A 105129-nucleotide genomic window follows, 5' to 3' on the forward strand; every position below is an offset into this window, starting at 1 on the left:
CAGAACTTCATTGACGGCAGCACGGGCACACTCGGCTTCTTCATCGAAATACACGGTGTCTTTGGACTCCAAAGCCATCTCTATCTCTTCCCTTGCTTCTGCAAACTTGAGGTTGATGGTGTCCACCTCCTTGTTATGATCCAACTCGCTGGACCCACCACTGAAACTCCTTAGATCATGCCGAATCGCGAAGTGGGTTCTCGTGATTTTGGAAAAAGAGTGGAACTTTGATGTGGGCATGATGTGAATCGATGGAGGGAAAGGAATCGGTGAAGTGGGTATTGGGGATGGGCGAAAAGGGTGCCTAATTCTGAAGAACATGAGTGAAAGATTCGCTCGTCGACTCATTCTGTTATATTCACAGAAGCAGCGGCGACACACACACAGAGAGAGAGAGAGAGAGGCGCTTAAACCTTAACGTAAAGGAAGAAGGAACTCGCAACTCTCAAAGTGAAAAGACGCTCAGGTGCCCCAAGCCCCCGACTCAACAAATCCAATTTTCATTAGTGTTATTTTGAAGAAGTGTATCTTATTTTAAAAGGAATTAAATTTGTGTTATTTTAAGAGAGAGATAAATGAGGAGATAGTTGATAAAAAAAAAGTGTGTGTCTTATGTTGTAGGAGAATTCTAGTCTCATGTCATAGATATATCAAGTATGAAACCTATCTATTTAAAAAAACAAACAATAAAAAAAATGAGCGCCACATCTTTTTATGATGTGTATAAGAAGAGTTTGTTTTTACAATGCAAAGAAAAATAAACCCCTTAAAACAATGTTTTTTTTTTCTTATCAATGTTTGCGAAATTTTGTTTCGTATTAAATTATTAGGGATGTTCTGTTGAAGATTTCACAAAATATATTGTGGTTAGATAATAATCTTGGCTCGCTTTTACATTTAATATTTTTTGTTTTTTGTGGGTAAGTGTTTTGAACTTAAAAGTTAGAATCACTGGGTGTGTATTATGTGCTTGAAAAAGGCTCATGAAGAGTACTTATATATAGAAGTGGTAGGATATGGTATTGAGTTATAGTGTGGATTTGATTCTTACTTTAGGGAAGTATATACTTATCATCAAAAAAGTTTATCACATTTACAACCAACTTAATCACTGTTAATTTTTGTCAATCTATTAATTATAATTTATTAGAAATTATTGGATCGCATTTATTAATAATTATTAATTCTTAATAAATTATAATCGATTGACGAAAATTAACATTGATTAGATTAGTTGTAAAGATAATATACCTTTTTAATGATAAGTATATTCTATACTCTAACTTTACGCCTGTCAGGCAATAGCTCTAAGGCCAAATAGATGTTATCTGCCATTAAGTTTGTGGCTCAATTGGCACTAGTTCAAATCTTGACTTTGGATTGATGTTAAATGTTTGACTCTTTTGTCAGGCCACTTTTTCTTCTGTGTCAGGCAATGTCAATTTCACAAGTACGAGACAGGGAGTTCCAACCCACTCGTGGCATTAGATAGGGAGATCCTTTATCCCCTTATCATTTTGTTTTATGCATTGAAAGACTGGCTCATCTAATCATTCATGTATTAAACAATAATCAGTGGAGACCTATTATTCTAAGGAAGCATGGTCCTCCGATTAGTCATTTATTTTTTGCAGATGACCTCCTCCATTTTGCGGAAGCGTCTCATTCACAAAATTCTCTCTTGTTTTTGTCTAGCATCTGGACAAAAAATTAATAATGATAAATCAAGGGTACTCTTCTCCAAAAATGTCAACCATGTTAGAGCCGCGAAGATAGCTAACACCATTAGGTTCTCTGTGACATTTGATTTAGGGAAGTATTTGGGCATACCGCTGTTGCATGATCGTGCTACTGCATCCTCCTTCAACTATATCATCCAGAAACTGGATTCCGGACTATCCAACTGGAAAAGAGGAACGTTATCCATGGCTGGAAGATCAACTCTAGCAAAATCGGTGTTAGCAGCTATTCCATGCAGTCTTGCCTGCTTCCTATGAAGACCTGCGATGATATCGAAAAGCGGTCACGCGACTTCTTTTGGGGGTCTTCTCGGGACAGTCAGAAAATCCATATTGTGGCTTGGAACAAAGTGTGTCAACACAGAGACAAGGGGGGCCTGGGATTCAGAAGAATGAGAGGGGTTAACCAAGCTTTTCTTATGAAGGTGGGCCATGGTTTGCTAACTCAGAAACATTTCTTTTTTGGGCTAAAGTTCTAAGAAGTAAGTATGCTGTTGGGGAAGACATCATTCCCAAACTGAATCAAGCTAGATGTCCTTCAAATCTATGGAGAGGGATCTTGAAAGTATGGCCAAAGGTAATTGCGGGTTCCAGGATTCAACTTGGAGATGGGAAGAGAACAAAATTCTGGTGTGATCCTTGGTTATTTGATAAATCTTGCATACAACCAAAAAATGCAGCTCTACTCACGGAAGAGGTCTCCAATTGGACAGTGGATAGACTAGTTGACTGTGACGGTAACTGGAATTGGAATTTGTTAAACCAATATGTCTCTGTCCATTCTTGTGCAGCAATTGCTAATATCATGCCCCAAGTGCTATTAATGGAGAAGATTTAGTCATCTGGGGCAACACCAGTGATGGTGTCTTCTCGGTCAGATATGCCTACTGCCTACTTCAAGAAGAAGGTCAGATGCCAGGTAGTCCTGTTGTTTTTAGCCATTGGAGATGGAAGGGACTAGCTAGGATCCAAATGTTCCTATGAAAAGCTTTAGGTGACCACCTCTTAACAAATGTGGAAAGAGCTAAGAGACACTTGTCAACCTGCACTCTTTGCCCCAGATGCAACATGGCCCCAGAAGATCTTATTCATATTCTCAGAGATTGTAATTGGAGTAGAGGCATTTGGAACCGATTTCAGAATCACTCTCTCAAACCCGATTTCTTTGACAGCAGCATACAGGACTGGATTCGGCAGAATCTCACTTCAGACAAGGTTTCATACTCTCTTTTGGACTGGAACTTGTTGTTTGGAGCTACCATTTGGCACATTTGGAGAGATAGAAACGATCTGATTTTTAACCAGAAAGTTTACAGCCAAGAATCGGTCATCCGAAGAGCAAAAATTTATGTTTCCAACGTTAAGGAGGTAGAAAATGTAATAGGGTCGGTTGGGACGAAAATAAGTTCCACTTGTGAGAAACTGATCTGTTGGACTTTTCCACCACATGAATGGTTAAAACTCAATGTTGATGGCTCTAGTACCAATAGAGGAGCCCAATCAAGTTGTGGGGGAGTCATCAGAGACGACTCAAGAAGATGGATCGTAGGATTTAGTAGGAACCTTGGCAGGGGATCTTCTTTAAGAGCTGAGGTTTGGGGGCTACTAAATGGTATTCGAGTAGCTTGGAACTTAGGCTGTAGAAAGATCTTGATAGAAGGGGATTCCCAAGTTACTGTTAACTTAGTTCTCAATGGTTGCAAAAAGAACCACCCAGTTGCTCCTCTGATTCACCAAGTGCAAGCTTTGCTTCGTAGACAATGGCTAACGAAACTATCTCACACTTATAGAGAGGGTAACATGGTAGCCGATATCCTAGCTACTCATGGGAGCAAGTGGACAGACTGGGAGTGTCATATTCTCCAAGAACCTCCTCTTGAATATAGAGCAACTCTTAGTAGAGATTTGATGGGTATTTGTAGCCCAAGAACTTTAAACATTCTGTAACCTTTTTGTAATTCCTCCTTTGCAAAAAATAAAATATCACAAGTACGAGTACATCCTCTTAGGTGACCCGATGCATAAAATTTGGATCTTATCTCAACTATGTGGCACATGGTTATAACTGATCTTTCGTGCAAATAGCAAATTGGGTGTCATTTTTATTTAGCTACAGCATTCCTTGGTTATTCAATGAGTTTTGGCATTTAAAAAAGTTGCATAACATAATTTTGTTTCATATATGCACAAAAAGTAAGCAAAATCTTTTTTTTTTCCTCTCTCTTTTCTTTAATAAGTTTCTTTTTTTTTTTTTTTTTTTTTATGGATTGCATGAGACATGTAGAATCATATTCCCATTAAAAAAGAAGTCATATTTGTGACTTTTTTTTTAACACGAGCGAAAACTATTTTTTTTTTTTTTTGATAACAAGCGAAAACTATTTTCATTCCATCAAGATAGTGGTTATAGGCAGCAAGAACCAAGTATAAGGCTTTCAAATGCAGATATATTGGGTTCCATTTTTTTTTTCTGATATAATTATAACAGATATAAAACACCAAAGTCTTTTACCTTTTTTTTTTTTCTTACAGTGGCCTACTTGTAATACCTTAGATATTCGTGTGTACCACAATGTATACACCGGTTAATGTTATCGCTTCATATTTTGAATTATTATTATTTTTCACGGCTCTCCTATGTGTTTTCATGACATGAGTTTTGCACCCCATTTAATGTCTCACTTGTTCAGAATCTTTCAAAGTATGTACTATGTAAAGTCCAATATTTACAAATTTTATTAGGCTAGAACTCAGATATCCGGAAACGCTATTTTTCGTAAAAGATGTGTGTGGGATGTGTGTCGGATATGTACCACAATGTATTTGTGAGAAATAAAGGGTTTGGTGTTTGTCATTTTAAATGACATAAGTTATGTCATTTTTGGAGAGAGATAGAAACAGAAAAACAGAAATCATGGGAGAGAGAAAGTGAGTGGTTTTTTTTAAAATGACATAACTTTCTGTCATTTAAAATTACAAACACTTTATATGCCAAATGAGATATCATTGCGTAGATTTCAAAAAGTTATGTGGAATCAAAAAAAGAATTACTTGATTTGGATACTCAAGTCAAAAGTTATGGCCTTCAGAAGTTTTACGATTAAATTATTATTATTTTTTTTGAAAAAAAAATGTGATACGTGTCAACACCTGATAAGTGACGCCTAAATTAGACGTGATTGCCTCTTGAGTGACGCCCTATTTAAGGGTGATTGATAACGCCAAATTAAGCGTATTATTGTGCAATAAATATGTAATTATTTTCAAAACTGTCATAAATTCGTAATTTTTTATTTAAAAAACAATATATCCATTTTTTTGCCGCAAATCCACGCTATAAATCAATACCATATCTACATATAAGTACTCTTCATGAGCCTTTTTCAAGCACCATACTACACACCCCGTGAATCTAACTTTAAGTTCAAAACACTACTCATAACCAAAAAGTACAAAAAATATTAAATGTAAAAGATAAGGGTGAAAGTGGACTGGGTTGGGCCAAGCTTTTCCCTGAAAAGCCCAAGCCTACGTCAAAAAATTTCAAATTGGCCTCGCCCAAGCTTAGTGTGAGTCTAACTGTTAGCCTGACTTGGCCCGTTTATAAAAAACAAATGGTCTGGCTTGGCCCGTTAGCCTGTTAATTTTTAACTTCCAAGCAGAACCATGAATCAACTTTAGAAAGTACTCAAATTCTGTTGCTACACCAAAAACCATAATTTCAACATCCAAACAGAATCATGAATCATAACAAAACTCATACAATATGCATTTAAGTCATTTTCAAAAGCAAAATGCTCAAACTAAATAACATATATTTCATCAAATCCAACAAACAAATCCATACTATGTAAATTAAAATAACTACATGAATCCAACAAACACATCATGATGCTTGTAGTAAGTATAACATCTTCCAAAAATCTTTTAATATATTCATATACACAATCTAACATGTTGAGATGTTGGTTCCTCCTATATAAGAAATAAAGTAAGATTTCTATTAAAATATAATCGAATATAATTAAGTTATAAATAATTGCAATTGATTAAATTTATATCTTTTGCTTTTTCTTCAAGGCATACTTACTCTATTTTATTTTAGAGTAAATATCATTTTTGGTCCCTAACAAAAAACACGTCCTCACTTTAGTCCATTACAAAAAAAAATTAGTCAGTTGGTTCTAAACAAATTTAAAGTGGACCCATTTAGTTGAAATCGTGGTCCCTCACAATTTCAAAAAAGACCCATATTAGTCCCTCAAAAGGACTAAAATAGGTCCACTTTGAATTTGTTAGGGACCAATCGACTAATTTTTTTTTTTGTAAGGGACTAACGTGGGGACCGTGTTTTTTGTTAGAGACCCAAAAGGGTATTTACTATTTATTTTATTTAAAATAAATAGTACAATATAGGTCGGCATGTAGGCATATAGGCCCGACCTTTTGAAAGTGGGCTTACAGCCTTTTTATTAAACAGACTTTTTAAAGGCTCAAGCCCGACCTATTATACAAAATATACTAGGTCAAGTCTGGCCTGATGTAGGCCAAGCCATAGAATACATAAAACATACATGCAGTATAGAATAAAACAAGCATCACTACAAATATTTTGTGAAATCTTCAACAGAACATCACTAATAATTTAAAATGACACAAGATTTCGCAAACTTTGATAAGAAAAGAAAAGACACTGTTTTAATAACAAAACTGATAAGAAAACTGTAAAAACTTCAGAAGCTTAATTTCATGTTTTCAAAAACATGGTGAAACCAGGCTCTCAATGTAAATACATTGATTGAACCAAATATCGCGGCCCTTAACATCAGGATACACAAGGTAAAAAGGATGTCCTGCACCAATCTGTCTGTCTACCTTCGGGTCATACAGAGCTGGTCCAAAGGTAGTATACAATAGAACCGCACCCTTTTTTGATATGCACCATGGCTTTGTATAAGGAATAAACCCACCAATCTGAAGTTCCACACGAGGGATTACCATAAATTTAACCCATGACTCTTTAACACCATATTCCTTCATTAGCCACACAACCATTAAGTGGGTTCTTTCACAGTCATAAGAAACACAAAGGCAGTCTTTCAAGACAGCTTGTTCAAGGTAAAGAGGATTGTCATCACCAAAATCAGGCAGCAACACATTGCTAAATGTATCCTTTCCCAGGTCAAAAGAAAGCATTTCCCATTCAGGACGGTTAATAGATTTAGCTCTATTTGCCACCCAATTCAAATTGCCACACACAAATTTCCCATCATGCATAGACACGGGATAACCAGCGAATTTCAAATTCCGTTCTGTTTTCCAAGATCTATCACCAAATGCATAAACTTTGGTAATAGTTTTGTGCACTTCATTAGACCTCGGATCACGAAAAACAAGAACCACCTTGTACTTGTCACTCACGTGATCATAACCAAAACCATCAAACAAGGCAATCTCATCACCATCTACATACATAGACGGAGTTTTTCTGGACAACAACCTTGTAGATGGGTTCCACAACCGGGCATGGGTTTGACTTTGATGAATGAAACACACCAACCCATTGCAGGACCCACAGAGTTGGTAATTGCGCCTCATGGTGAAGTCAACATCCTCAGAAAGAGTTAATGGGTTGTTAAATATTGATTTCACGGAGCACGATCCTAACTCTCCGTTGCCGTTTCTGGTGGGTATCAGCAACCGGTGGTGGGTCAAGGTTGGATCCACCGTGGACATAGAAAGGTGCAATTTTGCGAAGTGGGTATCGGAGATCATTGACTTCCATTGCTTGCACACACACCTGCATCGCAAAAGAGACCTCACAGGGAGCCTCAGCAGGATTTCATATATGACATCGCATGGAAATAGTGCTTGTGGCGACGCGTCCTTCTCACTCGCCATAATCGTTTGTTAGTTCACTTGTCTCAACCCAGTATATTTATAGACTAGGGTTCATGGGTCTCATACCTATTTTTAAGAGGGAATCCAAATTTATTTAATATGAGAAAATGAGTGAGATAAAGTACCAGGATACAAAAAAAAAAAAAGTTTACGAAATAATTAAGATCTTTTTACTTATACGATCCTGTTAAATAACATAACAGTGAATTTAGGATATCGTGACACACAAATAATGTTACGCACAATGTACGCACAATGTTACGATCACATCTTAAGTTGATTTTCGTTAATCAACGGTTATTATTTATTGCGAATTAATAATTAATTAATGAGTTTGATTTGAAAAATGATAACCGTTGATTGACGGAAATCAACGGTTAAAATATGGTCATAACATTGTGCGTAACATTATTTGTGTGTCACAATATTCTATCCCTACCAAAAAAATAAAATAACGGGGAATCTACTTCTAATAATTTATATAATAATTAGTTTAAATTTAAATAATTAATTTTGTTGTGTTATGAAGAATTTGTAGCATATCAACACCCATTTCTTCAGTTTCAGGATTAAGATTTTTATAATATTTTTATAACATACTTAATCTTAAGTAATTCATATGATAAAATTTAAAAATGCAATTGTTTGTCTATTTTATGTACTTGATCATTAAAGCCAACTAATAACGTTTCTCATATAATTTGAGCAAACATATATATATTTTTAAGCAAACATATTTAACATCATCTATTATGTTATCAGATATTTTCTTTTATTTTTTTATTTTGTTTTATAAAAATATCATGTAATTTGAATTTGGTTAAAAGATATAAATATATGAAATATATTGAAAAGATATATGTTGACTTATTTGTAGAATGTAGATTTTTTTTTTTTTTTTTTTTTGATAATCAAGTTGATTTTATATTTTTTTAGTGAATCTTAAATATATTTTATATTTATTTAAATTTCAATATATAATAACCAAATAAATATCAATCATAAATAAGATAAGATAAGAAGAATAGAATTAGGATTTCAAATTTGAATAGAAATTAAATTTAAATACGATAAGACTTATTTTATTTTCTAGTATGATTTATATAGTATAATTTATGTATTATGAATATTTTGATTAAATTATATAAATTTTTGTTTTAATTATAATTCTAAAATATACTTAAGTTCGACTCCTCACCCCAAAAAAGTAGATTATGGCTCCTCCTCTAGTCTTAGATATTTTGTTTTTTTATAAACCATAAGTATCTTCTATAAGAGGCAATTTTGTTCGAGTCGAAAACATCCACATCATGATGGGGCTAGCTCTCCTAATTTTTTTTTTTTTTTGCATTCTTAAGGACTTAAACCCAATACCTTTCTAAAGCGGAATCAAGCATTTACCACTTGAACCAACACCCTTTAGTTGGTCTTAGAAATCTATGAATAGTGATACCCGAGGGCTTTTTCACCCTTTTGCCCCTCATTAATTAATTAATAACCATTTTGCCCCTGATTCGAAACTATCTACCAATCTGCCCCTCTTTAATTGACTACCTTGCATATTTAATCGATTAAATGGTCAAAACAGGCAAAAATGGCTGTTGGGAGATTTAATCGACTAAATCTCCCTATTTAATCGATTAAATCTCCCAACAGGCAACAAAGGGAAACAAGTCAGTATGATTTTTTAATCGATTAAGTAGGGAGATGTAGTCGATTAAATCTCCCAACAACCATTTAATTGATTAAAAATGCAAGTTAATCGATTAAATAAGGGCAGATTGGTGGATAGTTTTGAATCAGGGGCAAAATAGTTATTAATTAATTAATGAGGGGAAAAATGGTCAAATAGCCGATACCCGAGTGATTGACCCTTTTGCCCCTAATTAAATTAAAAAAATTATAATTTCGCCCCTGTCCCAAAATTATACATTAATTTACCCCTGTTTAATCGTGGGCTAGTTTAAGTAATTGATTATATGGATTAAGTAATTGATTAAGTGATGAGGTTTTAATTTAATCGATTACTTAATCCATATAATCGATTAACTTACACCAGATTAGTTTTTTAAAAACTTATTTCGATTGAAGGGGGTTAAAAGAAAAGAGGTAATTGACTACCCCTTAAACCCTAACTCTTAAATTCGTGATTTTTGCTAGAAATCTTCCTCAAATCATATGGTGGGTTCTTTCCCCAACATCATTCTTTCCTTTCTCCAAGTAATCGATATGTATTTTTCGGTTGGCTTGATTTTTTCCTTTTTCTTTTTTTTTTTGGATTTATGAACCCTAGATCGAAATGAACAATTTTGGTTCGATTGGATTGATTTTTGGCTTTGATTTTTCGTTATAATGGTTGTTTAGTTTAGGCTTTGATGGTTGTATATGGTTTACGGTTTGTGGTTATATAGGTTTTGTAAAAAAAAAAATTGTCGATTTTCAAGACTAATTTTTGAGTTTTTTTTATTATGCTTGTATTTTGTGTTGTTGATAAATTGCCATATGTTTTTGTAGGTTTGTGTTGTTATAATGGCTAGAGGACGGACCTGCAAAGAGATCCACGATTGAAAGACAGTCCAAGCACCACACGACGATTCTTCTTCGAGAATTGTTGAGCCTGACCCTGTAGACTTGCCATTTGGATATTTGCTCGATGAAGATCCCAAGGAGCATGCGAGATTTATATCTGGTTTTATTAGCAGAGTCATTTGTGAGCCGAAGTCATTGGATTCAACATTCTTTTTTACAGAGGGATTTGACGTAGTGGTTGTTACGAGCCTATATGAGAAGCTCATATTCTTGAAGGCCCAGGAAAGGGCTACAAGAAGAGGAAATAAAAGAAAGATTCATTTATCAATACTAATCTTAGTGCGACAGCAATTGAGCAAGCATCAGACCACAAAAAGGCATCAAAGGTCCAGAATTCCACTACCCATAGGTAAATTCTATAAATAAGAGGTAAAGCCTACATGTATGGTGTACTCTCTCTTATTATTATGTTGCCACTATACACACACACACATCACCCCTTTGGCTATGTCGTTAATCCTAGTTCACAGTGATTTGTTACCCTCAAAGGTATCTCTTTCATAGATACTTGAGAAAGCTCTTAGATCCAAGATACATTCACTAGTCTCTAACTAGACATCTCTATTCTTAGGATATAACATTGACACCATCTGTGGAGAAAGGTAAACTCCTACTCCCACTACCAACATGGTGAACATAAGAAGTAACAGCCACTAGCAACCATTGCATTGCGATGATATAATATTATACATGTTATCCCCATGTTCCGTAATATGTTCCCATCTTCTTGTGTACTTTCCCATTCTTTGGTTGTTCCCTTTGAATGCATGTCCCCATCTGCTTATGTACTATCCTTTTCTCTGGTTGCTTGCTGGAATTGTACCATGTTGAATGCATGTGTTTGTTTACCACTTACTTCAAAGACATTGGTTGTTCCTATATTTATGTCGTGGGGACATACTCCCTAACACCTTTTTCTTTGTGTTTGTTATATGCTGGATTTGTATTGGCCACTTATATTTGTGGCATAACGTGTTTGTGAATTGAATGAACTCATATTGTTAATTTTTTACAACCTCAGGAGTATGGAAGGCGGTAATGACAAGAGTTGGATGTACAATCGTAAAAATGATAAAGGACAATTAACTCGAGCCTTCTTTGATGGTTTGGAAGTGTTCATCCAGTTCGCTTGGGAGCGAAGAGTACTAGAAAGTAGGAAAATCAGTTGTCCGTGTGTGAAGTGTAAGTGTATGAAGTTTCAAACTACGAGCCACGTGAAGGTGCATCTGTGTAGGAAGGGCTTCATGGAGGGTTATGAATGTTGGCATTACCATGGGGAGATTCAACAGACACCAAGTGGTTATTATTACGGGAAATTCAATCAATGAAACAACCTCAATGAATATGAACAGTTAGCTATGTATGCAGCGGGACCGTCGATTGGGCATCATTTTCATCCTGGTACTCATGTTCAAGCTCCTCACATGGCTAAGGACCCTAATCCTAAAGCTGAAAGGTTCGACAAAATGCTTCAAGATGCGCGACGTCCATTATGGGATGGTTGCAAGCACTATGAAGCTAGGGCACACACAACGCTATCTACTACCCTAGAGACACTTAGCTTGAAAAGTGATCATCGAATGTCTGAGTCTGCTTACAGCGGATGGATGCAGTTCACGAGTCGAGTTGTTCCCAACAACAATAAATTGGCGAAGGATTTTTACCAAGCAAAAAAAAAGGTTAAAAAGCTTGGGCTTGGATATGAAAAGATTCGTTGTTGTCCAAAGGGTTGTATGTTATATTACATGAAAATGTTGATTGCACCAACTGTAAGTTTTGTGAACATGACAGATACAAAGTTATGAGGAACGGAGGGAACACAAGCCTTCAAGTGTTTAGCGAGATGTGGTACTTTTCTCTTGTGCCTAGGCTTCAGAGATTGTTTTCTTCAGAACAAACGGCTGGTCACATGAGATGGCACCGGGAGTATCATAGGGATGACAAATTTGTGACGCATCCATTTGGTGCTGAAGCCTGGATTCATTTTGACAAGAAAAATCCTTTGTACATACATGATTTCATTTTGACAAATTTCATGACCTAGTTCAAGGGGAAATGACTGTGGATAAATACTTAGCCAACTCATAAAATTTGGCCAAGTATTCATAAATCAAACTTTGTACATGATGTTTGTAAAGTTTGCTTATTAAAGCATGGGGCAGGTTATAATTACAAACTTTTTTGTTTACAAACTCTTACAAACTACACTATCTTCTCCCGGGAGAACACTAATTTCATTATGTTCTCCCGAAAGAACATAGTGTAATTTGTAAAAAAAATTCAAAAAAATTTGTAAACAGATCCTTCCCCTTAAAGCATTGTCTTTTCTATTCTAATCAAACTTTGTACATTCACCAAATATTGGTAGACAGTAGTGAAGCTTGTGTTATTCTATACTGCATGCATTTTTTATATATTGTGGTTAGACAATAATCCTGGCTAGCTTTTACAATTAATATTTTTTGTACTTTGTGGGTAAGTGTTTTTCAAGCACATAAAACACACCCCATGATTCTAACTTAAGTTATAGCGTGAATTTGTTTCTAACTTTATGCCTGTCAAAGTTTTGACGAAGGCAATAGTTCTAATACTGTATGGCCAAATAGATGTTAGTTGCCATTAAGTTTGTAGCTCAATTGGCACTTGTACAAATCTTGACTTTGGATTGATGCTGAAGGTTTGACTCTTTGTTAGGCCACTTTTTCTTCTCCCTTGCATACCTGCTTGCATCTCCAATATAACTAGAAAGTGTAGTTTTAGTTATAATATTTCTCCACCATCGGTTTATAAATAGTATGTTACTCTCTTAACTTCTTTGCCAAATCTTGAAGTCACTTTTGATTTGGGGTAAAGCATAGTAGAGCTGTCAAATTGGGCTGTAGCCCGTGGGACGGCCCGTTTAGCCCTAAATCCAGCCCCAACAAAATTCAGCCCCATATGTTGGGGGCTTTTTTCAACCCCAACCCCATATAGCCCCATCATTTATTGGGTAGGGCCGGGCTAACCCGCGGACAGCCCACATTCCCTGACCAAGTTTCTATCTTAAGCGAGAATTAGGTTTAGCGTTTTTATTCCTTCACATTTGTTCCATTCTACCTTTTCCAAGTTCCACCGCGTTATACCCACACTTCACCGGTTATACATCGTCGCCGCTTCCGCCGCCGCCGAAGGCTTTCAGGATCACCGGAGACCTACCTCCAGCGGCATGAGTCGCACCGTTGAATCCTTCAGCAGTCCTCGCCCTGCAGGTCCGCCGTTTGCCGCCTCCCGGAGATACCCCAGGACCCCGCCCGTCGTCCCCGAGGACTGCCGCAGCGACTGTGACTCGTCGTCGTCAGTAGTCGACGACGGAGACGGTGACATCGTTGCTTCCTCGTCGTCGTCGATGTCGTCTCGCCGTTAGCCGTTAGCCGTTGTCGTTTGATCTCAACGTGCCGCCGTTGGATGATGCTGATGAGGCAGCGTACGGAGGCGGCAATGACCTTCAGCACCGTTCTCTACCTCTGAATAAATGAATGGATCAACTCGTCGAAGAAATTATTAATTTTTTTTTTTACCTCTTTTCTCTTTGAATTTTTTGTCCTTTCTTTTTTTTCCCCTTTTTTTAACTGCGGAAAAAAATGAAATGAAAATGAAAATCATGATTGATGATCAGTTATAAGATTACGCTAATATGATCTTAATTTCTGTTAGAGTAATTATTCATGGTGTATGAAAAAGGCTATTATTGCTCCTTTTTTTTAGTTTTTTCTCCTAAATTAATAAATTTTATTTTATATATAAAATTTATTTTATAAATTTATTTAATTTGAGGATAAAATAAATTTGTATTTTCTTATTAGTTTTGTATATAAAATAAATAGTTTCAGGTTTTAATTATATAATCAATTGCTTGCATTGATTATTCTTTGAGGTTTTGTTTAAATCAGATAAATTCAGTTTAATCTATTTTTGAGTATATATATCTGCTTGTAATTGTATATCTGAAAGCTGGAAAATACTAGACAATATTTCTTAGTATTTTAATTAATTATTTTTTGGCCCGTGGGCTGGCCCTAACCCATGGGGCCATATAAATTTTTTGGCCCGTGCGGGCTTTTTAGCCCGCACGGGCTAAAAAGCCCGCACGGGCCTTTTGACCCTAACCCGCGCAGGTCAAGGCTTAACGAGCCGGGTTGGCCTGTTTTGACAGCTCTAAGGCATAGAATCTGAATATACTTCACTTTTGGGCTACCAAAGCATATTCCTTTGAAACTCAAATATAACCAACCAATGTCTTACAACATTCTCTTCCGTCGTTAGGCTATAACTCACATGAATAGATATTGATTAGTTAGAACCTATGGAGTAATGGCAACCCAATGCATAAAATTTGAATCTTATTTAATGAGTTTTGGCAATTAAAAGAGAAGTCATATTCGTGACCTTTTTTTGTAGTATACGAGGCAAAACTATTTCCCTTACAAGATGATATACTAATACCACCAACCTCAACAAAGATTGTGGTTATAGGCAGCAAGAACCAAGTCTAAGGCTTTCAAGTGCAGATATATTCGTGCCCTTTTATTTTCTCTTATAAACTCCAAAGTCTTCTACTCAATGGCGCACCACACAAATTTTTTGGAGAAAAAAAAAATATATATTTTGGGTGATGAACAAAAATCACATGATTCAATTTAATCTATTAAAAAAAAGTCGACTCGTGATCACTTTAAAATCTAAAACAAACCCATGTTAGTTCTTTTGAAGGATTAATGTGAATCTTTTTGAATTTCAGAGGACCATGATTTTAATTATCTAAGTCTATTTTTGAATTCTGAGGGATCACGAGTAGATTTTTTTTCCCTAAGAAATTAAATTGAGGCCCATAATTTTTGTTGAGAACCCAAAATGTTCTATTGTAACAGTTTAGTTGACTCTTGATTACTTTTTTATATTAAGTTAAAGTTTTTTTTTTTATATATATTCTAATACCACCAACCTCAACAAAGATTGTGGTTATAGGCAGCAAGAACCAAGTCTAAGGCTTTCAAGTGCAGATATATTTGTGCCCTTTTATTTTCTCTTATAAACTCCAAAGTCTTCTACTCAATGGCGCACCACACAAATTTTTTGGAGAAAAAAAAAATATATATTTTGGGTGATGAACAAAAATCACATGATTCAATTTAATCTATTAAAAAAAAGTCGACTCGTGATCACTTTAAAATCTAAAACAAACCCATGTTAGTTCTTTTGAAGGATTAATGTGAATCTTTTTGAATTTCAGAGGACCATGATTTTAATTATCTAAGTCTATTTTTGAATTCTGAGGGATCACGAGTAGATTTTTTTTTCCTAAGAAATTAAATTGAGGCCCATAATTTTTGTTGAGAACCCAAAATGTTCTATTGTAACAGTTTAGTTGACTCTTGATTACTTTTTTATATTAAGTTAAAGTTTTTTTTTTATATATATTCTAATACCACCAACCTCAACAAAGATTGTGGTTATAGGCAGCAAGAACCAAGTCTAAGGCTTTCAAGTGCAGATATATTCGTGCCCTTTTATTTTCTCTTATAAACTCCAAAGTCTTCTACTCAGTGGCGCACCACACAAATTTTTTGGAGAAAAAAATATATATATTTTGGGTGATGAACAAAAATCACATGATTCAATTTAATCTATTAAAAAAAAGTCGACTCGTGATCACTTTAAAATCTAAAACAAACCCATGTTAGTTCTTTTGAAGGATTAATGTGAATCTTTTTGAATTTCAGAGGACCATGATTTTAATTATCTAAGTCTATTTTTGAATTCTGAGGGATCACGAGTAGATTTTTTTTCCCTAAGAAATTAAATTGAGGCCCATAATTTTTGTTGAGAACCCAAAATGTTCTATTGTAACAGTTTAGTTGACTCTTGATTACTTTTTTATATTAAGTTAAAGTTTTTTTTTTATATATATTCTAATACCACCAACCTCAACAAAGATTGTGGTTATAGGCAGCAAGAACAAGTCTAAGGCTTTCAAGTGCAGATATATTCGTGCCCTTTTATTTTCTCTGATAAACTCCAAAGTCTTCTACTCAGTGGCGCACCACACAAATTTTTTGGAGAAAAAAAAAATATATATTTTGGGTGATGAACAAAAATCACATGATTCAATTTAATCTATTAAAAAAAAGTCGACTCGTGATCACTTTAAAATCTAAAACAGACCCATGTTAGTTCTTTTGAAGGATTAATGTGAATCTTTTTGAATTTCAGAGGACCATGATTTTAATTATCTAAGTCTATTTTTGAATTCTGAGGGATCACGAGTAGATTTTTTTTCCCTAAGAAATTAAATTGAGGCCCATAATTTTTGTTGAGAACCCAAAATGTTCTATTGTAACAGTTTAGTTGACTCTTGATTACTTTTTTATATTAAGTTAAAGTTTTTTTTTTATATATATTCTAATACCACCAACCTCAACAAAGATTGTGGTTATAGGCAGCAAGAACAAGTCTAAGGCTTTCAAGTGCAGATATATTCGTGCCCTTTTATTTTCTCTGATAAACTCCAAAGTCTTCTACTCAGTGGCGCACCACACAAATTTTTTGGAGAAAAAAAAAATATATATTTTGGGTCATGAACAAAAATCACATGATTCAATTTAATCTCTTAAAAAAAAAGTCGACTCGTGATCACTTTAAAATCTAAAACAGACCTATGTTAGTTCTTTTGAAGGATTAATGTGAATCTTTTTGAATTTCAGAGGACCATGATTTTAATTATCTAAGTCTATTTTTAAATTCTGAGGGATCACGAGTAGATTTTTTTCCCTAAAAAATTAAATTGAGGCCCGTAATTTTTGTTGAGAACCCAAAATGTTCTATTGTAACAGTTTAGTTGACTCTTGATTACTTTTTTTATATTAAGTTAAAGTTTTTTTATATATATATTCTTTTATATTTTAATATATTTAAAATTTTCTTTAAATTTTTTTTCTTTTATTCTAATTGTGCAAACATTAAAAAAAAATTCTAGGTCCAGTATTGCTTCTACTAGTAGCCCACTCGTAATAATACCTTGGGCATATTCGTGTCTACCATAATGTATACACCGGTGAATGTTATCGCTTCATCTTTTTCTTTTTCCTTTTTTTCTTTTTTTCTTTGTCATTGCTCACGTATGTGCTTACATGCAATGACTTTTGCACCCCATTTAATGTCTCCCCTGTAGAGCCCAATACTCGCAAATTTTATTAGGCTAGAATATATAATTATCCGATTAGATCATGGGATTTTGATATTTTTTAGCTAGACCCAGTACACATTGATTATAAGAAGTAAATTTACGTTTAGGGACCACCGGAGTGGACTTGACATTGACATCATCCCCAACTTTTAAGCCTTTTGACCTCCCTCAAAAGTCATTTGAATTATTTGCTGTACCTTTACCCAGCAACCAAAAAGTAAACATGTGCCAATAAGCAATGACACAATTGGCTAAGGAGTCGACTCATACATTTAAAAAGATTGGCTAAAGAGTCGACTCATACACTTAAAAAAAAGACGTGGGTTTAATTCTCTAGCTGATATGAGACTCTTGTTTGATGGGTGATCTATAAAGTGGGATTTTTTTTTTTCGCTGTCTTTCCGAAAATTCTTCTGGAGGTTGAAAAGTTTACCCTAATTCTAGTGAAATATACATATCTACTCCCACCTAAACTTTTTTTCTAAAAATAAACATGTTTTATCTTCAACCAAGAGCCACATGTCTCAGATTAAAAAGACAACGAAATTTACTTAAAAAACAAAAAGACAAAAAGAAGCAGAGTTTTGGATTACATCGAAGTCCTCGTTATTTCTTTTTATGTTAATTTTAGCATCATTATCTGTGAGTCCACCAAGTAACAGATAGTCACCATGCTCAAATAGGATAATTGTGAAATGAAACTGTAAAGGTCTGAAGAACAATTTATGATTTCATGATAGCCATGAAAAGCGCACACCAAATCCATCTTATTCTATTTCTTCCAGTTTCTATTTGCTTCTGTTGATTCATTCCGTGAATCAAGTGTAATAGGAAAAATGCCATAAAAATTTAGAAAACCATTTTTAATGCTTTGTGCTTCCCCACTTGGCAAGTGGCAACCAACAAGTATAACATATCACTTGTAATGCTCAGGCTTCAAGACACCAACGTAGGGCAAATTTCTATACATTTCGGCAAAATCCATTCCATAACCAACAACGAAATAATCTGGACACTGCATATGAGAAATATGTAAACACAGTCAGTAGATATCATTGCAACTTACGCTGCTTAGTAGTCAGAACATAGAACTATGGCTGCATTTGATTTACTAAAAAAAAGGGATAGCTCATCACACAAAAAAATAACCCTGAATTTTGTTTAATTGTTTAAGAGAAATATGTTTCTCATGTTGCATGAACATGCAACACACAAAAAGTGGGGTGAGACCCACTTTTTAAAAAAAATTCTCTCTTTTTAGTGGGTTTCATTTACGTTTTTGTGTGTTGTATGAGACAAATTATCTCATGCAACATAGAGAAACATATACCCCGCTGTTTAAATAAAGTCCCATGATATGCATCAAACGCAACCTTCATGTCAACACCAGAATCTAGGCACTGTTATTGCGTAATACTGAGATTCACGCTAAAATTGTCTAGGGAGATAAAGGAACAACTACAGCAGAAAATTAGAAAATTACAATTATCATAACTGCAGCATATCTACAATACACTTCCACCCCAAAGGTTAATTGGACATTGATACAAGAAGCAAGAGAGTTATTTTCTTTGATTTTTTAATTTTTTTTTAGTGGAAGTTAAAGCAAGTTCTGAAAAGTTTTAGGAAGCCCCTCACTCCTCAGACATCATGTTCAATTGCAACACCTATGACACATTAAATCAGAGCACATGTGGCATGTATTTGACTGCAGAAAAAAAAAATAACACAACCGAAAAACAAAAAACATGGATGAGTCCAACAAAGGGAGGAGCATCATACCTCAAAGCCACGGTAGTATTTCCCTTCACCCACCAGCTGAAAATGAACTTTTCTCCTTGCTGGTTTATCAAGGAAAGTGCACACAGAGACAGAGGACGCTCCTTTGGATTTCAAGTGCGCAATTACTCTGGATAAAGTATGTCCTGTGTCTACAATGTCTTCAACCTAATCATCAATCAAATCTTAAAAATTTAAAAGGTTCATACTTACAACTACATAAATACATACATGAGTTAGTTTTTTAGATCATAATTACAACTACGTTGCCTTTGATTTCAAATTACATCATGTTTTCGACCCATAAATATAATAAGATGGAATAAAATACCTAAAACAATGGTATGTTAATTTTATTTATTCCATTCCATAAAACTTAATTTCATTATATTACACATGCTATTATACCAATTTCACTCTATAAACTTGTTTGGATAAAGAAACTGATTGTATCTTTAAGAGTGGGATTATGTTGAGTGGAGTATAGTAAACATAGGTAAGAGGGTAAAGGGGGGGGGGGGGGGGGGGGGGGGGGGGGGGGAAAGAGAAAGGTTACCAAGATGACGTGGTGGCCGTTGACGTCAACCTTCAAATCGAAGGAAATGGTGGGTGCGGAATTGGACTCGGTTCCAGAACCGTAGGATTCAGCTCGGACGAAATCAACGGCGATGGGGAGGTCGATTTTGCGAACGAGGTCGGCCAAGAAGAGAAATGCGCCGGTGGCGACGCCGACGAGAACGGGAGGCGGAGACTCGGCGAGAAAGTCGGCGGAGATTTGGGAGGCTAGGTCGGAGACTCGGCGAGAGATTTGGTCCTCGCTCCAAAGGACTCTCTCTATGTGGGAATGCATGGTGGCCATTACCACACCCCCCTAACACACACACACACACAGAGAAGGGTTTAAGGGATATGTGGTATTACTACTATTGATTATTGTTCTTTTTGGAATTATACTTTGGAATTTTTGTAGTTGGATTCCTTCTCTTCTCATTTTCACACACATGACATGACACACCACCGACTATTTTACATTTAAATATTCAATGATTTTTGTACAAATTATATTTTTCATGGAGTTTACCCTCTCAGCGTTAAAATTTTGTGTTTTTTTTATTAATATCAAGTGAAAAATATTGTAAGAATCAAATTGTGTTACTATCCTTCAATCTCACGGTTAGATCGATTATATTGATCCAACGGTTATATTTATTTTCATCTTTGCATGGTTATGATTTTCCATATTTAAAGTGAAAGCATTAAATATGAGAAATCATAACCATACAAAAGTAAAAATAAATATAAAGTATTAAATTTGGGAAATAATGACCATACAAAGATAAAAATAAATATAACCGTTGGATCAACATAATCGTTCTAACGGTGAGATTGATTGGTAGTAACATGCTAATAACACAACTTGATTGTTACAATATCCTTCCCCTAATTTCAATAAATTTTAATTGTAAGGTGAATACAAAATTTTACCGTAATTAAATTACTTAAATTTGAATACACACCCTATTTTTATTGATCAAAGGTTACTTTTCACCCTAGTTAAATCTTATAAAAATTTAATAATTATATAATTCTTATTTTTATATATTTCAAAAGAAAAAATATTTCTGCAGTTAATGCAAATAAGTTATCTGTATTTATTTCAAAAACGATATCGTTTTGGTATTGAAATCTTAAAAAATTATAAATATAAAGACTATTATAACCCTGAATTAAATTAAAATTACAAAAACACTATGATTTCCGCTCCAAAACTACGTCGTATTGGGCTTACTGCAGATAACTTATCTGCAATAACTGCAGAAAAAGCGAACCCTGTTTCAAAAATAAATTTTAACATATATTTAAAAAGTATTAAATAATTTAAAAATAATATAAAATTTTATATAATAGAAGCTTTATCCAACGGGTGTAAACAAGCGTTGCCGCTTGTTTGAGTGAAAATAAATTTTAAAATATAATAGACTATGGTTTTTCTTTAGTGAGAAGAGCAAAATTTATGTTTTTAATATTGTATAACTATAACCTATATTGAAAAGTTCATCTCGTCGTTACTTAAAATGTAAAATTCGATCGAACGCTTATTTACAGCTAAGGATACTATCCAAATTAATTTGATTGCATGATATTGCAATCATTAGTTGAAGATGTATCTTCCAGCACCACCGAAATTATTGCGTAAGATGTGGAATAGTTATCTAGAATTTTTTCTTAACACAATGTGCAAGTGCAAGTGCAAGGTGGGGCAGGTAACGCAGTAATTAGACTTTACCAAGATATACCTTTGTGCTAGGATTAAAGGATAATAAGAACGGAGGATTTGATTTTACGAAAGGGAAGATTAAGACTAGCAGTAATCTGCATTCGACGGATGTAGAAAAGCCAATGACAGAGGAAGGATAATTGACAAATAACAGCAATTCAGAGTTGGATGGTTATATGACTAAGATAAAGTCAAAGGACTAAAAAATGTCAACGAACAATCAACCAATTCAAACTCCAAATGGACACATTAAAAAAAGTTCAGCGCTCAGATCGAATAAAGCTTTCTTTTTAAAGACTTTAGTCTTTGCTTTCCTTCAAGGCCACAACAGTGAGCAAAGACTAGAAGGAATATCCACCCAGATTCATATACCGTTGGGTTGCATCTTTACCAGTAGGAAGATTATTGACTAGAACGATTTAGAGTTCGTTTGTTTAAACTTTTAGAAAAAGTAACTTTTATTCCTTTCTTATTTTAAAAGTACTTTTTACAAAAGTAAAAATTATTTATATTTTTATAAAAATATTTAGATTTAAAAAAAAATATTTGGCTTTTGACTTCTGCTTTTCTTAGAAGTTAAAATTTTTAACTTCTGAAAAAAGTAAATTTTTGATTTTTTTTGTGACTTCTCCTTTTTTTAAAAGGAGACATCCAAACAAACTAAAAACGAGAAGTGCTTTTTTTCTTGAAAAAAAAGTAACTTTTGAAGAAGAAAAAAACTCATCCAAACATGCCTTTAATATCAACAAAAAGAAAAAAGGTGCTTCAATCCATGAAATCAATGTACCCCATTTTTCTATAATTTTGATGCAACACCCAAAATACTTAATTTATAACAATATCAGCAAACTGTAAATCCATAATTCGTAATTTGATACAACCAAAATAAGCTTTAAAAACTCGGGAACATGACAACGTTATAAAATACCTTTCATGCATCAGCTTGAACGAGGACTGCCTTTCCAACGTTTTATATCAAATCGGAACAAATTTCATAAAGCAGCAAAACTTATGCACAAATGATTCAATCAATTGACTACTGCTAATAAAATTATAATACCAGGCAGTGAACCTGGGTTGCATGCGCATTAACACCTGGGTTGGATTTTCCCAACCCAAAATCAGATGCACAAACAGAGAAAATTAATTACATAAAAATTGGAAAGAGAGGAGAACGAATATCTACCAAAATCCCAGTTCAAATAATATAGGTCTAAAGAAAAATTATTGTCAATGGCTAACAAACTAGATAATCTACTGCCAACTCAGTCCTAAATGAAATAATATCATAAAATAGTTTAAAAATACTAAAATGAAACTGCTAAAATGACTAACAAAACAAATCCTTGAATCCCTCTGTATCAACTCATAAATCAATAATCCTGCAAAAAGAAAATGTGATCCTGATAAAAATTAAAATGGCAGACCCCCCCAGAAATAATACTAAGCTCATTAATTTTCAAAAAAGTGGCTCACATATGACAAGATGCAACATATCTACCACAACAACTGAGATCACTTCATTTATTCAATGATAACGAGCCAAGCTGATCACCAACTTCAGATCCTGATGCAGCTTCACGAAGGACCTGCATTGCCTCAGACACCTTTATCTTCAGGTCCTCAGGAGATTCAATGAGATGAATTACCTCTGACTGGTCCATTTCCAGCAACATCCCCGTCACCTTTGCTGTATGTTGGTTTGATGTAAGGCGTTCCACAAGGGGATATAGATGTTCACCCAACATCTGAAAATTTTCAACAAACGTATACCAAAGATTACATTTCTCATACTATGATCATAATAAATTTAGTATAGCATCACGATCCTAGTAGTTACAAATTAAATTATCTGCATACATTATTGCAACCCTATTCCTTCCAAGACAAACGTAAAATGAGTGAAACAGTAATTTAGTCCTTAAAAATGTAGGCATGTGGCCTGTTTTTCAAATAGGCTTGTTTAGAGGCCCAAGTCTATTAGGCCTACCATAGGCCAGCCCATAGGCCCCCATAGTAAGTTAAGCCTATTTACACAGTAATATGAAAAGAGTTTGAATAATTTAAGGACAAAACTGTAATATAATTGAAATGAAGGACTATATTGTGAGTGACGGACTATCAGAGTCCTAAATACCCATATACTCGGAAATACACAGTTCCTACATGTAAAATTACCAACATATACATACCAAACGCTGATTGTCTGGGGTAGCAGAAGCCAAAGCTGAGGCAAGTGTGGTGGATGATGCTCCAGGACGCTGATTATCAATAGGAGCTGCAGTAACTCCTGAACCATCAAAGGGCATTGGCATGATTGGTCCCACTAGACCTTGAGGAACTACAGATGGATCCATGCCATTTCGACCATTAGCCATATATCTAAACCCATGATCGGAGTTTCGATGTAGCATCTGCTTTAAAAAATTTAATTGTTCTCAACTGTTATAAAATAATTAAAAAGATTCTTTATAAATAGCTCAAACCTTAGAATAAGGAACAATTACCTGATTCTGCTGCACCTGTTGAAGGTTTCCATTTCGTCGAACACCCATCCTCTGCCCAGGCTGACCCTGTCTTTGAAGGTGGTATGGCATAATGAAATTTGGAGCAACACCAGGCCGCATTCCAGGCAAGATTTGCTGCTGGAAACCAAATCCAGCAGGCTGTGGTGGTATGAAGCCAGGTGAGCCTTGACCAAAATACAACTGTTGAGGGGCAAGTCTTGGTGCCCCTGGATGATATCCAGGAATTCCTGCAGGCAGAGGTGCCATTCCCGCAGGTGCTCGGATTTGAGCAAAATGAGCCTGCATATAGTCAAGTTGTAACACAATCCATTAAGTTTATGGATAAACTCCTAAATAAACCAAACAATCATGACTTTGAAAAAGAAAAGAAGCTTTATCAATTTAACAAATACAATTGAAGCAAATCAACTTAGCTATAAGCTACAGCTACTTAATAAGGAAGTAGTCAGGATTTAAATCATATATGAACAGTGAGATAAAAGAAAGATAAAAGAAAAGCATCACCTGCAAATGAGCCTTCCTCTCTTCTTTGCGTTGGGCTACAGCAACATACAGAGGCTTTTGTCCAATCAACTTTCCATTCATTTCAATCAACTGAACAAAAGATGATAAAAAGCTCATTCATCCAATAAAAAGGGGAAACATGTAGTAGCTCAGCCACACCTTTTGAAGCAAAAGAAAAATTATGACTTACGGCTTTACTTGCTTCCTCAGGAGTAGAAAAGGCCACGAAACCAGACCCCTTGCTATGCCCATGTGCATCAAGCATCACCTAAAAATGGAATTTATAATTTCACTCACTCAAATAATAATAATAAAATGAACCAGTAAAAAAGGCTGATTTGATATATGAGGTACACTGAAACAAGGAAGTTGTCTGTGCACAAAAAGAGAGACATGCAATGAGAATAATTTTTAAAATACCTTGCAAGATGTTATAGTTCCAAACTCAGAAAATAGATCCTTCAACTTTTCCTCACTGAAGTTGTCGTCAAGATTTTTCAGGTATAAATTAGAACCTTGTAATTTCTCATATCTACTATTTCTTTCCTGCTCAAATTTGGCTTTTAGCTCAGCCTCTCTTTCAGCTTTTCTTTGAGCTCTCCCCACATATAAAACCTTGTCATCCAAGACAGTAGTTCCATTTAACCTCTCAACTGCATTTGCTGCTGAATCTGGACTTTGGAAATTAACAAAGCCAAAACATCTAGACTTCCCATTCATATCTTTCATAACCGTTGCACTAGTTATTGTACCATAGGGGCTAAATAGCTTCTTCAAGTCCTCATCAGTATATGTTTCAGAAAAAGTTTTCACATACACATTGGTGAACTTTGGTGATCCATTTGCATGTGTCCTTTCCTGGTGCCTAACAAAGAGTCCAACATACACTTGTTTATCATTAACCAACATGCCATTCAATTGTTTGATGGCATTCTGGGCAGCCTCTTCTTTGTCAAACTGTACAAAACCATACCCTTTGGACTGACCGTTGCTGTCAACAGCCACCTTACAAGAAAGTACGGTGCCAAAGGTAGCAAAAGTGTCATGTAATGCCTTGTTATCAATCGATGTTTCCAGGTTCTTAATGAACACATTGGCATATCCACTTTTCCTAATGCTTGGATCTCGTTGAGAAAGCATAATACGAATGGGTTTCCCATTCAAAGGAGTGAAATTCAGAAGCTCCATGGCATTCGCCGCTGCAACATAAGTACCAAAATAAGAGAAGCAACAAAAGGGACCAACAAAGCATATTAACAATAAAATACTAAATATATAACCTTTTTTGTAAAATGACAGATAGAGGTTTCCCATTTCAAGTTCAACCTAAGAAGGCTAGTACTTGATGTGAACTATCAAAACCTCTCACACCAATAGCTCATCCAAAGTGGCTTAAATTATTAATAAATATATATATAATTGCAAAAACAGACCAAATTATCTTTCATCCTTAAAATGGTTCCTTCCGAATTCACTATCAGTTGCAGTTATGATATGAATCTAGGAACACATCTAATGAATGAATAACATATATGTTAAAACATCAGCATACACTCAACCTCCTACCACTCAACCCTGCAAATGCAAATAAAATTCACTAAAATATCATTAGTTCAAAAAGCATTAGTCCAGTAAATCCATATGATCCCTATTTTTTTGTTCCTTTTTTTATTTGTGATTAATCTCTCCTTTTTTTAATTATAATAATAATGATGATGATAAAGATCAAAACAAAAAGTAACAAACATCAAGTATCAATTTCACCAAAACCAAACGTAAATTCACGCCAAGAACGACAACACGAACCATCTTGAGCATTGCCAAAGTTGACGTAAGCGTAACCGAGAGAGGATCGCTTGGCCTGATCCCTGCAAACCCTAATGGAGACCACAGGAGCCACTCGGTTGAACAGATCATAAAGCTGCGTCTCGTTCACGTTCCCCTCGAGATCGCCCACGTACAATGACGCATTCGAAAATGGCCCTCCTGCCAATGCCGCCGCCACAGGAGCGGTAGCCGGAGCCACGGAAGCCGCGGACTGAGCCATCGGTGAAGAAATCGCCGCCGCCATTCCCTTTTTCCCCGCAAAAAATTGAACAAAAATTTTCTAACAGTGAGAACGAGAAGGAGTAGCAACTGTGATTTTCTCAGTGAATGGAAACCTAGGAAAACAATAAATAATCAAACCCTATTTTTGTAATTTTGGGATATTAATTTTTTTTTCAGGAATTTTTTTTGCTTCCCTTGTTTTTTTCCTCTGAAAATAGGGAACAGAGGGAGAGGGAAAGGTAAGGGACGAAGAATTGGGTTTATATAGGCGTCATTTCGCGTCTGGAAATCGTTGCGTTTCGGGAATGATGACGTGGCTCCCTTTTCTTTCTTTTGTTTCAATTTTCAAACTATATTTAGAATTTATTTTTGATTATAATCATTTACAATCATATCTTAAGATATGTTGATTTTTTTCAATTAATCATTATTATTTATTTCGAATTAATAATTAATGAATAAATTTAATTTGTGAAAATCTTAACCATTGATTAACAGAAATCAACTGTTAAGATATGGTTGTAAGATGTTGTAAACGAAAATAGGTTATAAGTATAACTTTCTCCTTTTAGATGAGCACTAACAATAAATAAAAAAATATAGGTTGTTTTACCTCTCTTTAATATTATTAGATTAGAATTTTAATTAATTTTTATAAAAAAATTTCTTTTAAAATTTTGATTAAATGATACTGGAGAGTGGTAGATAATATAGACATAAAAAAAAGTAAGTCAAATAATATCTCATAAAAAAATAAATTTTTATTTAATGTAATTTTTTAAAGGAAAAATATTTATTCTTTCAGAGAATAATTATTTCAGTTAAAATGACTATTTTTTATCACCAAAAAATACTATAATTTTAATTAAAATGACATAATTTTATGTTCTTTAAAAAAGTAAACATTAATCACTTGAATAAAGTAAAGAAAAAAATAATAAAATATTATAGAGTCGTTTATTTATTTATTTTTGTTTTTTATAAATATGATAAAAATATTTGTCCTTTTAAATGACACAACTTATATCATTTCACTCTCACAGAGAGGTGAGACCCACATCTTTATTTTTTTTCCACAATCTCTCCCGATCTATCTTTTTCTCTCACTTAAAATGAAACAACTTTACATCCTTTAAAATGATACACACTTTTCTTTATAAATATATATATAACTATTTATTAAAAAATGAAATATATGTATTTTTCTTTTCTAAAATTTTTCATCCACTGTAGATTTTGGTAAATCTTTAGAGTTATAAGAAATATTTGCACAATTACTTTCAAAAAATTATCAAATTTAAAGGTGAATAAATAGTAAATTAAATCACTTTTAAGCTCGTTAACTCTTATATATAAGACTAAATCAATTGAAATTTGAAGATTAATAACAAAATTTAAGGTCGAGAAATTTAAAGAAATTAACTTAAAAATATTAATAATTAATTATATGAAATTATCAAAAAACATTAATTATAATCAATTTTTTGATTAAATTTTTATGTAATTAAATTATAATCAAGTCATAAATTAGACGCATTTCCATCAATATTTTCCCAGGCTCCGCAAAGGATATAAAATTAATAAAATAATTATTAATATATTATTACATAAAATTTTAATTGATAATTAATTAATTATTAACATTGATTGAGAATTTTTAATATAGTAATAATAATTGTAATAATATATTAATTATTAATTTCAATTATTACTATTTAGCATTCCGGTTGGCACATATCCCATTTTATTTAAATTCAATGGAAATTTTTTTAAAAAACAAAATAAAACAATATATTTAAAGGGTTGCAACACTGACCACTCTATTGAAAAAATGTTCTAAACTCAACCTTTTTATTAATTTTTTTTCTAGAGTAAGATTTAGGATTTAATATTATAATGTCTCATAGAATTGGGTTACCATTACACATATTTGTGGGTCTCCGTCAAAATGAAGAATTTTTTTGTGTTTGAATAGTTCTCAGCTGGTGAATTTGAATTCCATATTATGATAACAATTTATGTTTTGAATTTTTGTGCTAAAATGAGGCATGGTTAAATTGTTTTTTATGTTTAGGGATTAAGCCTGGAATCAAAGGACCTTCTATGGTAACAGTGGGTCTGATTGGTCTTTTGGGCGGATTCATGTTTGCAGTAGCACCATACAAGAAATGAGGCTTTCCCACAATTTATTATGTTTCATGTTATATGCACAAATTAAATGAGAAAGGAGAAAGAATAGATGAGAGAAAAAATATATAAAATAAACTATCCCTTTAATTTAATTTATGAGTGCATGAGATTCTCTCATCTTAAATGAGAATAATCTACATCTGTTATTTATTTGTATTTGTCTTTTCTTGGTTAGGATTTATGTTCCAAATTCTATTTGAACATCGTGATCACCAACAATGATGAAATGACAATTTTTTTAAAATTGATCTTACTATATCTTTCGTTGATTATGCTATCAATAAACTTTGCTTCTTGCTGTCACCATTGGGGTTCAATCATTTAATTTTTCATACTCTAATTTTAGAACCTGTTGGCATCTCTTTCTTTTTCTTTTCTTTTTTAAAATTAAAAACTACTTTAAGTTAAAGTTAAAAATAAAATAAAAAATAAAACTAAAATTATTTGGTGATTATATAAAGTTATTTTAATAGTTTTAAAAGAGAAAATAAATAATTTATTATTTCGAATGAATTATTATGGTAATGGATAAAATTTATAAATAAAAATTTAGAATAAAGATAAAATTGTAAAATAAATATGAGGAGTAAAAAAAAAGGCATACATCTTACCAAAAAAAAAGCTACTCACGGAGTTTTAGTGCTGGTTTATGAGGTCTTTTTTCAGCTTATATTCTCCTTATAAATAGAAGATAGATCAAACCGATTTTTACAAAAACCCTTATAATAAAATGAACTTTTTTTTATAACGAAGAAAAAAGTCAAAAGACAAAAGAGCTGATGAGCTTTTCTTAAGTTGTATCACCTAATTTTTAATTTGATCTTTTAAGTAACTTTTAAAATAAAAATTTTATATAATCATCAAACAATTTTTACCTTTATTTTTAAAGCTTTATTTTTTTAACTTTAGTTTAAAAATAACTTTTAGCTTAAAAAAAGAGGTATCAAATAGAGGTGTAAATGGTCTAGGCCAGCCTACAGCCTAGCCTATAATAGGCCAGACTTTGTCAATTACAAAATAGTAAAATAGAACAAGCCTAGGCTTTTAAAAAAATCTATTTCGAAAATAGACCGTAGGCTTTTTTCTGTATGTTGGGCCTATAAGCCTACAGACCGGCCTATATCATATTATTTATTTTAAACTAAATAAATAAATTATTATTTTAATAATTTTGAATAATAAAGTAATATTAGTTTAGTTATTCTTTTAATTGTTGAATGTTTAATAAGTTTAAACGGACTAACAAGCTTAGGCAAAGACTTTTATTTTTTAAATATAGGTCAAGTCAGATTTATAAATTATGGCCTACACAAGCTAACAGGCCAGGTTAGACCCAATATTTTTTACACAGGCCTGACTTATTTAAGACAAAGCTTAGCCTAGTCCAGCCTATTTACACCCCTCGTATCAAACATGCTCTTAACTTTTAACTTTTTTTTATTATAAAAAAAAAACTAAATATATTTGGCCAAACTTCTACTTTTAAAGAAAATAAAAACTAAAAAATAACACATGCCAAACACAGCCTTAGTGTTTTGATGATTTGATTGATTTAGTGCATATTAAAGTGCCAATGGACATATACCTCGTGTTGTATGAGTGTCTTGAAATTACTAGGAGTTTGAGTATTAACTATTAAGAGAATAATAAACAGTTGTATATATTATACCATATAAAAGGTAAATTATTAATCCCTATTTATATTCAATAGATCATAAAATAAGGAAATAATATCCTCGTTAATTTAGTTGTCTTATACATATAATTAGTGCTAATTTTAATTCATACCAATTAAGATTAATTGATATCAATCTACAAAAATATTAATAAATGATTAACATAATCTCTCCCCCAGTTAGATTCTCATTTCTGAAATCATGTCATCTTCAATATTTATTTTCACCTTTGTATGGTTATGATTTTTCATATTTAATGTTTTCACTTTAAATATGAGGAATCGTAACCATACAAAGATAAAAATAAATATAACCGTTGGATCAACATAATCGCTCTAACGATGAGATTGATTGGTAATAACATGGTAGTAACGCAACTTGATTGTTACAATATCTTTCCCCTTTTATTATATAGTTAAAACTAAAATATTTTTTTGTATATTCGTATATTCATGAAAGGAATTAACTTTATAATCCCGGGAAATTTGAAGGTTAGAATCTAATTGTGGGAGAAATATTGAATTGACAAAGGAAAAACGAGGATGAGATTTAAGGACGAGGAAGATAAAGAAAAAGAGAAAATGGAGGAAATTAAAAGATAATATGGCAGCATCTAAATCCTTTGGGGACGAATTTTGTGCCTACATGAAAAACATGTCATATGAGCATTGATAGCTTGCTAAATGGACAGTTAACATATTACATTTTCACATCCGTCAACTAAAATGGAACAGACTTGACAGTGAAACTAACTTGACCGGATTTTATCTTAGAGACATTATGGAATTAATTTTATTCTTTTAACAACCATTTTGGTGATTTAATCTAAGCCAAAATTGCAAAACTAAAATGTAATAACAGAAAAATTAACAACTTACAAAACTATCTTGTGCAGTTACAAAAAAAATGATTCAGAGTGGAGATAACGAATTTTAGAAATGTTATAATATAGGTACCTAATCTTAGAATTTTAGCTGTTATTGGCTTACCTTGTTACCCCAATGTAAAGTGGCTGTCATGTCAAGACTTTTAATTATCACGATTAATATCAGACTAAAAAATATGTTAAGATTTGACCTTTTAACCTGTATAAATTATCTGAATAAAGATTATTTCATCTAGTACGCAGAAGTGTGTACAATTACAATCTGAATAACTTTATGATAAAATGCAGATAGCCAGATAGGAAGCACCACAAAATTCAAGATATGGTTAAACATGCAAGTGGTACTAACATACTCTCTTATTCAGACGTTTAAACTTTATAATAAAATACAGTTATAGAGGGTAACTAATTGGGCATATAATAACACCAATGAAGTAAAGTCAACAATTACTGAGGATATAACTGCGTTTAATTTATTTCTTGGAGAACGACATCGTCCAGCCGCTACTAGTGTTTGCAGAGACAATTTCCAGACTACAATGTTCATTTTCTGTCTTCTGGTGTCACAATATCTGTTCAGGGTTACTTGATTCCTTTTTTTGGGTAATTATCAATGGAAATAAATGCCAGATGTTAAGCTTTAAAGGCAATCCACTCATAACTTTGCAAGAACATACCACATGATTTTTACATGCCTTTTGTTCATGAACATCGTTGTTATGTTGCCTCAACAGAAAGCCCCTTATATTTGTTTTCTGCCCTATCATAAATAATTATAAGTTTCTAAGTAAACTATAAACAGTAAGGCAGAGAGGTAAGTACACTACAACTAAAGGTTGGACGATTTTCATTATTCCGTTATCCGTTAAACCTTATAACAGTCTCAGTAAGACAGAGCACTACTTAAAAGATTCTGCCAGCCCAAAAAATGTTACTTTATACCTTTTTCAGTCCCAAATATAAACGTTCAAAAATCAAAATAAACAAGTCCTATATACTTGCCTGTCACCCTGATGCACTAAAACAAGGTAAGCAGGATCTTGACAAGATATCTGGAACAGCTGCCACACAATGTACACGCAAGTAGTAATGCTGAAAATTTGGAAAAGTAAATTACAGTCACCCACCAAAAATAAGATGTTGGAATTGTTAGAACCTAGTGAAGCACGCAGCTTATGCTAGGGCAAATGATTAAAATGATATATACATAAGTAACATGCATCTAAACAGATAAATATAAATCGACCTTTTCTTCTTTTATGCATCTTCTAGAATATCCCAATAATAAGTACTAATACAAGGTATAATGACATTTATATGACAATATATAAACCATACATTATTTTCTCAAGACAGACCAAAACTTGATAATAAAAATAGTTTAAATTCATGATAAAGGCATTTTCAAATGATAACTAGTTTTAATAACCAACCAATAAGCAAAATTGAAATTGTGAGAACTCACCTGCCAAAAGATATCAATAGAATTATCCATAAGACTGCACAAATCCAACTAGATTCTTTGTAAGCGACCCAGACCTGATATTTTGCAAATAGTTAGGATACTTACATTGAGACAAGAACAAGTGCACTGAATTTAAACTTTTAACATTCTTATAGAGTATTGATCTTAACCTTTTGTGCACAAATATTTTGACTTTGATTATCTAATAAAGCTCGTTTAGTGGTCAGTAATCAAATAGATCATTTCCAGAACTATTGACAATGAAATACTACTATGCCTTAAATTACTAAAATCTTTCTGCTATGACTCCAGATTATGCACTTGGAAGTCTTATACTGTTATAGATGCTTGGCTTCTCTGGGTAAACTAAAGCCATTACATGATTAATGTACTCTTATCTACATTTACCAGCTTTGCATTCCGCTTAATTGAAGAGTTCATGAGGCTTACATGGCATTTCAGTGAAAAAGTCACCAACTAGACAACCTCGTAATCCACCATCATAGTCTCTGCCCTAAACCCGTACACTACACAACCTTAGTTCTTTTAAAATCTGGATTTTATTTTGTCAAATTTATGTTAGAGGAAAATTATTTATTTCCTACTTTTTTTAACATATCCTGTTATATAAGCTGGGACAGGATAGGAATATCCAAATAAATTCTTAAACCAATTTAAACAGGTAAAAAGTTTAGTTTAGGTAGGAAGATTTTTGTGAGTTCCCTTGTTGGCATCCCTGGCTAGGCAGAATCACAGGTTCCTTTAAGGAAACATCTGATGTAGGATTTCAATCCTTGTCTATTCTGTTAAAACTCATACAATCAGTCCAATTCAGAATGGTGACCCAAGCAGGAAGGTGGACCTCATTCAGACATCCGTTAAGCACATTTTTGTTAGAAGCTGTGCGTTATCAATGAAACAGAAGTCTAACATAGCAATGCATCTCTTTGGTTGAAAATGATAAAGATTCTCAATCTATGGAATTGTCAGGCGGGTTCAGGGAAAGCCCGTGGCGAGGGACCACCACCAATAGGCTCAGCTACATCAGCCGTAGCAAGTGGGTCCGACACCACATCTCAACCCAAAACCTTAAGGCATTAGATTCATGGGTCCTTCCACTTATATACTCTTCACTTAACCCATTACCAACCAATATGAGACTCATCACACTTGAATATCTTAACAATCTCCCCCTCAAGTGTGAAACCCAACATTGATATGCTCTCCCTCAACCGAGTACCCCAGAGCCCAAGTACTCAATCTGCCTCCTAGCCAATCACTAGGCTAGCTCGAGCACAACCCGGCTCTGATACCAGAGTCAGGCGGGTCCAGGGGGAAGCCCGTAGCGGGGGACCACCACCAATGAGCTAAGCTACTCCAAACCGTAGCAAGTGGATCCGACACCACGTCTCAACCCAAAACCTTAAGGCATTGAGTTTATGGGTCTTTCCACTTATATACTTTTCACTTAGCCCATTACTAACCAATTTGGGACTCATCACACTTGAATATCTCAACAGGAATGACCTAAATATTCGTCAGGGCTTCACTCCCTATTCACAATCATCATGGATCGGAGAATATATGGAAGGTGTTGCTGCTATACAAGTGACTACTATAGGCCACAGCTACAGTGGACAGAACTTTATAGTAAGAATCATATGCTCTCAGCCTTTCTTTAAAGCTAACAGAAAATATATACTCTGCAAGAATGAAATGCAAGCAACTTAAATATGACAACTTGGAGAATGTAACTCCCATAAGTTTCCCTTGAGACTAATTCTCTAGAACGATATTTGTTTGAGTTATAAAACTTGAGAATATACTTCCTTGAAACATCAATGCTTATAACCAACCAGAATGCTAAAAGAGTGACATGTTATTTCAGTATAGAACAAGATGGCCAACTATCTACTACTCACCAATAAAATTCTGCGCATAAAATTTTCGAAGTTATATTAAAAAAAAGTGATTCAAAGCATATCATTGAAAGCCCTATTCATAATTGTTTCTTTAAATAGAAGGGTCTAACATCTATTTTTTGGACAAAAGCAAACAATTTTACATGCCTCCTTCAACATCAATTCTCCAAGTTAATGACATAAATTTAGATTTTGTATAATTTAGGACTGCTAGGATGAAAAAATATAGACATACTGCTAGGGCCACAACATTGATGTAGAAGTCAACTAGTGTTGCTGCCAACCACCTGCAAAAATTTCGGACTTTTTATATTTGCTTAAAAGATAAATGACAGGGTGCAGAAACTTAGAAGAAAATTTAGTCACATAACCATGCAAAGTTGTAAACATATACTTGAATATTTAGGAAAACTTTGGTGAATATTTAATTTAGGAAAGTGAAGATAAAAAATACCTTGTACTTCACAACTTTAATAATCAATGTGGTACAAGTACTTCTTTTTGTTTATTATTATAAAGGAGCAAGTATTTTTAGGCTTAATTATCTGTATTTGGATTCTACTGGGAGCAAGTCAGGTTCTAGCTTTCCAAAAAAGAGTAGAGATGACTACAAAAGCTCATAGAATCCAAAGATTTCAAATGCATTTACTTACTGTTGTCCATTTGGCACCAAAGTAAAACAATTGCCAGCATTCATCCACACACTCTGCAAATTTGTCCTAGCTTCTTCTTCAAACAATGATTTTTCTAAGGCCTAAGAAGGTTCATGGTGCATAATGAAGTACTTTATCTAAAGTGATGCCAGTCAATCACAATGAATGGCAAAGTTCCCCACCCTCCCAAAAAAAAAGAAGTAAAAAAGCATAGATGTGTCAAAAATAGATAAATTCAGTCAACTATATTTAGAAGATGACACAAAGAACATGGAATGCGAGTGATAATGAGGTTATGTATCTTTTCCCAGCTGAACAAGAAAAGCAAAGTTAAGTACTGTTATGGGAGAGGAATGCTCCTTCTCACAAGAAGAATTTCATGTATGATCCATTCATGTAACTCATGCTTATATCAGAAGAGTTCAATCATCCTTACGATGACAACAAGGATAGTGAGATCAAGAATAACGATAACATTAACAAATATGAGGAACTTACGGAGTTAAAAGCTCTGTACGGAAAGGAGAACCATCAGTGACAAGAGTGTACACCAAAGTCCCGAGCATGACAACACCCAAAATGCCAAAAAGGATTCTTAGAGTCACAACAAAAGAATGCTTTCTTTTTGGTTCTGTGCCGCTCCTATGTAAAAAGACTTATCAGGGTAAACAGAACCGATGACGAAAGTCGAGATTATATATAAAATCATGAGGAAGGTTATACTTACAACCTTTTTTTTTACAACCTCTTACAACCATATCTTAATACCGTTGATTTCCGCCAATCAACGGTTATGATTTTTGCAAATTAAACTTATTAATTCACAATAAATGATAACCGTTGATTGGCGAAAATCAACGGTGTTAAGATATGGTTGTAAGAGGTTGTAAAAAAAAAATGTTTACGTATAACCTTCCTCTAAAATCATACAGCAAACTAGATCATGAAATTGGATTCTCTAAATACCATCCAACACCTTTTCTTCATATATATATGTATGGAACTATTCAACATAACAGGAACAGTATACGCAACATGGATAAACATATCATAAAATTTACCAAGGAGAAAAGAAAAACATCAAGTTATGCCTTAAAATTCATAGATTTCACAAATCATAAAAAAAAAAAAAAAAAATTCCTTCAAACATCATAGTGCACCCATGGTTGTAAGACCCTGTATCATCATTTATTTGCTTCTTGGATATGAAGAAGACTTCTCAAACTATTAATCAAACTTATAAAATCTAATCATCCTCTTACTGAATAAAAGGAAGAAAATCAATATATTCAGAATCAATGGCAAGTGAATTCTCCATAATAACTAATAAAAGAGAAGATGTTGAAGCATAAGCTAGTTGGCAATTGAAGTGACACCATTAACCATGAAACAAGAAAATTGATAAAATTTAAGAAAAGAATGACAAATGTAGAGAAAGCTCGACTCTATAGTCGTGCTTCTGTAGACATACTTGTTTGGATGCCGCAACAGAACATAGTACATAGGATCCTGTGAAGATTCTTGAGATGACAGCTTCAGAAATTGCAAAACAATATAGGCACATGTAGTAATGCTGAAACAATTAAAAATAACAAAAAAAATGGTGAAAATAAATTAGCACTTCCGAGAATCCTTTAAATGCCCATAAACAATATAATAAACAACCCATAAACTCATAATCAACTTGAGTTTTAAACATAGGAACTTTTGCATTTTGATAATAATATGAAATCAGAGTATCGTTGCCACCTTCACCACAGGTGCAACAAATAACAGGAAAACAGAAAAGAAACTCTGGATCTATTTGGAGCTATATTATTACCAGACAGACAAAAGTACATAATTCACTTCTTCTCTTATCACAAACCAATTTAATTAAGAAATATGAAAATAACAACCATGTGATGTGACTTTCTTTCAGTATAACACACACAAATAACCAAGATTTAACTAATTTTTTTTTATACAAATCACAAAAAAAGTATGATGCATTATATAAATTCATTTCAAAGATGAAGTATATAGCATTATCAGATCCCAGTATCCACTTGGACAGTGCCATGCACATTTATATAGCACTGAAAGTGACTGTATTTTATATTAAAAAAAAGAAATCATGACATTTGATATGCACTTGTACTGTGCCATGCACATTTATGTAGCATTGAGAGCTATATTTAAACTAAAAATAAGAAAGCATAACATTTGGTTGGATTTTTATTTTATGTGGCAATTGTCGCAGAACAAGGTAATATAATTTGGTAAAATATCATAGAAAGAAGTATCGTTCATCTTGCTAAGAAGTTTATTCTCATAGATTATATAGGCTTTATATTAATACTTGCTCAGTTAAGTAATATTGCAAACATTACTATTCAATTAAAATAACATCAACTCCTAACAGAAAATGATACCTTCCAAGGCAAACAAGCAAAATTATCCACAGAATTGAGATGATCCAGTTTGATTCCTTGTAAGCAACCCAGATCTGATGTGATAGACAAATATATGTCAGAAATGATGAAACTTCACTCGAGAAGAGAATTTGACATATTATCAATTAAACAATGTTCCGCTAACCATTAGTCATGTTTTAAAGGAAATATGATTATAACTTTGAAAAATTGCAAGTGGGTTCTCTATAGAAGAAATAGTGATGCGGTTATATCGCAAAAATAACTAGGAAATATGGGTCTCCTCAACTGGACTTATGTTCCCATAAAGATTTATGAGGGCACATAGCACAAGTGATAAGTTTCCAGTAGAAAACAACACCAACCACTGAGAGGAAGTAATACAATTAAAATTCCAAATTATAGTACAATTCAAACAAGACATGAAATTGTCAACTTTATTTCTCAATCCAAGATACCGCACAACAAGATAAGTCTAGTGACTCAATCCTGCATTACATATTTTAAATAAGAATATTAAGAACTTTTGTTTGCAAAAGTTTATCCTTAATCATGCCCCTTTCTGTACATCTTTTGAACAAAATTAATTGCTTCCAAGCTGATTTTTGTATGATTGCGTCACTAAATATCTTTTTATATTCTGTCATCACTTAAGAATGAATTGATTCATCATTGAAAAGAAAAAATGATTTTCAATTGATTTAAAAAAAAAAAAGTGTCGTGTGTTGTCAATCTAAGTCTATCTAAAATACTAAAGAAGAGAAGATAAAAAAAAAAAAAAAAAAAAGGTAGTTGACTTACACCCAAAACTACAACGTTGATATAGAAATCAATCAAAGTTGCAGCCATCCACCTGAGTCAAATAAAAGTGGGAGAGAAAACATTGGTTAATTCCATAAAGAGAGAAATTGGTCAAATAAAAAAATAGAAAATAGTATAATACTGTGATCGTTCTATTGTATTAATAAAACAAACAAACAATGAACAAAGAAAACAGAGTAAATAATTCCCATGAAGACATGTTTTCATGATGTATATTGGACACGATTGAGAGAGAGAGAGAGAGAGAGATTACGGTGTGAGAAGGTCTTTGCGAAATGGAAAACCATCGGTGAAGAGAGTGTAAAGAAGGGTGGCAACCATGAGAGCTCCCAAAACAGTGAAGAGAGTTCTCAAACCAATTGCCGATGAAATCTTCGCCATTTTCAGTGTCAAAGGAAGTCAGAGACGGCACAAACACACAAAGTATAGCAATTGTAGTCAGAGAAGAAGAAGAAGAGAATGGCGCGCGGGGAAAAAAACATGGGGATGACAGAGAACCACGTTGCAATTTGCAAACAAGGAAAACAAATGATAACGACTGTTCATAACTAAATGAGTGAGACGTAAGTAAGGGATAATTTATAAGAAAAAAATTTATCACCTTTACAATTAATTCAATCACCGTTTATTTTTGTCAATAAAATTGTTATAATTTATTGAAAATAATAATTAATTAATAAATGCGGCTTAACAATTTCCAATAAATTATAACTGTTAGATGGACGGAAATCAACGATAATTAAGTTAATTGTAGAGGTTGTAAACTTTTTAGGTGATAAGTATATCATTCCCCAATTTATAATAGGAAAAAATATTTGTCTTTTTAAATGATATAATTTGTGTCATTTCACTATTATAAAGAGTTGAGACCCATAACATTATATATTTTTGTTCACTTTCTCTCCTTTTTTATCTATCTTTTTCTCTCACTTAAAATGACACAACTTTACGTCCTTTAAAATGACACATACTTTTTCCTTTATAATATTATTTTTAAATGAATTTTTAATCAAGTCCTCTCAAACTATTGTCTGACACTCCAACAAAACAAAGACTCTACAAAAATTCAAAGGTTACGTTGCATTGTGTTTTTAATTCTAATTGTTAGATTATGATTATCATTTTATTAAGTTTAATATAAATATTTGAGATATCTTATGTTTCTTTGCAAAATTGATAGGTATTATAAATTTAGCTTTTTTTTGTTAAATTATTGAATATTAAATATAATATATACTATATAAATTAAAAATATTATTTAATATCAAAACGTGTCCTAACGTGACAAAATCTAATATTTTTTAAAATTAACGTGTCAGAATGTCATGTCATGTCTCGTATCCCGTGTTGGTATCGGTTTTATATAGCTCTCAAATAAATAAAATCTTCACTTTCTTTTAAAAAGATTCTAGTATGTTTGTGAATTAATTGAGGAAAATGCTATATTTATAAAAAATTTATTTATAAACTCTTATAAATTATATTATGTCTTATTCAGATATTCTTGAATGAAATCATACTAAGTTTAAAATTTGGAAAAAAAGTATCTAATGTGACTTTAGATAACTTTGTTCATCGAAACGACGTCGTTTTGGAATTAAAAAATTAGAATGATAAAGACTATTATAATCCTTAAATAAATTAAAATTATAAAAACACCATGATTTTTGTCCTAAAACGACGTCGTTTTGGTGAACAATAGATAAAATTATCTAAAGTAACTTTAGAAAAAACAAACTCTGAAGGCTTTGTTTGGGAGTTGATTTTAGGAGGGAAAGAGAGAGTTTTAGAAAGTTCTTCCTTTATTTATGAGTTTAAAAAAAGGAGGGGAAGGAATTGGGATTTTTACTAAACCCTTCTTCTTCTTAAAATTAAAGTTCCCCAAATTTGGGGGATTTAGGGAAAAAAATATTAAAAATTATTTATCTACCCTTAGCATTAAAATGTGAAAACTACATAAATGTGAATCATTTTTAAATGTGACATTATTAGAAAAGTCTCAAATACCGACAGAATTCATCGACGAAAAATATTTCGTCAAAAATAGTGATAAATTTTTTGAGAAAAATCATATACGTCAAAAAAATTTCTGTCAAAATTAAAGACAAAATTAGAGACGAAACCAGATTTTGCCATAATCACTGACATAAATTTTTTACGGAAAAAAATTCAATCAAAATTATTGTTAGAATCTAAATTCCGTTAAAACTTTCAATGAAAATATTTTCATTCAAAATTTTGACGAAACACATTTCCATCGAAAAGTTTCGACGTAAAACAATTACGTCAGCATTTTTTACGGAACACATTTCCATCAAAAATTTCCTAAAAAAATTTCGACGAAAAATATTTCCATCAAAATTTGTGACTAAAAACATTTCTGTAAAAAATTTTGACGGAAATTTTTTTTGTCAAAATTCTTTATGGAAACTAAATTTCGTCAAAATATTTCACAAAAAATATATTTATCAAAAAAATTGACGAAAAATATTTCCATCAAATTTTTAACAAAACACATTTTCTTCGAAATTTTTTGACGAAAAATATTTCATCAAAATTCTTTACAGATTTAAATTTTGTCGAAAGTTTTCGACAGAAACATTTTCGTTAAACTTTTTGACAAAAGAAATTTCTATCAAAAATTTTTGACGCAAAATATATGGGTCCAATTTTTTGATAAAACACATTTCCATCAAAATTTTCAACAGTCTGTCAAAAAATTTTGACAGAAAATATTTTCGTAAAAAATTTTGACGAAAATATTTTGATAAAAAATTTAGACGAATAAAATATTCTGTCAAAATTCTTTACAAAATCTAAATTCCGTCGAAAGTTTCGAATGAAACATTTCCCTTAAAATTTTTGACAAAATAATTTTTGTCAAAATTTTTGTCAGAACACATTTCCATCGAAATTTTGAACGAAAAACATTCCATCAAAATTTTTGGAGAAATTCTTTTTTTGTTTAAAACATTTGATGGAAGAAATCATTTTCGTCAAAACTTTTGACGAAAACTAAATTTTGTCAAAAAATTTGATAGAAAATTTATTTTTGTGAAAAATTTTATCGGAGAAAAAATTTCGTAGCTTTTCGACGAAAAGTATTCTGACGAAAAAATAATTCTGTGACAAAATTTTTATTGTTTCCAACGTAAAAATTTCATCGAAAATATGATGTTTTTTAATATTGTGAAAAGTACATAAATAATTTTGTTAAAAATTTTAACTTTAATTTAATTTGTAAAATATAATAATTATATTTATTTTATAAATGAGATAAAATAGTAAAAATATCTCATTAACCCTCTATTTTTCTCCCTTACCATTTTTTTAACTCCCAACAAGGGAAGAGAAGACCCTTCAATTTCCTTCCCTAGCCCTTGGATCCACATCCTTCCCTTCCCTTCCCTTCCCTTCCAATCTCGCAAACAAAGCCTAAAAGTTTGTAAAAATAAAATAAAATTATCATTATAACCATCGTCTTAATAGAGATATATTAAACACATTAGTTTCAGTCATCTCCTTATGGGTGACCACTAGACATATCTTAGGCTATTAAAAGTTTTACCAAATATTTATACATAATTTAGTTAAATTTTCAATTAAGTCCCTATTAATTATAAAAACACTTATCATTAAGCACATGAAACCAATAGCAAAAATGCATAATATAAACTTTAACTTAATAGGAACATATTCAAAGGTTTTTTTATTTCTCGCAAGCATGTCAAATTAAAGAAAACAAAAACAAGAAATAAATTATATGTTTGATTATATTGGAATTTTTTTTCTTCAAACTATTTTGTAAAATAGTTAATAAAATATATCTTTTTTATATTTTGAAAGTTAAAAGTCATAATACAAAATAAAAATAATTCAGATATATTCCCTAAATTTAATTCTAAAAATTAAAAAAAAAAATTAAAAAAATTTACAAAACAATTATCAAATAGAATTTTTAAATTTTTTATTTTGAAGATTTTAAAAATTATTTTTCTAAACGCCTTTAGCCCACGCCAAAGAAGAAAGAAGAAAAATCCACCAAAAAAAGAAGAAAGTAAGAGCATGGAGGAAGTAGACGTTGGGAGGAAGGTTCGGGAGGTGGAGATTCACCTGTTCCGGCAGGGTCGGGGTCCCATAGCGGTGTTCAAGTCGAGGCTCGATGGTTGGGAGCAAAACCAGTTGGAGGTTCGGGACATTCTCAACAAACACGCTCTCAAATCAATCTTCGCTTTCAACCCTCAATCTGGTCGCTGCGTCCCCATCCGCTTCAACCCCACAAACGGAAGATCCATTTTGACTTACCGGAACGGTGCCGTTCTTTACATCGATGGCGAACCCAAGGTCTGTTTTCTTGTTTTTTGATTTCCCAATATTTAGAAACTGTTGCACTTTCTTTCTTTTCTTTTTTTTTAAAAAAAAATGTTAAAGTACCTAAAAAAGAAAAAAAAAGAATATAATTGATTGCAGCCCACAATAGTTATTATAAAAAAAATCTAAGAATACCAGTATGAACATTATTGTATTTCTAAATATTTATGATACGCGAGATGTGTATGCCTAATTAAAAAGAACTAGTTCATGTAATATTTTCATTTGCTCAAAAAATTTCCTTTTGCAGGACTCATTACTTAAACCAGTGACCAGGATCTTGGTTGGTGTAGTACTGATAGCTATTATGATAATGCTAGTTTCTAAGGATTCTCCAGAATGGATCAAGAAATTAGACATTTCGGGTGTAAACTTCCCTCCATTGATCTTGGCTTGTGTAGTTATTGTTTTCACCCGCATGAGGAAGGGAACCAAAGATTTTCTGAAAAGGCATGGTTGGTGAATATGGACGGGGTTGATGCCTTTGAGATAGGTTTTCATGTTGTATCATCATCAATGTTCATGTCTATATGTATACTATTTCGCTTTTTCAATATTGTTTTCTATGCTCAAAAGCATATCTGATTATAGTGGAAAAAAGATTTGTGTTTTGTCGAAGCTTGCATTGGGAATCTTATAATATAGCTAGTATTACTTCATTCCGATCATAACTACAAGCACAGAAGCTGTTAATTAGGGAACAATTTAAATAGAGAATCATTAATAAGTATTGCTGTTGATATTCTTCCTAACAAATAAAGATTTTCCGGCCACCATATTCCCCCTCCAGGTTCATTTTCTGTGAGCTTGATGATTAATTCAGTCTTGGTTATTGATGTTTAATTTGGCATGTGGAGGAAAAGCAAATAGGATCAATAATTACAGAAAGGACAACAGAAATTTCCTAGGACTGATGATGACAAGAATTAAAGAGAAATTCTTAGATGCATCAGTGTAATTGCATAACATCACACCATTCAATTTGTGTCACATCAGTTATGGGGGCAAATATTGTCTCTTGTTTTAAATATCTCATTCAAGTTTTCATTGTTAACTAAGGTTGGTGTTTTGAAGTTGTCAAAAGAATTAATGGGATGGTTAAGTTGTGGAAAATGATGGCTCCCATGGATGAAATAGATGATGTGACACATGTTGAATGATATATTGTGACTTGTAAGAGATTGTTCTTACATATGGTGTATCTAAGAATCTTTCAAAATTTAAGCATTACTGCATTACATATGAACTGAAATATAATATCAATACATATTATCTATTGCTTTCATTTCAACATCTCTTTCATGACAATGGGGATCTTTTGTTTATCTATTTTTTTTTCTTAATTCTCCCTTTGCGATAAGAAATTATCATCTAAGATAAGAACTTGATGCAAGAATTATACTGTGTAAACTGCTAGTTCTACGCATCCACAATCGGGCATGCCTACTTCAATGCAACAAACAATGAAACCCACCAAGCAAGCATGTTTCGATGAAGCTCAGAACTTGCGTAGGCATTAAGGGAGAATGACTCCAAGTTGTTTGAGGTTTTAATGAATAAATGGCTACAAAATTCACACGCACAACTTAATCTATTTAAGTTTTCATGTAAAGTATAATCGTTATTCTTTTTATCCTAGTTAAGAGGGATTTATAAGTATGCATTAAGCCATTAATTTTTATTTTATGTCAAACGGAGAAAAGCATATCTCCTGTACATTTATCAAAAATCTCGTCTATTTTTTTTTTAAAAAATAAAAAATAAAAATAGTGAGTCTCATATTTATTGTTTCTGTTGCATGAGAAAGCAAGTCTCCTACAACGACAGACTTGTATTTCCCTTTTATGTTATATATTAATGGAAATAGATTCTCTCATGTTAAAAAAAATGACATAGTCACGTGAAAAAATCATAATCATACAAAGATGAATTAATGGTTATAATTTTGTCATTACCAATTCTAATATTTTTTTTTTCTCTTTCTTTATCATTATTGATCTATTTTTATATGGTTATGATTTTTTATATAACTGTGAAAGAATGTAAGCCCTATATTAATAGTAATTTCGTAATTAAATGTAGAGACTAAATTACAAGTTATTCCTAATTTGTTATAGGATTAGTTATTATAAGATGGGAAAAGTATTTCCCAAAACAACGAAGAGTATTTTGAGAATTTTACCTCGCTTGTTAAAGAGTGAAAAATAGAGAGTTGAATCCAAGCCACATCTAGTTTGAGTGTGATAAATTCTCGTTGGCTATAAGAGATATCCAGCAAAAACACTACACCCTAGAGAAATTCCATTGTTTTTTTTTTTAAAAAAAATTGATGAAATTATACCTCCGTTGTTAAAATCTTTGAAATTATTGTAATTTAAAATTAATGCAATTTTCTGAAAGGATTGTCAAACATAATTCACCAAATATTGTTTTTGATATTGAGTGAGACAATTTATCTCATGCTTTTACATGTTAGATGAGATAAAATATCCTTTCTCTTTATACGGGGTTTGATTTTCTCAATTAATGATGAGTCCATATTTTAAAAAAAAAACAAACTTTATACGCAAATAATAAGAGTCAAAACATGAAAATTAATTGTCATAAAATGTTTTTCCTTTATATATACGGCGAAAGTTTTGGTTGTGACTAGGGTGTAAATGCGCTGGGCTGGGTCGGGCTTTGACCTTCCTGGCCCAAGCCTACATCAATAAAAATTCAGCCTATCTGGCTTACTGGCCTATTAAAGGCTTTATTTGTAGGCCAAGCCCGGCCCATTTTTAAAAATAAGAAAGCCTGACATGGCCTACAGGCCTTATAGGCCTCTCACTGTAGATACTAAGCAAAAATAATAATAATATAGAGTAAAGAAAGTTTCGTTCATGCATGCACTAATACTTCTCATAAGAAAAAAATGACAAATAAGAAAGAGTCAACATAATACCCCAGCTCTAGAATGTATATCATAGAGGAATAGAGTCAAAGAAACGAGAAAAATAAGAAAAATACAATTACTGGATGCTGAAATAAAGTCTATAAGAGAATATTATTCATCTAAAAATCTTTAAACCACCATCAAGACAAGGGAAAGAAGAGTATTATTGAAAGATCATCATCAGTAACATTATAATCCAACAAGGTACTCATTGCTCCATGGTATTAAGCTGCAACAGCATGTAAAATTTGGAGACATTAGACAAGTTTTCCTTTCATAAAATAAAATAGCACAAAAAGTAAGAGATATTAGTATTTGGTACTTTGCGTCTTTGCCACATAAAATAAATATTATTTTATTTTAATAAATTAAATAGGTCAGCCTACAAGGCTGTAGGCCGGGCTTGACAAAATTGGCCTATGACCTATTTGTTAAAAAAACTTTTTTATAAGCCTAAGCCTACTCTACTTTTCTGAAAAGCTGAGTCTGGGTCGGGCTCAATGTAGGCCGTAGGCTGGTCTCGCCTGTTTACACCGCTAGTCGTGACTACTAACTAGACGGCTGCTTGGGGAAGATCCTATGCTTCGTTTGTGTTTGGATTTATAAAATTTGAGAACAAAACCAAACAAGCAGTGGTTGTTTTCCATTTCATTACAATTTGAGGTTCAAAAGTTGCACCAAAGCTGTTACAAGCACACTTTAATAGAGTGTTTGTGTCTTGAGCATGGCGACGCAACTGACCGGTGTCGACCTCATAGCTAGCTTGCAAGCCAGGGTCAAGGTATTTTCTTTCAACGTCGATTCCAATTCCAATTTCAATTTCTTCTCTGAGAAAATATGGGGAAAAATAAATTTTCAGGCAAATTTACATGCCTTTCTCAGTGGAATGACTTTAGGCTTCTGCTATTGAGTCCGCGTTTCTGGAAGTATATATACCCTTTTGCATTTTTTGTTTCGGGAAACTGAAATCACCTTGAAAAGAAAAATCAATGAAGAAAAGATGGATTTTTTATGGGGAAATATTTTCCTTATGTTTAGAAAAAAAGTTACCTTATGCTGTAGAAGGTAAGACCAGAGAAAAAAAAGAGTGGTATACCTTTTTGTATGGGTAGAAAAGTTGTTTATCTCATGTAAGAGATAAACATAACCCTTTTTTATGTAGTTTCTTTTGGACCCAATTGGAGTTCAGGTTGAATTGTGAGATGAACAATAACTATGGGTTGCTTTTCACGCACTTTTCACTTCATTGATAGACCTTGTTACATTCGTTTGTAAGGTTTAGGTGGTTTGCGTCTTGGATGTGTGAGAGTTCCAGATTCCCATATTTGGTGTGACAATTATAAATCTTCAAAAATTATACATGGGATACTGAATAATGTAGAGGTCTGTTGTTTCTCAAGCATCCTATATTTTTCTTCTTTTAATATGATACCAATGTAGGTATGTAAGATATGGAGTATACTGGCGTGAAAATGCCAGCATGTCAAATGCCCCCTTAAAAGCAAGAGTGAAAGTAGATGTGATTAAATGTGTTAGTGTTACTCATGACTTTATTAGTGTTTGTTGTTTAAACCTGACATTCTAGTCCGCAATTTAATGAATTGTGCTCAAGGTTTTGCTGCTATTGTGTTTAGGGTTTTATCTGGGCCTAATCCAGTTTACTGCTTTCGATGTGGTTTTCCCTACTGATTTGTGATTCATACAATCAGGAATTAGAAGCTGATAATGAAAAGCTATTAGCTCAACTTGCTGATTGCCAGTGTCACGAGGTTAGCTTGTAAATTGTTTCATAGTTTTTAGCATTTTTTGCTCTGTTTTATCTCCTGGGCTGTTGGAGCACAGTGATAGTTTTCTGCCAGGAAAAATTAACCAAAGAAAAAGAAAGAGGAAGGGAAAAAAAAAGGTCTCAACTGCATTCTTCAAAGAAATTTGTGTAAATTTGTGATGCAGATGGAGAAGAAACTACATGGCCCTGATGAGAAAGACACAAAATCAAAAGAAGGCAACAAGAAATCAGAAGAGAAGATAGAGAAAATGCCAGGTTTCTTTTTCTCAATGTTTTTTTAGAGGATTAGTAGTGGCACCTGTGATGAGGGCGTTAAGAGAAAATACTATTTTTCTTTTAAACACATGATGGCACAACAATTCTCTCTCTTCTCTAAACTTTATTTTCAAAATCATATAAAAATTGATATTATAAGCTTCACTTTCTTTTCTTCAATTGAAAGTCCATGTTGTGTTTGATGGACTTTTTGATTTCAGTGATTTCTTGATTTACATGCTTACTTTGTTTCTGTTTTTCAGCTCCATCTGGCCCTTTTTTTTTTTTTCGGGGTCCTCTGTTCAGTGTACATGGTTTTCCCTCTTTCACATATTGTAGCTTCTAATGAAATTTAAAAGACAAAGGAACATAATTTATTTTTTAATCTTGTGAGAGATATCAGTTAAGCAAAACAGATTGGCATATTTAAATTAGCTTCTACATCGTGATACAGGCTATGACACGAGGTTCATGAGTCATCATAGCAAGAGATATGTAGCTTTAAAAGTCATGTACTTTGGAAAAAGGTATATACTATCTCTATTTTATCTGGCTTTGTTGTCTGACTTTGCAATTTGTCTCATAGCTTCTCAGTTATCCTGAGGTCGAGAGTTGAAGCCTTGCACCCCAGCCTATATATTTCCACACCTAGTGGTAAAAGGCTTTTGTAGTTGTTTTCTGCCTTAACAATTTCTGCTGAGGTGCTGGTCTAGACTCTATACTGAAAAGACAGATTTGAATATTTTGCATAATTTATTTTCTTTAACGCACTCAATAAAACATGATAGAATTTTGATATTTCAAGATCATGCTACAATCTTTCAATTATAGATTTCTATTTTAATAAGTATTTATGTATCTTCAGAGCTTGCGTTGGGGATGACATTTGATAGATCCTTAATAATGTGAAGTTCCCATGATCAATTAGTTTTTCCTTTAATTGAATTAGATGTTTCTTGATTTTTTTCCTTCGTATCATTTCACTGTTTTGTTTATTTATTCTTTTGTTAATTATTGAATTAGAAGTATATAATTCCGTGTGATAATTAAGGTCTTCTGACTATATGCTAAATACAGGTTCTACGGTTTTGCTTCAGAAGCACAAATGGAACCAACAGTTGAGGTTTGTTTTTTTCAAAGACAAACATGCCAGTAATTCTCAAAATCTGCATAAATTGGTCATGAGTACTGCAGAATTTTCCATACTCATCACAAATTATTACTCATGCTGAATGAAGTATTATGTTTGTTCACTGTGCATAAAGTGTTGCAAAATCATTGCATAGAATTGCATATGAATGCCTCTGTTTTGTTTATCATCTATCATTTTTCTTGCAGTCTGAAATTTTTAAAGCTCTTGAGAAAACAAGGCTATTAGTTGGTGATAAGAAGGGGTCACAGTATTCGAGATGTGGGAGAACAGACAAAGGGGTTTCCTCTGTTGGACAGGTAAGTTGATGCAGAAAGGAGGGAGAAAGAAAAGAGAGAGGATGCTTTCTATTAGCAATGACCAATACATGCATGACATGATTAAAAAAGCTGATAGGACAAATTAATCTTTTCCATTTTTGTATTAAGTCAACAATCATTGTGCTGCTGAAGACCTATGGCAAATGTATTGCAAGATAAGATGAGGTACTTTTGCAGAGTTCCTCATTGGAGATAAAGAGGACTGGGGAGGAAATTTCTAAGCAGTTTAATATATTTACAATTAACATTGAGACTCTTTACATTTTGAGAAGACCATTGTTCATTTAGATCCTTCTTCGAATTTCTAACTTAATCCCCAAACCATGAGAAATCTCCTTAGAAAAGCCCCTTTGGAAAGCCTCTGTTCAGTTCCTTCTAAGGTTAAGTCTTTCATCTGGACAGAAGTTCTCGTTAGGATTAAAATTAATACTAAATTGCTATTGATATGTTGCAGCTGCATAGACCAAACATGGCTTTATATCTACACATATGCGTGTGATGTGTTACTGTAGGTTTGAAATGGAAACATACTTATGCCTGTGCTGTCTAGATGCCAGATACACTTGTAGGCTGTTTGGCTTGTTTGGTGAATCTTGGGTATTACCCATCAAAACTTGAAGCCTTTTCTTTTCATTTAGTTCAGGCTTTGGTCAGAAAAAGGAGCAAAAAGTTTGGTGGCTGTGTGCTTTATATGCTAATGGAACGATATACACGGATCTTTAAGGAGCTCATACATGGTTTCTTGTAGGGAAGAATCCCTTTGGCAGATATACAGAGGGACTAGAAAGCTGTTCTGTTTTAACATATTTTTTTTTTGTGTTTTATATCTTTTCATTGTAGTTCTAGTTTGGAAGATATGTATTTCCCTGTTCTGTCCCTGTACTCCTTTGCTCTTTCTAATAGAATCTTCATTCATCTAAATAAAACAATGAAAATTCATCATGCAATCCTTAATAATTTATAGAGTAAACACCCTTTTTAGTCCCTGGCAATATCTACGGAGTCTTTTTCAGTCCCTGACAATAAAAAAGGACCAAATTGGTCCCTGAAAGTACAAGAAAAGGGTCACCCTACATATTTGGAAGTTGACATAAGGACTAACATGGCCCTTTTTTTGTAACTTCAGGGACCAATTTGGTCCTTTTTTATTGCCAGGGACTGAAAAGGACTTCGTAGATATTGTCAGGGACTAAAAAGGGTGTTTACTCTAATTTATATTGTTTGGAATCTTTGTTAATGGACATAAAGTTTGGAAAGTTAATTAATTGTATGAGGCAGGTATGTTATTGTTAGGAACCAAATCCAAAACTCCAATATTAAAGGAAACAACAGCAATTGGAATTCGTATTTCAATCAGAAACAACTCATAAACAATCCAGAGAGTTACAATGAATATGAAAGATTACAAGAGGACTGAATTAACAAAATACTGAATCAGAAAATGAACAAGATGAAGATAGATTCAGAAGAGTTTGAGAGCTTCTAATCTCTCCCAAGAGCCCAAGTCCCAAATTCCCAAGATGATTCTCCTCTTCCTTGCTTCCCCCCTTTCAATCCCTTGCTCTAACCGTTTTCCATAACAAACTTCCCCTCAGTCCTCACTAATGAGTCAGCAGCTGACTCAGCATGATGGAAGTTGAGGGATAGTAATTCCCTGAAATGCTGCCTATGATACACTTTACGCTTAGGAGAGGTGTTGTATCAGTTATATATCAGCATCAAATTTCTAATTTTAGTTTCCACTACGGAGCATCATGTAATCTGTTAATTCAATATTTAATTGGTTTTGATGATGGAAACATTTTGAAGCAGGTGATAGCTCTTTTCCTGAGATCAAACCTCAAGATATCTAGAGCAAATAATGGAAGTTCTGGAAAAATTGTTTTAGAAGAGCAACACGGTTAGCAGAACAATCTTTTGAAAATAAATGAGATTAAGCTTTTTCTTTGTTTCTTCTGATTTTCATCATATATTTTGTTTTTGATTGACTTATTCTTTTGCCATATCCTGGTTTTTTCTTGTCATATACACGCTGGTATTGGTTTCCATGTTTGCACACTTATGCATGATAAAGTGAGCCGGATTAAGCCACTAGGAGTGGGTTATGGTGAGGAGCTTGGGTAGTTTGCATGGGGTTATAGGTTTAAAACTCAGTGCCACCATTGTATCAAAAAAAGAAAGTGAGTCGCATTAAATAAATGAAATGAGTTACAAAATAGACATGTACTGGTGAATCTGATATTACCATTAAATAATTTATTTCATAATTTTCCCCCAAAAATTTATATAATAACTTTAGAACTTAAATTGAAGTTCTGGGCATGGGACCAAACAATATAAATCTGAATACAATATTAGTTGTGGTATTAATATTTTGATATGAATGACATTGTGTTGTGTTGTTGTATTTATGTATCAATTTTATTTCCCCCTTTCTCTTCTTCTGTCCTCTATGAAAGATTAAAGTTCTCGGTAACATTTGTGCAAAATATGATCTAAAAAATGACCGACTACATTTTCTTAATGCTACTATATAATTAGGGAAGTCCTTTCTCTGAAATTATAATTCTAACATGGTTTCCAAAATTCAGCTTAGATAATAAAATCTTTTTTATTCCCTGGGGGAAGTGGGTAAATTCAGTAAAGTAATGAAATTTGAGTTTCTCATGATATTCAGATCTTTATTTCTCGTAATATTTTTTTAGGTTTGAAGACTTGAATTTTAATTTGAATAATGGTAAAAGGGCTGTGGTTTTGTACAAATCCATTGTCATCTGGATTGCAGAGAGCTATGATTGAAAATCCATTATCTTACTATTATTATTTGACATGTTGGAGCTTTCACATTTTCCATTTTATGGTACTATTATTGACAGTTATGCGATACTGACCACCGCTGAGCAATGGATATTAGGCCCAATAGTTTTAAGTATGAAATTGACGTCATATTTGTTTCAGTCTAAAACACCAGGGCTTGAGGTAGAGATAAAAGTTAAAACTTAATGTTTGGAAGCTGTAAATATGGTTCCAAAGTGATAAATAATAATTCTTTTTGGGTTAGCTAATTTACTGCCAACCTTTATTTAAGGTAACTGAAGATATTCAACTGTATAATACTAGTATTAATATATCTTGTGCCTAAAGTAGATATCAAGAGGATTACTTGTTAGGTAGATTTTTGCTATAGGTTTGGGGCCTAAGCAGGTTGTAGGGTATTTATTGTTCAGATTCATGCCCGTTGAATTGTATATTGCTGATGCAAAAATGATGGAGGTGTCGTATAGTTTTAGCAAATTATAAATGTAAATACAAATTTGTGATAGTTTTTGGCAGTTTTGTAATCATCAAAGTCATGATTTTTACTGTTTCATATATCCTTTATATCATTTGAATCTGTTCGGAAAATTATACAGATCTATGTTCCTCTTTTCATAAAACCAATCATTTTTTTCGTAGAAGGGGAAATTGATTATGTGAGGGTGCTAAATCGAGTCCTCCCAGATGACATTCGAATTTTGGGCTGGTGTTCTGTTCCTCTCGATTTCCATGCAAGGTTTGTATGCAGTCTTTAAAACTTTGCTTTCTAATATGATGATCAAATTATAAGAGAATAGTGATAGCAATGAGCAACACTGAACACGGGTGTAGTTAATTAACAAATAATTTTTGGCTGCAATGGGTCCCTGCTAGATTTTGTTTCCTTCATAAATTTGAAGCAACTTAAGCAGAATATATATATATGCTCAAATATGTAAATATCTTTATTTGCAGACTGATCTGGTTTGCAAGAGGGATCTCAATATGACATGTAGTCTTACAATAAGGATAGCCAACGTTTAGTTTTGCTATTCCAGGTGATGGTTAATATATAACCCAGTATAGTTACAACTGAAAGTCCTTTGAGTGCTTCAAAACTATAACATTAGAGAAAGTTAGAATTTTTTATTTCCTTTTATTTTTAATATTTTTTTTTAGGGTTTGAATTTTTTAGCCTGTTGACAAGACTGTTGTTTTGATAAGCAATTTTTCTGAAAGCATAAGTTGATTTTGAAAGGGCCAGATAAATGTATAAGGAGCTCGGCACATTCTAGCTCTTCCTTTCATGGGCAAGTGGATTATGAAACAGAGCAGAAACATTGAAGGATATTATAGACTAGAATTAATACTTCTACTAGATATCAATTCAGTCATCTCAATAGCTTAAGTTGATAGGAAGTGGGTTTGATATAGTAAGCTAAACCATGCTATTCTAGGTGAAGGGTCCAATTAAATGGTTAATTGAATTTTGAGGTAGGGTTGTGATGCAAGCTGAACTGTTATTAGTATTTACTAACCTTCATATTGCAGAGATCTTGCAATAAAAGAAATTACTATTAATTAGTTAAGCTTGATATCTTAAATTATTCTATTTTGTTATCATGTTCCTCGTTTGCTTTGTCAATACAGGTTCAGCTGTTTAAGCAGGGAATATAAATATTTCTTTTGGAAAGAAAATTTGAATATCCTGGTAGGTAAACCATTTTCCTTTGCAGTTTCCATAAATTCTTGAATGTTGATTTGTCTTTCTTTTTCTCCTCTCTGTCTCCAATCATATCAAAGATTTGATAGGCATGTGAATGGCAAACACTTCTAACTGGTTTGTGTCCCATTAGGCCATGGAGAGTGCCGGAAAGAAATTTGTAGGAGAACATGACTTTAGAAACTTCTGTAAAATGGATGCAGCAAATGTGCACAACTACAGGCGGCACATCACATTGTTTGAGATTTCTCCTACAGATGTGAGGTTAAGATTGGTAGACAATTTTTCTTACCCTTATGCATGTTTTTCTGTGAGTTCATGTTTGCTGGCAAGAAATATGTAGGAAACCAACACTTGAAAATTTATGTAAACTGGATGTAGCAAATGTGCACCCCTATTGGTGTGCTGTAGCTTATCACAATATCAAGATATTGTGTACTGATGTGGGTTAGGATTGGTGGAAAATTATCCTAACACTTTTTTTTGTTTGTGTGTGCTTCTGTATATGCCCTGGGGCATGATACTTGGTGATTATGTGTTTGAGAATACTTGAGTCTATGATTTCTTATTCTACTTCATCCTTATGGGAAGCAAAGGTGCCAAATAATGGCCTGAACCCAGTTTCCATTGTTTGTAGCTGACAAATGGATGATTCGGCCTGTATGAAAGTTTAGGATTATCTTTTTTAATGCTTCTGGTCAGCAATGAGATATTCCACCAGTAGAAAAAAAAAACGTGTGGAAAACAGATAAAACAACTGACAGAAGTTAAAAGGGGAAAAAACCGTACACAATTTCTATGGACAGAATAGCTAAAAGAAAAAATAAGGTTAGTAGTTTGAGTAAAAAAAAAAATCAATAGGTTAGGATGAATATTACCTGTTTCATTTCAGAATTCAGAGTTGTAATGACTTTGTCTGTTAAAAATTTTGCCTGACTAAACAGCTGAACCTGTATTGGTTTGGCAACTGGGATTTAAGAAGGTGGAACTAGAAGGAGATGCTTCTGAAGTATTCTCTTTGCTTGCTGATAGCAATGCAGCTTGTCAGCCTCGTATAGTGGCTAAGATACAAGCACTCATCGGTCAGGATTGGGAGGTAACGCTTTCTCATATTCCAAGAGAAGCTAATTCCTGTGCTGATTGGTTAGCCAAGTCTGCTCTTCACAAAGATACTGGATTCTGGAGTCATAGAGTTATGCCATTTCACCTTGCTCAGTTATTTGATCACGATCTTCAGGGAATCTCCTCTTGTAGGGATATAGACCCTGGATAGTTATTTTTTGTTTCTGGTTGTTAGTTAGTTTTTGTTTGGGGTTTCGCCCCTTAATGTTATCAAAAAAAAAAAAAAAAAAAATTTGCCTGACAAGAACCTGCAATTTGTCGTTTGCAAGTTTTTGGGCCTGAAATCTGAACATTTTTTCCCATTTACCTGCAGGTTTGATGGTAACCAACTTTGGGTGATTAAAATCAGAGGCAGTGCTTTTCTTTGGCATCAGATTCGCTGCATGGTTTCTGTTCTATTCATGGTTGGCAAAGATCTTGAATCTCCAAATGTGGGTACCTAGCACCCTCATATATAAATCATTTTGAAAATTTGTTTAGTTATTGCCTCGTTGGTCCTTTAGGCTTTAAGAGTGCACTAGAGAATTGGTCTTGCAAACTGTGAAGATTGCATGTATCTATATGGCATGTTTGCCAAGTTTACTTCCCGAAACCAATTTTATTAAAAAAGGATCTGGTGTAAAGATTATTTAAGTTGAATAATAGGAGTTTTGTGGGCCTAATAGAGGCAACACCCACCAAATGGCTGTGTTCTCTCTTTGATGCAATATAGAGAATGTCACTGTTATAATAAAAGTTCTGCATTGTAGAACATAATTGGTTTTTGTCATCTTGATGTCTGAATTGAAGTTTTTGTTAGTCCTCTTAAATGGCTGCAATAACATGTCAAACACTTGAAACATTTGCACAAACAACCATGGGGAGAGACCTTTTCCGTTGAAAGTATTTCCATCTTGCTTTCCTGTCTCTGTTTCTATGCTTTAGCAAATGCCACATTACCAGATGGTACTGACTTTTTTAGATGTTTGTTAAGGAATTGTATTGCCTTCTTGCTTATGAGGGTGTCACATTGTCTCTTATATTTATTCTCTTTTTTAGTTTTTTATATTAGCATCACATTGTAATATTAAATCCTAGGACAATTCATCTCTACATATGGATTTCATATTCTATCGTTTAAACTAATAAGTTTAATGTTTAAATTTGTAGGTGATTGATATGCTACTGGATACTAATAGGATCCCAAGGAAACCCCAGTACACTATGGCTTCAGAGGTTCCATTGGTTCTTCAGTCCTGTGAATTTGAAGATATTAAGTTTATGTGTTCATCAGGTATTTCTGATTTTTAAGACTTAAATTATGGTGACTGACTACTTTGTTGGATTCCTTTCTTGAAATCCAGTACTGGTTGGTTAGCATATCAAAGCCATAAACTTTGGTTGCATCCAATTTTCAATTTCTTCTTTGCTTGCCTATTAGGACACTGTACATACAAAAGTTTGATAACTTGAATTTATTTGATTGATTGCATTTCTAGATTCAAGAGAAGCGCTGCGTGCACACTTGGCGAATGAATGCCAAACTTACCAGCTTCAAGCTGCAATCTTTCATGAAGCTCTTCTTAATTGTGTGCCTCTATCACATGGTGCTGCTAACAGCTTGCTGAATTACTTTACAATCACCCTGCTTACTTTTGTTTACACTGATCTATTATGCTGATAACTGTTCCTTTTCCAGATCAAAGTTTGGTGCCTATTCGAGGATCCAAGAAGAAAGCTTCCCATATCCTTCTTATCTCACGACCAACTGAGCGTGAGTTCTTTCCCCTGCAATATTTTAAAGCTTGTGTAAAAATACTTAAATGCATGTTATAAGTGGAATGTGAATGCATTGTTTTCTTCTAATCTCCACACCAAATAATTTTCACAGAATATATTTCCTGGTCCATTATTTTACTGACTGACTTCTTATTCTTATTGAATTGAATCCAGCATCATATGAAGAACGCCGTGCCAAACTCAACTCAAGTACATGAAGATTTCACTGGCCATCTCTATTATAGAGAGACCTTCTGCATAGGTTGTATTATTAAGTGATCACTTTTTTCTTAATTGAATTCAGGGTTTGGTTTTTTCATGTAGTGTTCTTGTTTCTGAGGTATTCGTGCACCCTCCCTGATGGTAATATTAGAAAGAAAGAAAAATCTTTTCTGAAATTGAAATTTGTGTGGGTGCTCGTGTTCTTATTGTCTTGTTGATTGCATGCATATAGCAAGACAATTTTTCTGTTTGGAATCTTAAAATTAAGATATAATTTTATTTGCTAATCAAATCTTGTATTTGGAATGTTAATAAATAGGAAATGATTTGATATGAATTTCATTGCTCTTGTTTTGCAAAATTTTGGATTTCGTGAGAATTGATTGAATTAATATAAATTAATCATTTAACTTAACCAAATGGCCCATCTAATAATGGTTCCAAAAACATTAAATTTGTTTTTTAAATCATATCCAATTAATTCAAATCATTTCTGATTTTAAACATAATGTAACTTGTTGACGCAAATTACTCGCCTGGACCTCCAGTTTGCTTAGATTCTAGCATTTTACTTAATTTTAAACTTTTATAAGAAAATTGGGTGGTTTTAGCTTAGAAAATTGGTTTTACCATTATACGCTAGATCAAATTCTATTTGTTGTAGTACTTTTTTAAAATCTGTTTTTGTGTCTTTAAAAAAAGACTAACTTTCACTGTTTATGTGACCAAATATTAAAATAGCAAAATTTACATAATTTTCAGTTGAAGAAAAACATGTCAATCTAATATGGAACTTGAAACTTGCTGGTTAAGCAGACAAAAGCTACCTCCAAATAGCTTGCTTGTCCGTGTCTTCAATCTCGGGTGCCTTCAAACAAACTCCTCCAAACCCGGCAATCACCATGTGGGGAAAAAGTTAAACAACCCAAAGAAACTCTTACCTTTATTTTCTATGATGGTGGGTTAATAATGGCCCTATGCTCGTTATCATATGTGTATGGGATAGGCATGGTCACCTAATTCAATTTTTCCAAACTGAAATATATTAATTTCAAGAATGATTGATTAGTGGAACCCACGTCCACACAAATGTTTATATTTTGGGATCTAGAGTAACATTAGAGTTATATTTATAAACTCTTACAAACTATACTATGTTATCCTGGAAGAACATTAGGTTACACTATGTTCTCCGGAGGTACATAGTGTAATTTGCAAAAATTTATAAAAAAAAGTTTGTAAACAGATCATTCCCCTACTTTATATGTTGGTATCTAGAACCTATAATGATACATATTTTATAATAAGTTTTCTTTAAGTCTATGACTTTCAGTTAGGGGGATAATTGGACTAAGTTGGCTTACAGGGACCTATTACCTAGTCTATATTAGGTCAGATTTGACCTCTTACAAATAATAAAATAGAACAGGTCTAGGTTTTTAAATAAACCTATTTAGAAAATAGGTCATAGGTTTTTTTATACATGTCGGACCTATAAGCCTACAGGTCAGCTTATTTCATATTATTTATTTTAAATAAAATAAATAAAATTATTATTTTAATAATTTTAAATAATAAAGTAATATTATTTTAGTAATTCTTTTAAGGGAAAAATGTTTCCGCAGTTAATGCAGAGAAGTTATCTGCATTTATTTTCAAAACGACGTCGTTTTGGTATTGAAATCTTAAAATATTATAAATATAAAGACTATTATAACCCTAAAATAAATTAAAATTACAAAAACACCATGATTTCCGTCCCAAAACGACGTCGTATTGGCTTACTGCAGACAACTTATCTGCAGTAACTACAGAAAAAGCGAACCCTTCTTTTAATTATTGAATGTTTAATAGACTTAAACAAGTTAACAGGCTTAGATTAAAGCTTTTATTTTTTAAATATAGATTAAGGCATACTTTTAATTTAGAACCTATACAGGTTAACCCAATATTTTTTTTGCTCAAATCTGATCTATTTAAATGAAAGTCCAGCCTATTTATATACTTTCAGTTATCTAACGTGGTATTGTTACTCTTTTTAAGTTTTAATAATAGCTAAGCAAGTAAAACCCAATAATTAAAAAAAATGTTATAATCAAATTTGAAAATAATTTATGCTGCTATTTATCTAGACAAAAATGCCAAATTTAAATTTTTATTATTTGACTCGTAAGAGAGAGAGAGAAGGTGGAGGGAAACTCGGATAGAAAAACGACACCAAAGCGAAGCAAAAATCTCGCGACAGTTTGTGTGTGCTGTGCATTTTGAAAGGAAAAGAGAGAGAGATGGAAGCTGCGATGGGACTGATGCGGAGGATTCCGCCGAAGCACACAGACGCAGCTCTCTCTGCGCTTCTAAGCCTTATGCCTCACCACTCTTCCGATCTCCTTTCTCAAGTCGATCAGCCCCTACAGGTCTCTCTCTCCCTCTCTAGATTTTTCGGTTTTTTCGGTTCCTCTTTTCAATTGCATTGGTTACGGTTCGTTTTAACCTGTTTGGCTGCTGAGAAATTGGGGGAGAAAAAGACAGAAAATGGGGTTGAGGCTTTTTTTTTATTTATTTTTTGGAGTACAACTTGGTGGGAATTTCATCAATTTACGGAATGAAATGTGGTGAAGAAGAAGAAAAAAAAAACAGAAATGGGTCTAAAGCAATATTGCCTTTTTAAAATGGGGTTAATGTTAATGTCTATGCGTGTGTGTGTGTGTGTGTGTGTGTGTGTGTTAGAGAGAGAGAGAGAGAGAGAGAGAGAGAGAGGAGACGGGACGTTAGTGCTCTGCGACTATTTGCTTTCAGAACTTAACTTTTAATTATTATAAAATTTTGGCTGACAAAACAGGTTTTGTGCGATGTGGATTGTGGGAAGGAGTTCATATTGTGTGAATATAACAGAGATGCTGACTCTTACAGGTTCATTATCTCTTTATGGTGGTGATAATATGCTTAGTTTTTAAGTCTTTATTTTCAAGCATATTTCAATAGTTTTTTTTTTTTTTTTAATGTCTATCTTAATCAAGTAACTTTCATTTTCTTGAAGCAAAATAAGACATGACCCTTTATGAAGTATATGCCAATTTTTTGAATGGAATTATCACTGAGTGGCACATACAGAATGAATATAACATCTAATAAAACCTGAAACCATGTTTGGTATAGCATTGAAATTTAAATCACTGACATAATTTTTAATTAAAAAAAGGGGGTATTCATGTTTATTTATATACAAGGTAATTAATGTCTGGGAGGAAGCATGAAAAAATCTGAGAGGGAAAATGAAAAATAAATATTTTTCGACCACAAAATATATGGTTAATTTAATTCTATGTTTCTTAATCTAAGAAATAAAGTTTAATGTATTTGTTGGTATTTTGATGAATATGGCAGCGTATTGTAAAAATGACAGTATATTTTATGAAAAACTGGATCTTGAAATGGAGACCATTATAAATATTTATTGCTAAGTAGGTTAATTTATTTCTTACCCTCCTAACGTGTTTAGTATTCTGGGAAGGATAATGTTAAACTTATTCTTGTGCTGTATCTCTTGCAGATCACCTTGGTCAAATAAATACCATCCACCGTTAGAAGATGGCTCCCTCCCTTCTTTAGAGTTGAGGAAGCTTGAAATTGAAGCAAATGACATATTTGCAATTTATCTTGACCAGTGAGGTCCCTTACTTACCTCATCTTTTGAGCTTATTTTCCATTTTAGATGTCTTATTAAGAAACCTTTCTGCCTAGTAACTTATCACCTAAGTTCTGTTTGACATCAAAGAAATCAATTGCAGATGGATTATCCTCTGTTTTCTTGTTACTATCTATTTCAATATAATTAATTTAGGTATTTTGTTTTAATACAATATGCACCATTAATGGATAATGTCATAGATATTATGAAGGTGGCATTTCATCAGTTTACATGTGGGAAGATGAGAATGAAGGTTTCGTAGCCTGCTTTTTAATAAAGAAAGGTGAGCCTGTTATTTGAGGATACTCTAATGGAAAACGCTTCTCATCCTTTTGACCTTTTTCTGATATGATATTGTTTCCAATTCCATGCTTAAAGATGGTTCAAAGACAGGGCAAGGTCGACGAGGATATCTAGAGGAAGGAGCATGGGATGCTATACATGTTATAGAGGTAAAGTGTGTTTGTGTTGAATACTAAGCAGTGATAAATACAGCTGCATAATTTCTTTTAATCCATTGAAAAACTGAAACATCTCTCTTTAGTTCTAATTTTTCAGTTTCTTTTTATTGAAAGATTTAAAAAAGAGTTTTTGTATTGATACAATTGATTTACACTAATAGGAGGTATTTATACAAGTGAAAAAATGAAAAAAATAGATAAGAATGACTTAGCAATGAGTCGTCAAACTTATCCTATCATGACTCAGCAATCCTATCCTATCATGACTCAACAAATTCAAAATTTTAAAAATCCTAATTTCCTACACTCCCCTTCAAGTTGGGAGGTAAATGTTGATCATTCCCAACTTGCCAATCAGGTCTTCAAAGGCTGGCTGATGTAGGCCCTTAGTGAGGATATCTACAGTCTGCTTCGGTAGGAATATACATCATGCACACACTTCTATGTTCTATCATCTAATTTTTCTTTGATGAAGTGGCGATCAACTTCCACATGCTTTGTTTGATCATAGTGAACTGGATTTTGAGCGATGCTGATAGCTACCTTGTTGTCACAATATAATCTTATTGGTAAGGAATATAAGATCTTCAACTCTTCAAGAAGTCTTCTCAACCAGATTCCCTCGCAGACTCCATAGGTTAAAGCTCGAAATTCTGCTTCAGCATTACTTCTTGTGACCACTGTATGTTTTTTGCTTCTCCATTTACGAGATTTCCCCACACATAGGTGCAATAGCCTGAGGTAGATCTCTTGTCCACTAATGAACCTGCCCAATCTGCATCAGTGTAGATTTCAAATGTCCTGTTATACCCCTTTCCAAAGAATAATCCTCTGCCTGGAGTGTTCTTGAGGTATCTAAGCAAGGAAGCAGGGAAACTCCAAAAAACAGGGAGTGTCGTGTCCAACACGTTCCGACACGCGGTCAACATTCTCGACACGTTGACCATTTCGACAGGCGAATTTTACTGTGTCCGACACGTTCCGACACGGTCAAATGGCATTTTCGCAAAAAATTTATATTTTTTTAAAAAAATTAAAATATATTAATAAAGCTTCCACCTGATTATATCATATATTTTTTGTCTTTTTTCCCCTTAAGTAGATAAGAGATCATCTTAGCACCATTGTTGTCATTCCTGTTACATTCTTGCCGTGTCTCCTTCTCTCTGATCTCTCTCTCTCTCTGATATTATCTCCCTCTCGCATCCCAGTTACTGTTTTTTTATTAAAGCTTCCACCTTTATAACGTGTTGATGGTATTATTAATTTAGTTTCATTTTTTTTGTTAAATTATTGAATATTTAATGAAATATACACTATATAAATTAAAAATATTATTTAAAATTAAAATGTGTCCCAACGTGTCGAAATCCATATTTTTTTAGGATTGACGTGTCGGAGTATCATGTCGTGTCACGTGTCGCGTGTCGTATCGGTGCTACATAGTATCTAAGCACCCTATAAACTGTACTTAGATGTTTCTCCTTGGGTGAATGCATGAATTGACTAATCATACTTATGACAAAGGCAATGTCAGGTCGCGTGTGGGATAAGTAAATTAGGTTGTCTACCAATCTCAGATATTGCTCGTTATCCACCTTGTTTTCCATCTTCAATACCTAACTTGGTGTTAGGTTCCACAGGTGTCTCAGCAGGCTTACATCCTAACATTCTTGTTTCGAGCAAAAGATTTAGAACATACTTCTTTTGTGTGAGAGTGATGCCTACTTTGCTCTTAGCAACTTCCATATCAAATATTTAAGAGTTCCAAAGTCCTTTAGTTCAGACTAAGTTGCTAGATACTCCTTAAAGGAGTTAAATTCCTCGTTATCGTTACTGTAAGAACTATATCATCCATGTACACAATAAGAATAGCAATTTTGCCATCCTTAGAGTGTTTTTGGAAGAGAGATGATCAGTCTGTGCTTGAATGAAGCCTCTTCCTTTGACAGCTTGTGTGAATTTGTCGAACCATTCTCTAGGAGACTGTTTCAACCCATAGAGAGCCTTTTTTAATTTACACACTGATCCATCTCCTTTTTTAAAGCCAGATGGAGGATCCATATAAACCTCTTCATGTAAATCACCATTTAGGAATGTATTTTTCACATCTAGCTTTTGCAGAGGCCAATCTAGGTTGGCAGCAAGTGATAAGAGAACTTGGATGGTATTGACCTTAGCAATTAGAGCAAAAGTCTCATGGTAATCTATCCCATGAGTCTAGGTGAAACCCTTCGAAACTAATCTTGCCTTGTATCTGTTAATGCTATTATCTGTATTGAATTTTATTGTAAACACTTATTTTCATCCTACTGCCTGTTTTTCCTTTGGTAGGGTCACTGTCTCCCAAGTTCCATTTCTTTCTAGAGTATTCATTTCTTCAAAGACAGCATCCTTCCATTTTGGATCATTGAGAGCCTCATGTATATTTCTCGGTATCTTTGTATTGTCCAACATAGTATTGAAAGCACAGAACTTTAGGGACAACTTTACATATGAAATATGATTAGAAATAGAATGAGTAGTATAAGATCAAGTACCTTTTCTGAGAGCAATGGGCAAGTGTAGATCATTTTTGTCATGGCACTTAAGTGTTAGGGTGTTGTAACTAAAACTTGGTTCAGAATCTTGGTAGTATAGAGGCTCTGGGTTATTCACACTTTGAGGAGGTTTTCGCCTGCTATAAACTTGTCCCCACTTTAAGGAGGCTCCTCCATCTCTGATGGTGAGGGTTTTGTAGCTCTCCCTGTTTCCAATAGTAGAGGTAATACTGTGGAATCAGTAGGTTCTCATGACTGATCTTCATCTGCTCCTAAAGACTCCCCCCCCCCCCCCAAGGGAAGTTAGAGGAAAGAAAGGTTGAGTCTCAGAAAATGTGACATCCATAGAGACAAAGACCTTACGAAGAGAGGGTGAATAGCATTTATAGCCACGTTGAGTAGGGGAATAACTAATGAAGACACACCGGAGAAGCTTAGGATCAAGCTTGGACCGTTGATGAGAGAGAATATGGACAAATACTATACAACCAAACAACTTTACATATTTCATTGTATTATTAACAGTCGCTAACCCAATATTCAACCACGAACCTCATCAAGATCGTTGTTGATGCCAGCAAGAAATTCATAAAGTCTTTCCTTCTCCAAGTGTTTTTTAAACTGGGCATTAGCTTCCAATCTTTTAAGGTCGGATGCATAATTAAGATCCAGTTCCTGCCACAAATTTGTTAATACGGTGAAATATTCAGCAATGGTCATATCTCCTTGACGCAAGTCCTTTAACTTACTTTTTAATTCAAAGACTTGAGAGGTATTTTCCATATCAGAATAATTTTGTTGAACAGAATCCCAAATCTCCTTGGCAGTATCGAGAAACAAATAGGTTCAGCTGATCTGGGGTTCTACGGAATTGGTCAGCCACGCCATTACCAAAGAGTTATTAATCTCCCAATTTTCATAATCAGGAGCATCCTCGGCAGGTTTTTTAATCTTCCCATCGAGATAACCCATCTTACCCTTTGCTGGGATGACCAACTTAACAGATTCAAACCATTGCAGGAAATTCTTACTGTTCAACCAGTGACTAGTGATCTGCATGGCTAAGTTATCTCCAGAGGACTAACTATTGAGGGCAGATGGGGAAGCGGAAGAACGATCCGAAGAAGCCATGAATGAAGAGAGAGGATAAAACAAATTTGATGAACAGTGATTCCGGCGATGCACAGTTTTTCCAGCGGTGTTTGGCTGGGACAGAACTGGAAACAAAAAAAAATGGATAGTGTTTTATGGTATGGGAACAGTGTTACCAGCCTTGAAGATGGCTGATCTAGGGATGGAACGAACCCGCTCTTGATACCATAATGAAAGATGTAAAAAAGAGTATTTGTATTGATACAATTGATTTGCACTAATAGGAGGTATTTATACAAGTGAAAAAATGAAAAAAAAAAATAGATAAGAATGACTCAGCAATGAGTCGTCAGACTTATCCTATCATGACTCAGCAATCCTATCCTATCATGACTCAACAAATTCAAAAATTCAAAAATCCTAATTTCCTACATTTTTCTTGCAAGTCTATTTCGGTAATTCTTAGTCATGCTCTTTTATTATGTAAATTTAGGTGGGACCGGAGGAAGAAGAAAACACCAGTTATCGCTTAACCAGTACAGTTATGCTTACTTTGACTACAAATAATGAGTCATCGGGAACTTTCAGTTTGTCTGGATCAATTAGACGTCAGGTACTTTCATGTTGACAATTAAATTGTTTAGTCAGCAATTGCATGCTAAGTTTTATTTTCTTTCTTTCTTGAGAAGCCTCATCATGAACAACGCACCTTTATTGTTTGCTGAATTATATGATTGTTATTTGACAAAGAAATGTAGATTGCATAATTCTGTTACTTTTCAAACCCATCAGGTGTATAACTATAACAAGGGGTATATTAGGATGGTCATTCATGCAATAAGTGCCTCTGCACTAGCTGCCCTTCAACATTAAAGTGGCTATAAGCATGAAAATTTTGTATCTTAGTCAAGGAAAGATGTTTAATAAATTCCAGATAACAGGTTATGCATATGCTTTCTAAGCACTTTCTTAAATACTCCGTACTATTTATAACTTCATTATGTGCTAAGTATTAATTAAGATTCCTGGCATTCGAGATTTTCAGGCAAGTTCTTAACTTTGTCAAAGTGTGCAGTGTTTTATTTTAGCTGTTTAAGCAGTCACCAGTATTTACTGGCAAGAGCTAACTTTATTCACACTGTAGTTTTTTGGCTGTAAGAACCTACATTATATCTAGATAGTGCTTTTTAGCATGTCAGCACATTGAGCATCGCATGTTTTAACTTTTAGCTAACAGGACAATAAATGTAACTTCGAAATAAGCTTGTGAATGAAAAGATGCCAACATCTTAATAAAATCGGTGACAAATTACAATAATTGAAGATGTTTTGAACATCACAACTGTAGAATCTACGAGCATGAATTGAATTATTGAAGAGGTGAGATTCTGAAGGAAAACCTAAGTCTAATGTACCATTCATACAGAAGACGAAGTGGTAAAGAGAAACTTGCTGAAAACTTGTTTTGTCAATCAATGCAAATATGTCTTGACTCTAAATAGGATGTGTTTTTATAGTCTTGCAAGAAGTATTTTCCCCAGTAGTCGTAATTCATTATCAATGTAAAAATCTAATTAGAATTGAAATTTGTTCTCCATCAATTGATCAAGTGAAATTATATTTGGCAGATATGTGTCTATACTGTTGATATTAGTAGTGGGAACATTGATTGAGGATGTTATATTATTGAGAAAAGAGAAAAAATATTAGTGTTAGATGTAAATTGATTACCATGAAGTTAGTCTGAGGTGCAATAGGCATCCATCATTTGGGCAATGAAATCTTTGTTGACACTTTAAAAAGTACTGGAAAGCACAGGCAGGGAACATACTGACCAATGAGTAATGACAAATCAGAACGCTTATTACAGATGGTTAATGGTGAATTAATGACAGGATGCTGCTAAATTTATGAATATTATGTATTATGTATGATATGCCTTCTTGCCTTTTGCATGAGTCAACCATTTTTTGGTTTTTTTTTTTTTTTTTTTAATCCTTAAGTAGTGTTTCCTTATGTTTTAGATGAGTATGAAGCTGTCAGTTGCTGATGGACATCTTTGTAACATGGGAAGGATGATTGAAGAAATGGAAAGTAAGCTGAGGAACTCACTAGATCAGGTACTTCTTGATTATATGATTCAAGCTTCAACTGCAAATTTGTAATATTGAAGATCGCTTTCTTTACTATTGCTTTTGTTCTTTGGTTGGGAGAGGGTTGTGATTGAATATTTGGTTCCTTCGTGGCTATGACATTTCAAACTAGAAGGAAATGTGCTTATCTTGTCAATCATGTGTGTGTAAATGCATGTTACAGGTATACTTTGGGAAAACAAGAGAAATGGTTTGCACACTAAGACCACCGGCTGAAGTGGCGCAGATGAGAATGCCTGAGAGCTAATATGCCATTACATGGTGTGGCAGAGAGGATTTTACTATGTTCTCTTCAAATGTTTTAGCTTATTGACTGGTAATTGTTTCACTGTATTTGAGATAGGTAGTTGGGATGACCTTCGTTTCGCAGAGCTAGTTCCGTTTGTTGTTCGAATGTAAACCCTATTGTTCTGTAGTGGATACTGGATAGTATTATGTTTGTTGTTGATACTGGAATGTTAATTCAACAGAACAGTGGAATCCCAAAACTAATGCCTCTGAGAATGCCTGAGAGCTGATGCGCCTATTGTATGCGTGGCAGTGAGAGTTTTTTCGCACTCATTGTTTTAACTTCTTGGCAGCTGATTTCTTTTAGGTAGTGTTTGGTCGGAGACTTTTCAATATTTTCCTGGCAAAGTGAGAATGGGTTTCTTCCTTCTCCATGTTTGGTAGATGGATTTGGTGTCTGTTGCCCATCAAAAATGTTTGTCTAGCAATTCATGATATCAAATGAAATCTGAATTTGAACAGTGTTTAAAAAGCCTTTTGTGAAGGTGGTATTGTCCATGGAAAGCTGATAACTGAAAAATGGTGAAAAATGCATGACAAGCTTACCCCTCCCATCTTAACCGCACGTCAGTAAGAGGAAGAGGATCAAAACCAATTCATGAATACGCATGCTTTAAAAAACTCAGTAATTGCTATTGAAATCAAGCCAGGCGAATATTCATGGGAAACAAATAATCAAGCCCACAAGAAACCAACAATTCGAATTACATAAAAGTTAATGATAAAAAATGGTCGGAAGGTAGCAGTTTGTGGATCAGTGAGGTCTGGAAAATCAAGCTTGCTGTGCTGTATGCTTGGTGAGATTCCATTAGCTTATGGGGCAGTTCAGAGCTTGAACCGAAAGTTCAGAGCTTGAAGAGATGGAAAATACAGAGATATGGAAAATATTGACGTTGGTAGAAGAGATGTCCAACGATAGACTACGAATATTTTTGGGAAGGGTTCATCACATTCAAAAAAATAAAAGGGTTAATTTCGTAATTTCAACCTATTTCCCCATCTTTATCTTACTCTCAACCAAACATGAAATTCGGAAATTTAAATCAATTTTCCCAGTAAAATTTCATCCAACCAAACAACTTTTTTTTCACTTTCCTACCAAACTTTCTAACCATTTCCCTATCAATTACATTTCCCTAGTATTCAAAAAATTTCTCCTCAACCAAACACTACTTTAGTACTTTGACGGTAAGAGGCAGGCTTTGGGGAATGATTTTTCAAATTTCCCGTGCCATTACGTTGTGGATTTTTTTTTCAGTTTTATGTGAGAAATTATAATTACAGCTTACAATTCACACGATGATTTGATTTTGATCTAAGATAAAAAAAAAAAAAAAAAATGTAAAAAATTATATGCAAGAATAAATTATAAATATAACTTTCCTCCAATATTATTAACCAAAAAATAAAATAACGCACGAGTTAAAATCGGTAGATATGCAAAACTTCCAAACAATCAAATAAATTGAAACCAAACTGAAACCAACTGCAAAATCTAAATTAGAGTAAAATAATATTAAAATCACGATCAGGCAACTATGCCTGCGCTATAAGCGATCTTCATTTTAGCTCTCCTTTATAAGCATAAAAAACAAAACAAAAAAAACAACTGTCTCATCGCATCGAGTTGTTGTTTTTGGCTCATGGATGGCAGATTGTGTGGCAATCAACGTATAGTTTTATTTTATGTCTCCTGTAAGAGAAAACAGAAGCATGGAATGCTGTGACATCAAGGACAAATTCCATTTCATTTTCTATGTTTAAAATCACAAAGTTTGTATTAAGTGAGGTTTGTGTCGTTTGTCAATGCCACTTCATCCAAAAATGTTTTTCACAGGCTTAGTACCCTAACCCAAACAAAGATACATATTAACTTTCTAATAATATCACATAAGGCCAGCTCCTATATGCCTGGCTTCTCTTGCTAGAAATCCAAGGTCGAAGAAGTTAACATGTTAGCAACCTAAAATCACAAGAACCCGTAAGGCTTCTTGGTAAGCAAGCTTAGAAATACTTGTCCTTACAGAGAAAGCTATGACAAGGTTCACGATTCCAAGCTTTTTAAGCCTTAGTATCTGAGGCAACACTAGGATTGCCCACTACAGTGTCTTTTGTGTCGGGTTCATTATCAGCTGATGCTTCTCCTGTGACCTGGTCTTCTGTGTCATTCTCATCATCTGAACAAAAGACCAACAAACTCCAGTCACACGCAACTAAAAATATATAAATTTAAGTACATAAAGAATTTATATCACAACACAAGAAGAAAATTTAATCATGCTGCGTTACATAAATAAAATAACAGACAACAGTTCGATACTCTTACCATCACCATCATCTGCCATGTCATCATCCAGTCCCTCACCCCCGCCCATATTCATCTTCTGGATAAAAAAGGAATAAATGTGTCAAGTGCTCATCAAACCAAAAATATAAGCAAAGTATTAAAATATATTGAGTTTTGCTACTTACAGAAAAATCGAAGTCCCCAAAGTCCGTATCAGTTGCAGCTGAAAAACAATATGCAAATGAGACAACTGATGCAAAATTAAGACCTCATATTCTGAGAAATATTAGTAGAACCACTAACGTTTATTATCTTCTTGCTCCTCATCTTCATCAACCCACTTGTCCCAATCTACTTTCAAAAAGACTGGAGGTTTTCCTCCCTGCTTTAACAGTCTGTCCCACCATTTGTTCTCAGTCTTTTTAACTAAGTAGAAGATATTTCTTGCACCAACACTAGCTTTGCTATTCTGAGAAGAAAGACCAACACACAAATTATAAGATAATTGAGGAAAAGATAAAATTAACAGAAATCATTATGAGAATGGCAGCCCTTACGTTTACATCAACCTTGTCAAACAGGTCAATGTTAACTTCATACGGAATCTTTTCTGCACCAGCAGTTGCAGAGAAGTAAAACTTTCCTTCAGGCTCCAGTACAACCTTCAGGTCCTGAGCATCAGGCAACTCAACAGTTATGTACAGCTCATCAGACCTCTGGGCCCATTTGACAGGAGGATGGCGGCTACATTTTAAAATTCAAAGGAATTCAGGGATCTAGAATACTAAAAATCTTGCTCAATATAATATCACCAACTGACACAAGAACGCAGCATGACTGCTTTTCACACAACAACTTCCAAGTATCAAGTCACGAGGCCATAATGACAGCATGCTAAACCAAAACATCACACAGTAACAAACATTTATCTAAATTTTTATAGTAAAAGAATTTATTACAAAAGCAGGGAAAGTAGAGAAATACAAATCTTCCTAAACAGAAAAACAAAATTACGGTAGAGCACAAGAAAAATAAAATATGCAGCAAAGCTGCCCAATCTTTATGCATATCTGAAATGCCAACTCCACAACCATACAATACTGCATTAATACTGATTACCAAAAAATTTCAAAGCAATCACAAAATTTGGAAGCTGACATTTTGAACTTCATGGAATTTTTAAGAGCAAAAACATACTGACCTAAATCATGGATTTAAAAATATCTAACCTTTGCTGCAATGGAGTACTATAAACCTCAAGAATAACTCATTGAACAACAAATTAAATAAAATTCAAAGAAAAGTACAAAAAAAGAAAGGAGAAAAAAAAAATTCATACTGACCTGCTACGATGTAATTTATTGGAATAAATTAATTCAAATATACTTGAAAAACCACCGGATTGGAATACACTTAGGTCCATCAAACTTGAGCATAGAAGAGATTCTATTCTGAAACACAATTTTGTTTTGATTTTTCCCCTCAAATTTCTTATTTGACATCAATTTGACCTTGATTTTAAGAGCATCACTATGAACGACATCAATTTCTTTTGAGCTTCCAGCTCATATCTAACGAAAACTGTTAACTTTCTCATCCATGCTAAACAGTAGCTTACCTCTAAAATTAGCATCAATCTAATGTTCTTCTCTCTCTCTCTCTCTCTCTCTCTCTCTCTCTCTATATATATATATATATATATATATATATATATATATATATATATATATATATATATATATATATATATCAGAAATTTCCATCGACTATATTACCAATCATCCAGTCAGAGTTACCTTTTATCCTCTGTTTGGGGGGAGCAAAAAGCAACAAACAACTTAGTGATCCTGGTTTACTGATAAAATTAGAGCACAGAGCACAGAGCATGTGCAAGCAACCTAAACCCTACGATCGACCGATGAAGCCCATAAACAAAAGGAACGAATATCAATAATTAAATGTTGTAAGCAACCAGAGAACCGAGACTCCAAACAGAGTCTAAGATTTCTCAAGCTAAACGCTAAAACCCTAACTAATTTATTAAAATAAAGCTATGGAATTCATCCAAATTCCCTATCTAAACACACACACACACACACACACACAAAAGGATAATATCAACGAAACGAAACGCAGTAGATAGTCTTATTGTGTGTTCCTACACTTTCTCGGGAACCAAACAGTAGAGAAAAACGCACCTCATCTTAGAATTTTCTCGGGAAAATGGGGGTAAAAGTGGAGTGAGTTCAGTAATCTGGGCGATCAGAAAGTTTTGGTTATTGTTCTTGTTATGGAAATGCCTTACTCCTTTATAGCGTCTATCCATAAAATGCATCAGATATTAATTTTTTTATTTTTCAAATAAAAGTAATAAAGTGATACATTTAAGGGAAAAAGAGTTCGAGAACTCTCTCCTTACGTCACTCATTCATCGATCACAGTGCCAGATTTTTTTATTATATTATTACAATGTGGGGCCCGCCGTTTTGTTATCTCTTTTCTCATAAATTAATATATTTTATATATTTTTAAGTGTGTAAAAAAATAAAATTTATTTTCTGTAAAGTTATAGAAATTTGTTTTTATAAAATAAATCTTTCCTATACATATCATAAAAAAATGTGTCATTTTTTAAAAAAAGTGTTTATTTTTTTTAAATCAGCAAGTCTCACATTTGATGAGATAAGATTAAAATTTTTTTATAACATGATATTTATTTTTCTCAATATTACAACATAATAAATATTAAACTCTTTATTTATTGCAGCTTTTTTTTTAAAATTTATCTAAATATTATTTATTACCGTCTAAATTATTTAAAGAGAATGAAGGAACCAATAACAATTATCAGCTTAATATAGAGAAAACAATGAATTTTTCGCTTAATGCTTACCTCACACCAAACTAACCTCTTAAAGAAGAAATAATCCTACCTCTAAGACAATATAATTTCTTTTAATATATACATTACTTATTAGTTATTACCTATTTAATCTTCTAACTCTTAATACTTTTTTTATTATCGTTGATTTAAATACAATGTAATGGTAATAAAAATAATATGGGAAGGATAACAATCCCCTTACAATATAACCCAGCTCCAAAAATTGAACTTTCAATTTTAGGATTCAAACAGTCAGTTTTAATCATGCAATCGGCACCCATTAATTAATTTAATCCAACTAAATTTTTTCATTTATGGATCTCAAACTAGAAAGTTAATCAAGAAAAGCAAATTTCATGTCACTTGAACCAATAATAATAATAAATATAGGAATGCCCCATTTATGTAAGTGAAAATATTATCTCTCTTGGCAATATGAATAAATAAATAAATAAATTCACAAATATTGCATTAATCCTTAATAGAAGGGCCTATATGCCAATGGTGTAGCATCAGGACAAAAATTTTCTAATAAATGGATAATGTATTCCGCACTCGAACTAATATAATACAAGTTAAAACCAGACAGAAGTAAAAATAACAAATTCCGTAGCTTAAAAACTTGGCACTCTTATAGCAACTTACACCTTCAAAAATGTTTTTAAGTACATGACAATGAACCACCTCATAGTTATGCTACAATTAGAGGGTAACTAGTCCTTTGCTATCCTTGCTTCAAAACCCCCTGCAGGTCTTTTAACAAGATGGAAAGGCATGTATGTCCCAAGGAGCTTATCCCAAATGGGAAAGAATGGCTGAGAATAATTGTATTTGAGGCCTTGTAGTTGATGATGAATGTCATGATAAGCTGTGTTATTATGGAAAAATAAATGGAAGATATTGCCAGGCAACCACAATCCACAGTGATCATCAACAGTTTTCACAACAGCAAAGCAGAAGAATACAACGGCTGTTCTTGAAGTCATCCCTGAGAAAAGAAATGAGATGGCCCCACCAACAGTGTCAAGTAGAAGCCCCTCAATGGGGTGATTGTAAAGGGCTCCTATTGCATATGGAACAACCAGTCTATGATGCTGGGAGTGGATATGACGGTATAAAAACTTGTTCTGATGCATGTATCTATGCACAAAGTACTGCCATGTATCCATCACAAACATGGCAATAAGGATCTGCAAAACTTGCATTTGAATAGAAGGCTGCACTGTAACCCCAGATGCATTTGCCGTTGTCGTCAACTGCAGAATCGTAGTAAGCATATAAGTCATTCAAAAACTACAGAAAATTCTTTGATTTCTAACATGACAATTGTAATTTCTCTCTCCATGCATTCATTATGATATGAAACTGTAATTTCCTTGTAGTGTCTGAAAACTTCAAAGAGTTCAATTCAATATGCAAGATAAATAGTTAATAACTTGACAAGCATTAGCCAGGTCTATTAATATCATTGTTCCTGTATACAAAGATTTTCAATTCCCTAACTTCCGTTGTAGGTTCATCAGTTTGCCAAACCAAATAGAAAAGGCTGAAGTACTAGACAACCAACATCAAAATGAAAAACTATCAGCTCAACTGACACAAAATATAGATCTACAACAACAACCAAGACTTTACCCTACTAGGTGATGCCACTTTTAAATATAGATCTGCAAAAGAAAAATTACTTAACATACTTTGTACAGGAGACAAAACTTCAGGGGTCTGAATTATAGCTAGAGAAATTCTTAGGGTTCATTTAAAATTTTAATATACAGATTAACCTCATTAACCGGACTGGATGGCTATCCTGTTTACATGACATGGTTCTGAAAAATATGATGCCTTAAATCAGAATGATTATTTCCGTATCTTAGGGATTTTGTCAAATCCCTGATTTATGGGAATCGATCAGGATCAGTTTTTATTCCCTCTTAATTAGGATTAATTTGTTTTCTTATTTCACTCACATGTGGTGTGTACATATGTTGTAACCTATCATTATTCAAACAAAATACAACAGAACCTTTTTTCTTACAATTCAAACAGTTATATAAAAAAGTACAAGAGAACCCATTGGCCAACAGATCATGTGCATTTGTTAGTTTCAATTAAAAAAAGAAGACATTTCTTTTCGTATAAAACTCGAGTACAACCACGGAATCCTGCATGGTCAGCAAAAAAAAACATCAGAGTTATACAAGCTCAACAAACTTTGTCTAGTTCATTACCAAATATCTGAGGACCAGGTTCAAAACAAGTCTAAAGCCCATATTTTATGGCAGTGTGATGTTTTTGCAGTTCCATGGTGTCGGTTAGATTTTAGAATGTTTACCCCCTATACTTGTTATGTGATAATTGCATTTAAGGTTGTTTCAAGCGAATTTCTATTTCTAATATACAAAGATATTGGATAGCTTGGTTGGATTTTGAACCATTTCAGCTTGCTGCTTAAATATGATCATTTCATAAGAGTTTCCTATGTTCCCTCCAGATGTTATTTCTCTCCCTTCCTACTAATAATATCTTTCCTCTTTTATCAGGGGTAAAATAGTGGAATATAAATTCAGGCTAAAATTTAGAATCGAGCGAACCTAGATTCCCATGACTGGGTGCATTCATCAATGAAAAGCCAAAAACACTATCTCAAATGAAAACCAAACCTAGTTCAAAACAAACTATTAAACTATCAACTATAACATAGATTAATTATTTCAAACCATCAACACTCAAATTGCATAGTATATTTAAAAACAAAAAACTATTTATATCCATTAACACCTTCACTGTTGATATACCACCTAACATGTCTAACTGAACATCAAAACACATATCAGCAACTGGATAGATTACCCATGTAATGTTATAGATCACATATAGACACATTGTGCCACCCAGCCCATGCCAAAAATATTCGTAATATAGAGTTCATATTTGAAGCAGTGCAAATTCACACAAACGGAAGATGGTTCATCCTGAGTTAAGTAGAAGTTTATTGTTTTTGATGGATAAATCAAACTCGTTAGTCGTTACATGGTGGAAAATGACAACAGCTGAATTCTTACAAGTATATTTTATGAATCTACTTTGCTTTCATACTCAAAAGGTTTTATGTGTGAACGAATGACAAATAACCTAAAACAGTAATCCTTGTTGAAAATGATAAAGAAATAACTTTAATATTGAAGACACTAATTTTCTTTCCATTTTATTGAACTGCTTTCCATTTCGTATGCATAAAAACATATTATAGGTTATCAAAATCACTCTGCACTGCACTAATAGAAGAGTCACTTGGGCTCCTCTCTTTTTTTCCTAATATAGTATTCCTAAGATTACTCAGTTTGCTCTCATTTTGGGTATTCAAGGTGTTTGATAAATTAATTCTGTCAATTGTGCTCAAAGTATTTTAAGTAACACTTTTTGTATCTGACGCAGAAATTTTAGCTTTCCAAACTGATGCCATGTCATTGTTGCAAGTCATACTTGGGCCTTAAGCTAAAGCCTATGATAGTAAAGGAGGATAAGAAACAGGGAGAATCACTTATCCTAAAAACAAAAAAGATGAAGATAAAAATAAGGAAAAGTTGGTGTACAAAAGCAATAACAAGAATCAAGCATAAACCAACGTAATAGAAAGTAGAAAATGGAATAACAGTTTCATTTTAAAAATGCTATAAACTTCAAATGTGCAGATGAGCAACAACAAGCAAAGCAGTAGAAACTACAAAATAGATTAAATTTTCAATTAAAAACTCTATCCACTACAAATGTGAACAAATATTATTAGTAGAAATGAGCTCAGACGTAGAATTACTGACCAAGCAAAGTGCAACAATTGCCTGAACAAGCTGCTGAAGCAAAACACCCCTCACAACTGCTGAAAAGGGGACCACATTCTTTTCTTCCTCATCTCTCTTAGTATGCAACCGATACTTATCTAAAGGTGGCAGCAAGTGATAAAATCCAGCATATACCCAATAAACCACAATAGGGGCAAACGTGCCCATCACTTCATCACTCACATATCCTTCCCAAAAAACCATTATAAAAATTTAAAAGTGGAAACAAGTCAATTTTTAAGCAAGAAAAACAGCCCAACCCAGAAACAAGCTCAGCAAGTCAAAGCTGCATTACAGCTAAAAATCTTAACTTGCCCAAGTTCCTTCTCTCCCTGAAAAAGGAAAATCAAAACTGTTAAGTTGTTTGGCCAGACAGAAGAAGAAAGAAAATAGTTAAAAAGGTAAACACAGCTTCCACCGCATGTTTGCATGATTCTTAAGCTTTGGAAAAACCAAAAGAAACAAAAAAAAAATATAAGAGCTAGTGAGTTTTGCATTAGGCCATGTTGAATTCCCACAACCTGAAATTTTAAATTTTTTGGAAATTTCCAAAAATTCTCAGAAACCTTACTCAAAGCACAGAACTTTCTCCCCACAAACAGAATCTAGCACAATGGCTTACCAGAACAACGAGAAGATCAAAATGGTTTCACCATGGAAACCCTTCTCCTCTACAAAAGCGCATTTCTCGATCAGATCTAGGGCCTAGTCTGTATGGATAAATACAGGTGACAGTTGTGAGATTCCAAAAATCTTCAAAAGTTTGAATTTTTATTTGAAACTTTTAGTAAATATTTTGGTTTTTTCCTGCCCTGTATCTTCTCTCGCTTCCCTGCACCTTCTCCCCACAATAAGAAAAGAAACGTGTTTGGGAGACAAGAAAATGATTGAAGCATTTTCTTTTCTGGCCCCCCCATAACCTGCTTTTGTTTTTGGAAAGAGAAAATTGTGATGGACACACGTGTTGCAAGCTAATGATCATGATCACACTCTCCTTCAATCACCAACGTCGCAAAAAGTTTTATTGCCCATATATTTTTGTTTTTACGTCTTTTCTATAAATTGAAAATAAATAGCTGAGATTTCCAAAAATGAAAAAAATTGCCAAGGCATAAAATAAAGCTTGACTGAATGTTATATTTTAATTGGGGAAAAAAAATTCTTATATGGAGTAGAAAGTATTTTCATGATTCTCATGCTTCGATTTTTTTGTTACACTTTTCTTTCTACTAAGTATGGGTTCCGCCATATTTTAAAGGGGTGTTTGGTACAAGGTTTTTTCTTAGATTCTCAAAAAATTAAATTTTTGAAAATTTTAAATTTTTGAATATTATCTTAAACTGAATGTAAAAATCGAGATTTTTGGATAAAAAATTATTTTTCCTCTACCAAACGACTCCTAAGTTTATAATATGAGATATCTCATTTCAAGTGAAGTAACCCATTTTAATATGTCCGAAATTCATTCACATGTAGCATATCTATGTTGCTAGTGATATAATTTGAATGATGATTCGTAAATATTTTTTTTAGTAGATAAGGAGGGCACAGCCCAAAACAAAAATAACAAAACAACTAAAGTAAATCTAATCTATCAAACTCCACCAGCAACTATAAGTCGTCTGGAACTCATGAAAATAATCCTAAATCTTGGTTCCTTTTGAAAGCAAAGGAAACCATCCAATTAGCACAACAATTTGAGTCTCTGCCACCATGATTAAATTTCAGACTCCAACTATTCTGGCTCCAGCTCTGCATTTCGTGAATATTTTTATGTTTAATTTACCTATCAATTTTCAACACCGATCAAATTTCAACTAACATTTATTATTTATCTCTTCTCTTAAGATTCTGATATAATGGTATTAAAAATTGGTAGACAAAGTAGACATAAAAAAAATATTACGTCAAAATTTAATTATTAATTTACTTATATTTAATTGCTCATATATTTAATAAATTAAAATTATTAAAGATAAATAATATTAACGATTGAAATTGAAAATGTTACTTTTATTAATAAGATAATCCTTATCTTATATATATAAAATATTAATTAACATCAGTGTAGAAATAATAACTCTTACATTAGTGAATTCAATAATTATAATTTATTGGGATTAAATAATTAATTAATAAATATGACCCAACAAATTATAACCGTTAGATTCACGAAAAATCAATGGTTAAAATTTAGTATAAGAATTATTATTATCATATCAGTATAAGTTGATCACGCACACACACTCATATATATATATATATATATATATATATATATATATATATATATATATATATATGAGATAGGATCCTTTGACATCGGTGTCAAAATTAAAAATTTGATACCAAATCTTAACCATTGATTTTCGTAAATCAACGATTATCATTTATTGAGAATTAATAATTAATTAATTAATTTAATTAGCGAAAATTATAACTGTTAATTGACGAAAATTAATGGTTAGAGTTGGTGTCAAAATTCAAAGTTTAACATCGGTATCAAATTATCCTCCCCGTATATATATAGAAAAATATTTTCCAAGCAGCTTGAGATATATTTATCCACATCCACATCAAAACTACGTCATTTTGTTTATTTATTTCCTTATATTAATTGATTCACCTTTAAATGATTATGATTTTCTTTTTCTTTTTTCCTTTATCACCATTGATCCATATTTGTATGGTTATAGTTCAGTAGGCGAAGAAAAAGTTATCTCAAATAATTTGAGAAGCGATAATTATATATATAGAATTTAGCGGATGTACAGTAACTGCACCTAAGAATTGGTACAGTCATATAAAACTACGTCATTTTATAGTGTGAAAGCATTAAATATGAGAAATTACAACCATACAAAAGTGGAAATAAATATAAAGTAATAAATATGGGGAATCGTAACCAAATAAAGATAGAAATAAATATAATATTTCTATTTTCTACAATTAATTTTGAACGCGATCTTCCTTTATACCACCCAAAATGACGTAGTTTTTAGGTGATTGCATCAATGCTTATATGCAATCACATTACAAATCATTTTGTCATATATATATATGGGCTTACAGTTTCACAAGCTGCTTGAGATAATTTTATCTTCGGCTACTAAATCATAACCGTACAAAGATGGATCGATGGTGATAAAGGAAGAGAAAAAAAAAAAGAAAATCATAACCATTCAAAGATGAATAAACTAATATAAGGAAATAAATAAACAAAGCGACGTAGTTTTGGGATTGCAGGAGATAAACTTATCTCAAGTTGCCGGAGAAATATTATTTTTTCTCTCATTTTTTTTAATACAATTTTTTTCTCTCTCTCTATATATTCTCGACTAAAAATCGCATATATATATATATATATATATATATATATATATATAGGGATCTATTTATCTCATGTTGCATGTGTGTGAGAAGTAAAACGAGATGATGCGAGGTTAAGAGCGTGTTTGGATGAGTTTTTTTTTCTTCAAAAGCTGTTTTTTTTAAGAATAAAAAGAACTTCTTGAAAAAAGTTTGTTTGGATGTCTGCTTTTTAAAAAAGCAGAAGTCATAAAAAAAGTTAAAAACTTACTTTTTTCGGAAGTTAAAATTTTTAGCTTTTACAAAAAGAAGATGTCAGAAGTCAAATATTTTTTTCAAAAATCAAATATTTTTTTAAAAATCTAAATAGCTGTAACTTTTATAGAAAGTACTTTTAAAATAAGGAAGTGATAAAAATGACTTTATTCAAAAGTCGATACAAACGACCCCAAAAATAATAGGAAAAGGAGAATTTTTGTAGTCTATACACTATAGGTTGTGACTGGACACCACATCACATCACTGAGGACCTCTGATACCCTGACGATTTTTTTTTTTTTTGAAAAAATGTGTGTCGGACACCGACACACTCCGACACGCGGTCAATATTTTGAGACATGTGTTCAACTCTCCGACACGTTTTTTTTTTTAGGCTTAAATTTTTTTTATTAACTAAAAATAAAAAATTATTTATAAATCAATTTTTTTCTGTTATGAAATTTGACATGAAAAAGTAACAAGGTACGAAAAATTATTATTTTTTATATTTATGTTATAAAATTTTAATATTCGATTGGTTATATGACTTATTATAGGCTGTTATATGTATTAAATAAAATATATTATATATATTAAAAATATTATTTAATATCAAAACGTGTCCCAACGTGTCAAAATATGCCATTTTTAAAATTAATAAGTCGACATATCATGTCGTGTTGAATCTCGTATTTCGTGTCAGTATCCGTATCCGTACATAATAAGTGAGGACTGTGCTATGCCACCTGTCCTTACTTGGAATGCTTTAGCAGAGCTAACGGCAAGTCGGTCTGGGATATAAGCATATTCTATTATTCTCAGCTCGGCAGAATCCCCGTAACTGATATTTCACGTCTTACGTAAGTCAATGGTCTTCTTTCCATATGTGTATCTCGAGGTTAATTTTGTTTTCACGACTTCAAGTGCCAAAATAAGTCGAGGGTATCTTGTGTGTTAGTATACAAGGATACGACCTCGTGCCTATTTTCTTTTTTCATTTACTATATTTATTTATTTATAATATTGTTAGATTAAAATTTCAATTAATTTTTACTCTTATTTTCTTTTCAGATTCTGATTTAACAGCTATGAAAAGAAATAGATATAATAGGTATCAAAAAGTATAAACACAATATTATATTCCTAATATAAAATATCAGTTTTATATGGCATTAATAATAGATGAGTTTTTTTTTCATTTTTAATAAGTGATGTAATAAGTATTTATTATTATTGTAATTCCGAAAATATTTTAGAATAAGTAAGACACCAATGAGAGGTATGGCATATTTCTTCCGTAGATCAATCATCTCTTTGTTCTCCAAATTGGTAGGTTTGATTTATTCAAAAAGTATTTCTCATTTTAAAAAGATTCATTTTGTAAATATACATATTATTTTTGAAGCGCAGCGTAATTAAATGCTAAAGTAGAAGAATAAACTTAATCCTCACCGTTATCTTACGTAAATTTGTGAGCTAACTTTTTACTTTTCTTTTTCATATTATTAATTCATTCCATGATTTACTTATCATTAATATCTATTAAATCACTTAATAGTAAGAGTTTTTATCGCTGACTGCTAATTACTTGTTGTAACACATTCTCATATGCACTGTTTTTGTACTATTGACTTGTTAATACTTGCAGTGAGGATGTGGGTTGTTATACAATTTAACCACACAAAAAAATTATAATTTTGTGTTATTTTTAATGAATTTTGGTGGATAATTAATGATGTTTATATTCTCTCTCTTTCATTTTTTTTCTTTTTCTAATTTTATGGAGGAGAGAATATAAAAAATCACTAAATATATACAGAAATAATATTATTTTATTTAAAAGTGCACCTAAAAACACACTGATATTTATTTTATTTTTCTGAATTACTTGATCCCAATTATCTCTTTGAAGCGAGTTAACTTTTTCCAGTATCGTCACAAGCTTCGACTCTTTTATCCAGCTATGAGACTAATCTGAAATACAGAGCAGAGCAGATCAGAGATAAAAATATTTAAACCCTTCCCAAAGATAACATATGGAAATCGAACCGAAATCCAAATACACTATTTTTTACGATATGTAAACATAATATCGTACCTTTTTTTTTTTTAGTTCATTTTAGCAAGGATTAGAAAAGAAAAGAAAAAGTCTTGTACAAGATAAGAGTGTTCGTGATTAAATAAACTTTATCCAATTTAGTTGGATATTTTGGTCTACTTTGCCCTACGTTTTTTTTTTTTAACTTAGACATGTAACTTTGTCATAAATTGAATTAGTGATCAGAATGAGATTGAGCTGATTCAATATTTATACAAAATATATAAATTTAATTATATACGTGTATTTAAAATAGGTAAAATTTAGAAATATTTTAGAATATATATTTTAAATGAAATTTATAAGATCTAGCAACCACATCCGAACTAAACGGAATGATTGTTGTTGATTTGATTTTGTTGTATCAAATCATAAGCGAGATACAAGTATACAATAATACAAACATATTCTAAAGTGTAAATCCAATAATTTCTACGCTTCTGATGAACAACTGCAGACCACAACGACATAATATTTAGTGTAAACCTCATAACATCATATGCCACCAAAACATTTTCGTTTGGACTCCCAACATATTAATTGGTCATAAAAGGGGACCTTTCCAAAGCCATGACACCAAAAAATGATAACATAGCGGAGTACTCGGGGTGTTACATGGAACGTAGAAATTTAAGTATGGGATACGAGAGTTTTACTACTTTGTACTAATGCTGCTAAAGTGGGACTAGTTCGAGCAATGGAAAGGGGTGCGAGATGCTAGTCGATTTCTTAAATATTGAGAGAAAAAGAAACACTAATGTTAAAACACCACGTTGGGCGTGACCAACTTATATGTCGCGATGAGGTGAGTGTTGTTATGGATATGAATATCATATCTCAACTACTCACCTAGGAATCTACTAAGAGATAGAGTCATAAGCATCTCAACAACTCTAAACAGTCAAAGAGCACAAGATAAAGAGCACAAGATAAGGATCACATCCCAACAGAAAATGAGTTGAATCCTATTGCAATTGGGGGAGCTCAAAAGGCCCAAGTCTAGGAAGGTAATCCTTATAAATAAGAGCCTAAGGACCCCAGGTAAACACTTTTAACCTGTTTACTAATACTGCCCACACTGTGCACACACCCACCCCTTGGCTATAAGCCTATTGCTTGTGCGCAGTGATTGAGACTTCGGTTATAAGCCTAGTATACATCTGATATACACTATCTCTGAGCGTATACCTCACGGTATAGCAATACGGTCTATCCAGGACCGAACATTGGTGCCGTCTGTGGGAAACGATAAATTTTGACTGCCATTCCACGATGACGAACACCCGTTCGACGTCCAGCACTAACCCATCCCAGCCACACACGTCCGTGTTGGAGCGCCTCCAATCAACAGTGACCCCCGTGCTGGTGGATGTCCAGGTCGGACAGGTCGGCACTCAGGTGCCGCCTTTGAGAAACCAAGCCAGGGCGCCCACCCCCAGGGAATAACCAGACAAAGGATGTCACCACTAGGGCCATGAATGCTATCCTTCAAAGGATACAAGAGATGGAAAACAGATTCCTGACTCAGCAGCGACTAGATGCCCAGAGGATGGCGACATTCGAGGTAGAGCTGCGAAACAGTTTCGCAGAGGGCCGACCTGGAGGGATTGGCCATGTTGGAGATGGCAATGGCAGGCCGCGACATCCGAACGCGGCTACGGCTGAAGGAAACGTGCAGAATACGCAAAACCCCTACCTCAGCAATAATCAGGAGGTTGGAGGCCCAGGCAACAACCAAGGGGATGATTATCTCCTTGATGAGGAGGCTAACGACAGCCCATTCACTGAGAGGCTCATGAACTTGGCCATACCGCCAAGATTCAAGAGTGCTAGGATACCTCCGTACAACGGAAGTCAGGACCCAGAAGCCCATTTAGAGGCTTTCAAGACCGAGATGTTGTTCAACGGGATCACTGGACCTATTGAGGCCAGAATCTTCGCGACCCCCTTGACAGGTCAGGCAATGGCTTGGATAACCAGGCTCGCTAGTGTCCTGGAGCCAACCTGCATCATGGTGATAATCGAGACTGAGGATTGGAGAAGACCAATAGTGTCCTACCTGGAAAAAGTAGTCCTGCCAGACGAAACACTAGAGGCCAGAAAACTCGTGAGGAACTCGGCCTGCTTTATCATAGTAGAAGGACAACTCTACAAAAAGGGTTTATACACACCCATGCTGAAATGCCTAAATAAGAACAAAGCTGAGTATGTGTTGGCCGAGATCCATAAGGGAATAAATGGACATCACATGAGAGGAAAAGCTCTAGCCAGAAAGGCACTAAGGGCAGGATACTACTGGCCTACGATGGAGGCGGACGCGAAGGAACACGTCAGAAGGTGTGAGCAATGTCAGAAGCATGCGCTCATCCTTCGTGCTCCTCTTGAAGAGCTGCAAACCATTACGGATCCATGGCCATTCTTCAAATGGGGGATGGACTTGCTGGGACCCTTCACCGCGGCTGAACGACAGCTCAAATGGTTGATAGTGGCAGTTGACTACTTCACCAAATAGATTGAGGCTGAACCCCTCACCACCATTACCTCGGCGAGAATACAGAGGTTCTTTGAAAAAAACCTGATTAGCCGATTCGGACTTCCCGCCGAGATCATCACGGACAACGGGACACAGTTCGCTGATAGAAATTTCCAGGAGTTAATGGCCGACTTCAAGATTACACATCGGTTTGCATCAGTAGAACATCCTCAGACCAACGGACAAGCCGAGTCTGCCAACAAGGTGATTATAAACGGGCTCAAGAAAAGGTTGTTCGAAGCCAAAGGAAATTGGGTGCAACAACTACACCTCATCTTGTGGGGTTATAGAACAAGCACCCAATCCGCCACAGAAGAAACCCCCTTCAAGCTGACATATGGGTGCGAGGCCATGATTCTGGTGGAAATCGGCGAACCATCTTGTAGAAGGGTACAAAGATTACGAGGAACTGAAAGTCAAAACAAAGAGGCACTCACTGTAGAACTCGACCTATTGGATGAATGCAGGGAGAACGCCAAATATAAGAATATGATTGCGAAGCGCCTAGTAATCTAGATTCAATAAGAAGGTCATACCTCGGTCATTTCAGAGCGGCGACTTAGTGCTAAGAAGAGCCGACATCGGCAACAGGAATGCCAGAGATGGAAAGCTCGCCGTGAACTGGGAAAGCCCATACAAAGTCAAAGAAAACTTGGGAAAGGGAGCCTACACCTTGGAAACTATCTCCAAGAAGCCAGTAAAGAGAACTTGGAACGCGGACAAGTTGAAGGTTTACTATAGTTAGGCCTGAAGTTCGACTTTCGAGATAATAAGATGAGTTGTCAAGCTCAGTCAGTAGATAAATTTATTTCTACGCAAATAAGAAGAGCTCTTAAGTTCAATCAGTAGGTAAATTTATTTCAAAGCACATAAAACGAGCTCTTAAGCTCGGTCTTGTAAATAGATTTCATTTGAAATGCAAATAAAATGAGTAGTGACCTCAATTGTGTTATCAATGCATATCGATTTCTATTTAAGCAATTAAAGCCTCAAGAGCTTCGCGATCAAATGAAGGAATAAAAATTTTGTTGACGAACAAAAAATAATCCTAGATCGGTTAACGAAATCTCAGCAAATCACGATTCGAGAATCACAAGATCGAAATTGAACCTCGAACATATAAGTAAAAGAGAAGTAAAACAACGATCTCGGAAAATAACATTAAAGCATAAGTTTTAAAGCCGACCCAAAGCGGCAATTATGTTTAGACAAATAAAAAAAAGGGCTCAAGGGCCCCGTAACAAGGTTACAAAATGAAATTCGGCATTCCGACCCCTTCATTAATCCACGTGAGGAGAAACGGCCTCATAAACCTCGACTTCGGTCTCTTCCTCATCAGCAGAGTCTGAACCCGGAGTCCCAGGAACGATAGCGCTGTCCTTCACGTCATAAGAAACGTCCATCCCATATGTAATAAGGCCAGGATTCAGAACCTGGGCTTGAGCAATGGCATTGGCAAAGGCCCCAGTAGCAGCATTCACGATCACAGCCTTAGCCTCATCAAAGTCGGCCTGCAACTTTCGAATCTGGATGTCCTTGTCGGCAAAAGACTTGGAAAGAGCCTCATTTTCCATCCTCAAGTCTTCCGCCCTGATATTGGCCGACTCCGAAGTTTTCTTCACCCCCTCCAGCTCCAAATTCAATTCATGAACTCTCATTTCCAGCTCTGACTTCGTCTTACCGAGCTCTCCATTCTTCCCCAAAAGTTCTTCCACCTTGAGGGCAAGGGAAGAATTGGAAGCAGCCGACAAATCGAGCCTTTGGTGGAGGTCTTGGAATGATTGGAGCAAGGAAGACGCCTTCAGAGAATCCTCTTCCAGACGAGCTATGAGGCTCCTCAACTCGGAAGTCAAGGTCGAAGAGCCCATAAACTGTTGAGGAGGCTTCAGCACAGCCCTAAGTCGGTCCGAGATCCCGACCTTCCACAACTCCCCAGGTTCCAAGACAATCAAGTCCCCTTGAGGAGTGGGATGAGGAGGGGGAAGTAGAGATGGCAAGGATGTAAAGAGGGGAGCCGAAACATCGGTTAAAGTAACCTCGTCAGTGTCCGAACTACCGCCCTGACTGATGTCAATCCGCCGTCTCTTGGTAGTCTCGACCTCGGAGGAAAGATCTACTTTAGCCTTCCCCTTAGAAGTATTCTTTGGCTTGGGCAAAAACTTCTTGTACTCCTTGCTCGTCATGCTAACTGCAAAGGATTTTCAAAGATCAGAACTCAAGTCATTAGATATATCGGAAACAAGGTCATAAAGGAAAATCACATACCAAGCTCGTGGAGGAGATCCTCTCCAAATTTATCTACTATCCGACTCAAATCGATAATGCCAAATTTCCAGGCATAACCATTCAGGACGGACGCCTCCAGTCTCTCCGATTAAGAAAGAGCTACTCCTGGAGTAGCATAGTCCTTAGGACGCCGTTGATAATGATTCTGCGTCCAATAAAGCTCAAACTGACCTGCCAAATCTCCTCCATCTGATAAAGACGAGGAAAACCAGGGGAGGCAGTCTGAACGAGCTACTACCCTGAAGTAAGCGTCCTTAAAACCCTTGAAAGATTGGGAGTAGGGGATAAAAATACCCCGGTTCGGAGCACCTCGAAGAGTAATCCAACCCTTTCTCTCCTTAGCCTCGGCCCCAGTCTGGGCTGTATATACATCAAAAAAGTGAAAAAAAAGGCAAACTGTACTAGGAAGACAGAGGTATGCGCACACTTGCTCGAAACCCCGGATGAAGGCCCATGAGTTGGGATGAAGTTGTGAAGGCGCAATCCGAAGCCTACGAATCACGGCCATCTGGAACTCGGCGAAGGGAAACTGAATCCCTAATTTGGTAATCAGATCCCAGTAAAGGAAAAAGAAATGGGGCTCGTCCAAAATAGGACCCGCACACACCGGAAGATCACCTCCTGGGAGCATGTCCACCCCACTGGGGTCTCCAACTGGAAGTTGGGCGACGTCGGCAGGAGACATTGTGGACCTCTTTTATAAGACTTCGAGAAGAACCCAATCTTGAACGTCAAATCCCTCCATGATTGTGGCCCTGGAATATGAAGGATGAGGATCAGTACAAAAATCAACCAAATCCGATCTGGGACTCCCAAGATCGGATGGCGGCAAGCCTGGACTTCAAGAAAAAGGGATGGAGTCGTCAGAACTACTGACAAGATTGACAAAAGGCACTCGACTAGAAACTGAATCATCAAAGCAAGAAGGAACATCCGACCTTGGAAAACCCAGCTCGGATGAAGAAAGACTTGAAGAACTATCACTCAACCTAAGAGGGGGAATCCGATTTAAAACGGACCTCGGACCTGGGGCCACCTAGGATGATGGTAAAATATAAGATAAAGGAGATGGGTCAGGAGAGGAGCCCAACCCAGAAATTGAAGGGTTAGGGACCGAAGGAGGAACACCCTTACCAAAATTAAGTTGAGGTTGATGACTCCCACTCCATCTTCGACCTCTACCTCTCCTACCACGTCCACCTCGGGAGATCCGACGACCCCCTCGGTGGCTTCGAAGAAGCTGCTGGAGCTTCTACTCCTCGGTGTATTCCCTACCATAGAACCAATACTGGACGGCTCGAGGTAATTCCTTAACCATTTCCTCGTTAAGATCCCCTCCATCATTTCGACCAACAGCCGCACCAGAAGAACCAGGAATATCCATTACCCACTCAGTTTAAGGAGAGCTCAAGAAACACTCCTCCCCAACAGGAAATATAAACTAATACTTGAAACAAAAAGTATGAAAAGAAAAAGAGATACCTGGTCAAGATAAGGATTGAGAAGAAGGTTAACACACTCAGAATGCCTTGACAACGAGGGAAGACCCAGAAACTCAAAGAAACGCGCCTGAAGGTGGAGAGAAATTAAGCAGGGAAGTAAAATGTAAAAGGCAATGCAGACGAACGAAAATCCTATACCATTTTAAAAACTGGTATTTAAAGGGGAAACAAAGCCACATGCGCGAAGATGAAAGGACCTCAAACGGTTGAGTAGCCATGGGCAAAGTTGTAAAATCGCTTCTACACGCGTTTAATGAGCGCAATCATGACCTGCGAAGGCTCAGAACGGCGCTCGACCCACGATGCACGAACCGCCACTAGAAAAGAGACACGTGGAAGTCCATAACCGTCACTGCAGGCAAAAAGTGAAAGGTTAGGACATCAGGATAAGAACAAAATCCGACCTAGATCAAGACGTCGACAGGAACTCGACCACGAAGTGGAAACCAAAAGTCGTAACATGGCCAAGACCTTCAACTCGGCCCAGCACGACGAGATCGAAATTCGAACCGACAATCCCTAAAGGCATAAAATGGACTCATGAAAAATCCGACATGGTTAAAATCAACTTCGTACGCAATGCCAAGGAAGAACAAGAAAAGTTATGCAAAAGACCTCGGCAAAATTAATTCCGAGTAGTCACAGAAGTCAAGCTTTCAAAGACACAATTTCGAAACCAATGAACTCGGACGAACCAGATCCGAGGTGACATAACAGCACCTCGGTATTCCAAGTCTCGAAATACCGAGCTGGGGGGCAACTGTTATGGATATGAATATCATATCCTAACTACCCACCTAGGAATCTACTAAGAGATAGAGTCATAAGCATCTCAACAACTCTAAACAGTCAAAGGGCACAAGATAAGGATCACATCCCAACAGAAAATGAGTTGAATCCTATTGCAATTGGGGGAGCTCAAAAGGCCCAAGCCAAGGAAGGTAATCCCTATAAATAAGAGCCTAAGGACCCCAGGTAAACACTTTTAACCTGTTTACTAATATTGCCCACACTGTGCACACACCCACCCCTTGGCTATAAGCCTATTGCTTGTGCGCAGGTATTGGGACCTCGGCTATAAACCTAGTATACATCTGATATACACTATTTCTGAGCGCATACCTCACGGTATAGCAATACGGTCTATCCAGGACCGAACAAGTGTGAATAAGCTGAGAAAAAAATATGATTTGATGTGGTAGATGTAGATACAAGGTATGTTTTGATGATAACAAAGTAGCAACAACAAAAAAGAGAATAACATTTATCAAGAGCAAAAAACATCAACCGTTTATGAATATTAAAGATACATAATGGCAAGAACATGGATGAGATATAAAGAAAGCTAACATTGGATCAAGAAAAACAAAGAAGAATAAAAAGAGAAAAACCAAGATGAAAGGAAACAAATCATGAACAACATCTAAGAGAAGCTGAATATCATAATCATGGTGAAAAAGGATCAAAACCAACAAGTCAAGCATCAATCTCAAGTGAGGATCAAGATCCAATAATCAAAATAAGAAGCTAAGTCCAATTCCTTATTAGATTACACTTTAGGACTTAGATATGATTGTAAGAGTATATGGTAGATTGCATTATACAAGCTCAAAGTTTTACTCAAAGTAAATTTGTCCTTCAAATTGCATAATTCATAACTTTTATATACATGAAATAAATTTGAAAAATCCATGGAAAAGATTATTGACATATTTTATAACTTCAAAACATATTTATCAAGTCAAGATCTTTCATGAAAAGTGGTTGGAAGTAAGTTATAACACATTTGAACTTAAAATTTGTTGCATGATTTGATTTTTGTCTTATGGACAATTTTTCATATCAAAGATGATGGATTTTGATATTGCATTCTTCATGGAAGTTGTAAATCTCTATTTTATCTTTCTAACGAGACCAAGATCACATCAATCTGACAAGTATAACTCAAGTTATGTCTAAAATACGAAATAATATTCTTGTTGTCTGGTTGGGAATCGATTGCCAGCATATGGTAATCGACTACCCACCATTTAGTAATCGATTACCAATGACTCTAAAATGTGTTGGACATCACTTTTACATATCTTAAGCCTACTTTGAGAGCTTCTACACTTTCATTTGCATATTCTCTCATATCTTTCAAAGATCAAACATATTTGAGCTCATATTGTGAAAATCCATATAGCCATAGTGCTTCAAGTTGTATATCCATAATTTGAGAGTGTATATTTATTTTCAAACACTTTATCCTTTGTATCTTGAGTTGAGGGGGTTGCGAGACCCATTGTATTTAAGATGTATCCAAATACCTAAGTTAATTTGGAGTGAAAGGCATCCAAGAGCCCGATGTCTGTGAAGTTTATAGTGGTTTGTCAAGCACCCGTGAAGCTTGGCGAATAGTGAAAGAATTGATCGGTCAGTTTCAGTCTTAACGTAGGTCACAAGCAGTAATGACTGAATCAGGATATATTGAGTTTGCATTTTTTTAAACCTTCACTCTTTATTTCTAGCATTTTAATTGACTCTTTAATATCTTGTATGTGCTAGCATATGCTTTATAATTGTGATATATTATATGTAATGAATTGTTTGAATGTATTGATTAGCTTTTCATATATTAAAGTTTGCTTGAAATGATAACTTAGAAACTAGAAGGGTTGTTGCGAATATTTTGTAATACTCAATTTACCCTTTCTTAAGTATGGAAGCCACATTCCTAATAGTAGAGTCCAAAACCTTATGACAAGACTAGAAGAGTGGGCATTAGACCAATACCAAAATCCCTATCCAAAATATTTGGATTGTCGTGGAATTAGAGCTTGGTTGTATCGCGTAATGGGTGATGTATATCTTTGTGTAGGTGCTGGAAGTAGTATTGATATGGACCAAAGCTCCATGTAAGACACCGTAGGTGCAATCTCTAACGAGACTGATAAAGAGAAAATATGTATGGGTATGATAGTTATATATTTTGACCGAGTAACAATTCGTGAAAATAGTGTTTTGCATATGGCTCTTCCAATGGAGAAAAATAGTATATATACTTGGGAACCATGTTCCCTAATGCTTTGAGAGAGAAAATGTGAGATCCATATACTCACTACGGGGAAACAAGATTGTAACCCCTTAATAGGCCCCGACCCAATGCATGAGTTATGAAGGTTGAGAGATTGTAAGATTTAAAGTTATTATTTTTTGGCCTTATTTTCCCCCTGAATCTATGATTTTAAGTTTTTATTATTATTATTACGTCAATTGGATTCACACATTATTATCCAACAAATGGTATTTTAAACTATTTTATATTTATTTTAGGAAAAAAATATTTGCTATTTTAAAAGGCATATCTTTTTTTTTTTTTGGTATCCTAAGGCATATCTTTTTATCTCATCTTAATTGAAACACAATGTTTCACTATATTATTTAGCTAATTAAAAATTTAAATAAAAATAATTTATTAAATACTATAAAAGCCATAAAATTACATTCTTTAAAAAGACAAATATATATATTTTATTTCAGGGAGAAGTGTTTGTTCTTTTGAGGGATAAAATACTGTGTTATTTAAGTGAAACAACAGTGTTTCACTTAATATTCAAATTAAAAATTTTCACATCAATAATCTCTTACTCTCCTCATTTGTGATATTTCGTTATATGACAAGACTCTCTCAACAAAAAACACGGAATCTATTTTAGTATCTTAGAAAAAAAAAGTTGAATTTTGTTCCCTCTAAAATTCCAGCTCTTTAAAATCATGGTCCATATGAAATTTAAAGAAGACTCATATTAGTCTCTCAAAAAAGACTAATACGGGTACTTTTTTTCTAAGAGATTAAACTGGGTTCCATATTTTTTTGTTGAGGACTCAAAAACGTGTTTACTCTATTTAAAATGACAATAAAAATATTTAAATAATTTTAACAAAACAATTAATCTTATTTTTTAATCAACATATTTAAACATATAATTAAGGGTTTCGATTTTCTTTTGCAATAGAAGTTAATTATCTTATGTTGTATACACATCATTTGGTGGGGCCTACACATAGAATAAATCTTTAGTGTAACTAATGCACTAAAGATTCAGTGCATCTCCCATTCATTTTGTGAAACATGGACAAAAACATCACATCATTTGAAAAAAAAGAAAAATTAAATGATAGTTGACCAAATAATGTGATATTTTTTTGTCTACGCGTCACAAAATAAATGAAAAATGCACTGAATCTTCAGTGCATCAGTTGCACTAAGGATGTGTTTGGTAGAGGTTTATGATAGAGAAAACTAGGCAAACTCCTTTGGATTTTGAACTTGCCCACATTTGGTAGAGGAGTTAACAAAATTTAAATAGGCAAATAATTTGCCTAGCCTTTGTGTTTTCTTTACAAAAAAATCTTATTTTTTCACTGTTCCATAAACCCATACCCAAGGTGGTATTTTTTTGTTTACCCAGGCAACCAAAAAATGTGCATGAATCAGTGGACGAAAATGACCTTAAGCTCTTCTGCCTCTATTCAAAAGTTAAAAAGGTTAGTTTCGTAATTTTAATCAATTATCCCATCATTATTTTACCTCTACCAAACATAGACTCAGCAAATTTAATTCAATTTTTTCGGTAATATTTCGGCCTACCAAACAACTTTTTTTAAACTTTCCTACCAAAATCATTTTCCCATCATTTCTCCATTAATTAATTTTGCCTAGTTTAATTTTTTTCTCTTCTACTAAACGCCCCATAAAAATTTATTCCCATATCTATTAAAAAAGTTACTATATGAAAATCGAAAGGTCATTAGCAGGAGAAAATAACTCTCCGTTGAGTTATTTTCCTCCCAAAAAATTAATTACAATATTAAATTTTGGGTTCATTTTTTTTGCGGTTAATGTAGATAAGTTATTTACATTGAACTCAAAATAAGGTCATTTTGGGACGAAAATTATAATATTTTTGTAATTATAATTTATTTCAAGATTATAATAATATTTCTCGTTATAATTTTTTAATTTTTTAACGTTATTTTTGAAATAATTATAGATAATTTATCTATATTTATTGTAGAAACATTAAAACATTAAACTTTTGAAAAACTTATTTATATTAATTAATCAGTGTATTACTTTTTTCACAAGCTGATTCAAACACCTGACCATTTACTAAGTGACGATTTATTTGTTACAATAAAGAATTGTCAACAATTCCAACACGCTAATTTTGCACAAGTGACGAGATGATAACAGTATGTTTTGGGGTGTGGGATACCAAACCAAAATCAATGTTCACACACATTAGTCCAATTACATACACCCAAACCTACATGAAACCCATGGAACAGCCTTAAAACCCATAACCCCAATCAACAACCATCATCACAGGATCTAAGCTTAAAACCCGCGCAATCACATCAAGGTAATGAGCTCACGTTCTCACTCCTTCACTCGAAGGCACTGAATCTCTCTCCAAAGGAAGGTTCCTAACCACTACTCACAGGTTCCTTCTTTGACCACAACTCTATCCCCAACCAATACCCCCCTCTACCTTAAGATTCCTCGCACGCACCCAAATTTCCATTTGAAGCTCTCTCTCAATTTGGGTTTTTTTTCCCCCTACTACTCAATCTTCGAATTCTCACACCCAGAGGTTCGAATCATATATGTAGTTGTGGGATTTTGGTGTCGCCACTCCAGGTTTCGAAAATTTTGGATTTTTTTTTCCTCTTCTCTTTCGGGGTGCGAAATTTGATTTCTCTAATTAGCGTTTTTATCCCGCGACTCAATCTCCGACTTCGAATACCTAAAGGTTCGGATAGTATCATACAGTTGTGGGTTTTCGGTTTTGATTCAAAAAGTTTGGATTTTTGGTGTTGGGTGATCGAGGGTTACTTGTTTTTTCTTCCGATCGAGAATGGGCGAAGCTTCGGAATCTGCTTCTGCTGAGTGTTTTAGCAACGCGATGGCGTCTATGCCGGGTTTTCGCTTCCATCCCACGGATGAGGAACTGGTCATGTACTATCTGAAGCGGAAGATTTGCGGGAAGAAGCCGAAGTTCAACGTGATTCGCGAAACTGATGTGTACAAGTGTGATCCTGAGGATTTGCCTGGTATTTACTCTTGCCCTTGAACTCTTATGTGATAAATCCTTTTATCCTTTATTGTTGGTGATTGTTATGGCGTTGATTTTGGTTTGCTTCGGTAGGGGGTTATATGTTGTTTGGGTTTTTATTTTTATTTTTTATTTTTGTTTATGTTTTTGTTTATGTTTTGGTTTTGTTTGATCGATTAGAAGTTGTCGATTTAGGTATAGATGTTTAGATCTTCATGTTGTAGATATTGTTTAGAGTACCAAGCGTTTCAGGTTATGTTCGATTCTTATTTTTGATGAAGTGATGCTCTGAATGTGTTTTTCAGGTTAGAGTATCAAGCGTTGACTTGGGTTTGCTTCTGTGAGTTTTTGTGTGTTATATGGGTTCTCTTGGTTTGTTGATTTAAGCGATTCAGGTAGTTATAGATGTTTATTTGATGGGTGTTACCGTTAATGCGTTTTTTTTCTTCCTGTTATGGTGTTTGCGCGAGTTATCCGAATTATGTGATGATCTGTTTCTATATTTGGTTTACTTGTCACTTTTTGACCTCTTTTTTCTTTTCTTTTCAAATTAGCAATCTTTATTATGTTTGGGAATTGGGATTATATTGTTTGCTAATGTAACGTAACTATCTCTGGGAGCTGTGGTTTTTAGAGTTCTCAGGTTCTATTTACTCCCATCTCAGTGGTGGAGCAAGGGAGGAGGTAGAATTTCCCCCTTCAAGTTTATACAAGCATTTAGATTTGAGCATTATATCTGATTTTTTGCCCAACAACAAAAAAAAAACCCAAATTTATAAAAGCCTTTAGTTGTGAGCATCATTTCAATTTTTTTGTTCATATACAATTTTTTCTGGCTTTGCCGCTTATGCAAAGGAATTATACAGATATGATATGATTCTGGTGCATTGCTACTCATCTGTCAAATTTAATCTCAATATTGCTTTAATTTGATTAACATAATTCTGACTACCCATTAATTTTTTCTTATTTGATTACTGATATCTTGTATTGTTTTGCAGGGCAATCTGTACTGAAAACTGGAGATAGGCAATGGTTCTTTTTCTGTCATAGAGATAGGAAGTATCCCAATGGTGGTAGGTCTAACCGAGCAACAAGACATGGGTACTGGAAAGCAACAGGAAAGGATCGTAATGTGACATGCAATTCACGGGCAGTTGGAGTGAAAAAGACCCTGGTTTTCTATAGAGGTAGAGCACCTAGTGGTGAGCGGACTGATTGGGTTATGCATGAATACACCATGGATGAAGAGGAGCTTAAGAGATGCCAGGGTGTTAAGGTATCACTTTCAAATGGCTATGCCTGGAATTTCTTGTTTATTTGTTTTAGTTACTAATTTTGATTTGGAAAGAGTATTATTTACTGATTTTTGGTTTTGGTATATATTTATCATCAGGACTATTATGCACTTTACAAGGTTTTCAAGAAAAGTGGACCTGGTCCTAAAAATGGAGAACAATATGGTGCACCATTTAAAGAAGAAGAGTGGGCAGAAGATGGCCTCGTGGATTTCAATATTAACTCAGCTGATCGGGAGGCTCAAAATATCGTTACTGATGATGTTAATGATCAGCTGCAGCCTTTGTTTGATGATGAAATTGAGGAAATGATTAAAGGAATTTTGGATGATGATCTTCTCCTTGACCAGCAACATGTGAATAATGGTTATCCTGACTTTCCTCAGGTTTGTGATATTCCAATTTTTTTTCTATTTTTTTTTTCTTCCTGCCTTCATTTCTTTTTGGTTGTTGGGGGGGAGAAACCTTTATCAGTAGGCATTAAGTGTGTAATCATAAATTTTATTTTCCACTCTTTCAAGTTTTTATCTTGATGTCTATAAACTGACTTCCATTTGACAGCAAAATTTCGCAGCTGATTAAAGGGATTTAGGTGGTAAAAATTTGTCTTGTTTAATCAAAATATTGGAAAATATGTACTTCTGGCTTTGGATTTGTAGACAATAATACCATGTTTGAATATCTCTGCTGTTAATAAAGATAACAGGAAGGAAGGCAGTTTCTCTTTAAAATGTATACGCAAGTATCTGCTAATTTCTGATATTTATTGGTTGTAATGTTAGTCTGCCTTTTTTTTTTTTTTGCTCGTTTAATTTCTAAACGTTATTTCTACAAGTGATTGACTGAGGTTTTTCCATAAATCATTTAGGTTGTTACTGAAGAAACACAAAGTACCGTTGTGGATCAATTCCCCGAGGCCGTGATATTCCCTGAGTCAAGTGGAATCTTTCACTCTAGCAGTCAGCATTATGATGTTCAGTCCAGCTTTGACTTTCAGTCAGTTACTCCTCACTTCCATGTGTCTGAAGCACCTGAGGTCACTTCTGCTCCCAACATTCAAAGAGAGGAGTTTTACTTTGAAGAGGAAGGCTTCTTGGAAATTAATGATCTCATTGTTACTGAACCTGTATCGACAACTATGGAAAAGCCTGTGGAGAACCTGCAGTATGAAGATGGTTTAAGTGAACTTGATCTGTACCAAGATGCGGAGATGTTTCTTCGGGACTTGGGGCCAATTACCTACGAGACTGTTTCACATGAATATATGAATACCCTTGGCAGCAATGTTGAAAATCAAAATTACGAGTTGTTGCCCAATCCAGAGGAGGCCAATCAAACTGATGGTGAATTCTGGATGCATGGTGAAAGAAACACCCAGGGTTCAGCAGAAGGCTTTATTGATTCTTTCTCTCTACCAACCCCAGGTACAGTCATCAGCACAAGTTACATTGTTGCTCAACTGCCAAATAATGATTTTTCTTTCTTTGATTTGGGTGGAGATGCAAGCTTCCCATCTCATTTCTGCTTGAGCTCTTCACGGTTTACTGCTACTGGTTGACATTCCAGCTTATGCATGGCATAAACCTTTCTGGAGTATAAATTTTGTGCCATCATTTAGAGCTATAAAAACTAAAATTAAGATTATATTCCTGATGTGAAAATGACATTTGAGCCTTTTAAAGTGGCTCTTCTGTAAAAAAAAAAAAAGTCACAGGCAATCCCTAATATATGCTAGTTTCTGGTCATTTTTAGGTGTTGTATGTGAACCTTCCAGCTTTCCTACTGAAGGCTATGAAAATCAAAGTAGCAATGTAGAAGATGTTACTGCTACAAGTAGATTCTCCTCTGCTCTCTGGGCCTTTGTTGAATCAATACCTACCACTCCTGCATCAGCTGCTGAAAATGCTTTGGTGAACCGAGCTTTGAATCGAATGTCTAGTTTCAGCAGGGTGAAGATGAAGAACACAAATGTTGTCGCAGGTAAAGACACTGCAACTGTGCAGAGAGCGGGCAGAAAGGGTTTTTCATTCCTTTTCTTCCCTATTCTTATTGCTTTTTGTGCTTTCTTGTGGGTTTCTATTGGAACTTTAAGATTATTAGAGAGATGCATCTCTCCTTGAATATGTAAATCCACAGTTTTGCTGCTATATATGTTTTGTCTGGGATCTCCCCAGATTGACTGATAACAGTACTGTTCTAACATATTCTGAAAATAAAAAAATATTTTATTCTTTGTGAATATTGAACTGCTGTCAAGGTTTAGGGTACTCTAAATCAGCCTTAAGAGAAGGGGATTGTATAGAAATTGTTAAACTTGTTTATTCTGAAAGATTTTTTTTTTTTTTTTAATATATATATATATATATTTTTTGCTTTTTTGTGCCCCATGTAAATGTTTTGATTAACGAAAACTCCATTCTGGAGATCGATTGTACATGGATAAGACAACTTTTTGTAAAATGTGTACATAGGTGTGTATCTATAAATCTATATTTGTAATATGTTATTGTTAGTAACGCTTTCTGCATGTATACTGTTATTGTTGATATGTTTTGATAGATGAATGTTTATCCCGAATCACTGATTGTTTAAGTAATGATGAATGAATACTCATTGTTGTTCAAAATGTAAATGAGGTTTGATTTGAAGACAATTAAACATTGCCTATGGGAGAAATAATTTAATTTTGATTGTCCGTGAAAGTTACACGACAGTGAATTAAAAATTTAAATCTGATAGAGAAAATAATTAACTTGCGAAGAGTTCGTAATGCACATAAAGATTAATGTTTCAAGGTTATATTTTGGATGTTGTATTCTGGAGAGTGCTGGAAGGAAACTGTTTCACGGCCTTGTGACGATGATTACAATTTTAATTAGATTGATAAGTTTTAAATTCTATACCTTCTATTTTAAAATGCCTGTCGTGGAACGAAAATTACTTTCTGATTTTCTTGTTTTAAAAAGTATTAATCTTTTTTTATAAAATTTTATCTTCACTTGTTGATATTAATAGAATGAGAGAATATATTAATGAAGTAACAGTATGTTGAAAATTTTGATGGAAGATGATTTAGTTAAATATTATTATTATTGTTTACAATTATGGCTGTTTATTATTTTTTAGCCTTTATGCATTTACCTTAAGGACAAATATTTTGAAATTGATGGAGAATAAGGTAGTTTTAGAAATCAAGCTCCTTCGTGTAATATTAAATAAAAAATAAAATAATAATAAATAATATATATATATAATAAATAAAATAATAATAAAAATTAAATTATAATAATAATAATAATATATATATATATATATATATATATATATATATATATATATATATATATATAATAATATATATATATATATATATATATATATATATATATATATATATATAAGCACCACTATGTAAGTAAGAAGGGCATGATGTGTCTTAGCTGGGCTCTTAAAGCGCCATGCAATTGTGTGATAGTTACGCATCTAGTCCCGTATTGTTAGAAAAAAAGGGCGCCTGCAGCGCTATATTAATAATAATAATAATAAATATTATATATTTATAAAATGTAATAATAATAAAATAAAAATAAATAAATAAATACTAAAATAATATAAGAAACACGTTGCATGGATATATATAAAATACAATGACTTGACTTAGCAAAAAATCATCAGATTAGGTGGCAAAAGTAAAGAGTAACATATAATTGAAATCTAACTAAAATGGAAAAAGTAATGAAATAGAATAGTATTTTGTAGTAAAAATCTAACTAGTCAACTACCATGTAATGATTGGAATCTTAGAAAAAATTTACGAAGATAGCGTGAAAGTGAAAGCGAGAAGGCATCTATAAATAAGTTTCGGGTCTTAAATTTTAAGGAGAAGAAAGAGAGAGAGACAAAAAAAAAAAAAAAAAAATTCCCAGAAAGAATTTATAGAAAGTTAATAGAAAGGTAATGCTGAGAGAACAAAATTATTCTCTGAACTTCTCTTTCTCTTATGTGGTTCTATTCTTTTTCTGTTCTATATCATTTTAATATTATATTGTTATGTTTAATCTTAAGAAACGTTGTTAGTTAAATTATTTGTATTTGGTACCAAATACAAATAATTATAGAATATGTAATTTTAATTGAAATTTGATGTGAACTGATCCACAAAGATTTGGGTTCAGACAGTAATATGATAAGGGATGCCTTAGTTGGTTTGAGCTCCGCCAATCAGAACTTTCACATGCAGATACTCACAGAGTTTTGCTCTTTAGTAGTTTCAGTTAAATATGACACATTCTTTTCTATGTTTACTATTATTCTATTATTTCATGTACATACATGAGAAAATGATATTTTCATTATTGTGGTTGGACTGATTATAGTTAAAAAACATCAATATTACTGAAATTTATCTCACTATATTTATTTATTTATTTATGCTAACTTATCCATAACAGGATCATGCCAAGCATTTTCCTAACATGGGATGGATGAGGGATGTTGCTCTTCATTGATGAAGAAAAAATTGATTTTTGTGTTATGCTTAGAACACGAGGAGTGATTGTTATATTTTATCCACATTTTATCCACACCGTATAGAAACAGTTCAGTTTAAATGGGTGCTTAATGACACTCAAACTTATATTCCTACTTTATGTAACAAATAAATAAGAGTAGGAAGTAGGATGTAATATGTGAATAGTTGGTGTGTTTGTATCACGGGAACGAAACAGATGCACTTATTGCACCTCTTTTATGTACAATTAATTATGATAATGATAGTATTGGTTTATCCTATAATTTAAATGGTGTGAAATATTGTTTTATGTATGACGTTACATTTTATGGTATCAGAGTAGCGATTCAGGTAAATAAAAGACTTAAATTATTCATAAGTAATATAGTTATTTAGTATCTTGTCATAGATCATGCATATTTTGAATTATTTAGCAATGTGTCTGATCAACTCACTACTATGAAATAATATATGTACATCTATGACAAATATAAGGCAAATATCTTTAACTTTTGAACCAAAAGCTCTTAGAGAACAGACTATAACAAATCAACAAATTATACTAGAGCCGAGGGAAGACCGTGTAATAAAAAATCACACTCATAACTCTAAAAGTGAAAGTGGACCTAGATCTGCAAATGCTCAGGGAGGACCTAATCATGATTACAAAGGACTAACTGAATTCCGTAAGCATAAACCTTCCACTTTTCGTAGAGATTATAACCCTGAGGAAACGGTGGAATGGGTTAAAGAACTTAAGAAATATTTTGGTAATGGACTATCCTAATAATCATCGTGTAAATTTTACCACATATATATTGATTGGAGAAGCAGACCATTGATGGACAAATAATAAAAGATATTTTCAAAGCCAAGAAACAAAGATTACTTGGACAACATTTAAAAATGTCTTTTTGGAAAAATATTTTCCTCAAAGTGTAAGAAACAAGAAAGAAATAAAATTTCATGAATTAAAACAAGGAAATATGACTATTGGTGAATATGTGGCAAAAATTGAGGAATTTCTAGATTTTGAGGCAAGCATGGTGGAAGCTAAGGAGTTAAGGGAGAGAGTCAAAGTTATAAATTGGAGAAGCAATAATGACAACAATAAAAGAAGGTTTCTATGGGCACAAAACTTGGGAAACAACTTTTCCAATAATGAAGGAAGGAAAAATGAAGGTCAAAAGAATTCTCAGATTCATATATGTTCAAAGTGCAAGAAGAATCATATTGGAGAATGCCTAGCAAAAAAAAGTGTGTGCTTTAAGTGTGGAAAGTCAGTAGCAAAAAAAAGTGTGCTTTAAGTGTGGAAAGTCAGGACATATGATGAGGCAGTGCCCTCAAAATCAAGGTGAGAATTCATTTAACCAACCTGCAACAAAAGGGAAGTGGCTAGGAATCAGCTCAGATTTTAAATTTGGTTCAAAGTACGGGCCTAATACAAGATTTTCTTATAACTGTACTTTATGATTCTGGGACTACCCATTCTTTCATTTTCCTATCTTATGCTCAAAAGTTAAAGTTACCAATTTCTATGTACCTTATTATCTTGAAGTGTTTCTTCCTATTAGAAAAAAAAATAACCACATTTCAAGTATGCAAAAATTGTCCTCTTCGAATCGAAGGGAAGTTGTTTGAGATAGATTTAGTTTGTTTGCTTATGATTGACATATATGTGGTTCTTGGCATGAATTGTTTATCTCCAAATTGTGTGGTCATTTATTGTCATGATAAAAATATAATTTTCACAAAAAAGTCAAAATTTCCCAATGAATATTTGTTTTTGTCAACTTTCCAACTTAAGAAGAATTTGTTAGAGGGAGCACAAGGATATGTTCTCTTTAATCTTTTAGAAATAAAGGTTAAACCTGATGCAACCAGTATTCCTGCTGTCTCTGAATGCTCAGAAGTTTTTCTAGACGATATTCCAGGTTTACCCTCAAACAAATAAATTGAATTTTTCATTGATTTGATACCTGGATTAGGTCCAATTTCTATTGCACTCTACAAGATGTCACCCATAGAGCTTGTTGAACTAAAGAAACACATAGAGGAACTTCTATCAAAGTAGTTTATGAGACCAAGTGTGTCACCTAGGGGAGGACCAATGCTCTTTGTTAAGAAAAAAGATAGAAGTATGAGGTTGTATAAGGATTATAGGCAACTGAACAAAGTCACCATTGAAAATAAATATCCTTTGCCTAAGATAGATGACCTTTTAGATCAGTTAAGAGAAGCCATAATATTTTCTAAAATAGATTTAAGGTCAGGATATCACCAGATCAGGATTAAGACTGAATATATTCCAAAGACAACTTTCAGGACTAGATACAAACACTATGAGTATCTAGTAATGCCTTTTGGATTAACAAATGTTCCAGCTGTATTTACGGATTAAATGAACAAGTCTTTTAGGCCTTATCTGGATTAATTTATAGTGGTGTTTATTGATGATATTTTAATATATTATAGAAATGACTAGGAGCATAAGAAGCATCCAAGGATGGTTTTACAAATTTTAAAAGACAAATAATTGTATGCTAAACTTTCAAAATATGAATTCTGGATGAAAGAAGTTAAATTTTTAGAACATGTTATATCAAAAGAAGGAGTGTCAGTTGATCCTTGTAAAATTGAGGCTATAGTGCATTGGGAAAAGCCTAAGACCATCACTGAGATCAGGAGTTTCTTAGGATTGACAAGATATTATAGAAGATTTATTAAGAGATATTCACAATTTAGTATTACCTTTAACTAGGTTGACTAGAAAAGGAATTCCTTTCGTTTGGACACAAGAGTGTAATGATTGTTTTCAAGATTTGAAAAATAAGTTAACATCTGCTTCAATTTTAACAATTTTGGATCTATTAAGAAAATTTGAGATTTACAGTGATGCATTTAGAAAGGGATTAGAACGTGTTTTAATGCAAGAAAGAAAAATTGTAACTTATGCATCAAGACAATTAAGACCTTATGAGAAAAATTATCTAACTCATGACTTAGAATTGGCAGCAGTAGTTTTTGCACTAAGGATTTGGAGGCATTATTTGTATGGAGTCAAATTTGAGATTTTTAGTGATCATAAAAGCCTTAAATATTTATTTGACCAAAAAGAATTAAATACAAGACAAAGAAAGTGGATTAAATTTTTGAAAGATTACGATTTTGAACTTAAATACCATCCAGGAAAAGCAAATATAGTAGCTGATGCTTTAAGTAGAAAATCTCTTCACATGTCACATTTAATGATCAAAGAAATGGAGTTATTAGAAAAATTTAGAGATATGAAATTATCTATGACTGTGTTGCCTTGAAGTCTGTGTATTAATGAAATAAGAATTTATAATGAGCTAATGGACAAGATTAGAAAAGCTCAGCATGAGGATTATAGTTTAGAAAAATTGTTGTAGAATGAAGGATTTGCCAAGAGGGAAGATGGTTGGGTAAAGTTTCAAGTAAGAATTGTTATACCTAGGAAGGAAGAGTTGGTGAGAGAAGCATTGGATAAGACATATAACAGTAAGATCATAGTTCATCCTGGTTTCACTAAAATGTATCAAGATTTGAAAAAGATGTTTTGGTGGCCAAGAATGAAAAGAGAGATTGCTAAACATGTTTCAAAGTGTATAGTCTGTCAAAAAGTAAAAATTGAACATCAAAAACCTTCAAGATTACTTCAATCATTAGACATACCAGAGTGAAAGTGGAAAAATGTAGCCATAAATTTTGTTATAGGTTTACCAAGAACCTAGGAAGGGTATGATACAATTTGGGTAATCGTTGATTGATTACCCAAATCTACTCATTTTCTACCAATTAGAAAAGTTTTAATTACATGGATTAAGATTTATTTAGTTTTATTTTATATAACACTTCCTTTTAATTAGTTTGTACGTATAACTCATTTCTCTAATATTCCTCTCGGTCATTTAAGGGTGAATATCAAGTATTGTGTAACACATTTTCGTTCTTGTGGAACTACTTGAGCTACTTATAGGATAACAGAAGGCCCCTAGCTCGGTATTGTGTGAAGATGCAAAATCAAGATGAGAAATTAGTCCTAATATTGAAGGTGTTGTGGGATTATGTTCTTGGGTTGTTATTGTCTATTAAACGTTGCCCTAAAGGCGCATCCTAATTCCAGTGTTGGGGATTATGTTGATATTGATTTTTAATTTTCTAATGAGGTTATGAGACTAGGCCCTCAAGTGCCTCCCAAGATCAGAGATGATATGGACCGCACTGAGGTAAAGAATAAAATTGCTTCTCTTACTTATATTGATCATCAAAAGCATATGGAAAAGGCTAATATAGGGAATCTAAGGTCTGACTGTTCAAGAGGTTAACATCCTGGCTTGGCAAGGCATAGTGTAGGATCAGACTCAGATCAAATCATGACGCTTGAGTTGGTAGGATAAGTAAAAAGAGTTGCGCTCTGGCTAATAGCTATAGCTTTTGGTCAAGTGGTAAGTTCTCAATCCAACTCTTGGTATTAAAGGCGAGGTCATGGGTTTGAATCCCCATATGACACTTTGCATAAGGCAGGTTGGGAGAGAGGGGTTGTTGTTGGACATGTCAACATCCTTCCTTGGCAATAACTAGTGTGAGGTTGGAGTTAGATTAAACTATGACGCTTGAGCTGGTAGGGGCAAGTACAAAGAGTAACGCCTTAACAGTTATAGCTTTTGGGCTAGTGATAAATGCTCAATCCAACACTGACCTTCTTTTAAAGAACAACGCTCAATTTGCTGAAAGGCTAGAAAAGGATGCATACTTTGGAGGCTAAACTTAGGAGACAGATGTCTTGGTCATAAACCTAAAGAAGGAGAAGGCGCCTTGGGACGTTCGTCTTTTGACCTTGCAATGTGATGCGAAGACTTTCGAGCAGTAAGTTGCTAAATCTCGTGAATAATATAATGTTCTCCATAGGGAATATAATGATAT

The 105129-nt window shown here is 33.7% G+C and overlaps 11 protein-coding genes across 16 annotated transcripts in view; 4 read left to right on the forward strand and 7 right to left on the reverse strand.

The window, feature by feature from the left end:
• LOC133291039 (embryogenesis-like protein) overlaps window positions 1-476 on the reverse strand; it is a 783-nt gene extending 307 nt beyond the window's left edge. The window contains exon 1 of the mRNA XM_061489218.1: window positions 1-476. This exon is cut by the window's left edge and continues 307 nt beyond it. Coding sequence (XP_061345202.1) covers window positions 1-348 — 348 coding nt within the window. The 5' untranslated portion in view covers window positions 349-476.
• A 6018-nt stretch (window positions 477-6494) lies between these two features.
• On the reverse strand, window positions 6495-7640 carry LOC133290988 (F-box/kelch-repeat protein At3g23880-like). The gene has a single exon (XM_061489147.1). It carries the CDS (start codon window positions 7638-7640, stop codon window positions 6495-6497), a length of 1146 nt encoding a protein of 381 aa, XP_061345131.1.
• A 10430-nt stretch (window positions 7641-18070) lies between these two features.
• On the reverse strand, window positions 18071-20142 carry LOC133291034 (uncharacterized). Its single transcript, XM_061489214.1, has 3 exons — window positions 19787-20142; window positions 19234-19398; window positions 18071-18466 (listed from the first exon to the last, which is right to left on the reverse strand). The coding sequence occupies exons 1-3, from the start codon at window positions 20087-20089 to the stop codon at window positions 18368-18370; spliced, it is 567 nt and encodes a 188-aa protein (XP_061345198.1). The 5' UTR covers window positions 20090-20142; the 3' UTR covers window positions 18071-18367.
• A 2600-nt stretch (window positions 20143-22742) lies between these two features.
• Window positions 22743-26769, reverse strand: LOC133291007 (polyadenylate-binding protein 3-like). 4 transcript variants are annotated; one of them, XM_061489175.1, is made up of 8 exons: window positions 26347-26769; window positions 24961-25739; window positions 24731-24808; window positions 24541-24630; window positions 24016-24315; window positions 23701-23922; window positions 22985-23256; window positions 22743-22890 (listed from the first exon to the last, which is right to left on the reverse strand). In XM_061489175.1, exons 1-7 carry the CDS (start codon window positions 26609-26611, stop codon window positions 23029-23031), a joined length of 1962 nt encoding a protein of 653 aa, XP_061345159.1. In that variant the 5' UTR covers window positions 26612-26769; the 3' UTR covers window positions 22743-22890; window positions 22985-23028. The 4 variants fall into 4 exon arrangements, with proteins under 4 accessions (XP_061345159.1, XP_061345160.1, XP_061345158.1 ...); XM_061489176.1 differs by having other exon boundaries at window positions 22743-23256; window positions 23701-23942; window positions 24021-24315; XM_061489174.1 differs by having other exon boundaries at window positions 22743-23256.
• Window positions 26770-31615: 4846 nt separating this feature from the next.
• Window positions 31616-39137, reverse strand: LOC133291004 (uncharacterized). 3 transcript variants are annotated; one of them, XM_061489169.1, is made up of 10 exons: window positions 38871-39137; window positions 38597-38648; window positions 37796-37869; window positions 36853-36954; window positions 35880-36023; window positions 34964-35015; window positions 32807-32880; window positions 32344-32433; window positions 32019-32101; window positions 31616-31898 (listed from the first exon to the last, which is right to left on the reverse strand). In XM_061489169.1, the coding sequence occupies exons 1-9, from the start codon at window positions 38996-38998 to the stop codon at window positions 32059-32061; spliced, it is 759 nt and encodes a 252-aa protein (XP_061345153.1). In that variant the 5' UTR covers window positions 38999-39137; the 3' UTR covers window positions 31616-31898; window positions 32019-32058. The 3 variants fall into 3 exon arrangements, with proteins under 3 accessions (XP_061345153.1, XP_061345154.1, XP_061345152.1); XM_061489170.1 differs by having other exon boundaries at window positions 31617-32096; XM_061489168.1 differs by having other exon boundaries at window positions 31618-32101; window positions 38871-39136.
• Window positions 39138-42654: 3517 nt separating this feature from the next.
• On the forward strand, window positions 42655-43576 carry LOC133291043 (uncharacterized). The gene is made up of 2 exons (XM_061489223.1): window positions 42655-42961; window positions 43239-43576. Exons 1-2 carry the CDS (start codon window positions 42683-42685, stop codon window positions 43449-43451), a joined length of 492 nt encoding a protein of 163 aa, XP_061345207.1. The 5' UTR covers window positions 42655-42682; the 3' UTR covers window positions 43452-43576.
• Window positions 43577-46420: 2844 nt separating this feature from the next.
• On the forward strand, window positions 46421-57219 carry LOC133291022 (uncharacterized). The gene is made up of 15 exons (XM_061489195.1): window positions 46421-46704; window positions 47633-47692; window positions 47874-47964; window positions 48419-48491; window positions 49042-49087; window positions 49303-49413; window positions 51247-51334; window positions 52891-52987; window positions 53881-53941; window positions 54087-54217; window positions 55389-55506; window positions 56225-56348; window positions 56554-56661; window positions 56754-56828; window positions 57008-57219. The coding sequence occupies exons 1-15, from the start codon at window positions 46648-46650 to the stop codon at window positions 57049-57051; spliced, it is 1284 nt and encodes a 427-aa protein (XP_061345179.1). The 5' UTR covers window positions 46421-46647; the 3' UTR covers window positions 57052-57219.
• Window positions 57220-59295: 2076 nt separating this feature from the next.
• Window positions 59296-67528, forward strand: LOC133291027 (probable F-actin-capping protein subunit beta). Its single transcript, XM_061489202.1, has 8 exons — window positions 59296-59469; window positions 59895-59965; window positions 60606-60719; window positions 60944-61026; window positions 61122-61195; window positions 65330-65449; window positions 66861-66956; window positions 67153-67528. The coding sequence occupies exons 1-8, from the start codon at window positions 59341-59343 to the stop codon at window positions 67234-67236; spliced, it is 771 nt and encodes a 256-aa protein (XP_061345186.1). The 5' UTR covers window positions 59296-59340; the 3' UTR covers window positions 67237-67528.
• Window positions 67529-69007: 1479 nt separating this feature from the next.
• Window positions 69008-71922, reverse strand: LOC133291016 (co-chaperone protein p23-1-like). The gene is made up of 6 exons (XM_061489188.1): window positions 71763-71922; window positions 70122-70308; window positions 69868-70033; window positions 69750-69787; window positions 69604-69661; window positions 69008-69454 (listed from the first exon to the last, which is right to left on the reverse strand). Exons 1-6 carry the CDS (start codon window positions 71897-71899, stop codon window positions 69339-69341), a joined length of 702 nt encoding a protein of 233 aa, XP_061345172.1. The 5' UTR covers window positions 71900-71922; the 3' UTR covers window positions 69008-69338.
• Window positions 71923-73003: 1081 nt separating this feature from the next.
• LOC133291026 (very-long-chain aldehyde decarbonylase GL1-9-like) lies at window positions 73004-77140 on the reverse strand. Its single transcript, XM_061489201.1, has 3 exons — window positions 76910-77140; window positions 76267-76619; window positions 73004-73704 (listed from the first exon to the last, which is right to left on the reverse strand). Exons 2-3 carry the CDS (start codon window positions 76489-76491, stop codon window positions 73162-73164), a joined length of 768 nt encoding a protein of 255 aa, XP_061345185.1. The 5' UTR covers window positions 76492-76619; window positions 76910-77140; the 3' UTR covers window positions 73004-73161.
• Window positions 77141-93791: 16651 nt separating this feature from the next.
• LOC133290997 (NAC domain-containing protein 17-like) lies at window positions 93792-98054 on the forward strand. Its single transcript, XM_061489159.1, has 5 exons — window positions 93792-94372; window positions 95376-95653; window positions 95771-96058; window positions 96541-97096; window positions 97425-98054. The coding sequence occupies exons 1-5, from the start codon at window positions 94177-94179 to the stop codon at window positions 97790-97792; spliced, it is 1686 nt and encodes a 561-aa protein (XP_061345143.1). The 5' UTR covers window positions 93792-94176; the 3' UTR covers window positions 97793-98054.
• Window positions 98055-105129: the final 7075 nt, after the last annotated feature.

Source organism: Gastrolobium bilobum, unplaced genomic scaffold (assembly GCF_033153095.1).
Source record: "Gastrolobium bilobum isolate Gb01-03AN ecotype WA unplaced genomic scaffold, APGP_CSIRO_Gbil_v1 utg8260, whole genome shotgun sequence".
In the NCBI taxonomy this organism is placed as follows: domain Eukaryota; kingdom Viridiplantae; phylum Streptophyta; class Magnoliopsida; order Fabales; family Fabaceae; genus Gastrolobium; species Gastrolobium bilobum.

Bases quoted from the DNA above. Each gene is read 5' to 3' on its own strand.
- LOC133290988 (XM_061489147.1), bottom strand. From the start codon at position 7,640: ATGGCGAGTGAGAAGGACGCGTCGCCACAAGCACTATTTCCATGCGAT.
- LOC133291034 (XM_061489214.1), bottom strand. From the start codon at position 20,089: ATGGCCACCATGCATTCCCACATAGAGAGAGTCCTTTGGAGCGAGGAC. The intron at 19,399-19,786 runs GTAACCTTTCTC...ATTGATGATTAG, and splicing joins ACGGCCACCACGTCATCTTG to GTTGAAGACATTGTAGACAC. The intron at 18,467-19,233 runs GTATGATGCTCC...TCTCATATGCAG, and splicing joins AATACTACCGTGGCTTTGAG to TGTCCAGATTATTTCGTTGT.
- LOC133291007 (XM_061489176.1), bottom strand. From the start codon at position 26,611: ATGGCGGCGGCGATTTCTTCACCGATGGCTCAGTCCGCGGCTTCCGTG. The intron at 25,740-26,346 runs GTTCGTGTTGTC...CTTATGTTGCAG, and splicing joins CTTTGGCAATGCTCAAGATG to CGGCGAATGCCATGGAGCTT. The intron at 24,809-24,960 runs GTATTTTAAAAA...TTCCATTTTTAG, and splicing joins GAACTATAACATCTTGCAAG to GTGATGCTTGATGCACATGG.
- LOC133291004 (XM_061489169.1), bottom strand. From the start codon at position 38,998: ATGGCGAAGATTTCATCGGCAATTGGTTTGAGAACTCTCTTCACTGTT. The intron at 36,955-37,795 runs GTATCATTTTCT...TAATTGTTTCAG, and splicing joins TTGCTTGTTTGCCTTGGAAG to CATTACTACATGTGCCTATA. The intron at 32,881-34,963 runs GTATGTCTATAT...GCAAAATATCAG, and splicing joins TCAATGTTGTGGCCCTAGCA to GTCTGGGTCGCTTACAAAGA.
- LOC133291043 (XM_061489223.1), top strand. From the start codon at position 42,683: ATGGAGGAAGTAGACGTTGGGAGGAAGGTTCGGGAGGTGGAGATTCAC. The intron at 42,962-43,238 runs GTCTGTTTTCTT...TTCCTTTTGCAG, and splicing joins ACATCGATGGCGAACCCAAG to GACTCATTACTTAAACCAGT.
- LOC133291022 (XM_061489195.1), top strand. From the start codon at position 46,648: ATGGCGACGCAACTGACCGGTGTCGACCTCATAGCTAGCTTGCAAGCC. The intron at 49,088-49,302 runs GTTTGTTTTTTT...TTTTTCTTGCAG, and splicing joins AAATGGAACCAACAGTTGAG to TCTGAAATTTTTAAAGCTCT. The intron at 51,335-52,890 runs GTTAGCAGAACA...TTTTTTTCGTAG, and splicing joins TGTTTTAGAAGAGCAACACG to AAGGGGAAATTGATTATGTG.
- LOC133291027 (XM_061489202.1), top strand. From the start codon at position 59,341: ATGGAAGCTGCGATGGGACTGATGCGGAGGATTCCGCCGAAGCACACA. The intron at 59,470-59,894 runs GTCTCTCTCTCC...CTGACAAAACAG, and splicing joins AAGTCGATCAGCCCCTACAG to GTTTTGTGCGATGTGGATTG. The intron at 60,720-60,943 runs GTGAGGTCCCTT...ATAATGTCATAG, and splicing joins TTTGCAATTTATCTTGACCA to ATATTATGAAGGTGGCATTT.
- LOC133291016 (XM_061489188.1), bottom strand. From the start codon at position 71,899: ATGCATTTTATGGATAGACGCTATAAAGGAGTAAGGCATTTCCATAAC. The intron at 69,662-69,749 runs GTAAGTAGCAAA...TTTTTTATCCAG, and splicing joins TTGGGGACTTCGATTTTTCT to AAGATGAATATGGGCGGGGG. The intron at 69,455-69,603 runs GTAAGAGTATCG...TCTTTTGTTCAG, and splicing joins CATGGCAGATGATGGTGATG to ATGATGAGAATGACACAGAA.
- LOC133291026 (XM_061489201.1), bottom strand. From the start codon at position 76,491: ATGGTTTTTTGGGAAGGATATGTGAGTGATGAAGTGATGGGCACGTTT. The intron at 73,705-76,266 runs GTCAGTAATTCT...ACGATTCTGCAG, and splicing joins CAATTGTTGCACTTTGCTTG to TTGACGACAACGGCAAATGC.
- LOC133290997 (XM_061489159.1), top strand. From the start codon at position 94,177: ATGGGCGAAGCTTCGGAATCTGCTTCTGCTGAGTGTTTTAGCAACGCG. The intron at 94,373-95,375 runs GTATTTACTCTT...ATTGTTTTGCAG, and splicing joins TGATCCTGAGGATTTGCCTG to GGCAATCTGTACTGAAAACT. The intron at 96,059-96,540 runs GTTTGTGATATT...TAAATCATTTAG, and splicing joins GTTATCCTGACTTTCCTCAG to GTTGTTACTGAAGAAACACA.